The 128,566-nt window shown below is 37.6% G+C and overlaps 1 protein-coding gene across 1 annotated transcript; it reads right to left on the minus strand.

Moving 5' to 3' along the window:
- Positions 1 to 3,048: 3,048 nt before the first annotated feature.
- RALYL (RALY RNA binding protein-like) lies at positions 3,049 to 118,893 on the minus strand. The gene is made up of 9 exons (XM_010575837.1): positions 118,794 to 118,893; positions 80,774 to 80,849; positions 60,462 to 60,494; positions 39,083 to 39,130; positions 35,239 to 35,402; positions 34,653 to 34,733; positions 26,642 to 26,755; positions 21,914 to 22,092; positions 3,049 to 4,020 (listed from the first exon to the last, which is right to left on the minus strand). The coding sequence occupies exons 1-9, from the start codon at positions 118,828 to 118,830 to the stop codon at positions 4,003 to 4,005; spliced, it is 750 nt and encodes a 249-aa protein (XP_010574139.1). The 5' UTR covers positions 118,831 to 118,893; the 3' UTR covers positions 3,049 to 4,002.
- Positions 118,894 to 128,566: the final 9,673 nt, after the last annotated feature.

The following is a 128,566-nucleotide window of genomic DNA, read 5'->3' on the forward strand; positions in this document are numbered from 1 at the left end:
TTCTTCTGAACATGGAAACTGGAAACTTTTGAAGTTCTCAGGCTACCTTCTTTAATAAAAAGGAATTAGAAATTATTTTAATTGGCTACTATTTAATCTGTAGCAGAGTTCTTTCTGAATGAGGAATTGGCCCTGTACTGTGCATAATAAGAGTAAGTTGTTTATAAAGTTCACAAACTTGTACAAAATCTGGCATAGCTGTAACAGTAAGGACAACACATTTAAAAATTTAGAAAATTACGTGCCACATATAAATCACACACCTTTCAAAATAGTCTTGCTCCCCAACAATTCCAACATAATTTAAAAACATTCTTGTAGACTTTGTGGACCAATTTTCCTTAGTTTGCCTGTACAGCAGCACCTTGTGAATGGAATAATAAACGATGAATAAAAAATGTGTTTGAATACTGAACAGAAAATTTTAACTATTATTAATATGGTTTTCATAAGTTATATTCATGCTAGTTTAGTAATACATCTGGAAGCTTCCAAGATTAAGAAAATGCATTCCTCAAAGTCAATGAAATATCACCACTGGGCCTCTCTCTTTCTCTCTCTCTCACCCCACTGAAGAATTTACTTTTTTTAGGAAGTTTGTCACATTTCTTCTCAGCCATTTTTTAACACAGGACTGGTCCTTAAATTTCTCAAACTGTTAAAATGATAGCAGTATTTACCACATTTTTCTTCATCTTTCTTACTTACTTAACATAAGTACTTCATAAGGTGGATGCCTCTTTCTGTCTGTTCTGCTTGGAAAGTTTGTGAAGCATGGTTGTATTACAGAACTTTAAATGGTATTTGTCCATGAGAGAAATATATTTTTCCTGGAAAATTTCTTAGTCACATTTTAAGAGAAGAAATTACAAAACTGAATTAGTGCATAAATCAGAGAAAATATTTATTTACAGACATGTAAAAATTATGTTACAACATTTTAAAGAAAACTGTAATGAACCATCAATCCGCTCTACATGGGCAAACCCTGAATGTTTTAAATCTAACTTGCAGTGGCACCTATTAAAAATATGACTGCTTACAAGATTGTAGCTATCTACATAGTTTAAGTACAATGATTTTTCAGAACTAAAAATGGATCTACAGAGAAAACTAATAAGAACTGCAATAATATGTAATACAAGAGTTTACAAAAGTAAAAATATTTTTTCTTGATCCAAACTTTAAAGCTTTTTAGTAAATATTTTCCATTCATGCATCTGCACAGGTTTGAAACAAATATCTGAAATACACAGAGTCTATAGGTCTGTGTAGAAAGTGAATTGGTTTAATTCAGGACTGTCCATAAAGGATTTTATGACTGTTGACTATCCAAACTGATTGACAAGATCCTTTATGTTCCCTATTCTTCCATACTGCAAGGGATGAGCAATGTTAAAAAAACCCCACAACTGACAAAACTCGTGTAAAACAAGTATAGGTAGTGGTGGCAAACAACACCGAGCATACCGCATACATGAAAAGTAGAGAACTATCAAGCTCTGTTGAAGCTACCAGCATCCTCTGTAGTGATTTGAAGCAAACATGCCATTAAGAAACCTTGCTAGTAATTGACTGCACAGCACAACAATCTTCTTGCTTGCAGATGAAGTAGTGCCTCATGGTGTTATCAGAGGTGTCTTTCTGTGTTCAAAATATATTCAGGACTTAAACTGTGGTGTGAAACAGTGTCGACATTATGACAGTGCAATCATTTCTGTGAATATGTAATCTAAGGGTAATGATTGGAAAGAATTTGTAAAAATCTAATAGAGTGCTTTCTGTGATTATTAGCTCATTTGGAATGGAGGTGGTGAAGAGATGATACACCCAGCTGTTTCTCATACATAATTTATTAACACCAACATTAGATCTGATCTCCTTGGACGACATTCTGCATCTTTTAAGTCAGCCAACAGTTTACATATTGAAATGGGCAAAATGCCTGTTGAGCTGCTAAGGTTTGGAGTTCTTTTTTTTTTAACTGTCAGCCAAAGATGGAGATCCCAAAATGGCAATTCTTCTTGCATTTTTACAGTTAAAAATGATCATAACCTATACTAATAGACAGAAAGTGGAGAAAAAGTTCACTGTTTGATTTGACCTAACATTTCATTTACACAGAAGTAATATTTTTTGCTGCACTTTTCTGGGAGAGTCAGCCTTGGTGGATTCTAAAGCTGTGATTCTTTACGCTCAGGTGTAACTACTTGTACTATTCTTTCCTTAATTAAGTAGCTAGGTACTACTCAGCACTTAGGTAAACCATGTAACTCCACAGACAACAGACAAGCTAAATATAAGATACACAAACATAACTGAAAGTGCTATGTTACATAGTCTCCTAGTGAAGTAAATTCCCACTCAATAATAGATAATTAAATTTAAATGTATGCTCTTCTTCTAAATGTTTGAAGAATATCAGTCCTTTGATGACAGTCCCCATACTAGAAACCTGACTGGAGAACTTGAGCTCCCACGTCCTCATACCCCCACTGTTTGAAGTGAACCTATCATCTCAGAAACTGCTGGTTTTTATAGAAATTGAAAGTTTGATCTATTAAAGAGACTCTCTGGTACCTTTATCTTTCTCTTGCTTTCAGCCTACAGAGAACGATTGAAAGGGCAACGCAAGGGTTCATCTTTGTGGTGCTGGATGATACCAAATACCCCTGGCCACCAGTGTCAGTGGACATCAGGGCTCTGTGCTGCAGACAGGCACACAGCTGGGTCTGAGCTCCATTTGACTGTGTAAGGTACTTCTTAAATTAATGTGTCTCCCTCTTGGAAGGCTGTAGCTATTACGTAATTTTTCCCCCTGCAACGACTTTAGATATGTCTTTTTCCATAGGAGTACATCATCTCCCATAAGTGTGTAGATAAATAAATATCTATTCCTTGTTTCATGTCATCTGTAGTGCTAAGGATGTCTAGCTTTGGGATGGTGAACAAGTTGGTGCTTTTGTTAGAGAAGACCTTGTGCCCATATCATATATGCTTTGATACCCTTAATATCTCAGTAACACAAGAGAAGTAATGCATCCATTCTGTTTGAAAAGAAATATGATTTATTAAGAAATTCTATACTGAGATTCCCCCTACAACACCTGTAATAATTAATTATTCCAACTGCAGGCTTTAGGAAGGCTTTAGGGGTTCAGGAGTGGAAAGACTACTGCCAGAAAATAAACCAAAAACTAATCAGTAGGCTAACTCGGGTTGTCAGAAATTGGCAGTCTGTAAGTAAATTACCTGGCTAGACAGGTGACTGACTGTCATGTAAACTTTCCATATGGTAACAACAAACTGCCTTTAGAGACTTGCGGGAACAGCTGTAACAGCTGTCTAGTGAATGGCATCACAGAGAGTGTTTATCTGAAGAAAGGGATTTACAGGAGGATGCAATTTACAGTTTATGAAGGATTGCTCTCTTATTTTGACATTTTCACTTTTTAGCAGCTATCCCTATTAGTAAACATAATTATTCCAATGATAAATATAATAAATAAAATAATAGAAAATACCATACAATGTTTTTAACTGTGATCTTGTTTGAATTAAGCTGTAAACAAAGAAGTGCAATATCACCTGACCCTAAATATGGTAAAACAGTAAAACATGCTAATCATAAAAATAGCTTTTAGAAATATATATTTGTATACAGTGTTTCCCACACCTGTTAAATATGTCCTTCATATTATTATGATACAGTACATTGGCCTTTCAGACATCAAAATTAAAAAAATAATACCAATAATTAGCCAGAGAAAAACACATTTACAGTCTAAACCATAAAAATCTGACAATTGTACAGCTTAGAACATATAAGAAATGGAATTTCTAATATTTGAACAATAACGTCCATTTTAATAAGTAAATTGAGTTTTCATACAAATTGATCAAAGGTGTTGCTAGCCAGTAAGAAACCGCAGTTCACAATTTTCTGTGGGGGAGTCAGAGTTTCTCTTCTCAGCCTTCAGGGGGTTCACACATGACATCTCATCACTTGATCTGTAGAAACTGAGAAATGAAATGTTCACTTTAGTATGAAGGCACAGAATTTCCTCCAGCAGAAACTCAAAAGGAAGCCAAGACAACTGGGGAAAAGAGGGAAGAGGACTATGACTTGACTTTTTTGTGAATCAATCAAATATTGATATCTAACAGACTTTCCCACCTTAAACCTTTGAGGGCTAAAAGAAGTCATGTCCCTGCAGCAGTGGACAATCAGGACTGTGCAACAGTCCTATGTTAGACTGCATGGCCCAAAATAACGACAGTGAATCAAGCAAGAGCTGTTGAGGCTGTCTTCCCCTCAATAATGCTATGCAAACAACTGCTGAATAATTTCTATTTTAGCAGCAGAAAATAGAAGAATGTATCTTAGCTGCTTTGCAATGAAATGCTTTATTTGCATAATAGCATTCAATCTAAATAAACTGCCTGTAGGATTCTTTGCTTCAGTCCCATTGCACTATTTATATACCTGATTCTGGACCATTTACATTGACTGTGTGCTTAAACAATGCTTATAGTTACCAGATTAATGGTTCTTTCCTCAATGGCTTCCCTTTTGACATTATATATTTTATTATTTTTCTTGTGTACATGCCATAGGCTTTAATTGCATATCCTTTGATTTCTGTTGTTTTACCAGCCACAGTGTGAAACAGCGAAAATCCAGTGTCAGCCAATACTTTTGAGGGTCATTCTTCCAGCAGAGACTGGAGGAAGGTTGCATCTAAAAATCTGAGAGTCCTGCTACACAACCTATTAATGCTACCAGCTTCAACTAAGCATTCAGTGATGCTGCAGGGGACCATAAGATATACTAGCTCCACCTACCCACAGAAAAACTGACAACACTTTCCCAATCACATCTGTTTGGAAAACTGACAGTAGAAAATGTTAACAGAAGTAGATGGTTTCTTTTTTTAAGTGAAATTTTCAGCCTAGGGTTTTTTTTACTTTTTGACAGGAAAAATATCTTTCAGCCAATTTCTTCTTCACATTTTTTTTTTGTTGTTGTTGTAATATTTTCTATAACTGAGACTGAAAACAGCTGGCATAACCTGGTGCACTTCTGATCAAAACCCAAAAAATGTCCAGATGTTCTTTTCAGCCAATTTCCCCCTCTTTCAGTGAGTTTTAAGTCTGCCTTTTTCTTCCCCAGAAAAAAGGGACAATTTCTGTTAAAATTTCCATTTATTGAAAACTGGGTTTTCCAGTGAAAAAGATTTTATCAGAAACATCAGTTTCTGCAGGACTGGCCTCCTGCCCTTTGAAGCACTCAGCCATCAGATTCCCCCTTCTTGCAAAGGGAGCACCAGATTTCTGGTTGTACTCTTCACAGGTAACTAGGATTAGGGAGAAAAGCTTATGTGAGAGATCCCAGAACTTTCTTCTTTCAGTCAAAATATCCTAAAACTATTATTCTGTACTTGCATAGGGAAAAGTCTTCATATCCCCTATTTTTAGCTCCTGATCCCTTGACAGACTTAACTATATGAAAGAGATTTTTAAATTTTCCTGTTAAGTCTGAGAGAGGCCTAATGGTTGTAAAGTAGCTATTGATCTTACAAGAAGTAAAAAAACCCCCAAACCCACTGTACATGCTATTAGCTCCAGAAAGAGTTCTTCTTTGCTAGCCTTTTCTTCACCTATGCTTTGCTGTTCCATTATGCCATTATAAAAAGCAACAATTATGCAAGTAAGAAAAGAGACAGATTTTCAAGTTATTCATTGAAGCTTTTTCCCTGCCATAAACCTTTCAAGCATTTACCTGTCACCAGCACTAAAAAGCTTCATTAGGCTACTATTATGAAGCGTTACTGCTAACCATCTGGATCCAAGTCATCAATGCTGCTTTGCTGTTGTTTAGAAACAATGATAAAAATTTACCAACCCCACTAGTCCAAAATCTTGTATTCTTCCTTCAGTACATGGGCTTGTAATTTGTCTCTTAAGGCAAATAATCTTAAAGGCTGAGAAAAAACTTTAAAATCTGAAATAGTCAAGCTTTTATTTTCCATAGAATGACAGTAACCCAAGGCTATGATTAATCTAGTGTAATGCAATACTAATTTTATTCTATTTCTTTCTTCTGAATAGTGTGCAATTTATCAGCTGGCTTTATGGTAGTGCTGATGATATTAAAAAACCTCATGATGACTAATGTTTTTTTTAATCTTTTCATTTTCTTCCCGTTATATATAAAAAAAACATCCCGACACAACAAGGATGAACTGAATTACATTTAAGCCAGCAATATGGCTTTCATTTGATGTAGTTCTAACAGAAATCCACTTTAGAACGCGTGATTTGAACATAATGCATTTTAAGAATTGAATAACCCAACTGAGCATATAGTCTTGGCAGCCGTAGACAATATCAAAGAAATAGTATATTCTGTCCTAATTGCCATCATAATCTCTGAAAAAAGCTGGAGATAGGTTATGGAATATTTATTGGTTCATTTTCCACCTGAAATTATTTCTGCTGTTTTTTCCCCTATCTGGATGGCTTTTTGAGCATGAGCTATTGGAAACAGTCTTCTTAGGCATAACACGGTATTTCAGTCTTCCAGAAATGCTATTGCTACTGTTATTATAGTCCCAGTATGATCCTTCTAGCATTTGGGCCAGACTCAAATTATACTAGATTCAATTAATTTTAACTTTACATTATTACAATGTATATAACATTGGAAAGCCAACATTAAACACCTCACTAAATGAAAGTGCAATTCTACTTAATGGCCCCAAACTATAATCACTAAAAATGATGGAGTAAATCAGATAAAATTCAGTAAAAATCTAGAGAGTTTTCCATCTTGTTTTTTAGAAGTTTAATGGTTTTATCAATTACCTCCCCTCAAAGCCTAGATAATTCCAGTCTTTACATCTGTAGATCTTTAAGAATGCCCTGCATCTAAAGGGCATTTTTTGTGGAAGTGCCTGGCCATCAGACCACCTGCCAGGGGACTATTTCCTCTAAGCTCTGTGCTTTGTAGTCAGCAAACACCACACAATAGGAATAGTATGCACTCTGTATTTCCTAATAGTATGCACTCCTATTTCTCCTTTTATGAGAAGGTAAGCTCAATATATGCTAAAGAGCTGTAGGCACCATTCTTTTAGAATGAGGTGAGCCACCCCCTCTCCCCAGCCTCCCCAAGCAGCTGGAAGCTGTAATCGTGGCCACCACTTCTGTGGCAGGGGCGATGCTGCTCACTTTTCTAAACTTGTTCAGGCAGACTTTATTTGTCTGTGGGAGGTATGATTTTTGATCTCTGCTAGCTAGATCCAAACAGAGCTCAGCCTCTTTCCTGGTCTGGTTTAATTGTTCTTCCTTACAGTTCTGAAAAAGGGTAAACAATAGGGCTTTGTTTCTTCTTCCCCATAAATACCTAGTTTCTTTCTCACAGGGTTTATGGGAAAAAGTGCTGGAGTTTCTTTTTCACGCTCATCTTCCAGACCTAGATGTACAGGAATAAATCTTACTATCTGAGAGTGTAAATTCAGCATATATCCTTGGGAAGGAGTATTAGGAATGCACCACGACTAAATGACACAGAAGATGTACACAATTAACATCTTCCCTTGTAGTACATTAAGAAAATGTTTAGATAAAACTCCCACAGAACATGGATGTGACAGAATTTACCGTATGGTTTACCCCAAAATAATTATAAGCAATAAGAGCATCCAACAAGTATATGCAAGATGTTCATCTGACAAAATGCATCTGTTTTTAAACAATCTATTGCTTTGAATAGCTTTCATGATAACATTAATCTTAGAAATTCTGAGAAAATGCAGCTAAACACTGGATGGAGAGAAGATGGTGCACTTATACACATGAGCTTGAAACCCAAAGCCTCAAACATCCGTCCTCTTGCTTTCCTGCCTCTTTTTCCTTGCCAGACAAACCAGTCTCAGGACCAGACTTCTGAGTTTAATAACTGTAAGGGAGGCATCTGAAGCTAATTCTGACCATGGCTTGGTTTCAGGTAAAATTGCATTTCTACCTCTGTCAGGCTCCTGTTGAGTAGGAGACTTGATGCCTGACACCTTCCCAGGTTGCTGCTGGTGTCTGACTAGGCTTTGGCAGTGGGTTATGTGACTGCCATACATCACTTTCTGCAAAACAACTATAAGCTCCATTAAAATGCAGCTGCTGCACTGTCCTTTCACTCACAACACTGGCCCTCATACTTGCACTACCTCAAACTGCAACTGTAGCGTGATTGCTTTGATTGCATCTGATGCTCACTCCTATACTGTTTTCTGTACAACTGAGAATACTGAATCCAAGTCCACAGATGCTGCTCTTATGTCCTCTAGGATGGCATACTCTGTTTCATCTCTAATAATTTCTTTTGATTATGAAATGTAGTTTCTGGACAGGCAAAGAGGTGAAAAACTGAATCTGTTTGCAGAAGAGTCTTTTAAAAAAAAAAAATCCCAAATCTTGGTTAGCCATTATTGATCCAGATATTTCCCTAAAATGAGAAAAATCAGGATGCATTACAAAAAGTAGTAGTGCAAATTGCCATTCTGATTATTTGCTGCGTCTAACTCAAGACAATATCCTTTTTTCTCTTAAGCAGGCAGCTCACTGAGTGCAAAACCCAGTAATTTATGTTTGTAAGGTACCATGGGGGCATGTGCTTCTACTAGCTTTTACACAGCATTCATCATCATAAATGGAAAACCATAAGCAACGAACAGGGCTTACCAAGGAACCTTGAATTTGTATTAGCTATCACATTGACTTCACAGCTGTGTTCATTTGAGATACACCCTGTGCTTTGTCCCTTGATTTAAAGCATGAAATCTCTGATTAAGTAACACAGTTATATAGGTGATTTAGTATAATGCCCCCATACAAAATGTAAACGCTGAGTTCAGTAGGTGTTAGCAGTGGAATGTGAATGTGTCTGTGTATTATGGGTTTGCTGCTGTCATTTGTAACGCTTGTAAAACATGACAGACAAAATTATGGCACTAAAGCAAAACTTTTTATAATGAGCTAGTGATAGAATATTCACTGCATATAACAAATAGGAAGAATTGTACAGTTTGGTAAATATTAATAAAGAATAATTAAAGGAAGCAGCTGCACCTTCTTTAAACCTTTCTTCAAATGATGAAACCTAATAATTATCTTTTGTACTCTGTCAATCATACTTGAAGTGCTGAGAACACTACAGAATCGTTTTTCTGTTCAGTGAACAGTTTAATTGCTTTGAAGTGTTAGTACTTATGTGAGTACATGTAAGAATGGCTGTTTTACTCAGTGAAAACAAACTTCTACCTCCTTTGTATTGAAATGCTCTGTTTCACTTGTTTGCCCGATAAAAATCAGCAGGAAAAATGAGATAGCCCTATCAAATACTGATTTTTCCCCTAGACCAACATATCTTTTCTTTCTTAGAGTCCCGTGTGGGCAGATTTGTGATGAATACTGTTGGGTGTAGTGGTGGAGACAGGATCTCATATTTGGAGAGTGCCAGTGAGGACATGCTGCAGTTGAGATGATGGTCAGGTGTGAGGCTGAAGGAACAACCTTGGGATTAGAGTCACCATGATAATTTGAGACCTTTGTTGAAAGGGGCTAGGAGGGCAGCAAGGAGGGGGAGGGGAAGAAGTGGATCTGTCCCCCTCACTTTACTCTGTGGGTTTTCCTCCTACTCGACTGCTTTTTGCAGCAAAATCTTCCTCTACAAGGTCCTTTATAGCAGTAGGAGAAGACTCAGGGACTAGTAGTGTAGTTTCTGGTGATGGTGGGAAGGATCTGAAGCTGGAGGCATTGGACCTTCTGCAGAGTATGGGGTGGGCTGCAGGAGCAGGAGAACATGGAAGAAGTGGGAAGATGGGAAGGTGGTGCTTTTGCAGAACTTGTTGCCCTGAAGCCGTCACCCAGAATGCACTCACAAGGCTTCCCCACGGTGAAGCTGTGCTCCCACCACCAACACGCCATTTCGTATTCACTCTTGGCTGACAAAGCCAAACCAAATGCAGTAAGGCCTCACTGATGCTGTCCACAGAATTCCCTCAGCTTGTAACAGTGTATCTTGACAGCAGCTCCACACCTTCTTGGGATCCAGTGCCAAATACAGCAAAGGGGAAAATGTCCCACTTTCCTTTAACCCTGAATACGATTGGATGTTCATAGTGAATTCCCAGAGGTATGACTCTCATTGGAGACCGCTGGGTGTTTTTTGCTTCTTGGGATTAGGCCTGTTCCATGAGAAGCAAGCCTAGCTGAGTCCTAGCAGGATCCATGGTAAGGATCGTCCTTTATCATTCTGAATGCTACAAAGGAGATGGTTTTAGGATGCAGGATCTGTCAAAAAATTGTAGAATAAAATTCCTACTGAATTAACCTCTTCTCATTGTGAGTAGTAGGAATTCCCCAGTGTGAGGTGGTGGTCCAGTTAGTATTAATGCTGAAGGCAATAGTTCCTGTCCTACCAATGCCAAGGGTGCAGGTTTGAACACACAGCTTAATGTATAAAGGAACTACTAAAACTTGTACCCGGAGGCCACTCAATATGCCTACACTTTAAGTAGTGTGTTTTTAAAATATATGAAAGTAGGAGCTTACTAGGAGAATTACCTTAAACTAATTACACAGAAAACACCTGCTAAACTTTCCCAGTATTTCCAAATTAGAGTTTAGATAGATATCAAAAAACAAAGTGCACCCATGCAGGAAAAAGAAATTGTACGCAATGATGGTAATGAGATCAGGAATGTCCTATCTAATCAACAGGAGATTTTTCAGTTACTTGGAGGCAGAAGTTTTACTCAACATAAAGACCAGGTGGAGCGAGGTAAAAAGCAAATTAATAGAGAAGGAATGGGGAGGAGAGCTTGCCGGAGGAAGCAGCTGGAAGCATTTAGCATGAGATGACAGAGATACTGGGAAAGCTCAGAGGAAATCATAGGAAGGAGGAGAGGGGTGAGACTAACATTGATGCACAATGGATACTTAAATAGTGACAATAGTGTACTGAATTAAGACAGTCAGTTAAACATACAGGATGTAGCCTGCAAAAGACTGCTACCTGTGAAAGACTTGATTTGGGAATGTGATCCAGATGGAAATGACAATAAAAGTTGGTCCTATTTTAAACAGGTTTTGCTTGGCATTTTCCTGCGTAATACTTATTTGAATGCAAAGTTCATAGTAGTGCATAATATTTCTCTTTTATGAGGATTTCAAGAGACATTCCTTTAAAAAGAAAAATTACAAAGTAAAATGGTGGACTTGAGGTTACATTGTGGTCTGCAAATGGTGCAGAATCACCTGATAGCTGAGAAGGGATTAGTATAACCCTGCAAAGAGGAAGCAGAGAAGAATTTAGCCTTTTGATTCTTTATTTATTGGGGCTGGAACACAACTTACTCATTTTGAAAGACATTATAAAACTGTAGTGTACTTTTAGAAATCAATAGCAACAACAATTTGGAAACTTCAGATACACATATCAGCATAACAGGCTGGCTAAGATGGCATTTGATTAACTTCCAAATCTTCATTTTGGCAGACTGAGCTTGTTTTATTCCTCACTGATTGCTTTTTTGTTGAAATGGCAATTACAGTTCTATCACTTTCTAAATAACTTCCCTTTTCTGAGGTCTGTAAATGCCTATGTACAGATAAATTCAATCTGCCTTTCATGTTTTGATATTAATCATGCAGAAAATCTTCTTAGTAACACTTTTATATTTTCTCAAAAAACAGAGACCTTTTGGAATAATTGGGTCACTAACTGCAGTGGCTCTGCAATTTGTATTGAAAAAATAAAAATGTTTAAAATTTGTGTCTTTTTATATGGAAAAATAACAACCTTTTGGCTTTTCAGTGTTTACCCCTCTTTACTTGCATGAAGACTTTCAGCAGAAAAATGTTTCCTCTGAGAGTTTTTCATTCAGCATTCTTGAGGCTCAAGCATACTGATAAAGCCTGTGAAATGACTGGTTTTTAGGGGAACCAAAGCTATTTACTTTCAAAGACTGACATGCTAAGAAAAATGTGTGATGCATGGCAATTCCTCAATTTCAGTTAAATCTAAGTATTTGAGGATTAAGCTGATAGGCTCAAATCCATAGCCAAACACAGACCCAATGGCTGGCCTGAGTTATTGCAGAGGATTTCAGTGTCCCAGTGAGAGCCTAGAAAACACCAGTGTCCCCTTCCTGTTCTCGCACCACTTTCCCAGTGTACCTCGTACTGCTGCTTTGATATCTACGCTAGGTTACTATTCTGATGGCTGTTCTCCCTACACAGGACTGGGGAATGTTGGTTGCAAACAATGGGTGAACCAAACCCAACCCAGCACCTTCTACAAGTCATCCAAAGTCTACTGGAGTCAACCAAAATACAGGGAGGTAAAAGAAGAGCAACTCTACCACAATTAGTGAAAATTACATTGGCAAAAATATTCAGGGGTGGAAACTGAAATCAGTCTTTATATTTAAAGTGTTGAGTTACTTCAATTAAATCTGACGTTTCTTTACCAGCCATAAGTTACAGCAAAAAGCTTGTGATCTTTTTATAAGCCACCATTACCCTCCCCTGAAAAGGGATCTAGGTTTGCTTCTGGGTGGTAAGTATTTGGCTGTCCTTGTTTCTGTACTGCACTCAGTGGTTGACTCTATGCTTATAAATTTTAGGCTAGCAAAATTTGTGGAGCTAATTCTGATTTACTTAGATAGAATATACATAACCAGGCCACTTATACTGAATATTAAGGTCAATTACATTGTATCAGAGATGAATTAATCTAATTCAGGCAAGTATTTCGTCAGAGAGAATTTTCGCCTGATCTGACAGCATTATTTGCCTTTGAATCAATTCACAGGTCGGTGGTTTGTTGGTTTTTTTTGTTTCTTTTTTTTTTTTTTAATTGGAGGCACAACAGTTCTTTTTGACAGTTGAAGCTGAGACCTTAAAATTAAATATTTTGATGTCTCAAAAACACCAAGCACCATGACTATCTTATTCTTACCTAAAATCTTAAGATAAGCACATAGTCCTGACAAAAAATAAAAAAACCCAAACCCCAAAAACCCAAACCAAAATGAAATCAGCAGAAAAATGAATAATGAATACTAAATAATGATAAATCTACTGACAGTGGGTCAACAAACAGCAGAGTCCCCATTCCCCCCAAAACAGAGAAAGCACACAAGCTACCCTTTCAAAACACAGGTCCACAGGAAGGCAGTGCATGAGCTTGACACAAAGAACTTAGATAATTTCCTCTGTTTATACCCATTTATTATCTCTGAAAGGAGGTACCCCATCTAAACTGATGAACATAGGTGGTCCTTCTGTGCTCAGTGGGATTAGCAGGGGGTAGGAGAAGACGACATACAACTTTTTCTGCACTTGCTGTATGTGCCTGGGCATTTTGCTGGAATTTGCTGGCAGGGTTTATTCATGTTCGCCCTGCTGGGTCTGAAAGGGACCTGCACAGAATTGCCTTGCATACAGACCTCAAAAAGAGAGGCCATGCTAATAATTCTTAGCAGAAAATGTAGGAAGTTAAATGGTGACTGAAACTTCAGGCGGGCCAAGACTGATGGCAGGGTGCAACATAAAAGTAAAACATATTCATCGAAGAGTATATTCGATGTTGTTCAATGGGCAACAATAAAATTTGCAACTTTCTTGGCTGGAAAGCATATAATTTGTATAAATTTAAACCATGTTTTTGGGAATGCTCCTTTCCCACATGTTGGCTGTAAGGCCAAAGGCACCTATTGGTCTAACCTAAGAAAGAGGGGCTGAGTCTACATGCGCATTCGATCTGCTGAGACACATTGCCCACCACATTGGCTCAGTGGCAAAGCTGAGAATGGAATCCAAACTTCCTGATTCCCCATCCTTTGCTTAAAAAAGAGATTAACAGACGAAAAAAACCATTCTTTTCAAGCTCTTTTGCATCAACTCTAAGATTCTAATGGCTGTAAATTAATTATTTACATTATAAATATTTTAAAAGTTTTATGGTCTTGGGTTTGGTTTTTTTTAATTGTGGACTAAATAACATAGAGCAGATTCAGAGGAATAGATGTGAAAGGTGAGGAAATTATTTTGCTCATTCATTTTACAAATATGCAATTACAAGCAGGGAAGTCTAGTAGAAAGAGAGGCACAAAGTGCATGATAACAGTGCTTGCATTTTCTGCAGGTTCCCATGTGATGTGTAGGGGATAGGATGTAAATAACAATTAGAAAAATATTATGTAGTCAGTCAGGAGTAACCTGGTTAAAACCCTGAAGACTGCTTAGGAAGCCTTCCTCTGAGAAATTGACTGCCAGGAAAAATGGGGAGGAGGACCTGGTAGCAAGGCCTTTCCAATGACTCATACAACAGCGTGTGAACAGCAAACACGTCTACTGTGCTATTGCATATATTAAATATAACAAAAGGGCATGTCAGGAAGTTTCTTACAATTTTTGATTTCATGACACGCTTTTATTACTTTCTCCATTTTTTCAGTCACAGGTTATTAGATTTACTGCAGCTTTGGAAGGTACAACACATTAGTATCTGTCGGGTATGCTGCCCCTAATGACTTTCTTAGCTTGCTCAAGTACAAACATCTTGCACTGATATTTATCAAGTGAACACAATCTTTTACCTATTCATTTATCTTAGGAATGAAGAGCTTCATGTTTCCCCTGATACTGAAAGCAAGACTTCAATGAAGTCCAAAATGTTCAGTGCATCAAAAAGACTAAATTTTGCTTGGTCTCAATGATATTTAAAGTAATGTAAATAAGATTTCTGGCACACTGTTGCTTCAGCCATTACCATTCATTAGAAGTTTTATCCTTTTTTTTTCTGTATAAGTGCAATCGGCAAGCTGCAAATTGTCACAGTAGCTATTGATCTTTTTGACATGCCTAATCAGCCTAATTCTGTTGATAATAGAAGAGTCAGTCTGGTCTGTCCTGATGCTATTGAGAGGAAAAAAATGTATCTAAAAGGGCAATGAAAAATCCAGTTTGATTACAATAATAAATTAAGTACTATCAGTCCTATCATATAGTCACATATTTGATCAATTTTGCTATTTGAGATATGCAAAATTGGGCTTAAAGTACATGAAATGCTTTGGACAAATTTTTATTCCTTTTCTGTAGATCTTATTCTTCTCTCTGCTGAGTATTTTCATTGTTGAATGCTCATGCAAAATAATGAAAATAAAGAAAGTTTCGCTGTTTCCTACAGATTTGCTATTAAATTACTTTGATTTCCCATAAACTACTTCTAGGAGAGGTATGATGGATGCACTGAACCCCTTAACCAAACAAGCAGTAGTTTGGTTCAGGCTCCAGAGGAGGTCAAGTCCTGAGCTGTAGCAGCCAAGAACTCCTCTAGTTTCAGTCTGTTCTCTGAAAACCCACAAAGGAGCAAAGTAACACAGTAAGCATCGATGCATATGAGCTTGGAACACCAATCATGCGATTAACACATGAATAGCAGGTGGCTTTCTGAAGACTCATTTATCCAGGAACAAAGAAGATTGTGGGTGCAAGGAGTCTTATGCATACCTTTCCTATCGCATGTAATTTGACTACAAGCCAGCCACTTTATTCCATAAATATGACGGCCTCAGTGAGCCTTCCTTGAGCTCTCCCTGCTAAGCAGCCTGGTTGCACGGCAGAGATATCCCCTTGAGCTGGGACACCTCTCAAGGTTGCTCCTCGAGGCAGAGACCTTTTGCCAAGGGCAGATCTTTGGTAAGCGACCGATATCACACATAACCTTGTAGTATGGTAACTTTGATTTGTGCCTTAGTAACTTTGATTTGTGTCTTGGTAGTTTTGAATCATTGTTCAAATGATTGCACCATACATTAATAGTGTGAATCTTGCCATCAAACTTTCTTAAGTTGTACTTCTACAACATCATATTAAACCCACTTTTGCTGGACAGTGGTCCTTTCAATGATCTAAATTACTCATTTGTGACAAGAGGGAAATATTTTTGGTGAGCTTTAGCCAAAGTACTAGTTGGTTCCATTGATTTAAATGGTATTTGCATCAGTTCCCACAAGAAATATAGCTATTATTATATCATAATTTTTTTACTTTTGCATAATGAAACTCAGTACTGCGAGACAATTATCCTGAGTTTTTTGTCTGTGGCAGTTTCTCTGTTTGAAACATGATTGTCTATGAGACGTTAGAAACAAATCCGGTGATAGCCTGAAACTATGCAGTACAGAGGTGGAGAAAAGAACAAGAGTAAGAAATGAAATATCCTTGAGAGGTAACTGTAACTGAAATATACTTAATAGAAAGGGAACTATAATTGTTGTTGAAATAACTGCTGTAAATCTACATTGTAACCAGAACTGGGCCTTGCACAGTCTCTCTACCTTTAGTTTCTGATATAATTTAATAAAAATGCCTCTCAAGACATCTCATTAAAGGTGACTCATTATTGTGAAAGTCCCATCTAATGCTTGTGTGGCTTCATTATTTTTAGCATAGCTACACCAGCGTAAAATCACAATGCTGTGACTATGAACATATCCTTCAAATTCCAGCCAAGCACTAACCAGAGTCTGATCTGAGTTATGACACCATAAATCTATTGTGTTTGAAATCATTAGGATCACATGCTCTACCAGAGAACAGTTTGCTCTACTGAATGCTTAACTACTGAACCACCGCTGTGCTATTATTATTATAGTTACTTATTATGAAAGGCTGACAGTTTGATAGAAACTATTCTTCTCAGGCAATGTAATATAGATATGAGTGCTTGTGTGTAACTCATTCCAATTAATTAGTTTGTTGGTATTTTATTAAGCATTAGCCAAAAGTGATTTTTTTTTTCCAAATCTACAATACTTCAGGCTTTCAGCCAATTAATTGGATGCCACCTTTGTTATTTACAAGGGGATTGCGGAGATAAGTTATAGTTCATTTTGAGCCAGTGCTTCCTCAATGATCGATTAGTGCCATTTGAAACAAGTTCAGAGAAGTTCTATGAAATGCTCTGGGCCTGCACTGAGTTGTCCAGCCGCTAAATCAGCAGAGTAAGGAAACCACCGTGCATGCTAATAAAGAAATGTGTTTCCTGCATTCAGCCGCACCACACACTGCTAATGCTAATTCTGGTAAGAAGGGGCTTGTTTAAGAGGTACTGAGGCCAAGCTGCTTCTCAAATATCAAAACCCGTGTTGGTCTGTGCTGCAAAGGTGGCTTTCTGCTCTCCTCTGTGCATCCACAGGAATAAGAGGAGGTTATTGGCTTTCCATCCCACTCCTTACAATTTAAAGCCATAGCAGGCACCTGAAAACTTCTTGATACCACTGACGTGTTCTGATGATTTATGGCCGGTTTGTGATTTGTGTGTGAGGTGAACTTAGTAAACATAAAGATCTTTCTTCATAGGAGCTTGTTTTCTGTAAGGCAAGATAGGAAGCTGCGTAGGTATGTTGCTTTCTTCACAGCGTTGTTGAGGGTCAGTTAGATTAAAAGCAATAAGAGTGGATGCGTTTGCACTAGGAAGGAACACAAAGATTTTTAATTCACTGCAACTAGAAACTGTTCAATGCGAGGAGTGGATGGAAAGCCTGACTCATGGGTCCAGTAAAATCTGGGATAACCAACTACTTGGTTTTGTATCTAAAGGGAGCAAAGCAAACAGACCTGAAGTTTTCATCCACTCCAGCTACCTCTGAAGGTCAGTTACATGACATGAGTTGAGTAGCTCAGGAGCTACATTCCAAGTTAGTGATTATTTTACATATATATAGCTACAATATATTATTGCATGCCCTTGTACAAGAGGGAGTGGAAGACCACCGTGTAAGAGCAGGTGCGTAAGAAGTGTATGACACTCTTCACTGAGCAAGTTGAAGTCAACTATTTGACATATCCGTACATATATCTAGATCATATATCTGAAATCACCATTTAAAGAACTCTTCAGTATGTCAGTGCAGCAAAAGTCTTTGGGGATTGTTCTAAAAAGATCCTCAAGCTGGAATGTCTGTAGCACTGGAGACACTTACTGAGAGGTGTTTGTGGGCAAACAGTTGGTACAAAAGAAACTTTCCCAAGAGGTGATGTTTGATGACTGCAGCAGATACTTCAAATGCAGCATGTCTTGAATTAGAGTTTAGATGGGCAATCAAGTTATTGCAGCGTAAAACTTTTTCACACTTCAGCTGAGCCGTAACAACTGTTTGTGCGTGCATCTTTAGTCCATAGAAAATGACAACGCAGGAATGAACAACATCCTGATCTAAATGGTGGATGAAGAAGGTGTGCAGCTGTTGAATGTGATGTGTTTTTGTGTGTGCAGCCAGGCAGGCAAATGAAGAGGCTAAAGCCTCCTTAAATCCATGCCTGACTTAACGCAGACTGCAGGCTAAACTACTTTACATTTCTTTACAGTTGGTCTAGGCTGAAAGCAGGCATGAGGATAGCTGCCATCACTCAGTTAATGTGCAGTAACCTGTTCCCCCGAATAGACAGTGTGTGAATTTAGAGAACTGATCCTACCACCTAAACCCACAGCATACATCCTGCATAGTCACTTCCTTTACAAGTAAGAATTAGAAATAGAGAAAGAAATATAGTTTTGAGTCCTCTAGTCCAAAGATGAAGATCCACATACACAGATTCAGAGGCTCCGTTCTGGCAGTATCTGGACTCTGGCAGCAAGTCTGTCCTTATTGAACACTTTCCTTTACTGACAGCCTTAGGGCTGGTCATGGGGAAAAAAAGAGACAACAGTATTGTGTTCAACAGTCCTGTGGCAGTTTATTGGCAGATGGCTTGGTGGGAGATTTACAGGTAAGTATGAAGCACTGCAAAAAAGGTTAAGATCTAAATTTAAGTCATGTTCCTCTCTCCCTCTAATAATATTCTTCAGACTAGTAGACTCACAACCAATTTTTGGTGCTGAACTGGCTTCAGAAGATTAGCTATGCCCATTTCAAATGTTTTTCTATTTGCTCTGCTGCTCTTAGTGATAAAAGAAAAGAATTTTTTTCATCATCATCCTAAATCCCTTTAGCTTTATATTGTGAAAAGATTATAGATTTCATTAGAAAATGCCCTTTGGAGGTGTATTTTTTATTCTGAGTCCAAGGTTATGTTTTTACACATGAGAAGTTTGTCCTAATTGTTTCACATTTAACACTTTTCATGCTTAAAAAACCTTTTTTTTTCCTCAAATGAGTTGTAACTTGCTCCATTCCAAAATGACACATTTGCTATTAGTCAGCTCTTTTTCCTAAATTACTTAGTTTTCATGAAACAGGAGAACAACATCTGTTAGGACTTCCTGTTTTATAACAAGATTATTGATCTATCTACTTTACTTTTCACAAAACAGAGGGTAATGCCAGATAGCAGGGCACAGAATGGGTAGAAGCAAACTGAAATCCCAAGTATTCCTACTGGTGTATTCACTAGATATTTGATAGCATTCTTATTGACTTTCCAGTTACACAGCTATCAGTGATTGGAGTAGAAATTAAAACTTATAGGAATTGGCCGTTATATCTACATAAATATATGTAAGTATAAGTGAAAAACAGGCTGAATTACAAGATGCATCATAAACTACCAGCTTCATGTTATAACGTTACTGGCCAATACTGCTGAGTATTTGGGTAAAAACTGTGGAGGAAAGATGTACAGTACAATTTATAATTGCCTTTCCATGGGAAACACCCATTGCCTGAGATTTCTTCGAAGTAACCCTTTGTAGTGCAATCCTTTATCCCATCCGTAGCAGTTTTTCATTCGCTGGTCTCCCTAGGCTTTGCAAAAGAAAGTGTTATTATCCCACAGCAGCAGGGAGGAAAAATAAGGTGAAGTGGCCTCTTCCAAAGCTTGAAGAAAATGACAAGGGAGGATGAAAAGCACGAGGATTTTACATCAGTGGCAATCTTGGTTCTGAGCTTTAAAGTCTACAATACTGCCGGCTTCTCGACTAGAGAGTCCCAGCATTTGGGAAGGTGGAAGGCATGAGGCTGATGGGCTCTACTGCCCTAGCATTGGGACAGGCTGCACCTGACGGCGATGATGCATGTAGGTGCTCTTCCTTGCCCTTTCCTCGCTACCACCATGTCAGGGCTGGGGAGATATAATTCATGAGTGCTAGGGTGCAAGGCAGAGGACATCACTCTCCATGTGCAGTGAGCCACCTCCTCCCGGCACTCAAGGGGCTCAGTAATAGCACACAGAAAAAACGGGGCTGGTTCCCCACCATGCCTTAGATGTGTGTCTCAGACTTCTGAGCTGTCTTTGGAGCTGTGTCTGCAACACACTGCACTTCAACTAATTCCATAACATAAATCCTGGAAACGCTTTTTAACTTGGAAGCAGTGGTGTGCAAATGTTGCTGTGCTGATTCCAGACTTTCACTGCTAATGAAGTCTTCCTGTGCTGTTTGCTTTTCAGAAAGTTTCCTGCTTAGGCCTTTGCTAGATGAAAAATCTCTTCTACATCATGCTTCATTATATAGTATAGATATATGCTAAATATTTCATACCCACAGGGTGAAATGACAGCACTGAACAATCAGAGGCTAATATACTGTACTTTAACTTCTCCATTTAGTTGTCTGCAGTAGGGAGTATGACACCTAATTAGTGCAAAACCCACAACTCTTGTTAAACTGAGGTCACCCCTATTACTAATATCACTTCAGCCAAACAGGTATTAGCCATGGTGGGATATTATATTTACAACTATTTATTCATTACAAAATTTCAACTTCCTACAAATTCAGAGTGGCAACTTCTTGCAGACGTCCGTCATATCTGTACAGGAGAACCTGTTCCTTTGAGAAAATGTGATAATGTCATCTATTCTACATCACGTGTTAAAAGATGAGGGGATTCAGGTTGTAATAGCTTCTCCTAGGCATAATGCTATTCAGGATTTATAAATTCACAAGGGCCTTGTGCTGGCTAAATGGACACAAACCTTCAAATTAGCAGTAGGTTTAAATTGCATTTCCAGTAAGCAGTACAAAACACTGGTTATTCACATGCCCTGTTACTCCAGACTTCGTGTTGGTTTAGCTGTGCACATTGCTGACTGACTTCTGTTGGCTTCACTGAATGATTTTTACAGTGTACACTTGATTAAATGTGTGTTAAAAAGCAAGCAGGAACAGTGACATTGAGCATCAGAAGTGATTTCTGCTCACAGCAGAAGTATATGAAAGCTGGGAAGAAAGGGAGAGTATTATAGAGTCTAAAACAGTGTGACTGATCCATTCTTATTAGGAATGAACAAAAAAGTATGAACCTGGCTTTCAAAATATTTTTTAATATGTTTTTCCAGAAGAACTTAGAAGTTTAACAACATGATGGGCATTTCATGAAATCTGCAGGATCAAGCTGAAAACCCAAACATTTCTTAAGGAAAAGTCCTTGCATCAAAAAAATCTGTAGCTGCCAACACAGACTACAGAAGATAATACACATGGAAGACAGGGACTGAAGATTATGGGGGACCGCAGGTTTACAAATGAGAAAGTTGTCTATTCTAGAATCTTATTTAATTTTGAAATGCTCCAGTTAACACCCTCCCCGCCCTGGCCAAAACCAAACCACACCATGTTTTCCTTTCTTACCTACATTTCAGTAAATGTAAAATAATAAATGTAAATCAATTTAAAGTACATTTCCTTTCTAAAATCACCAAGCGTAGTAAAATGTATTTTTCTTGTTTATCCTCAGAGGGCCCTATGCTTAAATGATACTACAGTGTATGAAGAAGGACTAGGCACTAGTTGCAGAACATCACAGTGCTGCTGTAAGCTTATTTTGTTAACCCAGATTGTTGTTTCTCTGTGGTTACTTGTAGCAACTGTATAGACAGACATGGCATGATTATTCCTTACCAGCTCATTGCTGCCATCCTCATCAAAATCCTCCTCTATCCCATCAGTCATATCTTCTCCATCCCCATCTGCATCTGGCCCTCCTTCAATTGGCTCTTCTGTAGAGTTATCTGCATTCTCTGATATGCATTCCTCTTGAATCAAATCAGCATTGTCTTCCATTTGTTTCTTTTGAGCTTCTGTAAGGAAAAGATACTCTATAGAGATTCAGTAACCTTCCCTATTGGTGGCAAAGAAAAGTGCTCTGGGGAAAAAAACTAAGCTTCCCATCTCCACATGTGCTAGCTTTGTAAAAATCAGTGTGTTAATATCTACCAGGCAAATATGATCAAAACCCTTGTTTTCAAAAATTAATGCATAAGTCAACCATACACACTCATCTATCCCATGCAGTGGATGAAGGCTTGATTTACCAGTGGATCCAGCTTTTTGATTTTCTGGACTTTGCTTTGCCTTGGGAATCCAGTTGGTGTAGTCGCTATATATTTATTTATCTGCAGCCAATGAGAAATACATAAATCTCTATGCTCTAAGAAGTGTTAATTGCCAATAAGTGAACAAGGATTTGCATAAATTTGCTGTGAATATATCTCAACAACCATACAGATAATGAACAAATCCTTCTAGACAACTGAACATATTTTTTATGGAGTAAAGTAACAGTTTTTCCCCGTTGGTATAATGTGCTGAGGTAACCAGAGAATGTCTCCCTCCAATTACCCAAATATAGGCTTCCTATAATTTCCGCAAAGTGGTGAAAAGAAAGACCATTTCCATGGAGGCCCAGAGGATCTGTCATGGTTGGCTTACTGCAGATAGCTGCATTGTTGTGATCATGTATTGTGAGACTCCTGGATACGCCAAGGAATTTCATCCAGCCAGCAGAAATCCAGAGGAGGACTGAGGGAGGAATGTCAGAGGCAGACTGGCCAGAAGAGTGGTTGGAGGGATCAGTCTTATTCCTATGTACACCAGGAGTTTAAATGAAAAGCTTTATGTACTCAAAGTGAATACAGGCCAGAGAATTAGTTGCATGTAGCTGGAATACCAATGTCTTTTCAGTCTGAGGGTGACAGTACCCATCAATGGTCCAATTTCTAGAACAAAAGCATTTCTTTCTTTGTTATATTGACTGTTTTGTAACACTAGTATTGCATCACTTATCTCGTTGGTCAGCCAATGAATCTGCAGATTGCCTGTGAAGCTCTATATTTTTCAACTCTGTGAATATATTATCATTTTACTATAAATTGTTACCAGCTGCATATAATATTCAAATCTGCTCGTACTTTTCTGTATCATAGTCTTAAACCAAGACACTTGTTTTTCCTTCTATGTCTGCACATTTATTTTGCAACTTGCTTTCACGTCTTCAGTCTTTGTTAGTCTCTAGTCCCTCATTTTCAAATCCATTTACTGAAGATCTAGAACAATTAAGCTTTTCTCCCTTAGTCACGTAATTCCTTCAGAAAGATTCTTGGACTTAAAGAATAAAAAGTCATCTTATCTAACTGCTTCAACAGCACTGTAGTTATGCATATTAGAAGAAGATTCAGCCCATGGAGCCTCATCATGTATTGGTAAGGTGCTCTACACAAAACCATGCTAGTTGTAAGTCACTGTGTTACTTGCCTTACTACTCAGGGAAATGTGGATTGAATCAGCTTTGCTTACTATGTCCTGCCCCACCACCTTCTGCCTCAAGCCACTTCTGAGATTAACCCAGCTGTGGCAGTGACAACTGAATCAACTTTAGTCAAGGCTTTCAAAAACGGTTCCTGAAATTACAGACTTAATATATTTAAATGGGGAAACTTTTAGGATACAGCTGCTAAAAAATTAGGTCACTTACTTAATTGTCTGAATGAGAACATAGACTGGGTTCCTCAGAGGAGTCTAAAATACCAGGTCAGCATCTAACTCTTTTGGGCTCTTCTGAGAAGCTAAACTTAAGATCCTACCTTTCAGCACCCACCTCTGATATTACAGGGAGAACAGTCTCCTCTAACAATTTTTTCACATCGGAACAGCTTCTTATCCTTGGCTTCCTCATTCAGTTTTTTACAAGCAAAGGAGCTATTTCTGCAGTTTCCCTATGTAGAGGAAATCCTCTTATCTATATTTCCCCCTATTGGAGTGGTCAGGGGCTGACAATAGTAAAAGAGAGAATATCAACTGTCACTGTAAGGAGAGTTTTCACACAGGTGTAGAGCAGTAACCAATGTATGCACTGAGCTTGTCCAGCTTGTCTGTTTAACCTTTCACATTCCTCCAGATGTATAACTTTTAAGATTAATAATTGAATATTCTTGATAAGAGTGATGCAAACTTAAGAAACCAGAAGGGCAAGATGATGGCTTGATTTTTGTTTGGTGTAAATGAGACATAGATCCTCTCTGATCCTAGTCTTAGTGACGCCACACCTTCTGGCAAAGGAAAGTAGGAAATAATATTGCCAAACTGTAAAGAAGGAACATCATCTAACATCTGACATCATAAATGAAATAGTTCAGCTACTGATGTAGCTTTATCTTACACAAATCTTTTAGCTGAGGAAGCGATCATCTGCAAATGAGTCACCCAGGCTGCATAACCCTCTTCATCAGCTCAGGAGACTTAAATGAGGATCCAGGTTTACTGGTATCTCTGAGGGGTTTTTTCTCCTCACACTCTCCGATGAGAGGCAAAGAATATGGGGGATAGGTTCTGCACCTGATGTTTTAAAATATCAACAATTTGAAACCAGTTTTTAATCTCTGAGGATATTATTCACTGCTTGTCTTCAAAAGACATAACAGTATGATTCAATACAAATCAACGTTTTCCTCTTTGAGCTGATTTTTATTTAAATGAGTTCACTACAGTCCTTTAGCAGACGTGAAAATTGGATATCAAAGTACAATGACATGGAGGTTGTTTTGCATAGTAATGGATTTTATATAAAAGTTCCCTGAAGCAGGGATGCACAATCTCAGAGTATTTCAGTACACAAGTGATTCAATGGAGTGCCTTGCAATTATATCTTCACTGATTATACCAACTTTTATCTAACTTACATAAAGTACAAAATAGAATATAATGAGTACATATTGTGTATGGTTCTCCTGAAAGAGATAATCATACTCTGTACTAATGGTTTACCTTAGACTTGAAAAAAACCAGTCAACTCATTTTTGGGGTAAACTATAGCAGCTGAGGGATTGGTCCTGGTCTGTCAACTTAGAAAATGATTGTAAATAAAAGGTAAGTTATTTTTAAGAGTTGGCTTTGGTTGCCTGTTTTCTGTTTTTTTTTTTAATTTGTTAACCACAAAATATTTTTCTGTAGTGTTCTGCCCTAGGAAGATGTTCATTAGAGTTATTTTGGAATAGCAGGAAACTTCTGGGTTCAGAGAGATACCATCACAATAGATCAGGAAATAGGGCAGGCACTTGGGAACAGGAAGGATCCAGATCTAAATATCTATTTTGCCTGTGTCAGGTTCATGAACCTTGACTGCTAATTCCCACCAACGTTTTAGATAGTCTTGATGGAACTGTCTTTATGTGTCCTGTTGGGTCTTTTTAGCTTCACGTAACTGATTTGAGTTAGGAAAAGGGCATAAATCTGAGTGCCCAGACACACAGGCAGCTGTGGATTCTGAGGCAGAGTTTTTTTCACACATTTGACACAAAATACATAAAAGGTTTTCATCAGAGAATGGAGGGGAGAAAAAAAAAGGATCATTCAGATTTTTCATGAGATAAGGCTTCCATTTCCCCACTGGCTTTCATCAAAATGAGTTTGCTAGTACACAGCTCCTGTACAGAGTTATACCATGTGATTTATAATGAAATAGCCAAGAAAATTCCACAGACAGTGGTAAGAATTGAGATTGTTTTCAACATATACCCTTGTGAAAATACAACCTTGTAAATCCCTTATAACTTCTCAGCATGGTTTTAAAGTGCTGCCAGGTGAGATCATTCAGCTAACAAAATGATCACTACAATGATAGAAAAAAAGGTCTTGATTAAATTAAAAAGCAGTGTTGGATTTTGTCGTTCCTAAGGTTGCCTCAAACATTTCAAGCCAGAGAAAAGCTGAACTAGAGATGCGTCTGGTTTTCCAGAGACGCCACAGCTTCACAGAATAGCTTAGGTTGGAAGGGATCTCTGGACTCTCCAAGTCCAACCCCTCTTCAAAGCAGGGCCAGACTCAAAGTTTCGTCCAGGTCCATGGGGCCTTGACCCAATGAGTTTTGGACGTCTCCAAGGATGGCACTGCTACAGTCTCTCTGGGCAACCTGCCATACCGCTTAGTTGCATCTCTTTTCCTTATATCAAACAGAAATTTCCCTTGCTGCAACTTGTGACTATTGCCTATTGCCCAGGCAATAATTCCTGACATAGACCATCTAATAATTCTTAATGTAGAGAGCACAAGCATCCCCAAGGTCATCAACCTCTAACTTAATTCTGTCCAGTCAATTCTTTAGTGATATTTTGTTTCCAGAACATCTAGGAAGAATCTCCACCCTGCCCCCTACACCATAGAAAACAGTTCTTGAAATGATGTTACATGCTCTGTGAAGAATATTAATTTATCCTCCCATAGTTCTACCTGAGAGTTAATTTACCTTGCTTCAGGCCTCTATTATGTAGCAAAATTTCTGGAAGGCTTTCAGTCTGCTTGACTGATAACTAGGTTCTAATTTAATTCATTTGACTACAAATTGCTTTCACCTACCTGCTTCAGCTTTTTGCTGCTTTTCAATCTTTTCCAGTCTCCCTAGCAAGGAGTCAATTTTTGTTTTGATTTGGGTTAATTCCTTCTTGATTGTTTGCAACTCGTCTGATTTCACTGTGGAAAGAGAGCAAAGATGCAAAACATGAAATAAAATTTATTTGCAGCCCCCCATGAACAAAACATGTTTTTTTCTTTCCTCTAGTACAAAGTCTACTCTCTCATTTCTGTCAGTATTTTTAGAGATTTAACTTCTAAAATGAACACTGTTAGTTAAAAACGCTGAATCCTAGGAAATCACAGCATTCTAAGCCCTAATGGCAAAAGGTTATGTGAGGTGTATTGCTCTGTAATAAGCACTTCAGGCAAAACACCTTAAAGGCATTCTTAGTAAATCCAAGTAACTTTTACTAAAAAACAACCTATAGTGAAAGAATGATTCAAATATGACAGACAGTTCACAGTCTTGCAATGCTATTTTGCTGGACTATTTTGTAATAATAGCAACATTAATAAAAAGATCCTTCACAGTAGCAGTCAGTATTTTTCAACAAGAGTGACTGGTAACATAAATGTTAGGGCAGCCAGGAATGCAATATTATGTTCCAGCCAACAACTTCATTGCAATAGGTGTTAAGTATTATTGCTTCAAAAGCTTTCAGTTCTGGTAATTTCTTGTACTTTTTCCAGCTGTGGATAACATATGAAAATATTTCTTTTTATGATCACATCCAGGCACATGGAGGCAATGCCTATAAATTAAGATCTGAAGTTTCCAAATCTTTGTTGCATTGCATTACTCTTCAATTATGTTCATTATTGCACTCCCATTGTCTAACGTAAGAAGGACTAATGGCTTTGGAGGTGTTTTGGCTTCAGAAGAAGCAGCACTGCAGTACTCATGAATGACCTCATTATTATGGCATTATCAGGACATGTTTTTATGCTCAGAAGATAGTCCAAACAAATCCACTTGCCCTGTCTATGCTAGGATATAATGTTGAAAAGGCCAAGAGAAGAAAATGGGATCCCTGTGCTAGCATGGGAAAAAAAAGCCATTTATAAAGGTCAGGAGTAGGTAACACAGCTATACAATTCTTGTAGGAAGAAATGGACCATCACCTTCAACTGTGAGGGACTGGCAATGGAAGAGCACTGAGCGGTATTACTCATCCATCCTTATTGTTGCTGGAGTAGGATATGCATTGACTTTGGTGTGTGTGTCCAGAGCAATGGGAGGGCCCTTAGTAAGTCTGGGAAAAGGGATATTCTGCCATGGAGAAGGACATGTTCCCTTTCTGTCCAGAGGGTCTCCTGGCTGCATCTGGCCATATCAGTCCCGTTCATTGACTCTTGGGCATGTATTTCATCATGGCGTCTCATGGGTATGTTTTATTGGACAGCCAAAATTTGTTGAAGTGTGCAGGCAAACTACTGCCTGCTTCAGTGGCAGTAAATGAGTATGTGTCTGCTTCAAAATCAGCCTTATTGCAAACTTGGAGCACATTCACTGAGGTTGAAACAAAGGCTTTTTATAGTAGGGTTTGGGTCATACGCATTATAGTTATAACAAGTCAGCTAAAGGCAGTAGGTTGCTATATTCAGTAATGAACTTGTTTAATCATGTGCTCATATTTGGAAATTGCATATCTCACACTATCATAGGCTGAAACCTCTGATTTCATATTGAATGAATGGTAGGACTTAGAAAAGAAAACTTGAAAGTAACCTTTGTGCTGGACCGTTATATCCTATACAGTATTTGTTGGAATTATTCTGTATATTTATAGAGCAATGTCTTAAAATGTTCTTAGGGAAATAACGGGTCACTGTCCAATCCCCCAGATCTGTAACAAAATGTTAAGATTCTGACAACTGTATATTTAGAAGGTTACTGCTTCCCCAGGGGCAATGGCTGGTCCATGCTGGAATAGCAAAGTGGTGCAGATTCCAGGGTGAAATAGTGTGAATCTGTCCAATGAGGAATGCTAAGTGTTTGCAGCAACCTGCTATGAAGCCAGCTGGCAACATATCCTGTGCAGCCAAGCTGTTGTGTTAGAGGTTCTCCCTTGACTGGCAAACTGCAGGCTTGCCAAGGCTAAAAGGTCAAATGTCAGAAGTGACACTGCAAGGACCTAAAGGTATTTGTTCCCAGTCTAAAAAACAAAGCAGAAAACATTTGCACTTCTGAGTTTGGTAAGGAAACAGGCCACATACATAGGGTCACTGTTCAACTTAGGTCAAACCTTCTGCTTCACAGGGTCTTCCCTGTGGTGTCGCAGTGAGAAACCAGTTTGGGAAGAAGACTGCACCAGGGGGAACACAGAAACAACAGTGAGGATTCAATAACAAAGAAAGATGCTGTAAATGACTGAGGAGCTTTATTGCTACCTTGCAAAATTCCCCCATGCCAAAACTGTTTCCTCAAGCTTTGGTCACTGAATCTGCAACTTATCATTCACATTTAATGAGGTGATTTCATCATACAATCAATCACTTCAAGTTAACACTAAAAAAGACTGAAAGAAAAAAAGGGAAAGATTTTCAACAAAACTGCACAAGATCCAAATTTCCACCCTGTTTCCAACATTGTGATGGTGTAACTATTTGAGTTGCTTATTGTCTTAATTTGTATGGAATTGTACAAATCTTCAAAATCATTCTCCTAGAGAAATTTCACTCTCAGTTATATTGTACTGGATATTTCTGTAGTGAGCAGCAATTACTGAAGACAAATTATGAAAGGTCCTGATGGACAACAAGCTGACTATGAGCCAGCAATACACCCTTGTGACAAAGAAGGCCATCAACATCCTGGGATGCATTAGGAGGAGTGTTGCCAGCAGGTTCAGGGACATGATCCTTCCCCTTGTCATGGTTTAACCCCAGCCAGCAACTAAGCACCATGCAGCCGCTTGCTCACCCTCCCCCCCCCCCCAAGATGAAGGAAAGAGAATTGGAAGGGTAAAAGTGAGAAAACTCATGGGTTGAGATAAGAACAGCTTAATAATTTAATAATAATAATAATAATAATAATAATAATGAATGTAATGTAAAGGAAAATAACAAAGAGAGAGAAATAAAACCCAAGAAAGACAAGTGATGTGAATGAAAACAATTGCTCACTACCAACCAACCAGTGCCCAGCCAGTCCCCGAGGAGCAGCCCCCAGCCAACCTTCCCCCTAGTTTATTGCTAAGCATGACGTCATGTGGTCTGGAATATCCCTTTGGTCAGCTGGGCTCAGCTGTCCCAGCTGTGTCTCCTCCCAAGTTTTTGTGCACTGCCAGCCTACTTGCTGGCAGGGCAGCATGAAAAACAGAGGCGGCCTTGATGCTGTGTAAGCACTGCTCAGCAATAGCTAAAACATCCCTGAAGTATCAACACTGTTTCCAGCAAAAATCCAAAGCATAGCTCCATACTAGCCACTATGAAGAAAATTAACTCTATCCCAGCCAAAACCTTCACACCCCTCTACTCAGCACTTGTGAAGCCACATCTGGAGTACTGTGTCCAGTTCTGGGCTCCCCAGTACAAGAGGGAATGAAGAAGACAAAGCCAGGCTCTTCTCAGTAGTGCCCACTAACACGTCAAAGACCATTGGCACAAATTAAAGCATGTGAAATTCCATCTAAACACAAGAAAAACCTTTTTTTTTTTTTTGTTTTTTTCTGTGAGGGTCATCAAACACTTGTACAGGTGGCTCAGAGAGACTGTGGAGTCTCCATCCTTGGAGATATTCAAAAGCCATCTGGATACAGTCTTGGGAAACTTAGCGGAGGTGACCTTGCTTGAGCAGGGCAGTTGGACCAGATGAGCTCCAGAGGTAAGGTCCCTTCCAACCTCAACCATTCTCTGATTCTGTAGTGTAGAGCTTGAGAAGAACTTTAGGCTTTTTAAGCACAGTGTTGTGACAATGTCAAAATGTGGAGACTCTAAATACTGTACTTCAGGTGTCCTGCTTTGAGTATATAAATTCTCTCTTAAACCTTCACGGATTTTTTTTTTTTTTTTAAATTGATCTTGGGCAAGAAATAAAGCAGTTGATAAACATGAAACCAGAGCTGCATGTGTCCAAAATATCTGTTCATCTGCTTTTGAGTAACAGAATAGGAAAATAAAGTAGCTTACTGCTTTTTTTTTTACCTATTAGCAGATAAGCAAAGGCCAGCCGGTGACAGAAGTGCATGTATTGAAAGGGAAAGAAATTACTAATGAAATTCCTCAAGCACTGGCAGCAAAATGGCTAAAGATCTTCAACATCTTTGATGCAAAAAAGTAAATAAACAGGTGAAATTTGCTGATGACATGAAATTGAAAGGTATCATCTATTCAGAGTGAACTGGAATGGAAGGAGGATCCAGGTGACTTTAAGGAATGCTACATTAGAAAAAAGATGAAATGTAATTGCACTGCAAAAAAAGTCCTACATTTGATTGACTAACAGCAGAACTCCTACTCTTAACATTGAAGATCATCAGTGGAAAAAGACAGTGACAGAATTATCCTTGGGTGTAGTTGTAATCTTAGGTTGACAATAGGCTATCACTTTAATGCAGCCATGAGAAAGAAAATGCAGTGCTAGGATGTGTCAAATGATGTATTGCTAAAGATGGGAAAGTACAATGCCGTTCGTTGTACAAGGACCTGGTGAGACCTCATCTGGAATAGTGTGTACAGGTTGAGCCATGGAATTCTAGCAGGTATGTGGGGAGAAGGGCCATGAAGATGACCATAAGAATGGAAAGCCTGTAGTGTGAACAGAAGAGTTTTGCTTGTTTGCCCGAGTCAAAAGAAGGCATAAGGAAATAAAACTTTTAGGCTAAGACAGTGTTGGCACAACAAACAGATATGAACAAATGAGAAACAAATTTAATCTGGAAATTAGAAGAAACGGAGATAGAAAAAACCCAAACCCTAACTAGCTTTAAGATGGAGCTTAAAGGATTAGATGATGCAGCTACTTGCAACAGTAAGGAATTAGATTCAGTGACCCTTTCTAGCCCTCTGCCAGGAATACAAAGGCCTTCCAGAATGCATCTTTCATTGAAGCATCTAGCACCAAAGGAGATGAACTGCATCCAGCTCAAAACAAGAGATTTAAAATTGAGGTCAATCACATTTTTAGAAATGAAAGTGCTGCTGTTGAATTACAGCTATATTTGTGAAACATTTTTTGCCATAACTACAAATTGATTCATCCACAAAGCATGATTCAGATTTCTTTGGAAAGAAATGTCATGTATTTTATCTAAGCTTTTCATGTTTAATATAAAATATTTTATCATATTTATTACTTTAGATTTCACTGAAAAATGGGTTAGCTGGTGAAGCTAAATATAAACTATGCTTCAAAATGAATTAATTTAAAGGCATAATTCAGTATATATTGTAACATCTTAAGTGTCTACTCCTTAATCTCAAGCACACAGGGTATAAAAAATGTGTTTAGTGTTTTCCTCTTGTTTTCAGATGTACTCATCATTGAGCAAGGCATTTTTGGTATTAAGTTTTTATAACATCTTTGCTGTGTGCTACAACAAACCTCTGTTTTTGGATTGCTGGTTTTCAGAAGTGAGTCTCTCTAATCCCGGTAATTTCACTGAGGGGTCCCCTATGTTCTGACCTTTAATACTACATGTATGCGTTCATTTTCTGGATCCAGTCTGAGTGTGGAGAACAGCTATGAGAATAGTTATGCCCATGAGATTTCTACTTGAATCTGAAAAGTCTGTTAGGGGATGTGATCTCACGAGAGTTTTGCTATTTGCTAGAGGTGAAATCTTTCAAGTATAGGCAATACTGTTTTGACATAGTTAATTCTGAACCTGCAAGTAAGCTGTTTTATAGTCTTGAATTCATTAAAATCCAAAATAGCTTCCTTCCCACAAACTATATTTCTCCTTATTGAAGAGATCCTTTATTTAACTAGCAATAAATTACAATTAGAATCAACAGTGCATTAGTTCAAGGAGTTCAAATTAGCAGTGTAGAGTGAGGGGCAACAAAATATTAAATTGCTTCATCCGCCAATTCAATGTGATCAACTTTTCCAAGAAAATGGCAAAAGAAGCCAGAAAACACATATTCTCTACTTTCCAACTTGAAGCCCCTAAGGGAATGGCTCAGTTATTTCTCTGATAAACGTCTTACAATAAGCTGATTACATCCCTGTCCAAGTCAACAAAATCATGTTTCTACCTTTATGATTTGCCTGTTGGACTTGACAAAAAGGGAAGTAATTCTATGGGGAAATCAAGCATGAAAGTCTGTGTACTGTGTGTCTGACTCCTTTTAAAGGTGTGCTGCATGCAGAAAGAATATTTTCTGCAATTTATTCCAGCATGATAAATAGTCTCTGCAGTTGTGTTCCAATTGCCATTGTAAAGAACTGAGGGTGGAAACCCAACAGGGGTCAAAATGTCAGCCCATGTTTTTAGTGATGCATCTTGCAGCTCTCCCTTCAGTGTTAAAGAGCTGGATCCACAGATGATCTTGTCACCTGGAGCTCTAGGACTGACATTTTTAGAATTCACATTACACCTGAATACATTGAAGGATACTTTCACCAGGGCATAACACTGTCTGTTAGGATCTCTACACTCCTGATTGCACTTCCATTAAATAATTTACAGGTTCTGCAACATTTGCCATGTTATGCAGACAGTGTTTTGGAGGTCTTATAGCAAGTGGCTATAGGTACTCAGGCTAGGGTTGAATCCTATAATCTACGTTATGCATTACTTAAGTCCTGACGCAGTATTACAAAACATTTTCTGAAATGCAGAATAAAAAAGCAAATTTGCTGATTATTCTGAGGAACAGATATCTATATGTTAATGTAATATGCTCTGTCCCATTCACTACAATGAAAATCCAGATTTCTGGGTGAGAGATTTTCTTGACATCTATTGGGATATACTAAGGTCCTCAGCTCTCTAGAAGAATTTTGGAGTTATTCTTGTTCTGGACAATTAGAAATATATATATAAAAACTTATCTGAACATAGTTCATCTTCTCAAGGCAAAGTGAGTACCAAAAGCCCATTCTTATTAGACCATGCTTTAGGACAATTAGTGAATTGAACGCACTGATACTACTAACTTTTCATATGGATAAGACAACAGTAAAGGATGAACAAAGGAGATCTAGAGAATGAATCTGTAAGTGTATATACTTACTAAAGCTTTGATTCACTGTGTGAAAACCCAAAGACTCAAGCGCTGGAAAAGACTAACAAAATAATTTAAATTCTAAGTCTACTAAAGTGAAGATCTTGAGCTGTATGCTTTCTTTTAAATTAATATATGGAATCATAATTCATTATTTAAGTATTGAGGAAAGACAAAAAGTAGCTATGGATTAGTTCAAGAAGTGTGTGAAAATGTCTAGACTCATGTACATCCTCCAGAGAACAAAGGAAGTATTGCTACTCCCAGACATCCTCATAAGGTGTAAGTGAGATCCATAATATGACACCTAAATTTAGATGTCTTCCTGTGTGCTAGGTATCAAAGCTCCCATTATTGGAAATGGGCATTTAGCCAATTCATTCACTGGAGACTTGTGTGTGATTCAACTGTACAGCCAGCAGAGCCTTTCTTAGAACATCATCCTTTCCAAGGAATGGCTTGAGCTCCTTGCTCCTCAGTGTAAAACGTTATCTTTAGCGCTGTTTATCACATTTCCATTCTTTCAGTTACAGGCATGTTTATTACATGTTTTCTGTCAAGGTGTCTCATAACATCAGTTCATAGAATAGGATGAAGAATGGATCCTAGTGGGCTCACTAGAGGTCCATCTTTGTTAGAAGCTAGTGTGTGAGATTTAGATATGTTATTCAAGCAGCCTCATGTCGATGCTATAATTAACCCCTCTTGCAGTAAGATGTACTGTTGGTGGATTTACTTATTTCGTGGTTGTGTGTAAGACAGCATGATGCTCTGTTGGCCAGTCTGGTACTGCAAATATCTTACTGAAGTCCCTTCATTCTTTCTAATATCTGATCCCTACCTGATCTTTCTCTTCCTCTTCCAGTGACGCTTCCAAGGACAGTATCACTCCACATAAGGGGCAGGGGAAGGCAGGTGGGTGCTGAAAGATGCATGAAGAGGAAGATGAAGTTCCCAGGACATACTATGGGGTGGGGAGCTTGGAGAGCATGGAGAAGGAAATGCCTATTGTGCATCAGCTCTTCTAAGGCCAACTTACTAAAGAAGGGTTGAATAACCCCAAGTTGCTAATCCTGTTTTGGACTCCCTTTAGAACAGGCAAAGACACTTTGCCTCTTTTTACCCTCAAAAGAATCTGGCAAAAAAAGCACACACAACCCAACCTCCCCCAGTCCCTCCAGCCCACCTCCCACCAGGTAACATATAATCCTCAAGTCTCAACAGCAATCAGTATGCCTCTAATAAGATTATTAGCTTTGCTTTATTAGCAGGTGTTCACAAGACCTTATGGTGCATAAGCAGTCAAGATGATAGGAGATTTGAGGCTAGGAAATGACTGCAACAGAGCTATATAGTGGAAGCTGTCTGCTTGCAGAAATTACTAGGATCATTGTTTCAATAATATCCAACTGATATGAGCAACTCACATTTGGATCCTGAGGAAGAAGCCCCACTTGAGGTGGATCGTGATGCTCCTTTCATGGAGAAAACCCCTTTGCCTCTGCGAGTTGTTGTTACAGCCACACGAGGACGCTTCAGTGGAATCACTGCACGGGGTGGTGGGGGAACACGGCCATGGTAATCAAACAACCTAGAAAAGATTAAGTCAGCTGGACTCCATAAAACCTTCTGTGATTTCTTGTCATGGAAGCCCTGTCAACTAAATTTTCATGTTATCTTTGAGAAAATTACCCTTTGAAACCATTATCACTTTATATCACAGTCAAATTAGATTTCAAGGACCTATGCACATTAAGTGCCATATTCAGATTTCAGTCACAGACCAGTGCATAGTTCAGTTTTTTGTGTAATTTAAGTGAGGGATGCGTTATGGCACTCTCTTATTTGCAGTATGGAAAATCCATAACCTGCTTTCCACAGGTCCACATCATTTCACTGCACACAACTAACAGCAGTACATTTTGTTGTGGTGACATTTCAGTTCCTTTATTACATGCATGGCTTAAAGTCTAGTTTTCTATCTGCTATTCTTAAGGATAGAAAAAGAAATACAGTGAGGGACCTGTATGTCCTTCTGAATGCATAGGAAACAGGTCCCAGCATATGTTCTTTTTACTGAAGAATGAACTGATGTAGAATCACTAAAATACCCAGGCATGCTTAATAAAAAAAAAGGTTTTGTTCAAACCAAAACCACTGTAGCAAGTAGATATTCAGAGAATTACCACTATAGTCAATAAAAGATACTCTACAACCAAAATGAACTAGTGTTTCCAAACAGAATACCCCACTCCTAAAAACAATGTTGTTGACAGCAGCTAAACAACCTGTGTAGAAGAAAATAAAGGCAGTAGAAAAAGTGATCAAAGCTACAGATATATTTAGAACATAAAAGCTGTGGGCTCTGAATATGACAGGTCAGGAGAAATAAGTTCAGAAAATTATTTCCAATTCAGAGATTGAAGCAGAGGGACAAGCAACATTCTCACAAAATATTCCTGAGTTTCTTTCAAATGATACTTGCAACTAGTAATTATGGAAATTTATAACTGCATGTTTAATTTTGACAATTCTGACTACTGTCACCCAGCTGGGCAGATAGATACACATTTGAAAACAGACACACAAGAAACAGTAATTCACTCACCACAGTGTCTAACAGCATGCTGAACAGGAAGCAGAATCAAACTTAAGTCTTCTAGCCTGTTTTCTGGCAAGTAAACACCTAATGCTTAAATCTCAGGATCCTTACTGTTGTCTGTACTGTAATACTAGAGACAATATAACCAGCTCCCTCCTTTTCCATAGCTGCCTACAAAATGTGTCACAGAGATCCTGTCACCCCCACTGAACTTGAACTCCACAGCCTTCAACATTCTTACTGAATAAGCAGTTTCTAGCCATTGTGGGCATAACTAAATTGTGTATGAAGATGAACAGTAAAACATTTTTGGGGCTTTTAACAGAAATATTATTGTTTGTTGTCACTCATCATTTATCATATTGGATGATCTGTAGGTTGGTCACAATCTCCCATTTGATATTACTGGAACAAAAAGTTTCAGGAGAATGGTAAGCTATCATGCAAAAGATCATTACACAATTACTCCTTCAAAGGTGATTTTTTTCCTGGCTTCCAATAGTTCATGTTAAGATAATGTAGTGAAATGCAAAACTATGCTTCCTTTTTTGAAATATATAATAGGATTGTTATCTAATATTACTATTCTTACTTTTATTTCTGAAATTATGTGAAGCTTTTGGGCTTGGTATTTTGTTGCACCAAGTTCTACATATTTCAATGATATGCTTTCTTTTAAAAAATGCTTCCTTTTATCAGTTTTGAAGTACCCTGCCTCTTTTTCTTGTGCTTGTAATATGAGAAATGATAAACAGAAATGCTCAGTTCTAAAGCAATTCTTTGCCCCCAAAATCACTAATGTGTGTACAACAGTGTCTTTTCTTTCACCCACCCTTCTAAATTGTGCAGTCTTGATTTTGTCAATCTGTCTTCATACAGATTGTATTTTACAGCACTAACCATTCTTGCCACCCTTTTCTGACCCCACCACTGCTTTAATCAAGTTAAGATAGGTGTATTCTCCTTTCAGAGAGGTTGGAAAATTAATGAATATTAGAAAGCAAGACCTATGGTTTGGGATAAACCACAGAAATTCAGAAAGTTCAGAAGTTCAGAAATTCTACGTGGTTCTATGACTATATTTCTTAATTTATATTTCCTATAGGCATGGTGATAGTACATCAAACTCTCCATGGGATTTTCTTTTTCTTGCCTACTATATAGGGCTTTTCATCTTCCACGTCCATTCACTTGGATCTAACAGAGACCCTTAACCTTCTAAGGTTTTTATTGTCAACAGATCAGCATGTCCAGTCTTGTGAGGCCAACCTCATATTTGGGTTTTCTACCATAAAAGTTCTGCTGTCTTAATCCTGGAAGATTTAGAAATCAGAAAATTATACTATTGAATAGATTTATGGACACATTTCACTGTCAGTGGTTTTCCATTATAAGACAGTCACCGAGACAGACACCAAGTTCCACAGAAACAACCTTTAATGTCCCATAAGTATTTCTCTTGTTGTGGAAATGTAACCATTATAGTTGTTCATTTTTTGCTACCCATAATGTACAGAATTAGGGAAAAAACTGAAGACACATAACTTTAATATTCAGGTGGCATAGATCAGAAAGAGTACTCTGTTTAAAAACATACAACTCCACTGATGAAATTTGGAGCAGTAACCTTGGGGAAAGTAAACACAAGCCTGTGGAAGTTAACTTTTTACTGGACATGAGCTGCTCCTACTGTCAAGGCTGCACTGAGCAGGATTAAACTGCATTGATGGCTTTTACTCCATATGTTTATAGCTCCCTCCAAAGTGAGCATAGTCTTTTACATGCAAACCCAAAAGTAGTGGCTCAAATTGAATCAATCCCAGGAAAAAACAAAACCAAAAAACATTGTTTCTACATTTTTCCTACAGTGTTCCTAAGCAGAAAGGTGTATAGCACACGATAACTTAACTTCAGGGTGTAACCTGCTGCACTGCTATTGTCCATTCCTTTACATAAAAGAAATCTCAGATTAGAGGAGGTTGGTGGAGCAATACTTTGTTCTCCTCTGACTCACTTGGTCTATGCTAAACCAGGCTACTCTAATGCAGAGACACAGCACTGCTGGATCATGAGTTGGTTATCCATGGTCATTCATGTTAACCCTGTGTTGTGGTGATTCTGCTACATCTAAATGAATAAATTCCCACAGTGCTGAGCTAGGCTGTGTGTATGTATTCAAGGCACAAGCCTCCAATTGCTCAGATATCCACGCTTCTTTTCCTCCTATAGAAACACACATGCTGTTCAACTTGTGGTTTTGCTTCCCCCAAGGTCCTTCTAGACTTCTAAACGTTCTTGGAAGACACATTTTTCAGGAGACATTCTATATCTTTTCATACACATGAAAGTATGTTCCAGTGAAAGTAAGCCTGGAAGAACTCTGTAGGAAGAAACACTGAGCAATTAAACTACCATTAAACTGTTCAGCACAGAAAATGTCCCAAAAGCTCTTAGAGAAGGATAAGACCAAAAGAGCTGTTTAATGAGCATACATTTGGTAGTGGTAATCTTCTCTGTAATATATTCAAATAGTCTTCTGATACACAATAGAAATAATAAAGTGAATAATATGTAAAATCAGAACAGACCTGTCTAACCAAAAGACATGATTACATTATAAACAAACAGTAGAAATAGTGTAGGATGTGCAAAAATATAACCACACATACCGATTGTAGAAATCATCTCTGTAGTAATCATAATCAAAGACATAACCACTGTGGAAAAACACAGAAAAACAAGAATGAACTGGCTTATAGAAAAATACACATTGATTAAATCTGTTGTGGTAATATTGGCTTACTCTCACATTCCAAGCCCTTCTTCAAAGTCCTTCCACTTCTTTTCCACAACCATACACTGTACATCATATTTGTCAATCCTGTTGTCAGCTATCACTGTAGTGTGTTTGGAAATGTGAAAGTCTGGGGCATGCAGAACAGTGTAAACAGTTGACAGCACATATAGAAAGGATTTAACACAGCACGACAGCTCTGTAATTAGAAGATCATTATAGTGTAATTCTCTGAGTGATCAAATGAAGTGAACACTCTAATACTGAAGCCCTCTTCTTTGCTGGACTAATATAACATAATCAGCGGACTAGGAAGACTGTTAAATACGTGAAAGATTGGTAAATGTGTGAGTAGGTGAGCAGAGATAAGACAATGAATTTGATTTATGAGAAACATGAAAAAAGTTGGACTGTTAGTCTTCTTTCATCATAAAGAGAAAAGGAAAAAAATTAGGAAAATGAATGATGCAAGCAATAGTGTTACAGAGATGCCTTTCCTCTCAGGTTCAGAGGGTATGTCGTGGTTTAACCCCAGCCAGCAACTAAGCACCACGCAGCCGCTCACTCACTTCCCCCTCATCCAGTGGGATGGGGGAGAAAATCAGGAAAAGAAGTAAAACTCCTGGGTTGAGATAAGAATGGTTTAATAGAACAGAAAAGAAGAAACTAATAATGATAATGATAACACTAATAAAATGACAGCAGTAGTAATAAAAGGATTGGAATGTACAAATGATGCGCAGGGCAATTGCTCACCACCCACCGACCGACACCCAGCCAGTCCCCGAGCGGCGAATCCCTGCCCCCCACTTCCCAGTTCCTAAACTAGATGGGATGTCCCATGGTATGGAATACACTGTTGTCCAGTTTGGGTCAGGTGCCCTGGCTGGGCATGAGAAGCTGAAAAATCCTTGACTCTAGTCTAAACACTACTGAGCAACAACTGAAAACATCAGCGTTATCAACATTCTTCACATACTGAACTCAAAACATAGCACTGTACCAGCTACTAGGAAGACAGTTAACTCTATCCCAGCTGAAACCAGGACAGGGTAATATACATACCAGTCTGGGAAAAGACAGGCACCATCAAGGGAAACAAATATAGGTAGGAAATTGCAAAGGTCCAGGGGAAAACTATTTTTGAACTGTCAATTGCAAAGTCAATCCTAGATTGATCTTCCTAGTTTTGCATTCCATTAGCAACTTTCTACCTTTATGGTGAAGAAATAGCAATGAAGTCTATCTATCTCACACATCCGAAAAAATAGAACCAAGGAGCTAATAAATGGTCTGCACGGAAAAGTCACAAGGGATCTGTACTCTGCCTGATGAAGGACTAGTAACACAAACCCCAAGTTTTTCACCTGCCTGAGAAGGACAATTGTGAATAGTAAAGTATGAGAGGCATGAAGAAAGTATCACAAAAAAGGAGAAGCTTTAGATAAGAAAGCAGAAAGGTAGAAAGGAGAGAGTTAGAAAGGACAAAGAACAGCAGAAAACATTCACTGAAAATAAAGGGGGATGAATCATGGTAGCTACATATTAATGAAGTTTGTCTTCACTGGGAATGGACTTGTGGATAATTTCTGCTCTTGAACATTGAGCAAAATGTCTTCAGTTTTTTTTAGTGCATAATTTGAAGAATGGCTCAAGAATTCTGAGTTCTTTGGGTTTGTTTTTCTTCATCACATAATGCCCCTTTCCCCTTTTCTTCCCCTTCCTATATTTCAGAGGTTGACCACTTAAGAGAGGGAAAAATGGCAGGCTTAAATTACCTCAGTAATCATTTCATCCCAGTGTTCTGATTTTGAAAGCTTGCAATTTCCCTTGTCTGCAATGGGCAAAAGCATCCATCAAAGGAACAGGAGGTCAGGGGACAGTTTCCACCTCTGCCACAGCTGCCTCAGATGCAAGTGCCCCAGTGAAAGTGATAGGATAGGTTGTACTGTCTACCCACGTAATACTGGACCAGCAGTGAAGATCATGAGACTCACCAGGTGAGAAAGCTGACTGTAGTCCTGTTGGTAACTCATTTGAGAAAAGAAAGCCCTATATGCCTTTTATGTGAAGTGCTTATTAAATAAAACAGCCCTGAGAGACTAGAACCCAGCAGCAGGTAAGCTGTGTGTAGCAGAGGAAGCAAAATAACATTAAGTAATATTACTCAGACCTTGTATAGTGATCATATTTCTGTATCTTACCTTAACACAAAACTAGCAAAATTTTCCCTAAACTATGTGACAGCTCTTATTTTGTCTTTCATTCTGTACCAGTCTACATTGAACTAAGAGGTAGCAGATAGCAAAGCTATTATTTTATTTACAGCTTTTCACAGTTTGCCAGTGGTTTTAGTTAGCTGAATGATTAATAGCTGCACTAAGCCCATACTTAATATTCAATCTGTGCTTTTAAGAAGAACGTAACAGATAATTTGAAGAAAAAAGATTAAATTTAAAAGGCCTGTCACATGAAACCTTTCACCTGGAGTGACATTAATTTAATTTGCATAAAGACCAGATAAATTCAGTTTTTCAAGGTTGAAGACCATGAAGCTGATGAAGAATAATTCACTTTACACCAGCTAGAGTAAGGCTGAAGGACAGCTATATTTTTCCGTGGCAACTCAAGTCTGGCCCATAGGACAAAATAAGGACTGCTGACCCTTCACTGGGCTTTCAACATGTGGAACTTACTTTTAACATACAAATGCCATGACAGAGATGGCTCAAAGCCATCCCTGGGAATGGTGGCACTGATGAGGCACAGGAGGGAGAGAGGTCTCAGGCAGAGATCTGAGTGTGCTAGTGAAAAAAGTCAGTAGGTTTGAGAGAGGGTCGAGTGGTTGGGAAAGGCTCACAGGTTTCTCAGATGAGGGTAGTCACAGGCAGTGGAGGTTTTGGGTGGGCAAAATGCAGGAAAGGGTTTCTGGTGTGACAACTGATTATTTTTCTCCTTCCCTACCTTCTGCTCTCACTCTGCCACTGTACCACTGAGTAGACCCTGTGACACAGCATTCTTCATGCAGAATATTTTTATATTGTTGAAAAATGTGGCTTATTAATTTTTTATTATTTTTTAATTTAGTGTAACATCTTGGATAATACTTCTCTTTTAAGAGAAGCAGTTTTGCACATCAGTCAGCCCCTAAGAATTTAATTCTTTTGCTCTGTTCCCTGTTCAAGTAACTTCTGTCTTGAAACTGAACTCAGTTCTTCATGTTCCTTCAGCTTTGCAGATGACAGTTTCAACCCACATGGTCTAATGCTTATCTGGGGGACCAGAGTAGGAAAAAGTAGAAGCACATTTTGGAGTCTTGTTATCGCGTGGCAGTGTAATCTATGAATTCTTGTAAATTTTCATGTGTTGCTTATACTACCTTTTAAAAATGTTTCGCTACTTCAGAAGCATCTTATACTGTCAGCATGTCTTTAATTTTCACCTGGAGAAACCCCAGCAGTTTTCATACAGTGTTTTACAGCTGAAGCTATCTAAACAACTCTGCTACAGCTGTTGCCTCTAACCTTAAAGTTAAGGTGCTTTGCATTTTTTCATGTTTTAGTTCAGTAGCATCCATTGCTACCAAGGTAAGAGATAACTGCTGGTATTCTGTATGTTGCATGACCGTCAGTCTCTGAAACGGGCAAACACATGGCTTTGGCTGCAGCAAATGTAATCCAATTTGTCATTCTCATCCCTCTCTCTGACAAAATGTTACTGAGCCTGTGGCTGGGATGAGATGCAAACATATTGTGGCTTCTAACAGTGCAACCTGCTAGCACAATTGACTAACACGAGTTGATTTGGTTACATTTCTAGTCTGAGTTCATTGTAAATGAAATCATCACAATTCAAGGGCATCCCTGTTAATTAAGTTCCATATCCCGCAATATGGGTTCTGGGGACTCCAGCAGAAGGTAGGGAGGGAATCTCTGCTTTCTCCACAGATCATTTGGGATCTCTGCACTGGCAAAGGGCATTTCTGTGTGGAAGTAGCAGTCATATGGAGTGGGAAAGAACCAGTTCTGCACGTACAGGACTTCTTACCTGGGACCACTGGCAAAGATGTGGCAACAGGTACTTGACCCTCAAGGTAGGAATAGCACGCAGAGGTACTAGAGGTCTATGGGCTGCTATGAGCTCTCAACAGAACAAGGGGGTCAATTCCTTTTTCCCTTTCCCACTACTTAGTCTCCTTGAAGAAAGCTGATGGGAATCAAGTGTCGGTCATGGAGGAAAGACATTTATCCTTCCATGCTATCTATTAAAATAACAGAAGAAGAATAGTACTGTAGGACCTTATCTGTAAGTGTTGACCCTTATGGAATAAGACAGGTAAAGGAGAGTGGGTTTAAAGCTTTGGGAAATCTTGATGTGGATCCTTCTTTATAACCATGATCTGGATCTCTTTTTCACTCTCTGAAATTCTACCTGCTGCTGTGACAGCACAGGCAACACAGAGGCAACATGCAGTAGCTCCTGGGGTTAAGTGTCCTTCACTGTGAGTGCTGAGTTAACAGCCCATGGATGCAAGACATCATGTCTTAGAGGTCTGGGGTTTTATAAAGGCAGTTTCTACTCCTCTTGGCTGTGAAGGAGTTGTCCTGCATGTGTACTGAAAAGGCTATGAACCAATGACAATGAAATGAACCCAAAATGGGTGACCTAGGAGGAAAAAAAAATGTCTTCTGTAAATCCCTTCTGTTTTTCCAGCAGATCTCACTTGGCTTTTTTCTTTTTCATTTTTTTTTAAGTTGAATGACGATGCTTCATTTGTAATACTATGTTGAAGAGATTATACTGCAAAAGCAACCAGTACATCCATAGTTCACACTTATGCATGCCAAGGGACACACATAAGCTTTGGTCAGTGCTGCGGTATAAAACACAAAGCACAAAATTAGCACAGATAATCACCGGCACTGAGATCAAGGTGACTGCAGGGCTCTTAACCTCTTGAGAGTTATTCCTTAGCAACCCAACAACCTGTGTTATGGAGGCTGCAGGAATCACTCGCACAGTGTTGAATACCAAATACTCAGCAAGTTGGAAGCAGAGAAGGGTTTAAATGAGCCTGTGAACTGGTGGAGTCAGCGGTTTCCTAATGGCACTGTAAACAGGCAGATTACTTACCCACAAACATATGCCATCTCTGCAATATTAACAACAGAACTGTGTGCATGATGCTGCTATTAAAACAGAAGACATTAAAAGACACTGCAATGCTGACACTGAGGCAAAGAAAACTCATCAGTAAAGCATGTTTCTGTTAAGCAAAAGTCATGGTTCCTTTTTCTGACCTGGTATCATCAAGGCAATCTTGTACGAGCTGTCTCTTTTAGCTTCACTTCACCTAACACTATGCCTGCTTTAAATTGTGTATGCCTGAAGAATAAAGGATTCCCCAAAGACCGTATTTTCAGAGTTATGATGCTGTACATATTCAAATTTCCTATGCAAACCAGCAGCAGCATGTGTGTCAGTCAGGCAAATGCAAAGTTATACTTCTGCATCTTTGAAATAGACCTATGGATGTTATGTCTTTATCTGATTATATTGTATATTGAAAATTTATTATTACAGTGTAATCTTTCCTGCGTTCTGTGTTCTATGCCCACAAAAGATTTTTATAAACTAATGATCACATTCTGTTTTAATTTACTTAGCTCCAAACACTAGTGAGTGTAACTGACTTCAGTGGAGTTATTCTGACTTTAGAATAGTTAATGCAGAACAGAGCAGAAATAGCTTTTGTTATTTTCATGGCAACAAGAATTTCTGTCTTGCATGTGAGTCACCCTTAGCTAATATCTCTTTTTCTTTCCACAGGTACAAAGATGTATTTGTAAATCATAAATGTTGACAAACCAGGCATAATGTATCTTAATTCGATTGACAGTGCTATCACCATTTATACTGTCAATTGCTTCTCTGTTGTCAGGGCTGGATAAAAATATTAAATACAAAAGCAATATTCCTTCAATCAAACTCTTTTTAGGAGGCACATATCATCCTAATGGTTGAAACTAGTATTCCAGTCACTTGTAAAATCATTTCTCTTGTCATGTAAAAAGAGTGCTAGAAATTGTTCCTGTTGAGTACAAAAGAGAATCAGTCTAAACAGACATGATGTTAAAAAAAGAGTGTGGGTGAGGGTAACTAGATGATTTAGAGATGGAAACGTTCCCTGCTAGAAAATCAGTTGGATGGCAATGACTTTCATGAGCTATTGAAAAAAATGTTGGAGATTTCAGGCCACTTTTCAGAGGATGGTTACCTACGTTCCCCAAAGACATGAATTACATTGGTGGGCTGTATCCTACCTTTACTTTAGAGATGATTTGGTTTTAGTTAAGGCTGAGAATGCTGGTAGAAGTGGAAGGACACTTCTGTTTTGCAGTTCAGGCTGTATATTCTGCAGAGAAAGAGAATATTCTCCAGAGCCTGCTTTTTGCTGACATACTTACTGTCAAAAGACAAATTTTGTCAGTGATTCCTTCAACTAATATAATCTTGGAGGTTTACAGCAAAAAAAGAGGGATCTGGGAGAGGAAAAATAATTGCAGAAAGGTATTTTACATTCATTTCCATAGTGCAGTTATGAGGGCAAATAGTTATAATTAAAAACAAAAAATAACCACCAAAATCCCCAGCCACTAGTCCAAAAATGCCAAATGATTGAACATAACCTATTATTTGTATATTTCAATTACAGATAAATTTTCATAGTAATTTTGTAACCATAAGTTAATAAAAGTTTTATTCTAATTCTACATGTTCATTCAATTAATAAGTGCAAGACAGATTTATTTTTTTTCTTGAGGTGGTGGAGAAGTATGGAGTCAAGTTTTAAAAAGTACAGCAAAGAATGTAGTACTGCTCATGGAGAAATTTTTTCTGCAAAAGTGAAAAATTTTTGGCAAATCTAATCTGAAGAGGTACATTTTGCCCAAGCAAGACATGTATACATAAAATAGCTGACATACAGTACTCCATTTTCCATTAAAGTATCTTTCTGCAGGCACTAGGCAGAATTTATTTGCAGTATGATTAGGCTGTATTTTTTTTCTGTCTTCAGATACATCCCTTCTTTACCTTCATCCTCTCTCCCGAGAACTATTTTCCCAATGAAATGTATTTTGGGAAAACTGTTGAACTTACTCTCCAACCTGGATTTTAGGCAAAACTTGGGCAAATATTCAAAGTTGCATATAAACTATCAGGTAATTAAGTCACTTAGACACTTTCCTGTAGAGGATTAGGCAAAGCTTGTGAAGCAGAGGATAGCAAAGACATCAGGATCGATATTCAGACTCTGGGGATCAGCTGGCCTGGGAGTTGTTTATGGCAGCCACACAGGCACAAATGATGCAGGGATTTCAAGGCAAAATTTAGCCCCAACAATTTTCTGTACAGCTAAGTGCTAAGTATTAGAATTACTCGTAGTAAAAACTACTTACTGTGGCTGCAGGGACAGTCTGTGCTTCACACTGTTAGCCTGATGCTTTTTAGAAACATAATAGTAGCTTTTGTATTTAAAGAAACCTGAGTAAGTCTACTTAATGTCTCCCTGACCTTTCTCCTTCTGCTCTTAAACTATTTTTCTGTCATCGAAAGTAATCTCCAATTACTTATGTTTCCCATGAAAACATTTTATAGTAAGGTAATGAAAAAGTTTTCCAGTGGCCTAACCATTTCCCAAGGTATCCCTTAATTGTACAGAGCGACTGGTAAATTCCTGTTGTCCGTATGGTATTTTTTTTTCTTAGTACAAGAGTAATGAGTCCTGCCTCTTAAAAATGTGTTTTAAATTCAGTATATTCAAGGTACTACTGTCAAACCATACACATGTGATTGATTATCCAATTTATTAGTAATATTGTATACATTGCAGGAGTGTCATTTAACTTGGTTTGACAAGTACAGAAGACTGTCATTGACAGGTGGAAGAATAAGTGATGGGTTTAGGCTTTAAAGTGTTTCTGCAGCATTTCACTGAACAGCAGATTGATAAATTTAAATCGCAGTGGTAGCACTGGAGCTGAAAGACTAACCACTTAAGATTACAAAAACAGAACTCTGAAAACTTTGTGTACTTTTCAGAGAAGCAGTCTTAGAAGCGATGAATAAAACAGAAAAGCACAGTTCACAAAAGGTTAATCAATTACAATGTGACAATGTCAGAATTTATGTAAAGAAAAAAAATTTCTAGAAAATTGCAACACATGCTTTCCTCTCCCCTTTTCAAACTGTCAGAAGGCTTAAATTAAATTTAATTCTGTTCTTATTTACACTAAGTTTAATGATGTAATTTAATTATTTTGGATTGAGCAACTCAAGGTTTAAACTAGCAAAATGGAGACATGAAAGAGACCATAACTGTCAGTGTCCTGAGTACAGCTTGTGAAGACAAGACGTACTGCTTGTTTTTCCAAGAGTGCGCTTTGCGAGTGAAGTTACAATATAAATGGAAATACCAGATACTGTGAATCTAAGAAAGCGTTCTTGTACTCCTAACCCATTGTGCAATAATTTCCATGGTAAATGGATATGGGAAGTGCACCTGATACAAAGGAGATTCTTCTATAACTGAGCACAAGATTAGACTCAATTCCAGTCTGGTCAGAGATGAGTGGAAAGGGCAGTTGTGCATCACATGACCAGTTGTGTATCCTCTGGACCAGTGCTAACTATGCTGACTACCCTTCCCTTGGTTTCTGACAAATCTGTGCCTCCTAATACTTCAGCACTCTGAAAGGGCCTGTGTCCATTCACTTTCTACTTACACAGTGAAGGAAAGATTTCTCTTCTGTAAGGGAATAAAAAGTCACAAAACAAAGGAATTCCTAAAGTATCAGTGGAAAGACCTTTTGATTTACAGAAAGGTAGTCAAATTTCAGCACTCTGAACTACCTCACTGTAAATCCAGAATAAAGCTTGTTGAAATCAAGGGATCAGACATATTATTTATCTTAGATGTATATCTGTTTTTTTCCAATACATTTATTCTCATAAGAGAAAGGATTTTTGTCCCAGATGACTCACCTGAGTGTAGCATGTAGCAAAACAACCCGGTGGCTTGTCATGATATTGGTATTGTGGTTTCCTTGTACAATTTTAGACAATATGGTAGAGCTACTGATTCCTTGTCACACAGATATGACGTGAGTATGAATCATCTAGCTGAAAATTTTCTACATATCTTTTCTAATTTGCAAATAAGTACTGTTTGACACTTACCAAAAGACTTCTTCCCATTAGGAAATGCCCATACGGGTTTCTTTTGCCTGCTCTAGTGTCTCAGCCGACTTGCAAGGCTGGCCCCTTGTCCTCTGCAACTTAACTTAGGCATGGCATGCCTTGGAGGGAGCTTAGAAACATTTTCCTATCTGCAATGGGCAAGAACTGAGGTTCTGTGCCTGTCTTTTTTGAGGAATGTCTTTTTTGCTTAGGGAGGGATCTTTCTCAAGTTTCCTCATATGGTTGTGCTCCTGCCTTCCTGGGCATGCAGGGAAGACAGTGCAGTCTAGGTACTCTCCTGCTTTACTCTGCCTGGTCCATTTCTTTATGGTTACCTTCTCACTCTGAGGGCTTACTCCGCTCCCTGGTTCACTGTCAGGGCACCCATCAATATGGAGTATTAATCATTTCCTCTCTTCCTCATTCAAGATTTTTTGTGGAGCATATCCAATGTAGAGTTTGATCAGGTTACCTTTTTGGCTTCAGGTTTAACCTGTTTTTCCCAACCCTAAGCTCCTTAAAATACAGTAGTCATCTTTGTAAATCACATGTTGTAACCTCTGTCAAACATTTTGGTAGCATAACAGATGTTAATCATCCACAGTCTCACTATTATATTTACCTCCCCCCCCCCAGATTTGGGGAGTTCAGTATGTGTTTTATGTGATCTTCTCTTCACCTCCTCCCTTGCACTCCCTGGATGTTACAGGACCTCTTCTGGAGACTCCTTCATATCACCGTATTAAGCTCCAAGGAAACGGTTGCACAGATTCACGTTTTGACAGCTTGCTTGCAGCAGGTGGGCAAATTTCATTAACTTATTGTTATTGTCTGTTAAGAACATAATACTAATATTTGTGGATAAGAGACCACATTCAATGGCTATAACACTAGAATTGAGAATATTTTTTATCCTGCTTGGGGAGAACATTTACAAATGTTTCTTTAGTCTTATCAACCGTAGTAAAAATGATTCTGTGTATATTAAAAAGAAAATATTAATGCATTCAGACTCTCACTTAGAAAGACATTCATCACTCCTAAATAAAATATAGTAACCATCATGGTTTTCTAGATAATGATCTGTATTTCCATCTTTTCTCTTTCATACAGATTAATTTCATAATATTTTAGATATTAAGAAAATGACGGCAGAAAAGAGGGCTCAGGGAGCTTTATGCTTCCGTTATTGCGATTGCCATTTTCTGTAACATGTGTCCCTAGATCATGTGGTCACATTCCCTGTCAGATTAGGGCTTTGCTTGCACTGGTATGCATCAGGGCTAGTAAACATTTATAGAAAGTTTCATTTCAAGTGTTTTATCACCGCAGGAAATGCACATTAGGAGTTAACAATACAGACACATCTTAGACTAAATTTGGTTTTATATAGTCTATTGAATTAAGCTACCATAACAATTTAGTGCTGAGAATTGCCTCCAGCATCTCTTCCCAAACCACAAGACTCTGTGAAGGAATTAAAACTGTTAAGGTCTCTCTCTCTCTCCCCGCCCCTCCTTCTCCCTCCCTTACCTTCTTGCTGATCTTCCCTCGCACGATTTTTGCCTTCTCCCAGCAAAACCGCATTACCATTACTCACCCTTATACAACTTACATGACTGGAAGGTTATTTTTCTGTGGATGCTCTACACAGCAAGACAGTTTTATAGCCCATAAAGTATCAGCCAGAACATGAAATACATCTAACTACTGACACCTAGACAAGGTCTGCTCAAAACCAAATCATATTTGATTCCAGATTTAAAGTGTAATCATGATTAACATGTATGTGTGTGTGTGTGTGTGTGTGTGTATGAATAAAAAGATTAGTTTTGTGAGGATACAAGGTCTTATTCGATACCTCTCAGGTTCCTCCATCTCTTCTAAAGAAATGCAAACACTTTGGCATAATACTGCTATATAAGCCACATTAACGACCTCCAGTTTTGCTTCACTAGCTTCACTGTCTCAGAAGATGTAGCTTCCATTTCCATCCCATATCCTCTTGTACACCAAAAAAGGATAGACCTGCAGGATAAATTACATTACTTGAGAAATGCTTCAGTTTTCCTCTTTTGTGTATTGATCCTAATTTCTGTGAAGGTGTTCGCTATTTTCAGGTAGTCAACAAATAGTTCATAGGAAAAATGCAGTCTGAAATTTGGTAATTTTTCATTTTGACTATTTGTTGTTCATAGGCTGCCTGGAAAGCTACCTGCAGTTTCTGTCCCTTGATTTAGATGGCAAGAGAATAAACAAGGCCATACCTAGTAGGTACTTTTTGGCAAATAATTGCTTCTGATAAAATTCCTAATTTGCTGGGACTTACAAGTACTTTGGTGGCTATCTGGGTGGTTATGAAAATGTTTGACAAAAGTAGCTAGCTACAGGACGATAGCTGATTCAGCCTCCCATTCTTTCCCCTGAGAGTAAGGGCTCCAGGACCCACGTGTGAGAGAGTTCAGAAAGGTTGTTTTTGTATAAAGCATTAGAAGCAACTGAAAAGAAAAAAAATAAAAATCAGTAACTGTATTTATTGGAAATTGCTTTTTTTAAAAATTAAACAAATGCTTTAGCATTAGCTACAGACTCACTACCATAGCAATATAAACTGCCAGTTGCTGGTCATGCATGACAGATCCACTCTGATATTTCTACTTCACATTTAAGGCACATCCTCCAACTTTTAATTCAACTCTAATATGTGGTTGTGAAGGAATTCTTTTTATTGAACAAAACTGATCCTTACATGAATTCAGAACCAAAGCTGAAGACTTTACAAATAAAAGTAATTAGAGCACAGTAATTAAACTGTTAGCAATAAAACTCTTAGCATACTATTGGAAAGACAGAATGTGACCTAATTACTATTTATTTTTGTGTACATCATCAGCAAAATTGTTACAACCTGCTACGTATTACAACCTGCGTGTACACTCCCATGGGAGCGTGTATGGCTGATGTTGACAAAGCTGCACTTTGCCTTGCACAATGATAAGAATTGTAAGAACCCAGCCTGAACCTGAGATGAAAAAATCCCCTAACTCAATGGATAACCACAGATTGCTTTTGAACTGCAGTTCATAATTAGAACTAAGGCAAAAAAAACCCCCAACAAACCCAAACCAAGCCAAAACCAAAACGGTCAAAATCAAGACCCTTCTTCTTGAAATCAACATCAGTGTGGGCCAAACAGAAGCTGTTGAATATGACCCTAAATACCCTCAACTCAGTCCTGCTTCTTTTCACAGTAAGGTATGTAAAGGCATTATACCAATGTAGTTGAAAAGTGGTTCTTAAATGAGGTCAGATCTCAGATTAAGCTAAATTTGTGGAAAACAACCTATGATCTGATTAATTTTACTAGTTGAAAGTTTGCCTCCTATCAGGACACATCCTGATTTTGTTTTATTTTGAATGAGGGGTATACTAGAGCATGGAATGATCCAATAAGGCAAGATGTAAGTTGTTGTTCCCTAGTATCATGCACAAGGCTATCAACAGTGTAACATTTAAGACAATGTATCCTAGCCTGAAGTTTAATATCCTTTAAAAAAACCTTTAACAAATGTGAGAGACAAGTAGGACCTCCAATTCGCTCTGTGTCAGCAACACTTCTCTCTGATGTGCCTCTTTCTGCATTGCCTCCTCTCTTAACAAACTTCCTACCCTGGGACAGGCCATTCTCCTGATTTCAGAGAGGGGAGTCAGAGTCTGGAAGTATCACTGTACACGCTCCATGTCCAACAGCTAATGTGGCTTCCCTGCCTATTCATAGAGCTGGAAGGCATTTCTAGAAGGTATCTGGTTCAGCCTCCTACCCAACGGGCTAGACCCAGGGCTAGATCAGGTCAGCCATGGCTTTACCTAGCTGAGACTTGGAAAGATCAGCAAATGGAGACTCTACAATCTCTCTGGAGGACATCTTCCATTTCTTCCATGATCTCAACTCTGGTGGTGCAGCTCTCTGTGGGACACAACACTTTAATGAAATTATCAAAGTTTAAAATGATATAGAATCAAGAAAAAAATCCTTCCCTCTTCCCATCACTATTCACAGTAGTAAGCTTCATCGTTAGGGTTGTAAATTACCCCTCAACATGAAACCTAGGACAGGGAAGAGAAATATGGCCCCATTTAAACTCAGAAAGGGTGCTTACACTCTATGGTAAGAACGCAAGAATAGAAGGGAAAATATGTCCCTTTTTATCATTTCATAATTTTACATTGCAAAGAAAAAATATGTATTAAAAAAAAATATAGGTAATACTATCTTCTTTCTTCTGCCTCCCTAATTCTCTTCATCCTTACTCAGCCTAGCCAATTGGCCAGCATGTTTAGCACTGTTTTACGTGTGCCTTGTTCTTTGATATGTTCCCTTTGCTTTAAAAAAAGAAAGATAAGAAAAGAAAAGAAAAAACTTAAACTAGGATCTGTGGCAGTGCTCTTGATAGGGCTTTTTATGAGAATGTCAAAGTTTAAAGTACCCAGCCATTTTAGAAAGCCAATGTATACAGAGACTGGTGTGGAGCAATAACTTTTGAAGCAAGACCAGCTGCTGATTGCTATTGTGATCATGGGTGGTCAAACTCCAAAGAAGAAATCTCTTTATCAAGAAGCTGCAAATTATATTACTGCAGAAGGGTTTGAAGAGTTTTTTCAAGTAAAAGCTAGCATAGCAGTACTGGCTGTCCTTCTGTGGTTTGGTCTTTTAAGCATACATTTGTCTTTTCTGTCCCATCTTTCTCTTCTAGCACAAGAACAAGTAACATTTTTGGTACATGGACCAGTCTCAGGTTTCACTTGCTAGTGAAAACGATTAAGCTGATTTCGAAGGTGGGTTTGGAGGGATCAGCCATCAGATCCTCTCCAAATATTTGTATAAGCCCTAACAAGCTAAGAACTTAATATTAAGAAAAGTTTCAATTGTTACTGTCATACAAAAGTAGTAAGAGCAACACAGAAGAGCAAGGGCCAAATACAGATTGACTGATTTGAACAGCAGTATAGGGAATTTGAAATTCAATATATAAAACTTCAAAATTATTATATCTTTCAATATATTTATCAAGGGGAAGATATTGAATTAAAACTTCATTGTAATAATCTGGAAACCTGTGAAAATAAATAAATAAAGTCTTTCAGATGGCACCAGCCACATGAAGGATGAAAACCTGTCTCGATTTTCAGATGTGTTGTGAGTAGGGAGTTAGATCTCATTTATGAAATTGTTTCACGTGCCTGTTACCCTGCCACAGGAAGGTGTGCATATTCACAGAAGCCCATAGAGACTGATGGGCCAAGATGCTATGTTGATACCTCAGAAATAGGAAATAGGAACACTGTGCTAACACGGAGCTCTCCAAACACATTCTATAACTCGTGGATCAGTGACCACTGTTTGGGCAAAACCCAGTAAGTTTGAAGTAGTGTTGTTCCACGGTGAGGTTACATACCCAGCAAATATTATCCTTCCTTCCTCCCTCCATTTTCCATTGTAAGAAAACACCTCCCTTTTTGCTTCTTTGTGTAGTCCTTTTCCCTGGACTTTCCTTTCTGTTCTTATGTTCCTGCATCCCTGTTTATTTCCTTCCACTCCCTGCACCCCCCCCCCCCCATGTTTCAGCCTCCTGACTTTCCTTCAGAAACATTCTCTTGCACATCATTTTTCCTCCTCTAGAGAACATCCTGTCTCGTACACAGGTGAGACTACAAATATTCATTACTGAGGAATTGTTCATCATTAACCCAGAACATAAATGACTTGTATATGTATTGTTTTCCTAGAATTACTAATGAAAAGGTAGTCTTGGATGACAGAAAAAACAGAGAGTAAATAAAGGGAAAGGCAAATAGAATAACCAGAAGAGAAGAAAAGTGATCTCATGCTCTGGTGCCTTTCTCAATTATGAAGTACATTGTTACTGATGTCATTAAGGTCAGAGAGGGGAAAAAGAATGTATTAAGGTGCATATTTGTTGCTAATAAAAGTTAACAGAATTATGAAAATACTTTTCTTTTTTGGCCAAATGTATTAGTCTGTTTTCTATGCAATATATATTTTTCTGTGTGTGTGTAAGTAGAAGTGGTGTAGAATGAAAAAGATCAGGAAAACAAAGGAACCATAAAATGATTATTTAGATTGCAGATGAGTAGAAAATACATAATCTGGGATCTTTAAACACTGAGTAACAACATAAAACCACTGACAAATGCAGTAACAGCAAGGCAACACCATTATTATTACTGTGGCATTGTAATCTCTTCTTCAGAGATATCTTCAAGCAAAAAAACTTTTTATAAATTTATAAAACAGTGATATTCATCCACTGTTTCAACGTCTTTTAATAATGGAAAGAAGGCAATTATAGAAAAGCTTAATCCTTATGGGTTTTGGTAAATTGTTGGAAGAGAAGTGTATTAGTAATACCGCTTGAAATTAAACCATATAGATTCTCAGCATCTTCCACATGAAGATTCCCAGCTTTCCGTATGTGTTATCATCCCCCAAATCCCTCCTGTCTTTCTGGGGACTACACTGGCAGCCTCACCCTCACCATCCACGGAGCCCTTGCAGTCTCCTGACTTCTGCTTCTGGCCTCCAGGCTAAACCTCACACATAATTAAACAGTTGGTTGGTTTAGAGGGTATTCTCTGCAACTGCAGAAGACCTGCTGCTGCCTATCTATCTAAGTCACAGAGCCCGAGTGGTTTTAAGCACAAGGAATTACTGCCTGTCTCTAGACAAGGAGTTTAAATAATTGGCCACTGTGTTCAGTCCTCCCATGCTTTTCATGAAAACACAGATCCTGAATACCTGGCCTGAATGTGAATGAGAATTAGAAGTCTATGTTCACATTGGTAGTTTTACTGGTTTCATATTAACAGTACAAAATGCATCCAGTACCTCCTCTTCTTTTTATATTTTTCCTCTGCTGAAGGAAAATAATTTTCTTAGTTATCTCTCTTCAAAAGCTGGATGGGAACAGTGGGAATAGTGTCTGCTCCTTCCACTGGTGCTATCTGATAATCAGGATGGGGGACAATTGTTGTGGTATTTGTTGTACTGAAGATGACATGTGGCTACATTCTGTTTTGTGCCTTATAACCTATTGTCTGCAACCCCCCCCCCCCAAAAAAAAACCCCAACCAACAAACAAACCAAATCCTGACTGTGAATTGAAGGAACCTGCGTATTTTGGAAGTGGACTGAATATTATCCTAACAGAGCCTGCAAGGACTAGGCTTTTTTTTTAACTATCTCACTTCTTCAGAATGGGATCCCTCAAACTGGTGTTTGAGTGCGGGATTTCCTATAGATCTCTGCAAAATGGCCATGTGGAAAAGAAAATATTACTGAGCAAGAAGAAGAAATGTGGGTGACAAATTCCAGTTGTTAGATGTTTCTCAGAACAATTCTGCCAGAAGAAAATGAAAGAATTTTACTTTTTATATTTTGGAAGCACTTCCTAAAGCTGAGCCAGCCAAAATTCCTCCATCTCTTCTAGAAGTAAATAACCATGATTCGAAAGGTACTGTGATTAAGCTGTGATTTGGAAAAACATGGCTCTTCAGTATTTTCTATTCTCATATACTTTCTAGAAACAGGACCTTGGTGAGGAAAGTAGTAGTTCATACAGATCTCTAGTTTTTTACTGAGAATGTAAAAAAAAAATGCAGCAATTAGTTCCAATTTTACTTGTATCTGTCTGCTTTCTCCCACAACAGACAACATCATGTAATAACTGCATACAATGTGTTCATTTCACTTATGTCTCTCTCTGGGCTTTCCACCTAAATTTATACTGTTTATAGCAAACAGCCAATCTTGAAAAAAAGAGTGAAAAAGTCAGCAGTTTGTATTGTGTTTGTTTTTTAACATCTACACAAAAGAAAGAGAAATAGATTGAATCTCAGTTGACAACCAGATGTATAAAACACATGCATTTTCCAAGACCATCTGACTGTAGAGCTATTGCCTGCTTATCCAGAAGTAATGCCATTCTTTTCAGCTGGCAGCATATGAATCTAACTTCTCACTAACATCAGAAAAAATCAGCTCTGTTTCTTACTCTATCTCCATGTCTCTTCTGTATTCAGCAATATGGGATATATTATTAAATGACATCTAAAGAGGATAAATATTTTTAAAAGTTTGACAAAGTTATTAGTTGCTCTGATGGATTTTCTACCACTGCATGTGTTAAAGTAAAGACCGGATGTTATTATGAAAGTTACATACAATTACAGTTAGATACAAACAAGAATTAATTCAAAGAACTTTTACTGTGCGAGACAGTTACAAAATAATTATGGTCTCTCTTGGCTATATAATACTATTACAGGTCTTAAAAGATGCTGCAATAGCTGTGTCTTACAAAATAAGTTTTGAATTTTAGGGGTCAGACTGATGACCAATTACAAATCTGCATGCAGTATTATCTGGAATTTATCAAGGGCTAAACTTTTACATACAGATAGTTACCATGAATCAGCTGCCATGAAATAGCTGGGTGAATAGTTAGTAACTGCATTATCAATCTAATCATCTAGAGAGAATGATAACAGTTTTGTTGAAGGGATAATTGTGCATCATTATTAAGAACAAAATGCCAAATATGGAGAGCAAATGTGGATAGTTAAAAGTTGTTGGCATTTTAAATATTTTTTTTTAAATATTATACATATTTTGCCACAAAGTGGGATGAACTTAATATGAGCTGGCTGTTAAGTTGTCCTTTTTGCAGTACCCAGTTTCTTGTACCTCTTGACCTACCTGGTCTTTCTAGGTCTGAATGTTTCAAAGACTTCTGCATCAAGTTAATTTGATGCATTGTCAGTAGTCTTCACTTTGGTGGAATTTTACCAGAACTGTTGCCTCTGATGGTAAAGTCTTCCAGGCATTCTGGCTATTTGCAAAACTTCTTTTTTATTCTAACCCTACATGAACATGAATGCTACATAACTTGAAGAGGAAAGAAAATCCAGACAACTGTCTGTCTTGCTCAGGTTGAATATGGACACAAACCCCCAGAAGTGTGGAAATAACTTCTATGGGGAGAAGCATCCTGTGCCCCTACAGGCTAACACTCAGCGTTCAGCACTTTCAAGAGAAGTTTCAGCCTTCCCTACGGATTTTAGGAAGGAAAAAACCCAGTAAGGAAGACAACATGCATCTCAAATTCAACTTCGTATTCTAGCTCAAAATCATAGCATTGAATTCAGATACTCTTACCTGAATAGATCACATACTTGATGAATTTTTGCTCCTGATTGCTACCATTAGAGAATTGCATTAAAGACCTTACCGTTACTTCAGTGCCAAATTATGCCCCTGTCTTGCACAGGGAGTAAAGGAGCATGGATTTTTCTTCTTTGCTATGCACTTTGCATAGAAAGAAGGATAAATGGAGTTTCCTTTACCAAGGGAGTACAGGAGTTGTTCTCTCCCTGCATTCGAGACACAAACTACAGCAGCAAGAGGTGGGGTATGCTTCTCTCTGTAGCTAGCTGCTTTCTGAGAGAGGGGAAACAATGCATCATTTTAAGAACCCTTGTCCTTTGTGGCATCTCTCACGGGAAGGCTGCAGCCCTGCACATACATGCAGAGCTCAACAAACTGTGGCAGTCTCGGGCTCTTAGTCTGCCACACTTCACGTTCCCTTACTCCATCAAAAGAATTAACAATTGAAAAGCACCAAGAAGTTGTTAGCTAAGGCATAGCAAAATGAAAAAGCATAATTAGCCCATACAGGCAGTATAATGAAAATGTGTGAACAAATCTCTGTCGCAGAAGGTAGATGAATGAAAGGCTTGTGTGCAGGACCAAGTCATCTGTAGGCAACTTAAAGTAATTTAGATTGGTGTTTTGACCAACTCTGGCTGCAAGAGGCATTAAGGGCACTTATGTGTTAGTCTAATTGAGGTTGATTCAGCATTTCTTCTGCAAACATTTGCTGTATTTTAAAAGCCTGGTGGTTGCAGCCGCCAGTCTGGGTTAAAACCTTAGGTGCAGGTATTGGCACAAGACCTCATCCTCTGAACAAATGAGCCCCCCAGTTACTGTGGGACTAGGAGGAGCATCTCTCTGACTTAGCACCAAGGAGGTGGATGATGGCTAGCACCCCTCCTCAGAGCACAGCGCTCTAACCTCTGTCTGAATCCCTCCTTTAGGGTGGAGGAAATACAGCAGTAAAAGGCAAAAGTAGCACAGAGGTGGGGACTAATTTTTAAATTTTCTACCCTTATCATTATGAACTTGCAAAAAATAATTCAAGTACATTACAGTCAAACTTCTAGGAAGTCCTGGGAAGAGGCTAAGTCTATTTGCTCAGATTAGACTTCCCAAGAGGAATCCAGTTTAGTAACAGTCACATACAATGTCTACATGGAGGTAATGTGGATTTACGCAGTGGCCACCAATCTGCTCATCTGGAAACAAACCCAACCCCAAAACATACACATAATGCTTCCTCCTAGGTAGACATCCCCAAATAACCTAAAATTGCCCGCAAATTTCTTAAGATCATGACAAGAACTACAAAACTAGGATTTATTATTTCGTGGCAATTACTATTAATATAATTGCTACCATTGGCTTTTATTTGCTTCCTGGACTTTTATACTTTCAAGTTTGCTCCTCAGCCACAACAGCATGCAACGTCTTTTTTAATCTTAAAGTGGAGATTTTCAGGTCATCACTTCATTACAAGAGTGGAGGCCTCAAAAAACCAACTCAATAGGACAAGTTACAAAGTGGAGTAATGAAGGGTAATAACAGGAGTGACTGAATTTGATAATGAATTTGGACATTTCAAAGCTTGCAGACCAAGAGCACCCCCCCCCCCCCATTTTGACCACCATTGAACTTATTTTTCAATAATTTTGAGTTGGTAGAAAGTAGAAATGGAAAGCAATTAATTAAAAATATACTCAAACAAAACAAAGTTACTTTATGCTATAGCAACTCAGACATATCTCAGTCCTGCTTATGCTGATTTGTTGTTTCTTTGTTCCTAACTGACGCACTTCCTTTGTTTGCTAACTGTAATTCGCACTTCAGAACTTGAAGTAGTTTTCTGATCTGCAGTTAATACAACAATTTGGAAGCTACTGATAATTACATGGTAGAAATAGCTGTTAAACAGCTATTTTGCATGGGATCTTTTGTCTGCAGTTTATGTTTTTGGTAGCATGAAGCATGGTGGTGTGAACAAAGAAAAATGAGAATGAAGAGACATAAAGAATATACAGTTCTGAAGGAAAACAGGCAGTGAGAATGTTAGGAAACTTAGGTAGGTTTTAAAGAAAGAAGCTAAAAGGAAAACAGTGCATGAAAAGTGAAATTCAGACTCTGAAGTAAAATACAGATACTTACCTTTAATATATATAATGGTCTACATTTCATAAAAGAATGGTAGGTTTTTTTTCAGAATATGTTGCATTTAAAAATAAGTTTTTAGAAAGGTGAGTTAATCATTTCAATATATAATAACTTTAAGCAGCTATGAGACTATGAAGACAATAGCTGTAATATGCAAATCAGTGTACTGATCTATAATTAGGCTAAACGTGATATTTTTCTATTTTGTAAATTTGCTTTTGTTTCTGTTATTGAAGTATCAAAAAATTTTTATTTTAAAAGAAACTATCAATTATTTGTTCAGGGGCTTAGAAGGGTGATATAGACAATATTTGAAATGGTTTCTGACTGAAGATCAGTGAAAACAAAATCATAAACCAGCTACCTTTCAATGCAACATTTAACTCCTATATGTCTTTTAGTATAAATTTTGGTTAGTCAATAGAGGCAAAACATACTTCTTATTATTTTTTAAGGGAGATATCCACAACTGCTGACTTTATTGGCTAATAACTACTTTTTCTAAGCTTAGGTACAGTAAATAACCATAAAGTTGAAACAGGATGTTTTTACTCAACATAATCTCATGCACATATATTGTATGGTAGTTGAATATATAAGTATTTATGGAAATATACATATTCCTACTTACCCAACGGACAGGAAAGGCTCCTTTGATTCAAGTCTGTCAAGTGAATAACAGAAGTTTTAAATATATATATATTTTATTTCAAACTTTTATGTGATGAATTTACAACAGCTAGTCTCACTGTCAAATTTACTTGGCGACCAATATACAATTTAACATCAATAGAAGGGCCTGCCTGATCTATTATGCTAGGAGCTTAACATGGAAAAAAATCCCATTTACCTAACTGAACTTTAGTTCAGAAATCAAATATTTACAAAGCAGCACAGATAGGCCCTTTAGATTTCACAGATTCAGATGACTTGTGCAGGTATTTACATGGAAAGTCTAGAGTGAAAAAGTAATGTTTTGTCCTTTTTTTTGCATTTTTCATGTAAAAATTTTTTTCTTTATGGCCATGATTTAGGGAAGATATTGATTTTTTTTTTTTTTTTTTTACATTAAACATAAATTTTTGTAGGGGGGAAAAAACTTTCCCGATTTGAGGACTTCCACACCCATTTTGTTTGCTTTCCAACATTCTCTGTTCACATGACATGGTCACTTCTTCATCGTGAGAACTTCTGGCACATCTGCCACAATCAGCCCTGCGCTGGAGCTGGATGCCACTGGTTTGGTAGACCCAGAACCATGCCCAGTTCTAAACCCAAGTGCTATTGAAAGTGCTGTTCTCCAACTCCCTGCTGTAGCTGCTGTCTCTGTGAGGAGCTGCACCACTTGCACACTGGCAGGAGTCACTTCTACTGGTAGTTTTCACCCAACGAGGATAGATTTAAAAATCTTTGTCTGTGTTATTGTACTGTATTTCTGCTCCAGTTCCTGGAACTAGCTGCCTTTAATTTTGTAGTGTGTCCTGGCTGCAGTGTGTTTACTAATATCAGCTGCTTGTTAGGACTATTAGCATGTGACTTTAGGGTCCTTTATAAAAGTATTTAAAGCAAATTTACAACTGAATTGTTTTGAGAAGTTACACGACATGCAAATGATGCAAAAGTTCTCTGTTGTGCTAATTTTCACTGAGAGTACCGTGTTAGGAAGAACAGCAAATAAAAACCCCAGGTACTTAATGTCTTTTTGTAGTCTTTAACAAAAGTGTTTCTAACAAAGCAAAGTCTCTCATATCTAGAACTGAACATTTCATTTGTGATGACCCCCTCAATCTGAAACCCACAACAGAATACCTGAAATAGAACTGTAACCAGGACTAATTGTAAATAAAAGTTCTGTAAATAATTTGTCAGTATTTTAAAAATGAACCTTTCCTGCAAGTCTTCTTTGTAGAAAAAAACAAGTACATTTGTAGTTACTATTGACTTAGCAAAAGTTTTGTCCAAAAAACTCACAAACCAATAGAACAGTTTAGTTATTGCAGTCTATCCAGAAGGGTATTTACAAAAGGTGAACTTGTTACTGTGCTTTTGAAAGGATTATATGATTTTGTCTTTAATTGAAAAATACTGCATATCACCTTCTTGCAAAACATTTACTACTTCTTTTCCACTAGTGGAAATAACTTAGGAGCCTGCCTTCATTGACAATGTCTTCTTCCAATGTACTTTAAACCTAATTTCCTGGGGTTAGATTTCCAGCAGTGGTAAGGACAACTTGTATAAGGCTTGAGGAAAGACCAAAATGTATCCGAAACATAATAACTTTTCTGTTGTCCTCATGGCAATACCTCACCTTTCTATTTCTTTCTGGGGTTGTGATCCACACTGAAGTAAAAGAATAGAAGAGGGGATCACTGATAGCCTTGTGTATACCTGGAAGCACAGTGAAAGCCCACAGCTGGGTGTCCCCGTGCTCCAGGGGATGCTTCTCCAGTGCCAGTGCTGCCATATATACTTTCCTTTGCAGACTGCCATGCTTCACACCAAAACCCTCATAGCACCAAGAAAATCCTTAGCTTGGCATCCTCCGTGTGTAGGCAGTACTACCAGAGAGCAATGAAGTGACAGCGCCCTTCATGCATGGGGTTGCATGCTTCTCCTGCAGGCTCTGGGTAGCCACCCTGCCAGCTTCACGGACCAACTTTTCCTGCTGTGGATCACACCATTACAGGAAAACATCTGCACCATCCTTGTAGTTTCTCTCTGGTGTATGAGGAAAAGCCCAACTAGTGTTATGGGTTTGTTTCCTGTTTTTCTGCTTAACAAAATGAACCAGACCTGGGAAGTACCCAGTGTTTGGCTTGAGAGATTAACTATAAGCAAAATGAGCAAAGAATGAAAGCCTCAGAACATATTTACCCACTTCATAATACAGAAATTTTGTAATGATAAGAGACCTGGCACTATACTGATGAAGGACACTGGTAGATTTTTACTTGCAAATGAAAAGTGTGTGATAGAATGCCCTGTGGACAAAATACTGCAATTAAAAATCTATTTGAAATCCATTCTCAAGATGGAATTCAATTTGATTTAAATAGTGCTGCCCTAGGTTTGACCCCTCTCTAGTATGTTTGACTAAATGGTTTTAGATAATTTGCTGCATTACTTTAAATTAGTTCAAGTGTTCCTCATAGTAAAGGAATACAATTATCTGTTGGCCTTTTATTTAAATTGGTAATTTACTATATGGCAAATTAATATAAAGGTTTTAAAACTGCAACACCATATGAAATAGCATCCTATATCATCCTTACTGGTGACATTTATCAATATATGTTATAGATTTTTTGCCTTTCTTTTCTAGCCTGCAGTACACAAAATTCTCCGGAGTTTTCAGGAAGTCTTGAATAATTAAATATGATACCTCAAAAAAAGTGATCCTGATAAACTGTGAGAAGGGCTGTCATAAACCTTCAGGAAAAATGTTAAAACAGAAATTTTCTTTCTTGTAAAAACATATTGAGCATGCAAGAAATACTAGGTTGGACAGTAAACAAAGGGAATAATGTTTTAATTATGTAGGAATGGTAAAGAAGCTAGAGTGATCAGGATTTTTCTTTCTTTCCTGAAAAGGTTTTCCCATCACAAAACTTCAGTTTGTCAAAATGACAAGGCAATACATCACTTGAATAGGAGGGACACAGTCTAATCGGTAGCATGACTGGGACATGGCAAGCTGAGGTTGTGTTTCCCTTTGATTCTGAGCTAAGATTTTCTGAAAGGTCTGACTTTCTTATCTACATATCCTGGATAATCTTTTGCAGGAGGAAAAAGGATTTTTACACTATATAAATTGCTCAATTAATATCAGTCACTGTAAACCAAACAGGCATAGGCAATCAATTTATACCCATACACATTACAGTACTGTCACACTCTGTGTTTAAAACAAGGACCCTAGAAATTTCCCATTTAGTATTTCACCCCTTGCAACCTGTCTTGGAGAGACATTTACAAGATCTGATTAACATAATTGTGTATTTCATGATTTTCTTTGCTGCTAATGCCAATTATTTAAATCCCATCTTTGACATGGACTGAACAAGTAGATGGACAAATTTTTCAAGGTTTGAAGACAAACATACAAGGAAATGTGACTAGAGTAAGGGCATGTGTATTCCTCTTTGACTTGTAAACAAATCATTTAAGGACAGGAAGATCCCAAAGTAAACTCCACTTTCCTTGCATAATTCTCCTAGTAAGATTACAGGCAAGATGGCTTTTTATATCTGATGCCCGACCCAAGATACATAAATCAATATCATTTCTTGTTAAGGAATCCTTGCCTCTCCTTCCCAAAACCTATTTACAGGACAAAGTGGATAACATTTCTAAAAATATCAGTGCTGTACACAAGCAAATGAATTTTAGCCAAGCATTCTCCAAGGCAACTCATTATGAATCAATATATTCTTCCTCATGGTGATCATATAATTTAATCTCTAAGGAGTTAGTAAGAAAAACATATGGAATTTAAGGCATTTGTTAGGATTCTTATTCTGACTTCTTAATATAACAAAACTGTCTACCCTGATACAGGGAAAATGATGGTCAGGAACCAAAATTTTTTAGATGAGTCACTATTTTGGGGTACAATCTTCAAATCAGAATTCCCAAGGAGGATAACCAGAGTGTGTTGCTGACATCACACGTTTTCTGTTTGCCTGTAAAATGCAAGAATAGTGACTGCAGTTTTCAGGGGGACTGGAAGAGTTAATACCTCTAACAGAAATTCAGAGGATTCAAGCTTTTCATTCAAGCCATGTTGGAAAGTCAGGCCAACTAAAAAAGCATTTTGGACTTCAGTCGCTTGATGAATTGGCTGTATAGCGTTAATGTATATTTTGTATGATTGATGTGGCTGACATTTACCTGTCAAGCATGTCTATCTCTTTGCACTGTAGAGCATTAGGAACCAAAGATTTAGCAAAAATATGTGAAGTCAAAGAATACTGAGATTTATAGCTTGCCCTGTTTGCCAATGAATTTAATTTTTAAAATTATAACCAAGGACAACTCAAAGGAGCTTTCAAAAGAAACTGAGGTATTTTGCCATTCACAGTAATCGACCAGGGTTGCATTTTTCTCTGCATGTTGACTTCGTGGTTTGAAGTCAACAGTCATTATTGATCAGAAGACATCTTCCTTCAGAAATTTTTAAGCAGTATTGTTCACATTTTGTCCTCTAATTCCTGTCCTTTTTAAAGCATGCACATTATTACTTTTGGTAACTCCCAATATTTGTATGCAATGCAAGCAGTACTAATAAAAGAATAAAAGGGAAGAAGCTCATTCTGTCTTCTGAAACTTCCATAAATATAATTATAAACATTGGGAAGTTTTATTAAGAAACTTTGTCATATCCTGGAATAGATAAATGTTAGACCAACTGTATAGAAAATCTAATCTCTCAGTAGTGTTTCAGAAGCAGAGGGTATGGAGGAATAATTTACAGCTTCATGTCAACTTTTACACTTGTTCTTAATAAATTTAATAAGTTCAACTTCCAACTGATGGTTGACATTGCAATTGATGACTCTGGTTAGAAAAACAACATAAACTGTATTCTTTTCACAACTATTGTGTAATATCAAATACTGTATTAATATGGAAATATGAATGCCCTGGGAAGTTCTATTCCACAGAGCTAAATGCTTCTGTTATTTATTGAAACATAAAAATTCCAGTACAAAATGAAATTCATCCCTCAAAGCATGGATAGAAACTAAAGTACTGCAAACTCAAAATGTCATTTCTCAGTGCAAACTTACTCCTTTGACATGATAACTGACTTAGTGGATAGAAGAAGAAACAGATAATAGGTAAGACTTAGCCTGATTTTTAAAGCTTTTGATAGTGCCTTATATAAAGTCTCATATTCAATCTGGGAACATATGATCTAATTACCTTAAGGTAAATACACATTAAGCAAAAAAACCCCAACGTGCGCATACACAAATGATTATGCCAGTGAGAAAGAGGTCACATTAAATACTCGGAACACTCAGTGCTATGTTTTGTTCAGTTTTGGTTTGCATAAATGATTTGAACAACAAAATAGGGACTATGCATCTAAAATAGATGACAAAAAGCTGGTTTTAAACAGTCCAGTGAACAGAGTTTGATAAATTGGAGAAATAGTCTGAAATCAGTGTAATGAAATTTAAAAAAGAAAAAGTAAGTCCAGTGAGAATTTGAGAATAAGAGCTACTTTATATGTATATGGAATGGAGGATAACTGGCTAGGTGTTGCAAAAAAACGAACTTCAAGAGAGCAGGAACTGAGTAGCAGGATACTGTTTAGTGTGGGAATATGCTAAAACATCTTTCCTCAGAGCTGATGAATCCCTCAGCTGCTGTACTGTGCCAGCTTTGGGCACAGCATTTTATAACAGGGTGGACTTAGAAGGAGAGAATCGAAGGAGAGAAATTAAGAGTTTAGAAGATGAGAAGGAGCTTTAGAGTAATGGAAATGCCATATCAGGCAGAGGTTATTAGGTCCTCCAAGTATCCTCTGTGAAATAGGTGCTTCTATCTTGAAAATATCAGCTGGAGCTGATGCTTCCAACTCTGGGTCTTCCTGCTAGTGATCTAGGAGTTTCTGTCATTTAGATCCTTTCTGCTCCACGACAAGAAGCCTAAAGTTTCTGCACATACAGACCTTAGGGACTATCTTCCTGCAACAGCTCACTAGAGTCACAGAACATGAAAGGCTGGAACAATCACTAGATGACAGAGGAGGAACCAAGTAAAAAGGCTACCAGTCTAAATAAGCATGCTTGTAAGCTATTGATGCTTCACTCCTGAGAAATAATTTTTACCATGTAATCCCTTGCTGGTTCCATCTAATTTCCATTTTGAAAGAAGTCTTTAGCATTCAGGACCTGCCAAGCAGGTCCTAAATCACACAGGTGCTTTGCAATATCTTCTCCAGGGATGTTTCAGGTTAACTTCCATTTCAGCCTATTTTAAATACTGACATGTCCCAACATCTCACTTGAGGTACAGCTATCATGTGAGGAACACAACTTGATGCTATAACACAAGTATGTTGTATGTTACAGTAAAAACTGATGTTGCAACTCACACAGAAATACTTTAGGTTCTCCTTTGTTCTGCATTTTTGTTCTTTATCTCCTCTGAATCATTGCAGTGGCAATGAGCAATGTTCTTCAATCAGCACATGCTTCATCTCTTCTATTCTCAGATCATAGTTAATCCGAATTTGATTAAAGTTCATAACTAGAATATTTAAGTCTACTAAAACTAAATTTTGCTAATTACTGAAGAATTTATTCAATAATTAAGCTACTACACTAGTAAGCCCTCTAGGGATAAACAGAGGTTTACTTAAATAAGGTTATCCCTTTGGCTACCAGAGTGTCTATATGCAGATCTATATATAATCCTTAATATATATCTAGCCACTTAAAGAGTACTGCAAGACAGTATGCATTCTGACTGACAAAAAATATACAATTTTTCTAATATCTTATGATTTCTGACAATTTTAATTATTTAACATTGAAAATAACTTAGATAACTTCTTGAAGCATCAGGTTTTCCCAAGCCCCATGAGGAAAAAATTGCACCCTAAAGAAGTTAACTTTCCAATATATCTGTAGGTGATGTGGATCTTATACAACCTAATTTCTGGTGATACAGAAAACTGAAATTATGGTTGGTCCCAGTGAGAGAGCATGGTTAGAGCGTTTTCTGTCTCTGAGTGCTTGCGCTTACCCTAGGTTTGGTTTGCACTAATGCAGTTACTCTGCATTTAATATGCTGCAAGATGGAGCTGCTTTACCCAGAGTTTTGAAGTGAAAGGAATGGAATATTTGGCTTAGCACATATATCATATGATTTTTAAGCATTTTATATGTCCAGACACCAAAAAGGTATATGCAAAAGTATCAAGGGTTTTGGTTTTGGTTTTGTTTAATTTAAAAAAAAAAACCCTGCAAAAATCACTGGCTATTGATGTAGTACATTTCATTTAGCCAGTTCTACTTAGCATCTAAGCCCCTGATAGGATAGTGCCAGAGCACTCTGTGCAGGAAAAGGTTTTCAGGGAACACTTAGCATAGGATACTGTCTGCAGTACCCGATGTCAAGCTGTCTAACCTAGCATGCTGGCACTGTGCACTGAAAACCAGATGCAATCTCATGGGGGTTTTCAAAGTCAGCCCAAGATAAAGCAAGGTTTGTCCCTTTTAATTTCTTCTGCCTTACTCTATAATAGTTTTGTTACAGATGTACATAGCGTATGACCACATTTAGCTAGTTTCCTAGCAAAATCTGAATCTTGTTACCTAATTTGTAAACATCAAATTCTTGACATAAGTACAAGTTTCAGAGGCTCCTAGGATTTATTTCCACATGAATTAATAGGACAGATAATCTTTAGCCATCAGTTAGCAGAGTATGACTGAATAGTCTGTCTGGAATTATCTCTAAAATTTGACGGTTGAAAAACTGAATAAAAGGTATCTTTCAATACAGGGAGAAAGTGCTTTAAAGAGACTGCCTCTTCCCTATGCTAATTTTCACAATGGCAAGAGGCTTGGATGAAACATAAATCAGCATATGCAAAAGCTGGTTTTGATATACCAGTAAAAATGTACTTTGCCATGTTGGATACTGAGTGCGCTACTGTTATAACACATGGGATGGAAGGGTTTTTGTGTTGTGGTAGGAAAGGGAGGCATGGGGAAGAACAGTAAAGGAAGTAGTTTCCAATAATCCTCATTAATGGGTGGCCTAAATTTTAGGCAGCAAGAAGAGAGGAAAACACAAAAGCTCTAAGTCATCCGACGATTGTGTAATAATACAGGGTTTTTTTCAGAGACCTAAAACTAAAAAATAGTATCATATCCATCTAATAGAGTTTCAGTAGGTGATGATAGTTTGTACCTGACTTTGCTGTATTTTCGCCTAGGAATCCATAATTTACAAAGACAACATGAACAGTAGCATGGATTCTCATGGCTGAGATAAATAAACTAAGTTGTGACTTGGAGAGAAATTAATTCAGACTCTACATATGAACACCTTCTTAGATAGTTATGGACTACAGTTTCTTCCCACACCACCCAAGAGAAGTCTCCTGAAGCCAAACGGAGTGATAAGGAAATGAAACTGAATTTAATCTGTACACCACATCTGTATGATGTTTCCAGTCATGAAGAAATGAATGCTTAAATTCAAAGTAAGATTCTTGCAAGAATCAAGAATAAGAATTCATTTTCCTTCAGCTAAGAACACTCCTAACTCTGATCCCCTTCCCAAACTGAAAACATGCTCAATTTGGTACCGTTGTTCAAGTAAGCAAAGGAAACAAACTCTGGAGAATGAAGCAACTCCATGCCACTGCTGTCAATTTTAATTTGCTTTTTCCTGTGATATGCTAATAGTTGCTAAATTTTGAAAAAATCTGTGGTCCCAATGAAAGAAAGAACTTTGAAAAAAATGTAGTGGTGTACTTATCTATCTACCTTAAAGCCCTCTTTCTGAGAGCTTTAATCATTCTTTGGATGAAGCTGATGTCACCTGACCCTCTTCTCTAAATCAGAGTAAGAACATTCGGGTCAATATGTACTGGTCTAAAAATGTATAGAATGAGTTCATCAGGGTGGGCTGAACAAAACAGTGTTGACTGATCTAATGCACGCAATCAATACTACTTTACTGCATGGCTATTTGTAGTCACAAATAGATGAAGGTTAATGCAGGCATTGCCTTTGAGGATCCCAAGGGTAGAGGTTTAATCTCCTTTTCCCTCAATGACACTACTAACACTTAAAAGTAGTTACAGGAGGGCCACTGCTCTGACAATGTATGATTCATGTGTGTCATGCTGTTTCCTAGAATAATTTCACTCTTGCAAGACTGAAAAATACAACATACATTTTTATGCCAATAGATATTAGAAATTGCTCATTTCTTAGGACTCATCATAAATTCACACACATTTATGAATACATTTGTTACTTTTCAGTAAAATAGCCAATGCTTTTGCTATAAGTCCTGGGAATACCGACAACATAATCTACCAAAAAGGCATGCAATTTGTAACCTATTCTTTAAAAAATAAAATTACATTTGACATTATGCACCAACAGTGCTATCTAAGTATTGGTCCTGGCAGGCTGGATAACATAACTGGAGACAGTGTACTCCAAAACTAGCAGAATTCACCAAGAAATAAACTTGTGGGATAATTTAATTGTTAATAATTCACTGCATATTAATATACTGCTATTGTTCCTCTGTGTTGCACACAGCATAACCTTCCATGCTATTTGTAATCTTACTTAACAATCCATTTTCTCTTAAACTAAGTATACTTTAAATTTCTTCTTTCGATATTATTCATAAGACTTTAAAATATATAACAAGTTACAGCCTCTCATTTATCCATCCTTCCTTATTTATTCTCAGAATACTAAATCTATAACCCAGCATCATATTTCTATTGCTGTTTGTAAGCCACCTAAACTGTGCCCTTGCAGTACATCAGCAGCTTCCAGGCTGAATTACAGCCTTCTATACAATTAGAGGTGTTACATTATGTGAGAACCGATGCCTAATTATGAGCCCGCAAAGTGGTGCTCTGAAGCACAGCCTTCCCCTGCATCTCTGATTACTGCTGCAATTAAGGGTTTCATAAATTCCTGAAAATGAAGAATCCTGCTGTTCATTTGAGATGTTAGGACAGGCCCTTCTCTATTCTGTGTCATGAACCCTATGTCCTTACTTTTAAGACCTCTATAAAGTTAATAAGACAGTTACCAAACAGCAGTGATTGCAAAACCGGATACTATTTCTATGATGCCTGCTTCACTAAAACTCAAATGTGGAAAAATGACCATGGTGCCTGGTTTCTGATTTTTTTTTTAATATGCTGTAGGTACTACCCTTTTTCTTTTTAAGCTAACTGAAACACAGCTGAGTATCTACAGAAGACATCTTCTTTCTGCTAGAACACACTGAATCCAAATTCTGATTATTTCTTAAATCAAAAGCAAGAAGCCATACAGTAATAAAAGGTAGAAATCTCGCATGTAATAAGTGATAGGAACAGGGATCAGACTGTCAAGATCTAAACTGAATGAATGACTGAAAGTATTATTTCTGTTTGCCTGCAGGTGAAACCATCAATACTCTGGATCTTTTAGGAATTTATTTTTTTGAATTATAAGCCAAACTTTTTTCATTTGTATTAGCAAATTCTTGGATAATGAAGGAGTCATAATAATTTCAATGCCATCAGAAGGTTGTGAATATGTTTTCTGTTCCACTGTGGTATAAACAGTGATTAAAAACCATGAAAAGAATAAGATGGTTTTACAGTTAGTTACTTAGCTGTAGTATATTGCTTCAGGTTTCATAGGAGATCAAAAAAGTAAGAAAGAAGATTAAACACCAGGAAAAAAAAAAAAAAAAAGCAATAATAGGAGAACAGGCTATTCTTCTCCAAACTTGCTAATCTCTGAGCATGAGTGTGATTATGGTGTCTGGGCTTCTGTGGAAGAAAACAACATCAGTCATGTGATACCATATATCGTCTTCTACAAGAGGAAAAGTACTGAGCTAGGAAAAGGGATGCAGCTCCTCAGCAGATGTGTGTAAATTGGTGTCACTGTCTTCCTCTTAAGAAAGAAAAAAAAAAAACTGGGAAAAGACTGTGTAAGTCTAAACAATAACTTGAGGGGAGATGGGAACAAAGGCAAGTACTAGTCTTTAAGTCTATCTAGGACATACTTTAAAATGGATCTAAGTTAAGACCATAGTTTAAAACCTCTGGTGAAGGTGAATATAAACAAACATGAGAAAAAAACGTAAGTTTTAAGATATACTGATAATCTGAGAAGGAATATCTGCCCTAGTCACTAGGGATAGATTCTAAAAGGGAGTTAGTAGTATTTTTAAAATAATGAAAGGGAAGATTTAAAAAAAAGAAAAAAACAAAACTAGTTTTGTTGTCCTAGTTGTTATTGGAGTTACCAGACATATTAAGAATAATATGATTGAATGAACAAATAAAGATGACAAGTGTATTTGATGTATTTTGGTCTTTTGAACTTTTTCTCTATCTGTAATTTGTGTCCAGAAGCAAAGGTTTTCCTGGGTGTTACTAGGGTCCTGAGACACCCCCCCTACCATTTTCTCCCCTCTAAACTTATCAGGTGCTGCACATTCATGCTCTAGATCATGTGAAAGGGCAAACTTGTGTCCTTGGCTGGCTCTCCCAAACCCTCTGAGCACATGGATTTGTTCTTTAAACATCTCTGGGACCAAACTGATTGCAGTTACACTGACATAAATCAGAAATGCAGAGCTGCATGTGTTGCCTTCCATCAGCAGACATTTTTTTTCTAATTCCTATGATTTTAGTTATTTGACATGGGACTTTTTCCTTGAAAGAAAGTAAACAAAAATTCAGACCAAATGGAATCACTGGATCTGCTGTAGCTTTCTATTTGTGCCTTTTAACTTTTCTAATACAGTTGAGAATGCTACTTAATTTCTTGACACAAGCAAAATTTGCATTGTTTGTTGTGAATTTTAAGTGAGAATTTCAGACTAAGTGATCATTTTTTCTGTACAGTAATGACTGCTTCAAATGTGATCACTGAGAACATTCTTTGATGAAATGAATGTAAATAATATCCTACTAGACCTAAAATTATCTTCATTTAAACATGCCTAGAAATGTTGTTTTATGGAAGCTATATCTTTTGTCAGGATAAGAACTGTAGAGCAACACTCATCTTAGATTCATTCCATTGTACTGAAATAAAATAGCTTGTTTCATGAAGGAAGGTAATCAAAGGCATCAAGAAGATACATTTCTGTAAAAAGGAAGCACTTTGATTCAGAAGAAATGTCACACTATGTAATCTTAATATGAAATATTCATCAAAAGATTATGTTCCATAAGCATAAATGATTATTTTTCATTCAGTATGTAGAATAAAGTAAGAGGCATAATCACAATTCGATGCAAATGTAAAGTATCAGAAAATAATTGATCATGTTTATTTTCTGTTGTCTGGACTGTGTCTTTAGGCTTCTGTAGGCCAGTGATAAAAATGGACACACAAATCCATCATGAAAAAAAAAGGAATTAAAGAAGCAAGTTGTTGGAAGTCTAAGACAATATTCAATCAAGAAAGATCCTTATACCTGAAGTTATTTTTATTATATGTCAATAGGTTAAAGCATGTTGTTCATACACTGCCAATGGCACACTACAGCAGCAATTATGTAAAATACTGCAGTATTCAGGTAGAATAGTAATGCTTGTTTGGCACAGAATTTGTTGAGTTTATGGTGCACTTCCTAATGGGAGGAATGATCTCAAGAAGCCTCCTACCCTGGAAGAAGAGATCACATTGCCCATCACTGTGCTTTTCACACTTTCTCCTGAAATGAAGGGCACCCAGGACTGCTCTGAAAAACAACCCAAAATAATGGATGGCTCTGTGAGAGGCAAACCAAACCACACCAAACTCTACAAATGATATCTTAAAATAAAACTGAGATGTATAGAGCAAGTAGAGAAAGACTGTAAGCAATTCTTTAAACCTCTGCTATAAAATAAAACTGCAAAACCAAAGGAAATGCAAGATGTGTAACATAATCCAATCAGTTTTGTGATAGAGATTATAAAAGTAAAATGTACTGAGGAAACTGATAAAGTATTTTTGTCAAAGAAAAATAAAACTTTGATATAAAAACATAATCATACCCTGTAAATAGAAGAGCATCTCTTTCTAGTATATTAATATTAGACATTTAAATAAAATAATTTCCTCCAGAGGCCATGGACTTATGAAATTGTAAAGTAAAGTCTGTTTAATATGGCTAATTAGTAGCATGTTAAATCAAGCATGCTGAATATACATTTCAATTGCATTACATGGAGAAGTGGTTGGGAATAGGAAAAGACCATGGTGTCTAATACAACTCAGGGAGTGCTGAACCACAAGCCTGAAACTTCAGGGTCCGGCTTAGAAAGAACTTGCCCTCGACAGACCCCTTTGCCAGGACCACGCCATGCTATGGATGGGCAGTGCTGCGGGAACTCAGCCACCGCTGGGTGGAGATCTGGCCAGCCAAGGCAACACGGCGAGACAGGATTTCACTCAGTATTTCCTGGTCTTGTTGATCCGTCCACTAAATCCATCCTGCTAATTGTCTCACTCCAGGACATGCCTCATCTGGATGGATCCCAGGCTAGGCAGTTTCATACTCAGCCAGCAATGGGAACACTGGGAGGAGTGTGGCTTGAATAACTCCTCTCTGCACCTTCAAGGTGTGCCATTGGAGCAAGGCCAGTTTTGCTTATTGTGGCCTTATAAGGAAGCTTGGAGTTTGGCAAGGGTGAAAATAACTTACGACGAGGGGGTTAGTCTTAGCTAAATTGGTCCTGGAAATTTTTATAGGACAACTACAATATTAAATTGTGTAGAGCAAAGAGGTTGACTAGATATACTGGCAGTGCTGAGTAAATTGCCTTCCCACTTTTCTTTCAAATCCTAGTCCCCTTCTTTCCTACATTACACAAATATTAGTTTACTCCTGGGGGTCTGTCTTTGGTAAACAAACTAGTTTTGTCAGAAAGCAGGCTCAGATGTGACCTGGGACAGTTTGCTCCCAATTCCATCCCAGTTGTACCAGCATCACTGCACTAGCTCTGGCTCCCCATGCCCTGCACGGTCTCCAGCAGGTCCCCACCACCACCTCATGCATTGGGCCTGCAGTAGCCACACTCATTTTCATGCCACTTAAAAATCCCATCATTCTGCTAGCTTGTAGCACAGCCTTTCTGTTATTTCAAGAGACTCCAAAAGAGGTGCCTCCCTGCCCCTGCTCTTCTCAAATCCCCCCCATCTTTGTTACCCCTAGAGGGGTGCCAGAGAAGATTTTGAGCCTACCCCCATGCTGACAGCCGTACAGAGGGGACATGGTGAGTCCATCCTGGGGCAAGGCGAGCCACAGACAGTGTGTGCACAGTGGCTCTGCTCTGCCTGGCCTGGAGCTTGGGCCCATTTCTGGAGCAACTGGGGATGGAGCCATTAGCAACCTCCAGAGTTAAGAACTAGGAGAGCCTCGTCCTGTTTTAATAACCCCAGCAAAGACCTCCGAAATGGAGAAAAAGCTTTCAGACTTATTTAACACCTCATAACACGGTGGTGGACTGAAATGAACAATAAATAGTTGAAATATTCTTTTATGATGTAGAGAAACAGAATGCTGGTCCATCAGAGTATTCGTTGTTGATTCTACTTTGGTATGTTGGAGCACAAACCCAGAGGAAAAAAACAGTAAATGAACTTTATGCTGACAGAGAACTGCTTTAGTGAAATACTGATCAAAACACCATTAAATTAAAAAGACAAAGTGTGATCGTTTATTTTACCACAACAATGCTCCCAAAGAGTGCTTTAACACATTTATGTCAGCACCTTTAATCTTCACCTTGTGTTTCAAAGATATGAAGATTAGCCAGTAAAATTAACTTCTGCTTGAGGCTAGACCAAAATAACAAGATGTAAAATAATTTTAAGATTCAGATTTGTCAGGCATTTGGTTTTGTGCAGAAGTGCTATTCTAAAAAAGGAAATTCGCAACAATTTTGAACATTCTGGGATTTACGTCCCCCCTCACATACTGAACAGCAATGCAGATCAGGAAGAATGTTGCTGGAGCTAACAGCTATGTTAGATTTAAGGTGATTCTTGGGCACTAACCTAAGCGTATCTGTAGTTCTTCAATGAATATGCTTAAAGTTAATAATGTGTTTAGCAGCTTTCTAAAGCAAAGCCTAAATCTTTCTGTTCTCCAAGTATATTTAAGGCCTAATCCAAAATGGAAGTTCTTTTAGTATGGATTGAGTGGCCTCACAATGACATTGACCCGCTCCCACAGCACTCTAACTCCATCCTTGCATGCTTAGACAGTGTCTGTATATATCTCCCAGGCCACCTGTTGCTACTTCCACATTTTTTATGCCTCTTTTTTATGTTTTAATTTTTTTCAGGAGCTCCTTGTTCATCTCTGCAGGCCACCTGCTACCTTTGCTTGATTTCTTGTTCATCAGGATGAACCGTTCTTGAACTTGGAGGAGATGATCCTTGGAAATCAGCCATCTCTCCTGGCCCCCAATGTTGTCTGGGACAGTGTCTTGTGGGATTATTCCAAGCAGTGCAAGTCTGCCCTCCAGCAGTTAAGGGTTGTGATCAATGGGATCTTCATCTGATAGGAATTAGGGTATTAAATTACATTTAAGAGAGAAGAAGAAGTGGAAGTAAATCCTAGTCCAGTGAATGACAGAATTTTTTTCTGAATTCATTAGGTCCATGATGCCTTTTAAATTCTCTGTATCACTTTTAATTGTAGCCTTTTTTTCAAAGATCTGTACCAGGAATGCTAGCATCAAAAAGATATGAAAAGAAGTATAAGTGAAACAATAAACTGGAGAACAAAGGAGAGTTTGGATATGTGAATGACTGCCTGTGTAAGTTGAAGAAGAAATTATATATGCTTATCTGTCTTGCATCTAGTTATTCCTATAGCTGAAAAAAAAAATGATGTGTCTCATGTTTAGGCTCATGCTAAATTTCACATAGGTGAGATTAAATGAGATTATTTCCACACAGACTATAAAACTATAAAGGATAAAAAAAAGAATGTAGATCCTGAACTGATGTATGACCAAGTATTTTTATACCATTCCAGGCCAAAGTGGATCTAATGACTTGGACACAAGCAAATTACGTGGGTATCATCATCATCATATACATCGGTTGCTCTGTATTACTCATGTGTATATCCAGCTATACATGTGATGCAGGTTTCTCTTCAGAGATGCAATAACATTAGTTATAAGTATAGTTGTTATCCTTAACACTATGCTGTACACAGTCACTGTTTTTCCATTGGATGTCTACCTTAAGACAGTTTCTTCTAGCCAAATTTCCTGAACATGATTACGAAAACTCCACATGTGGTAAGTGTTAAAGCTTGTTTAAATGACCATGTAGCACATCTACTGTTTCCTTTTTATCCACTAACTCAGCTATCTTGTCAGAGAAGGAAATTATATTGCTTCAACATAATTTGCTCCTGATTTTTTTACCATTTTATTATTCTCTAGGTGTTGATAAATTGATTGTTTAATAATTTGTTCTAGTACATTTCTGGGAATCAAAGCTGGGCTGACCTGATAATTTTCTAGGTCGTCCTCTTCTTAAAAATAGGTATAACACCTGCCCATACCCACTGGTTTTCAACCTTACGTGACCTCCATAAGTTTTTGAAAACAATCACTGATAGTGCCTACACAGATTTAACTAGTCCTTCGAACACTTTGGGGTGAATCTCATCATACCATTTCCATTGAAGTCACTTATTCAAATACTGGTTAGCCAATTCTTTTATTCCATACCCTCTGGTTAAAATTGATTTTCTTAAATAGCTGGTCAACTAACCTCTTTTGCTAAAGAGGTATCTGCTCTTTGCTCTTTTTGCTAAAGCAAAATAAGCCTTTTCTGTACCATCTACTTTTGCTTTCCTTTCCCACTAAGTAACAGCAGTATAAAAAAGCAGAGGAAGTTACTCTAATGACAATCTTTTTGTTGTCTTTTATACTGTTATGCACCTTAGCCTTTCCGACACCCTGTTAGATGACTCTGCTGTTCTTTTCTACTCACTTCCAGTCATGGGGTTTTGATTCCACATTTTGTACAATTCCTTTTCACTTTTCAGGATGTTTAAGAAACTTGATGCTGCCATATTACTCCTCTATTCTACTTCTGCTTCAGAAGAATTTCTCTTCTACCTTAAGCACAGTCAATGTAAGATTTTCTGTACTCCTTTTGTCCCTAAAATTTCTTTCTAAGGTATCTTACTTACCAGTTCTCTGAGCTCATTGAAGTCTGTCCTTTCTGAAATCCATTATCTTATTTCTACTGCTCTCAGTCCTCCCTTTTCACAGTGAATATTTTGTGATTGATAACTAAGATTTTAACCAATGCATCTTTTAGTCAAAATAAAATCTAAAGTAACCAGTTCTCTCTTAACTTTCTCCATCTTCTGGGTTGGCCCTGGCCAGCAGCTAAGCACCCACACAGTCACTATCACACTCCCCTAACATTGTCCCCTATTGGGTTGAAGAAGAGCATAGGAAGAGCAAAAGTGAAAAAGCCTCATGGGTTGAGATAAATGCTGTGTAATAAGGGAAGGAAGGAGGGAAAAAAACAAGGGATGCAAAGGCAATTACTTTCCACCTCCCACAAGCAGACCAGGCAGTCTCCAAGCAACAGCTACTTTGGAAGGAAAAACCTCCCCAGTTTTTATTTCTGAGTATGATGTTTTATGATATAGAATAACCCTTTGGCCAGTTTGGGTCAGCTGTCTCAGCTGTATTCCTTCCCTCTTATTGTCCACCCCCAGACTGTTTGTTGGAAGGCAGAATAGGAAAAAGAGAAAGTCTTGAGGCTGTGCAAACACTGTTCAGCAACAGCCAAAACATTGGTGTGTTTCAGTAACAAATCCAAAACACAGCACCATATGGGATCCTATGAAGAAAGTTAACTCCATGCCAGCCAGACCCAGTATAATGTTTTGAAATAAGTAGTAGTTCTCAGAGTTGTCAGGAGCTTTATAAGCCATTGATCTCTTCTCATATTATTATGCTAACAGATACTGAGATAATGAAAGTTCTCCATTACTATCAGATGAAGGCTTCTCTTAGTTGCTCAAAAAAGCCTCTCATAATCTTCTAGAGAAATAGTCTGTACTAGATCCATAGAAGGATGCAACCTAAGATCTTTTGTCTCTTTAAAGTTCCCTCAGAACTTTCCACAGGTCTCTCTCTTATCCCTGTCTTGTCTGTAGAACAAGTATGTATGAGAAACCATTCAGAAGCTTAGAGATGTAAGTGCATATAAATGCCAGAAACCAGAGAACATCTTCAAAAATCTTTTGAATACTGACACGGGGACACAGTAGACCACGGCTACCAGTAACACCTGCAGAGCTTTACAGCTTGCAGTTGAGGGTAATGATAAAACAGGCGTCCTTTTCTCGAAAAATAATATTTCTTTTACTTGAGCTAAGGGGAACTGTATGATAAAACTTCACATTACTATTATGTAGCATGTGGACTCAGATATAAAATGCTCCTGGCTGTCTCATTCTGAGATCCCATCCTTGAATTTCCATCTGAAGCTTTCAGACCAGACCAGGCTTGAAACAGTCCTGCTCAAGTGTGTCTGATTTCACTGCTGAGCTGTTGGTCTCAGAGCCAGTCTATCTGCATTTCATAGACAGTAGAAATCAGCCCTAACTCCTTTCCTGGGTCTAGAGCATAAATTCTGTAGTACTTTTATGAGGAGTGAGGTTTATTGAGCAGAAATATATGTGTGCATGTTTTCCTGTCAATCCCCCTAACAATCTGTATTGCTTCACTAAGCTTAATTGATTTGGAAAAAAAGGTGGGGGTTTCTTCAAGTTTGTACAAGCTGTATGAAAAAAGGCACCTGGGAATAGGAGAAAGACACTATCAATGCCCTCCTGAACACCCGAGGAAGAAGTCCAGTCTTGTTAGAAGTTAGTTCTCACCCTTGACACACAAATCAATAAGAAACCAGTTCTGTTTCTCTGAAATTATTAATTTCACTGATCCCTGCAAATAAAAAAGTCACAATAACGATGCCATAGCCAAGCAATAAAGCATAAGGATTAAAAATTGAAATAGCACTCCATTAAAAAAAAAAGAACAAAAAATTTTATTGCAGTGCTAGAAGTGGGGACATTAATAAACACTTCACAAATCACACCAGTCTTTTTGTCAGTAGGTTTAGTAAATGAAAGATTTATAATATTATTCTGTACTTCATTCTAATTTTGTTAAACATTACACTTTTATATGGGCCTAAAGTCTGCTTCTTTTCTCCTGCACTTCCATTTTCACTTCAGAAAAAGTAAAAGGAGGTGTGGAGGGAAAATTAAATTACCAGTGCATAAACAAATGAATAAACAAACATCTTTTTTTAATGCAACACTTATTTAAATTCAAAGCTTGAATTCCAGACTGAGCACTTGGGTGGGGTCTTACATTTAGCATCCCTGGAACAAAACCTGTGCAAGGTTTGCATTCTGCTACTCCATCCTAAAGGAGTGTCACTGTCAAACATCTTTTCAAACAGCTTTTTAGTATAGCAAGCCTCTCTGTGTAGTATCTCTTACAGTTTAAAGCTGCAACCCCTTCCTTTGGATTGTTCTTGCATTGGCAAATAACATCCATGATATGAATACTGAGAAGGCAGAGACCAGGTTTTGGCCTCAGTAAAACGCTAGGTATTTTCACTAAGAAATAAAATTCTGGTCTGACTGATTTGGTTTTTTCTATTCTTCTGAATGCCTCTATTATCATTTAAATATCCTAAGTATTTTATTTTTTACAGCAAACAGAAACTCTGGTGTTTGTTTCCAATGAAAAGAGGGGAATTACGTGCATATTGTGATCATTGCATCTAAGCATGTCAGGAATTTTCTTTGCTGGGCTTACTCCTAGTTAATGTAAGTTAGTTTTTTAAGACAGGCATCACATGGACAGTCTTTATCTCCAGAAGTTAGAACATTTTGTTCTGTGATGAGTCAACAGATACACTGATACACATACAGGTACACAACAGGCACTGCAATACTGGCACTTTTACTCACATTCAAAACCTTTTAGTGTGTACAGGAGCTTGATTATATTTTGTAGGAACGTCAAAGAGTGAATGAAAAAAAATTCCTTTGTCTCATTCATGGGCTACACAATGACATTGGTAGATACATTGCAGGTTACCACAATTTTTCTAATAAAAACTGATTAGTAGTAAGTTAAGATGAAATCTCACTTACCTGTAAAGTGCTGAAAGTGGCCGCTTGTTGCCAGGTTTAGGTCTGTATGGTTTTGGTTCTCCTGCCATGTTGATATCTGAAAGCAAACAAACATTTGATATTAGCAAGCCAAACGTGTGAAAGTTAAGAGTGAGTTTGCAAAGGCACCTTCAATAGACAGTGAAAATGGACAGCATATCTTAAAACACCTATCTGGTTTTTACCACTTCTGAATTGATGCTATAAAACTTTCCTAAAAATTCTTGTTGTAATGCATGAAGATTTTAGGCAAAAAGTGAGTTATTGGTAGCAGAGAGAAATGACATTTTTTAAACATATATGAGTTTCCAGTCATGAAGCTGAAGGCAATAACATATTTCTATTTCAGAAGGAGATTTGAATGGAACTTTAGATGTTGAGACAAACTGATCTCAAGTCAAATTCGGTTGTGGAGGACTATAATGGTTCTGAAGAGTTCCCCTTTAGGGTCTAGAGAAATGCACACTGATCTTTAACTGCCACTTCACTATCTACTCAAAAGGAGACTTTTCAAAAGCAAATAAAAGAGTATCTATTTCCTACACCAAATTTTTTTTTTCCCTCTGGCTTTAAAAATTGTATGGAGAAAGAGAAAAATATGCTTTTGTACATGTTTTATCTTGGGCAGGTACTTATAATTCTCAACAACACCAGAAATCTTGTGCATGCTTTTTAAAAGTTCACTTACATTATGTCTGTGTATTTATCCTTGAAATTTAAAAATATGTCAAGCTTATATAGACATTAGTCATGCTGGTTCTCAAATAACTCTCTTCTTTTGAATCATACTCAAAGACATACCAGGAAATACATGTCCGTCATTTTTGTCTGCTTGTAACAGTTACCCATGGAGAAAGAAGCACAGACCCTTCTGTGGAGAATACCTTGCTTGAGCTTAGGAAGCTATCTATATAAATACAAACCTATATTAAAAAGCTCTCCCCCCGCCCCCGCCTGAATGTTACAAAGTCGACATTACAACAAATGACATGGATAAAGTTAAAATTCTGATTAGGAAACAAATTCCATGCCATTTGAATGCTGCTGCTGCTAAATCTCTCCTCCATTTCACTAATGCACAGAAGACCAACAGTCAACAAAATCATTCAGAGTTATTTCAGTGTAAAATTGCTGTGAAAGAACAATGTATCCTGTTTACTGTGGAATCACGTGGTGATCACTACTTTCAAGGAAGCACATGTTCTTGGTAAGGTCTACGTTTAACCTGAAATTGAGTGTGGTGGAGGGAAAAGAGAAGCAGATAGCTGAGGTGTAGAACGAGGAAGCATCACTGCCCAGCACAGTGACGCTAAAAGCCAGACATTTTTATGTAACCTATTCTTGACTTCAAAAGCTGCAGTAAAAGTCTGAGACTTACTTTTATTTCACACAAAGTGGAAAAAATAATCCATCTGACTTTTAACAATCAGAAACATTGAAAATGTTTTTCCCTCAATTTTTTGACAGAAAAGATTTTTCCATTGAAAATTTCATGCTTCAATCATTTAAAAGAATTTTAAATATATTTGCCATTTAAATTTGATATTTTGAGCTAAACCAACATTTATTTAAAATTATACAAGGTCCTGAAATGAAAAGTTTTTGTGTAGAACTATTTTATATAAAATATATTTTTTGATAAAATTTTCTCAATATGAAGCATTTTGGAATTAAATCTAGTTGTAATTCCTTTTATAGGAGCTGTATTACTCTTAAATCATAGTTTTCAAAAAAATATTACATTTCTTGTTTTACTTATCTCTCTGAAGTTAGATTCATATTAGAGACAGTTTTCATACCTCCTTGAAATGCTTTCCTGCCCTTAATTTTAAGCAAGTGCTTTATTAAGTATATATTAATCTTCCTCTTCCATGGCTGTTAAAAATTCAGCTATGATTCCCTTATCTGAAGAAATATAAATTCTACTAATGTTGACCCAACAAGGTAAACGTCAAGCATTTCTGAAAGCCACTGAGGAATTTTCATAGCAGTGCTGCATTTCCATTGGCTCTTGGAAATAACAGAATTGGAACGAAATTTCTGTCCTGTGACCTTTATGCTAATTAGACCTTTCCACAATATTTTAATATGTCAGCTTTAAGGTCATTGACTGTATTGACTTTCACCATCTCCTGCTACAACTAGGTCAGATTTTAGGAAAAAAAGTAGAATTATAATATCTTCTTGGGAAATACCTGAGACTGTGGGATTTATCTTCACATATTTTTCATATTTCTCATCTGCTTCTCTTTCAGAGCTACAGCCCAGGTCACTATTGCTAGGCATATGAACATTAAAGGACTTTAAAAACTTTTTTCACATCATTCTGGGACAGATCAATACTATCTTGATGATTGTTCTTGTAGACGTACATTTGCAGCTCTACAACACCCACTTTTAACAAACACAAGTAGTGTAGAAGACTAAGGGCTGTTTGTTAGGTGTTCCCTTTATTTTAATCAAACACTGTCAGAAAAGTAATGCTGTAAGAAAACACAGCTGAAAAGCTGTTCAGAATCAGAGTCCGTCATACTTAAATAAATCTCTAAATATACTAGCAGAAAACAGTGAACGATGTTATACAGACAGTAATAGCCAGAATTTCTCTTTACCACAGGAAATATTTCAAAGAAAAGCTGTGCACATGGGGCTTTTCTCTTAATATGAAAGCGACTGAATAGCTCTGCAACTCCCTAAGCACCTTGTAGTAAGTTAAGAATGGATGTAGGAAACAGTTTGAAAAGTTAGAACAGATTTTCACTCCATTATTTTTCAGCACTATCTACTCCAACCTCAATTTTCTAACTAAGATTAGAAGTGAACTTGTCAACATTTCATGGGATAGATTATTTCTAGCCCAGCTGGAAATCTTGTGAGATAACATGTTCTCTTGCTTCATCCATCGTTAGTTTCACAGCAGACATTTACATCTACTAGGTCATAAACTGTGTGTCAAATAAATTTGTTGGCTGCAACACAGAGATTTACCTGTGCTAATGATTCCACCCCAAGGAATGCAGAGAGGCATCACTCCTTATGCTGTAAAATTAGCTACTGCACTTGTACATGAATATGAACCAGGCAACTTGACAAAGGACACAGATATTCACACTGCTTCTATGTGGGAATGGAGCAGCTTAGGGACTCTTACATTATTTTCTCTGCTCATATATTATAAACGTTCACTTAGACATCAACTTTAAGATAAATGCAACACTGAAATTCGAAATATTAAGGAATCATTATGAATAAAAAAGAGATTGTGCAGACAACAGCACACTGTAATGCAGCAGCCTGCTCTCTCCATGCTTTCAAAATGAAATGAGATTACTTTCTTTATTAAGAGAAATGCATCTTCAGTTCTATCTATTTCTGTTAGCACAGCAGTGGTTAGTTAAGGCATGAGATTTAGATTTCATTCAAGGTTGTGTGTCATCAGAGAATATAGCTAATCTCGAACATGGTATTTTTATTTCTAATTATACTGAAAAGTGCCTAGCAATTAATGAGAAAAAAAAATTGACTTAAAAAAAAAGAATATGCAAACCGTTTAGAGAGAGCAGTGATTTTATTCAGTGACTACTTAAATTTGTCTGAAAGAGCAACTCAACACAGCATGATCTACCTTTCTCCTATCACCATTTCCTACCACTGCCTGCCTACCTGCTCTAGGCGGTAGAGTGATGACCAAGGACACTCTGGTGCATCAAGCTCCCATTTTTGGAGAGGTGATATGAGCTAGCCTTGAGGCTTTGCTCATAGTTTTGCTGCCAAAGCAACCTGAGAATCTGGTCCTGAAGACAACAGTTGCTTTTAAACAAGCTTTGTAAGAGTAAGCAATGATACCTAAAGACTATTCATCCTCTAGAAGTATTTCAGTACTTCTCAGTATACCTTCCCTTCGGATTCTTTAAAAAGTTTTATTGGAAAAAAACAAACCCCAAACCAATCAACCATTCTGGTTCACAAAAACAAACTAGAAGCTTCAACAGACACTTGCTCAACCCATGAAAACTGGGACTCCAAGGCTTTCTGCTGCAAATCCAGGACCTGTTTCTCAGGCTATACCTGTACTATAAAATCAAATAGTGCCCTTCCCAGGCTCTAGTACTCAGTTATCTCTTGTATTAAATTGCTAGAGTGGTTTCTGGCATGACTTTTAGCCCCATTTAACAGGTACTCTCCCATGCAATTTCTAGACATAGGTAGAGAATTGACATGAACTACGGACCATTGTTGAATAGCATTTTAGTTGTAGCCACTCTGCTTTGCAGGGTGAGACCAAGTGAAAGAAAATGGTTCCAAGTACCTGTAATTAAGTATTACTGACATGGCTTCTGAGTGTGGACTCCATGTCAGAAAGACTGGGAACGAAGACCTGGAGCTAAGAAAAATCCAAAGGTCTCCCCAGCTCAACAGCTAATTTTCTAAGACATGTTTCATCAGATGCTCTTCCACCCATTCTTGTCAATGGTTGCAGAAACCGAGACATTCCTTGAAAAATCCCACAGTTGCTTGACTTAAAAATTTGGATGAAAAAGGATGTCAGTGGGTACTTCCAGACCAGCTCTGCTTTAGACCAACCTTTAATTGAAGAAATAGTAATTAAAATTAATGTACGAGAAAGAATTCATGCACTGAATGTACAATCTATATCCAGAGAGATATGGATATAGGGAGATCAGGATGAATTTTCTCCCTTTTCAGATGACCAAAAGAATATGGGACAGAAGACGAAGACCAAGAGGTAGATGCAATTCAGAGAAAGCCTCTAGTCACACAATTTATAGCATAAGTGAACACCAGCAAAGCTAAAGCTAATCTATCTTTCTTTTATACTCTCCCATCTACCAGTCCTATAAATCTCCCTGCTGCGTACTAAAGGAATTTTAATGAAGTTATATGACATTTTTTACATCATAGACTTCCTTTTTTCTCTATATTTTACATTAATTACATGTCCTCTCTTCCCTTTTCCCTGTCTCTAGCATGTGAAAAAAGTGGAGAGGAAAGGACAGTTATCAGTTCTGTTCAATTCTGTGCCCAAATTGCACAGCTGTAAAGAAGAAACTTCCCAGAAAATTGAACACAAACTCAAATTAACTTTCAAAGCTAGTAAAATATTAAATGAAGGTCTGGGTCACACATTTTCCTTTTCCATAATGGTATTAAAAATAATTTGCTTGTGGGGCTCTCAGCTGCATTTGGATTTTCTCTTAACATTGAAGTAATTGGAAGCCTTTTTTTGTACAAAGATGACAGCTATTGTTAATGCTTCATACAGAAAGAGCCGCTTGTTGAATAGGGTATGAAATTGCTTTGTTCAACCATCTCTTCTTTCATTAAATACTGCTAAAATGAAATGAGGCTATAGGATTATATAAACTAGCATTCTTAACACCATTCAGTAACAGAAGTGTCAGGCGCTGTCTTGCCAGAAAATCTCTTTCTGTTCCCCAGAGAACTGGGTTGGTGTGAGGACAGATGACAGCTAAAAGGGGAAATCCTGTCCTGTCTATACACCCGTCACAAACTGTTCCATCAGGGTTCTGGAGACAGTGGTCTTTCCCCTAGCTGCCAAACGGATACTGATGTGCTTCACACCTGACATGGAGCATTGCCCTGCCTTGGTTTTTGTCTGTTTGCTGCCATCCCTGCACCTCCCGCCCCACATAACGGCATGGTCACTAGGCAGACCTTCCTGGGTGTGCAGCCAGCAGTGGTCCACGTCATGCTCAGGGAGAGGCACCGCTTCTGCCTGGGAAAGCGGAGAATGTTAATTTGGGGCCTTTTGAAGATTGCCCGTGGATTCCACTGTGATTGCAGTGTCTGTGGCTGAGACCTCACAAACTGCTTCTCTGCTGGTGCTTGAATCCCTGCAGATCAAGTACTGTGATGGGGCAGGAGACATGCTGGGGGAAGGCTGGAGTACTGGGCTGCAGGGGAAGGGACGCCACAGAGAAAAGGACATGTCTTGTGAAGGGCTTCCTATGGGAAGGAAGCCCTGTTGATGGCAATCCTTGTCTCTCCTCCTCCTCAGCACTGGGCTTGTGGGTTCCTCTACAGGAAGACCCATACTGCTGTTTTGCAGGCATAAGTGGTTCAGGCTCAGGTACAAGGGACTATGTGGCCGTAGCCACTTATCTGCAGACCAGCTGTAAGAGCTATGGGAGTCTGGATGTTAACTGTGGAAATCCCTAGTTCAGTTTGTGCGATGGCAGCCATGAAGTTGGCTGTCATACAAGCACTTCACCACACCAGAGCCAAATCATCGATGCAGGCAAGTATAGTCTTCCTGTAATAAGAGCCTTTTCATTTAATCAAGTTTTCAGCTGCTGTTTCTCACCCAGAGAGCAAGATTTTGACATGCCAAGTACTTGTTTAACACATGGACTGGCCAATTCTGCACATGAAGAAGATTAACATTGCCATGAGGATATAGGAAAGCAATGGAAAAGTACATCAGGAATTTTCTCCTACCTTCAGGAGAATACTGAACTGTTTTAATGTAAGTTTAGCCAGCCAAAAAAAAAAAGTTCAGGCAAGGACTCTCATATGATCCCAATCCCTGCTCACACTGTACCTTCTCACTGCTACTATTAATGGGAAACAGAACTGGTCCTTGAGTTACAGCTTTTTTTCAGACAGTGAGGTCTTTAGCACCTTTCTTTCTTTGCCTTCTCTTGATCACAATAAAGATGCTGTTTACAAATAGAAAATAAAGCACGTGCCTTCTTTCAGATCAAGCACAGTCATTACAGGGCAGCAGCCAACAAACTCTCTGCTGCTTTTCTTTGGTAACAAAAGATAGTTATTACCATGAGACTCAGACAAAGCTTAATGTTGACTAGATGTCTGAGTTTCTCAGCGTTGCAATTAGCCTCAAGCAGCAACATTAAATAGTGTAGTGGGGTTACAGTATGAAAGTCCCTCATCTACCTCTTTCAGATTTCAATATGATTTATTCTAGGCAACATGCCCTGAACCTCAGTAATTTTCAACTCTCCCTCAAAATACATTTTTTTTCTCTCTCTTCTAATACTTGGCTACTTTCTCTGCCCCACAGCCTTTTCTTTAACTCTTCTACTAATGTTAGCTTCATGCTTCAAGCAATACTTTTTCATGACAATTGAAATCTGTAGTGTACAAAAGAGTTCACTATCCCCATTGCCCCAGTCCTTTTGTCTTTCTCACTTTTTTCCTGCAGATGGTCAACTTTATTAATACAAACATGAACAAAAAGTATTTTTCCTAAAACAACCATCACAGTAACAATATTTTGCCAAAAACTACCAACATTCTTTTGTCTGCTTTTGTTAAGCATATTTCTTGGACATTCCAACAAAATTTGCTTATATTTGAAGTGCATTTCCTCATAATTTTGAAAAGTGAATGTTCCCAAGACTTTCTGGGTGGCACAAGCAGAATGGCTTCCACAGAAATTCTTTCCAATGCACAGCTCATTCTGCATATCGCAGCAGCCCTGGGGTCTGTCCTGGTTTGGGCAGGAGGACCCAGCAGCCCCAGGGGCATGGGGCAGAGGCAGCAGGAGACGGTGGGGGGCAGAGGGTGTGGATGGGCATCTTCAAGGTGCTGTTAGGTGGGAGGGCAAAGTGTGTCTCTCTGAAAAGTTGGCTACCGTCCCTGTTTCTGCCCCTGGGGTTTGTTGATATAACAGTCATCACTGAGGTGTAGGTTTATTTTAGATACCCTGAACTTTGCTGTCAAAACCTTCAAGGCTAGATCTGACCTTGAGGGTATTCCCACAGGCTAGAGGCTTTTATCCAGGCTGACAATGGATCAGAGAGGAATCACGCTGTGGATTTCACTGAGTCTTGAAAAATAACATCCACACATCACAGGAAGCTGGCAGGGGAGACAGGAATGGACCTCTGCAGTCCCAAGTGCGCTTCTACCACTTTCTGCTACTATTCCTCTCCAAAACACACCTGATTTTATCCTCATTCTTTGTCCTGAAATCCTTCCTCTGTTTTCCATTCTTGCTGTCTTTGCAGTGATCTAAGCTTTCATCTTGGCTCCACCTCACTTCAGCAGGCCCCCTGCCCCAAACAACTACTCTCAACTGCTTCCAGCTGTTCCACTCTCCTTTCTATATACCCTCTTACTTCCCATGATCTTCACGTTCCAGGTTTATCTGGATTAGAGGATCTATAGAAGATGTTCTTTTCAAGTTCCAAATACACTTCGCAATTGCATAACACGTCTTACAGCATTTCCCTTGAGATACAGTAAATTTTTCAGTGCCAGCGTTATGAAAACTTGTGTCCCAAATTATAGACTCATAGACTGGTTTGGGTTGGAAGGGACCTTTAAACATCATGTAGTCCAACGCCCCTGCCATGGGCAGGGACATCTTTCAATAGATCAGGTTGCTAAAAGTCCCATCCAACCTGACTGTGAACACTTCTAATGATGAGGCATCCACAGCTTCTCTGGGCAAACTGTTCCAGTGTCTCACCACCCTCATTGTAAAAAATTTTTTCCTTATATCCAATATATCACACATTAGGGTTCTGAAAAGTTTTGTCTTTGTAACACAGCCATTGTAAATATGATGGACAGCCACAGAATTAGCTCATAATGTTTTCATGTAAAAACTTTAAATATTCCCTTAATGCTATCAAGGTTTAGTATTATAAAATAATGTAGTGATATAAAGGAAAATGCCCTGTGACACTGACTAACCTAAAGTCTACCATTTTTATTAACAGGTCAGGGTTGGGTTGAATAAAATGACAGCAGAAGTGGAGGTAATTCCACTGAAATTTGGCACATGGGAGGAATCATTATTGTGGAGTTGATTTACAAACAAATGATATGCCAAATCCAATATTTCTGTATTAGCAATGCTTAGGTTCTAGCCGTGTACTAACTCCTTTTCATTGCCAGCGCATGAAGTTCCGCAGTGGATTCAGTTTGACAACTCAACTACAATGGCATAGAAGCCTATTGCAAAAGCAGGACATAAAATAATTGGAAATACTGACGAGCTTCAAAATGAACGATATGCAGTGTTGTTTTATTCAGGTGTCTTTGGCATTTCTGCAAGGAAAATACAATAAAAGTTGATAGGAATGGAGAAAATACAGTATCTTTTCAGACTGATGGTTCATATACTGTAGTTTTCTGCCTCCAGCTGCCCCAGATGCTGTGGAAGGAGATGCAAGAACCTCAAACTAGTTAGAAACAAGATTATTTTCCCGTCATTCTCTTATCATCTTAGCATGATTCCGCTCCTAAAATGCTAAGTAGTTCAGGATTACTTTAAGTCCTAAAGCATGATGTTTTATCTTTCCTCCTATACTGATTTTGTTAGTACCTAACTGGTACTAACTGGAACTGGAAATCACTACAACTTCAAATAGCCTTGCTGATTACATAAATATCCAATTACTCTGTTATTCTTGCCAATACATCAAATCTTCTGTATTTATCAAAATTTTGTATTTTTTAACAAAAAAAATTGTTTCTTGATTCTCAAGAAGTGAGCTCTGTTTTGGCCTTCTAATGCCCCACCATTCATCCCCTCAAAGCCTTTTTCAACCGCTATTCATTCTACCCATTGCTAATAACCAAAATCATAGAAGTCATGTCAGAAACCCTTTCTCTAAACATAAAACATCATCCTTCTCCCTGAAGCTTACTGGATTTTTGCTGTTTATTTCTGTAGATTTACATTTGGTCTTGGATGCAGATGTGCTTTATATGCTGCCTCAGAGGTCCTCTCGCAAGTGGTTTAAGGTGTACTGCATATTATTAATTACATTAATTTGCATATGTCATGAATCAATAACAGGAAACATTGTAATAGGTTACAAAAAATCATATTAGGAAATAAAGTAATTATTCTTAAACTCAATAAATTGAGTCCGAATATTAAAGGTTCTACCAAAAAGACCATATGACATATTCTAGTTTAATTTTAAAGAAGTAAAAATATAAATTACCATGCATATTAATACACAGTGCTAGTGAAGCTCTCAAACTGGTCATTCGCCACCCTCTTACGTTAACTGAATCCACATTCTTCTATACTTCCCAGTACCATCTTTTGTCTACATTAGCTTTGCCATACAAACAGTAGATGTCTATTACCCACAAAGAAAATACGTCGTTTTGGCTCAGAGATTACAGGAACCAAGAACTTCTCCACTCTGAGTTAATTCCTTTCCCCAGAAACCTGTAAGACCATGAGATATCCAATTTATTTCTTCAGAATGTGACTATTTTGAGCAAACCACGCATAAAGACACAGCACAAATGTTTGTAAAAAGGCTTTGGAAACTGATCTCTACTGCACTTGACATAAGAAATATAAAGAGCTAGACAAGACAATAAACACCCATTGGACATTCCCTTCCTCAAAGGCTTTTTGGGCTTATATCAGATTCCTGTAAGGACTCCAGAATCCTTATTTTTGTGTCAAGTCTCATTGGAAGCCGTGGTGTTTCTTCTGCAACTTGGCCATGAATTTAAAACTGCACAACCCCCTGCCCCCGCAAGATTAAAATTTTCCCCCACATTGCTAACCCCTATGCAAGGTTCCTGCATTTTCCTTTTCTATGCAAGGTTCCTGCATTTTCCTTTTCCCTCATATATTTGTACATGTATACTTGTATGCAAAAAATATTCACAATAGAAACATGTATTTTCAACAGGAACAATTTATGTTAAGTTTTGCAATTTATGTTTATCACAGTTTCTGAAAATAGAAGGTTGCAAAGGAACACTGAGGAGTATTGAATTCCTGAATCTGAAGTTAAATTATTGCTGTTGAAGTGGACACTGGAGTCAATTGCTTTAATATAGCAAACAAAACATTCTTTAGTCTCAGAAATGTCATATCTGAAATTGTTATCTATCATTATTGCTAAGGGAAGACTGGTGCCGTAGACCTATCTTAAACCTCAATACGTGCAGCGCTTAAAACTGTTAGATTCATTCTTTCTTTTTCTTGTTTTCCTTTTTTTTTTCTTTCTTCTCCCCCCTCCCCCCCTTTTTTTTTTCCCTTTCCCCTCAGTGCAATGAGACATTCCAGTGGCTCATCAGATGAAACAGCTCTCTAAACTCACCTGGAAACATTAGTATTCTGGACATACTGCATAAACGATTAATATCATGCCTGTCATTTAAAATGAGGAAGGGAGTACAAGGAAAGATGCAGGCAGGCTTTTTAAAGCTTTAGCATTGTTATTTTAATTCATTTTAAGTCTAAAAGAAGATCCCTAAATCTTGCATTGCAATAAACAAAAACGTCCAGAGAAAAACAGTGGGCTGAGTGATCCCCCTGAATAAAAATGAATGTGATTCAACATGACATTGCTTCAGCACACTCTCTCCTAATCTTTCGCTTCCTAATGTTTAGCTCCTTATCAGACACTGCTGTTAACACCATGACATATTTTTTGCTTGAAAGCAAAGCCAGAGTTACAAGTGAACCCTAAAAATATTTATGCTGGCCTGATGTAGTTTGGCCCAACAGTCTACAGCTAGCTGTGCATACCTTCACTCTGCTGTAACCTCAACTTTACAATCCTTTCCCGTGATGCCTGATACTACTTATCAATCTCATAAGCATTTACAATCCCATACTTAAAAATATTTGTACCTATTTTCCAAGCAATTAGGCCAGAATGGGAAAGCAGTGCTCATGTAAGAAAGGAGACAACTTTGGATGAGAAGTTCAAAAGCTCTCAGTGTTAGTGCAACCTTCCATTTAAGTCTGTGGTAAAATCAGATTTAGGTCAGTGTTGTTCCTTTTCAATCTTCAATCATATATTTTATAATAATCAGAAGACTTGTGGGTTTTGGTTCATTTCGTTTTGGTTTATTATTTTTTTTTACTTAGTGTGGTGGAGTCTAGTACACTCCAGGAAGAAGGAAGAACATTGTGGCCTTTTACCTTTGCCTCTTGCTCATTCACATGGTCACTGTCAACCTGAGCTGCTTTATTTTAGGGAAAAGGGAAAAATACAACCAGCAACAAAGCCTCCCAGGGATTCAGGATGTCACAGCCTGTAATGGAGGTGTTCCAAAAGTGACAATGGGAAATTCCAGCTGATCGTGTGATGTTTGCAGCTGTGTTTATGGAAAAAGTGTTATACAAAGAATGGCTGTGTGCTTGAATGCATGGCATTGCATTTTCTGTACTGTCCAGTTAGTATGCTCCATGCAGGACTGCATTGCTGTCTTACCAGCAGCTGCCCCCCATTCCCAGCTCATTTTCTTTTTATACAGTGATCCACAAAGAAATGAAAATAACATTGGGAAACAATAAATGTGTTCATTGCTTCATTTTATGCCATTCACTAGGATGCTGAGTCACCACCATAATGGCTCCAGGATCAATAATGACAATTAACCCTTTTCATGTGCACATTGTGTTCTTTATTTTGGTGTTATCTTCCAGAAGCCTTTTCTTTCCACTTTTTTTTTCACATTTTAAAGAGTTCTAAAGGTTGAGATTAATGGAAAAAAATCATGAACCAGGACATGGAAATGCTTCTCAGCTTCAGCTCATATAAGTGGATGCTGGCCAAGATCAAGAATCAGTTACGCACCAGAAGCCCAGTGCTCACATCAAGATATTCCAAAGTTTTGATGTGGGAGGGATACATCACTATCTGGAGTGCATTCATGTTTTCTATCAGCACAGTTTTTCATTTGGGCTTGTCTGGAAATAGAAGCTGTTCTAAATGTTATTCTGTTTGCAGCAAGTAACCCAGAAAGATCCATCTTTGTTTTACTTAAAATCAAATAACTAGTTTAATATTTGACACGTCTCCTAAAGGAAAACAGTGCTCAAACCTACTGCACTGAAGAGATCACAGCTCCCCAAATTCTGCTCAGATATTGAAAGTCTATAAATCCCTTTCTCCAAGATGTGCAAAATAAATATGCCCACAATTTATTACATAGAATAATTAATGTCTGGCTGTACTCTCTAAATTAAAACTTGAGTATTGTGTTTCTCTGATATGTGTTGCAGTTTTGGGAAGGTGAGCAATACAGTTAAGTGTGAAGGAGTATCCCTAAAGGAAAACAAAATCCCCTTGCAGATAACAGTGGCTCAGTTTGGGGTTCAACAGGTTCTTCAGGATACGCTACCCCTGGTGACACATGCTGACAAGGACAGTCATGATGGATGATGCACAGCACATCTTTTTTCTGCTAGGATGCCAGCCAAAACTGAAACGGTATTGCTGCCATGGCAGAACAGCAAGTGAGGGCAGGAGCAGTAGGGATTAGTACTGTCATTGACATAGACTTCAGCTGTCAGAAAGGAATACAGCCTGTTGTATACTAGATGGGGAACAGGAGGGCAAGTGAATTGAGACCAGCTCATTAAGAATATAAATATTCCACTCAGGTCTCAATGTTCATAAACTGGGTACGTCCTGCTTTACTTCTGCCTTTCTCCATACCTCTGATTGCTTCACAGGCAGCTCACATACGAGTCTGTGGGTTGACTGTGAAAAATTTTCTGGCATGTGTGACAGTGTATTACAGCAGAGTGGATGCAGAAATTATCTAGCATGGCACAGACATCCCCTAGGACTCTAAGGACAAAACTGAGGTCTTGATTTTCATAGAGGAGTATGATGAAGTTTTATGGTGCATGCATGTAATCTTGCATTTGCAAATACCTGAATGTATTTTTCATGCATTATCAAGAGAGCTAATTGCTGGAGCATTTGTATATGAAAAGCCTCCCGCATGCACAGATTACCAGGTTCCAAGTTTTTCTAACCTAGGAAAGGTTCTAGCTATCACATTTTTAGCTGAATTCAATTTTATTTAATTCTTTTTAAATGAGAGAAAAAGTAAAAAAAAAAAGCAATCAGTGTACAAAAACCATAAAGCACTGGAAAAGCTACCATGTTAGAGGCGTAAATATACTTAATGTACCAATATAGCTTACATATTAATGTTACATTTTAAATCTGTATTTATCAAAATTTTGCAGTTTTACAGAATGCAGTATCTGCAGAATGATATGGGAGCCTAGTCTTTGCTTTCACTGGTTCTACTGAAAGTTAAGTATGAACATCTGTTCTGATATAGGATGATATTGGGTGAGAAGTGAATCACAGGTCTTTTGCTTATATAGTCACTTCTATAGTTCAGTCACTGGCATCCCAGCAATGAAAGGAATCTATCCAAAGGTCAAATAAAAACGTTGTATCCCGGAAAGTACATCTTGGCACCAATTTTAAAAGTTAATCTAAGTTAAATACACAGTGTCAGGTTTTTTTTAATAAAATAATAACATCTTTTATTCTACTGTTTACTAGGTATATTTGCCTTTACTTACTCAATAAATTATTTCCATGGTTACTATTTTATCCAGTAATAGAAACCATACAAGAAACTTGCAGTGTTAAATCCCTGCACTGTGAACGGAGGTAGGAAGCTAAAGATCCAAACTTCTGCAATGGGGAAGACATAGCACTGCTAACCAGTGAGTAGCATAGCCAAAAGACTGCATTTTGGAAAAAATTCTTTCATTCATTAATCTAGGTATCAGTTTATGCACCAGTATTAAAAAAAACACAACAACAAAACAGAACTATAGAACTAGCTGTATTTTGAGAAGACCTCAGCTTTTATTTACTTTCAAAATTTAGTTGTTTCTCCCCTTCTTTCTCTTATGCACATACCTGCAAAAGTCAGCACCCTTCATTTCCTTTTTTATTCCCAAGAACAGGACTCATTGTATGTCAATTGCTTCTGAAAAATCAGTCTTTTCTCTTAGTGAGCTACATAAAAGCTGAGCTTTCTTACAGGCAAACCATATTGTGAAGACTGAACACATTTGACAGGCTGCCCTGGAAACAGCTGTATCCAAGACTGTCATAAGCAAGGTTGTATTGGGCAACAAGCTTTCATATTTATTGTGCCACTGTGAAATAAATGGTCCCTCCTTGATATGCACAGGACTCCACCTTTCATGTCACACACCCATTTTGGCATGCAAACATTTGAGCCACATGGACCTCCGACCATCCTGGAGCAGTACCCCCCCCACCCCCAGGCTCACACACACCACCAGGATGGCTGTTGCGTCCAGCAGTATCATGCCATGTCACAGCAAGGGATAACACACTGAGGAAGTGTTGGTGTGTCCACAAACTCAGGAACATTTCATACAGGTTTCTCCAATGCTAATTGAAATATTGACTTATTGATATTGTTGCTGCGTGACATGGTTCAGTAGTAAACCCAGTATTTTTCTCACAGATCAACAACAGCAGCAGTTCCTTTTACTGAAATGGCCACACCTGAGTTACAATCCAAAACCAAGATATGAAATGGTAAACTGTTTTAAATTATAGCATCAGAATTATCTATCTACAACCAGGCTGTAACTCTGTCAAAATTAAAAATACTTTTGGCAGTGCCACAGTTTCTATTTGGCCCAATGGCTTCATGCACTGAGCAACCAAAAACTAAGATCTATAATTTAATTTGTTAAGTATGCACATCCCTAAACTAGTTACTCCAAAAGACAAATTGTCAAGCCATTATAATCATTCTATCTTCTCCTTCACTCTCTCCTTTGTGGCTCCATATGAATTTGGAAAAATAATTGGCAAAAATTTGAATATTGCTAATAAAATTGATTACTGTGCCCATCACTATATGACAGCACAGATTTGGTCAACATAGGTTTGTAAGAAATTCAACATGGCTTTTGTCCCTGGGGTGCATATGCAGTAAGCCTGTGCTACCATGTGGGAGCTGGATAATCCAAACCCTGGACAGTGAAGAAAGCTGACTAGCCAGGAGTGCTGTCTTAGCTCAACTTCCAGTCCATCCTGGGAGTGACAAGGATGTCTGTGGAGCTGCTGCTACTGTCCATTTCTGAACGTCATTTCACTTCTCTTCAGTTCTCTGGGATATGTGAAAGGTGTCATATGGCTTTATTCCTGCAACCATGTCCGAACACTTGACTGTATTAATGTATTTTGTGCTTTCGGATTTAGGTTCTCCCACAGCAAGGGAGACAGAGACAGAAACCAGATTTTCTTTCTTTCAGCTCTAACTCCACTGAGAGTAAATGGATTATTGCTGCTACTTGAATTCTTTTTGGATTATGACTGAACTGAGGATAGCTTTCAGAAAAAAGTCAAATCTGTAAACACTTTAGAAAGAAAATGGCAATTGGGATTAGGAGTTTAATGATTAACAATGAGGAGTCTATCTTTTTACACAATTTCTTTAAATTTCTCATGTACATATAATTTCTTGAAACAGCATTTTGTGCACTCTGTCATTTTAACTAGAACCCAAAGGAAGAATTTGTTACCTTTCTTCTGGGAAGGTACTGAAGAAAAGCTCACTGCAGTTAAATGCTGATCTTTATTTGTATATCAAGACTCTTAAAATATGACATATATGAGTCTTCCTGCCATTTTGAAAAAAATTAGAAACAAGATAATGAACAGAAGGCCTTGTGAACAGGAGATTAAAAAGGAAAAATAAGGAACCAATGGCTTAATCTTTCCCTTCTAATCATGAGCAGCCTGTTGCTGACAGTAATTATTTTCCTCATCTTAACACCACTGGTCTCTAAATTCTGTCCTGAACATACTTTTACTTTATCTGTAGCCTTAGATAATAATTGTTAGCATGGTGACCAAAGGAAAGGACAGAGTCTTCCAAACGGCAGACTGAAAGTAAAGTAACAGAAATCCCAAATTATAGTTGTGCATTTGAGAAATCGCAGATATTAATACTGTAAAAGCTGAAGGGAAAATCCATTTGGCATAGGAAGCGTGGGCAGTGGAGCATGTCATTTAGTTATACTAGAAACAGAATTAGTTCAAAAGAAGAGAACTGGTTCTTCATTTATGCCTAATATCTAAAATGCTTGTACCTGTGAAATTGAAATTTAGCTAAGAGAGTTTTTCTGTTGCTTGGTTTTATCAAGTTTAAGCATTTATTCTTGTGTTAATACTTCTGTTTAAAGAAACAGTAATCAACTGGAGGATGACTGTGTGTAGGGTTGTAAAACTGACATAGAATTAATAATATTGTTATTTTAACTACCAAGAAATAGGGAAAAAAACCCCACCATATTGGTAAGAAGGTCTAAAAGATGTAATGGTGGTGGGAAGAAACAGAGGCAGTCAAGAAACAGAGGCAGTTCAAGTGCAAACTCATCCACTCTACTGTACACATAAGACAATAAATATGACAAAAATTATCCTATAAACTTTGCTAAAAAGTCCACATTTAGCTAGTCTTACATGATCTAAAATATCACCCTTCATGAACATAAAAATGGCCTTTATGTGCTTTGCATATCTATGGTCTTATCAAACACTTCAATAAACCAATTTGTGAGTACTATGCTAAATCACAAAGCAAGACTAATTATACCTATACACTACGATGATTACCTCGTTCTACCATCTCAGCAGCAGAGGAAAGTGGTGTATCAGGATGAAAAGAAAATGCAGCGAGTTATCATATGTGCTCTAGAAACTCCATAACAGCAAACAGGAAGAAGCAGTAAACAATCGCAGAGGTTGAGAAATACCACAAGAACAAAGAAAGGAATACAATGTATATATTTCTATTATTGAGCTATATCCAACTGCTCAAGCATATGAGCTATGAATAGCCAACACAACCTCATGCTGTGATAAACTGCCATTTCCTTCCACCCCATACAAAAAATCCTCAACAGCACAGATGTGAAAAACATGTTTTAATTTGTCAACAAGTGTTAAAGTGTGGATTTTGCAGCTCTGAGCTTACTGATCAGTAATATAATGTACTTGACCAGTGTCACTTTTTTCTAAATGTCGACTTTTCACACTTTGACACTGCACCCAGTCCTGTCAGTCCCACTTACATCACGTTCAGGCTCAGCTCTGGGCATGTTCCTCCCGACTGCATGGATGTCCCGTGTGCTATGACTTAGCACATTTATTAACTGGTCTCCTTTTAGTATCCTGCAAGATAAAGCCACTGACATGCAAAAACCAAACATGACTTATGTTCCCATAAGAGAAATGCCACAGATTATATATTGCCCTGTAGTTTTCTGACAAGAAATGAATAATTACTTACTGTAATCTTGAACATGTTACTACTGAAGATACTAAGATTTCAAAATAGTCGCATAAATACATCCAATAACTACATATTTTACTTTGTAAATAACAATCGTAACATTTAAATTGTTATCTGGACCTGGTTTATATTTTTTTCCAATTCTGTTTGAAAAATCTTTACATGTTAATTAATTTTCTCATATTTAGTACCTGCTTTTGTGCTTATTTCACTAGCTATGAATGTAGCAGATTTATATCCATCTCTGATTCCTAATCAATATAAAGAAAAATAGAGTTAAGATGATGTAGGAAAACCATGTCTCTTGTCTCTCTAAAAATAGGGTGAACATCAGGATGAACACACCTTCACCTATCACCAATAAGACCACCAGCAAAGTATGTAAATTTGGAATAAACAAGCGCTCTGACTATTTTTGCAGGCAATGATTATTTCTAAAAGATTTAAGGTACAAGTAAGATCACAGAACCTAAAGTAGGAGGTTTTGAGCAGGAAACAAAGGAAGACCTGAGCTAATCAGTCTTCATGGGAATATTTAATGAAAGAGAGGACAACTGATCTATAGAGGACAAAGAATACCTAGATACACTTGAGGAACCTTACATCAGCTGTAACATGGTTGTAATGTTGATATGACGTTGACTGAGAGGATAATAATTCTTTTGTCTGTTTACCATACAAAGTGATGCTGGCTGAGAAGGAAATTGGAAGGAGAAAAATGAAACAAGAAAGAGGGCATAGCACATGCAAACTCATAGACTGTGGCCTTCACAAACCTCCTGTAAAAGAGGGAGAGAGGATGTAATCCTGCTTGGTAAAATGATTATTTACTTTTTCCAAAAAATACAGATGGGATCAACTGATCTTGGCAATAAAGACTTAAAAACAGTTGTCTTATTTATACCCCTTGTTTTATCTTAATCTGTTTTTTAATCTCTGCATCACTGAATTCCTGCCCATAGCTATGGAATTAGGCAATTTTGTGCATATTGCCAGAAAAAGTATCTCTCAGGAGAGAAGGAGCCAACAGACTTGTACTGTCAAGAATGTCCATATAAAAGGCTTTGACTAATGAGCTGTCTTCTGTGGTATTTATTGCTTGCATACTCAAGTCCTCCCCATTAATAGGCGCAATTAATGGCAGGGTACAAATATCAAGTTTAAAGGTTCCGAACTGTCATTTATTGCTATAGCTTTAAAACACAAAATGGGTAGGTACTCTGGTTAATCCAAAACTAGCTACAGCGATGGCAGGAGTTGTAATGTAGGCAGAATCCAGCCTTTTAACCATTGTATTACACAAAGCTCTTGCTCTTGCTACTACAAATTGAGTTGCTTTAGTTTACAAAAGGCAAACATTGAAAGAAATTTGTTATTAATAATATAAACCTGTTATGCTTACATATTAAAAATATACAGCGCTTTCAAAACCTGTAAGTCACTTAGAGTATTACTGCTCCAGTACCTTTCTTCAGTACTGCCATTTGCAAAGAACATCATAAAATCAAATATCTGTAATTTATTTATTGAACTTGTTCTAATACAATTTTAAAACAAGAAAAAAAATTAAAGAAATAGCAAGAATTCATCAGAGTTGCAAAATCATGATCCTGAGTAAAAGCCAGGACTAATCAACTGTATGAAATGTTGGCTGGGAGAAATTTGAAACCATGTGAAAATAGTCTATTGATAGATTCTTCCCTCAGGAAAACTTGATTTTGTAGTCACTGTAACTGAAGAGGATGGCAAACGATTTGCAATATACCAGCAATCTACCCTTCTAATGCAAATAACCTGAAGAAAGCCACATCACAGTTAATTTCTTAGTCAAACCCAGTGATATATAATTTCAAATTTCTAGCATGGCAATTAATTAAAAATGTTGCACTTTCATCTCACAACACAAGTTGCTATGCTAAATGAGATATCTGGCTTTTGATCACAGAAATAACGATTGTATGGTACAGAGAGGAAAAAGCTTTTGCATAGTTTGACTCCCATGCTGTTGTCAAATTGTATGACTAATGTAATAACTGTGTTATTTCTAAGCAATTTGGATCTCTGCTGGTAGGATTAAGCAAGCCAGAAGGAGCTTCTGAGACCATCAACACATCATTGACTAAAGGCAGAGCTTGGGGGAAAAGGAGAGCTGTGATCTGTGGGATACAGGGGAGCCACTGTCGACTCCCACTCATGAACTGAGAACACCACTTCCTCCTTTCCCACTTGAGTTATGAAGTGATGCGTAAGTCTCTTACTTTCTCATCCTTCTCCATCCTCTTCTGCATCTCTAATACTTCCCAATAGTGCAATGAGGTTCTCAAAAGAGGAATCAAATGGTCTTCCAAACCTAAGGACAGATGCATAGCACATTCCTTGCCCCTGCTGCTACACCATCTCTGATTAAATTCATAGCTGACCCAGAGCACCCATCGGTAAACGCTGGTGAACTGGTAAACAATTTACTCCCAAAATGGAAACCGCTTTACCTCAAACGGCTCCCCATGGAAACTGTCAGCATGCGCCAGAAAAACTTCGGTCCTCAGAACTTCACTGGAACTCCAGAGAGGGAGAATATTTGTTCAGAAAGAGCATCTGAGCATATCTCTTTGGGGATCTGATAGAGCATTTTGTCTCCTGCATAGGGTGTGTTTATCAGAGGTGGCTATGTTCAAACTGGAAAAATTACATTACCCTGGAAGCACATGGCCCATGATAAACACCTTGTATGTGGATTCTGATGATAAATACTGTCAGCACATATCTGCTACAAAGGGAATATCTTCTTAAGCCCCAGCTAGCAATCAGCTTAGCTCTGATACAGAGGGATTAATATATTCAAAGGATTTTGTACCAGCCAGTGTAACTAGAAATGGCACAAACTGGATAATAAATCAGCCACAAAACATGGTTATAGATATCTATATATAGCTTCATTCATTTAAAGATGTATGCGACAAAAAGAACATTTCTGATCTTATTTTGTATTAACATAAAACATGCATCTTTCTTTAAAAAAATAATCTACAATTTCATACACATTTTTTTAAATCTGGAACCAAATTTTTTAATAATCTACAGTGGTTATTCTCAAACTTCATTTGCATCTAACCTGTGAGGTGCCAGTTTGTTGAACAGCCTAGTTTGGTGTTAACCAATTTAGCTCTAAGCACTGTATACAGATTTCAGTGTACACCCCCAATAAGCTGCAGCAATTTGATACTTAACAATTTTAAAAGATTAAGAATATTACCTATGACCATTTTTACAAGCAGAGAAGGATTAAGCTGTGTTTACGTGGGTTGTTTATCATCCAGATTAGCCTTTTGCTTTTGGGCTAATGCTGATGGGTTTAGCATGTGAACCTCGGTGACACTCCTGGGCTTCACCATGTATATCCAGGGCCTGACAGTTTTAAGATCTGTCACAGAGTCTTGTGTTCCTAAATCCAGGGGACTCAGAGTCATATTTCAGTGAGAAACTTAATAGAAACACTTATCAGGATCATGGTAAAAACCAAAATTACATTTCTTAAAGGAGTTTAAAATTAAAATTTTTGAAGAAACACAATTCTTTTGTGCATGAGCAGAAGTAATATCTGGGAAAGGCCACATGCATTCAGTTTTGATTAAAACATGCATCAAGCTAATTACTCTATCACACAGGCACATCCCAAGCTTATCAATGTCCTTGTTTAATTCCTGACTAGGCTGATTCAATGATCAAAATAATTAACCAGCTTTGTGGCAAATCAAATTTATATAGCTGTGGAAATGAAACAGGTGTGACCTGCATGTATTCTTAGTTGGTCTTTTGTCATGGGACTGCAGTCTCATTTTTTATTTAAGGACCTTGTCAGTAGTTACACATCACAAGATAAGGCTATGATTTGTGTGTCAATGAAAAAATGCTTGCTGTGTACCACACCTGAACAATATTGTTGCACTGATAACGAAAGAAAAGTGCCAGAAGGAGTAGCTCATGTGTGTTGATGAAATCAGGGAGCATTAATTAGACACACACTATTTAAGACTATGTAGCGGCCTAACATGCCATAAAATTAAGGGCATGATAAGTAGCAGATTGATTGCACATCAGGAAAAAACTGATGAAGTTACGCTCCATAATGAATGAATCCCTTCAGAGTACAACTTTCTTAGGCCTTATAAATATCACCTGAATTACTGGAGTAGCTTTGAAATTGTTCCACTGGGGAAATTAATTAAAATTGATGAAAGACATATAGGAGATATAGCTATCTTTAGTATTTCTGGGTTCATTGCAACCTGCTGAGTTTCCAGCTGTTTGAGCTGTATTTCAGATAGAGAATCCCTGGTCCTTGTAGGTAGAGCTGTGAGCTGAAGAGGGACATAGCAGAAGTAATGTAGATTTATAATCTTTCATTAAGTCAGCTTGTGCTGTTCCAGTTTTGTGAACTTTTTTTACTACATAAAGAGAAAAAAAAAGAGGACACTGTGCAGATTACCCCCAAATCCTCTCAGTGAGGACATTGTTATAGCTGCAAGCATGTGATCCCCTTCCAAGGAAAAACTAGGATGCTGTTTCCCTTCCCAAGACTGAATTCAACTTTGTTTTCACAGAGTCAAGAGGGCAACTGTTACTTCTCCAAAATGCAAGGTTCTGGCCACAATAGCATAATGGTCCCAGTACAGAATGGAGCTGAGCTCCATTTCCTCTCTTCTCCACCATTCTCTCTTTTTCCTTATACCTGACTTACTTATTGTAAGACACATAACAAGAAATGCAAATTATTGCATAAAAGATCAAACAGCATTTAATTACACAAAATAGTTTTGAAGAAATAAGTGAAAAATAGTTGCTTTGTTAAAGTAGTATAAATAGAAACAGATTGTTACTAAGAGTAAAATAAAAGCATGTTTGAGGTATGTGTCCTATATCTTACTGGAGTTATAGAAAAGTTGGGCGTGATGCAATTCAACAGGAAGGATCTGGGACGAGGCCCCCTCTGGTTCTGACTCTGATCTTTAATCAGCTTGTTCTGCTATTACTTTTGATCATTAAGAGTTTAGATTCAAGCCCAGAGATCACAGCCGTGGACAATATTCTATTTATATAGTCTACAACTGTAAGCGTCTCTATAGAACATTTCAATGATGAGTTTTATTACTGGTTTTATTTTTAACAAGTTAGTAAGGACAGCACATGAATTGCTCTAATTTTTAGAACTTGCATTCATCATTGGGCAAATCCTTCAATATATCACACTGACTCTGCCATGACAGCATTAAATGGAAAGAAAGATCACTAGTACCATTTGATTCTAGCATCTCCATCACAAGACCACTAAATATTGTTTTTAAAAATCTTCACCTTGATAGGATGGCATTAAATCCTTTGAACTTCAATACAATGTACTGTCATAAACCATTTTGTTCTTATCTCATATTTTCTAGAGCCCAGAGCACTACGTTCATGCACTGTCACATGAAGTGTTAAATTACATTACTGTCCTAATGTTTCTGAATAATTTATGTTTAGAAAATTTGTAATATAACAGTGAGCAGTATGAGTGTATTCTGAATGGGTTATAGCTTCCCTTAAAAAAACACTTATTGCAGGGTTTATAAATTGGCTGCTTAATTTGCATTTGCTTGAAGCACAGCCAAATATGTGGTTATTAAAAAAAACCCAACATTTCTTTTTCTTTACTAAATGTATTTTAAACTGATTTGGCTGGTGGCTTTTCAGAACTGAGAGAATGAAAATACATACACATGCTTTTCTGCTGTTTTCAATGCCCATCTGATAAAAGACATACAAAACTGACTTGCCAAGTTTGTTTTACCTCTAGGGGGTGAAGAGAGACCAAACTGGGGGACAGATCTTTGAAGATTCAGTTAATGCCCAACAACAGCCCATGCTTCTTAAAAAGCATCAGTCTTTTGTACAATAAATTCTCAAGGCCTGAATACATAATTTCCCAAGAAGGATTGCCTAAAATATTGTATCTCAGAATATACTATTTCAGTAATTCTTTTTTGCAATGAAACAAGTTGTCTGCCAAGTACATAAGTGCAACTTGGCTTCTGCCACTGTCCATGACAAGATACTTCTATGGCCTAAATTAAAGGATCCAGGTGTGCTTTTGAGCACAAGATGTAGTTGCTTTCTTGCCAACATCACAACTCCCTGATGGGGAGAGCTCCAGTAAAAGAGTCCTCACTTTTGTCCTCTCCTAGAGTCTGCTCTCTACAGAGGAAAACCTGAGCATGGAGTTGGATGGGACCATCATGTGTTTACCTAACGTAGATCCTGGGGAGAAACTACTTCAGAAATCAGTTTAAATGCTGGTTTAGTGTGCATTAATATCTACATATACGAACAATAATAACCTGGAAGGTAATTTACATACAAAGTAGATCCTGGACTTTTTAAAAACTCACAAGTAGGAAAATCAGATTACTTGGAAGACAAAAGTAAGTTTTGATGGTGCAATCTCTAAGTATCTAATAAGTACAAAATGTTAATGTTTAATGGCTGTGTGGTAGCTTGTGTGTAACAACAGTAGCTGTTTCTAGTAATTTTTCTCAGCAAACCACTACAGCAAATGGTAGTAAACTGAACACTTTTCTTGCAGTTTCAACAGATGCTCCGACCAAGCGGCTGAGGCACCAGAATAAATGGGCATTCATTTGTAAGACACACCTTTCAAATTTGAGTTAAATCCCAAAGGAAGGGCTCCTGGGGCATGTTACATGGCTGTTTTCTGTGAATGCAGTGTGTAGGACAACATAATTTTTACTCTTTTCTAAGCAATAAAGCCTTGATTCAACACTATTTCAGTCAATGTGAATTTTGCCATTGATTTCAGTATTGCATGACCAAAACTTCAGTAATCGATAAAACAAAAAGAACACCTGGAGAAGGCAATCAAAGACACAAAATGCTGTTAAAAACCTGCTTGCTGGAACTGACTTTCATCAGAGATTAGCTGGCAAATTATCACTGGACTTTTTTCCCTTCTCTCTGATGCATGTCCTAAATTCTGCAGACGGCCATGGATAGTGTATATCATTTACATGTAACCTAACTATGCACAGAACATCTTTGGTTTTTAACTGCATTAAATGAGTCAGAAATAAGTTATAATGGTAAATGATATACATCAGCTACTTCCCTTTAATTTTAAATTCTCAACAAACAGCACTTGTTCATCATCTTCCTGGGTTATAAATTCCTGGCAGGAAGAATGTTACATAAGGGAAATGTAAACCTCTGCAAAAATTATAAGCCAGTTATATGCATGATTTTTCCTCCCCCCCCCCCATTTATCTGCATTTCTGTTTATATACCTACAACTTATTTTGAAAGTGAATATTTTTATAGATAGTTTAGATGCTTCATGTTACCTATTGAAGCTAACAGGATCTGTGGACAGTAGCTGACCATATAGAAAAATACAGATAATTCTATAGCAGATCTCTTTTGTTTGAATATGTACAGCACATTATGTGGAAGTAGGTTTTAAATTCAAATGTAAACTTTATTAATAACATTTTTGACTAATAAAATATTTTGAAAACTGAATTCTAATAAGCATTCTGAGCTAATGTAAAAATGTGTATATATATATATTCAGGCAAAGGTAAAAAAAAGATGTAAATATGCATGCTAATATATTTTTAGGAAAAGGAAGAAAGAAAGCAGATTTCATGATGACCACACAAACTTTTGCGGTGTGGAAGTTCATGCATCACTCATGGGCAGGTCCATCCAATAGAACCTGCATTTTGTGAGATAGTCTCCTTCCTCATTTTTTAAAAAGACCCTGGTACAAGCATAAACCCAACTTATTATAAGAAGGGAATATAAAAGATTTTGTGTTTACTTTCAAAATCTTGTTAGCATTGCAATCACAATGTTAATTTTGAAAAAAGATTTTTCAGTTAATCACTGAAGGGTTTGCTTTCACTTACAGGAGATACTTCATAAAAGCACATATATTAATATTTATACCTCTGTAGACTAGAAATAATTCATTGTCTGGGCACTTTTTGGTCAAGTATAAGCAAAATGTCTGTAAATAGCAGGAAAATACTTTCTTTTTGACAGAGATCAAAAAGAACCCAAGTAAGCTCATTTTGAACGTGTTTACAACAGGTTGTCTGTGACAATCAAGATTTACTAAAAATTCACTCAAAATATCTGTAACTATACAATAATTTCCGCAAACATGCTCAGAAAACTTTTCATCCCAGATTTTATAAAAGAATTACAAATTATTGCATATGCATGACTACTCTCAACTGTTACAGAAGGGACTGGTGGCTGTACATTATCTACTCATTGCATGCCTCTAGCTACTCACTAATGAACCTACTTCAAAAAAAGTTTTCTTTCCTGCTTGTGGTATCTGCACCAGCTGATCACTGTGAAGTGCAACGCAGTATGTGTGGTACATCACAGGTCACTTACATATCAAAATATACGTTACTGGGGACTGTGACACTGTAGCATGTTCTTCCTAGAAAGCTGATCACTGAGGACGAAGGATGTAAGGACAATGGCAAAAAGCTTGACAGATTTTCATTATAGAATCATAGAATCACAGAATGGTTTGGGTTGGAAGGGACATTAAAGATCATCTAGTTCCAATCCCCCCTGCCATAGGCAGGGACACCTTCCACTAGACCATGTTGCTCAAAGCCCCATCCAACCTGGCCTGGAACACTTCCAGGGATGGGCCAGCCACAACCTCTCTGGGCAACCTGTTCCAGTGCCTCACCACCCTCACACTGAAGAACTTCTTCCTTACATCTAATCTAAATCTACCCTCTTCAGTTTAAAGCCATTACCCCTTGTCCTATCACTACATGCCCTTGTAAAAAGTCCCTCTCCGGCTTTCTTATAGACCCCCCCTTAGGTACTAGAAGGCTGCTATAAAGTCTCCCCAGAGCATTCTCTTCTCCAGGCTGAACAACCCCAACTCTTTCTGCCTGTCTTCATAGGAGAGGTGCTCCAGCCCTCTGACCATCTTTGAGGCCCTCCTCTGGACTTGCTCCAACAGGTCCTTGTCCTTCTTACGTTGGCGGCCCCACAGCTGAATGCAGTACTCCAGGTGGGGTCTCACAAGAGCAGAGCAGAGGGGCAGAATCACCTCCCTTGACCTGCTGGCCACACTTCTTTTGATGCAGCCCAGGATTCGGTTGGCTTTCTGGGCTGCAATAGCACATTGCTGGGTCATGTTGAGCTTCTTGTCAACCAACACCCCAAAGTCCTTCTTCACAGGGCTGCTCTCAAACCACTCATCACCCAGCCTGTATTTGTGCTTGGGATTGCCGTGACCTGGATGCAGGACCTTGTGCTCGGCCTTGTTGAACTTCATGAGGTTCCCACAGGCCCATGTCTTAAGCCTTTCAAGGTCCCCCTGGATGGCATCCCTTCCCTCCAGAGTGCTGACCGCACCAGACAGCTTGGTATCATTGGCAAGTGTCGTGGTTTAACCCTAGCCAGCAACTAAGCACCACACAGCCACTCACTCCCCCCGACCCAGTGGGATGGGGGAGAAAATTGGGAAAAGAAGCAAAACCTGTGGGTTGAGATAAGAACGGTTTAATAGAACAGAAAAGAAGAAACTAATAATGATAATGATAACACTAATAAAATGGCAACAGTAATAAAAAAAGGATTGGAATGTACAAATGATGTGCAGTGCAATTGCTCACCACCCGCCGACCGACACCCAGTCAGTCCCCGAGCGGCGATTCCCCGCCCCCACTCCCCCCAGTTCCTGTACTAGATGGGACGTCACATGGTATGGAATACCCTGTTGGCCAGTTTGGGTCAGGTGCCCTGGCTGTGTCCTGTGCCAACTTCTTGTGCCCCTCCAGCTTTCTTGCTGGCTGGGCATGAGAAACTGAAAAATCCTTGACATTAGTCTAAACATTACTTAGCAACAACTGAAAACATCAGTGTTATCAACATTCTTCACATACTGAACTCAAAGCATAGCACTGTACCAGCTACTAGGAACACAGTTAACTCTATCCCAGCTGAAACTAGGACAGCAAGCTTGCTGAGGATGAACTTGATTCCACTGTCCATGTTGCTGGCAAAGATCTTAACACCAATCCCAATAGTGACCCCTGAAGAACACCACATGTCACTGCTCTCCACTTGGACATCGAGCCATTGACCACAACTCTTTCAGTGCAACCATCCAGCCAATTCCTTATCTGCCAGGTGGTCCATCCGTCAGCTCCATGCCTCTCCAATTTAGAGACAAGGATGTCATGTAGGACAGTGTCAAATGCTTTGCACAAGTCCAGGTAGATGATGTCAGTAGCTCTTTCCTTATCCACCAATGCTGTAACCCTGTTGTAGAAGGCCACCAATTTTTCAGGCATGATTTGCCCTTAGTGAAGCCGTGTTGGCTGTCACCAATCACCTCCTTATTTTCCATACCTTACCATAGTTTCCAGGAGGATCTGCTCCATGATCTTGCTGGGCACAGAGGTGAGACTGACTGGCCTGTAGCTCCCTGAGTCTTCCTTTTTTGCCTTTTTAAAAATGAGGCTTATGTGTCCCTTTTTTGCAGTCAGTGGGAACTTCCCTGGACTGCCACAACTTCTCAAAAATGATGGCTAGTGGCTTAGCCACTTCATCCACCAGTTCCCTCTGGACCCACGGATGCATCTCATCAGGTCCCATGGACTTGTACACCTTCAGGTTCCTTAGATGGTCTCGAACCTGACCTTCTCCTACGGTGTGCAGTTCTTCATGCTCCCAGTCCCTGCCCTTGTCTTCTGTGACTTGGATGGTGTGACTGAAGCACTTGCTGATGAAGACTGAGGCAAAAAAGTCATTGAGTATCTCAGCCTTCTCCATGTCCCAGGTAACCTGGTCTCCCATTTCTTTCCGAAGAGGGCCCACATTTTCCCTAGTCTTCCTTTTATCACTGACGTACATATAGAAGCTTTTCTTGTTGCCCTTGATGTCCCTGGCTGGATTTAATTCTATTAGGGCTTTGGCTTTCCTAACCTGATCCCTCGCTGTTCGGAGAATTTCTCTGTAGTCCTCCCAGGCTACCTGTCCTTGCTTCCACCCTCTGTAGGCTTATTTTTTGTGTTTGACTTTTCTGCTGTCATGAAAGGCATTTGTAGACAATCATATCTTAATGCTTAAAAACTGTTTTAATTTTAGGGAAAGTTGGAGTAAGGAAAAAAATGCTAGATCTAGATCCATACTGGCATGTGTCCATCTTTATAAGACTTATTCCTGATCAAATATGTTAAATAGAAGACATAAGATGATACCCCATGGGAAGGCCAGTCAAATCAATACTTAGCGCATCAGAAGGTATGTTTCCATTTCTCAGGACAGGCATCCCATTTTACAAGTGGCCAGTACTAATCACTGAGATTTTCTCTGGCTTTTAGTTCAGCCACTCAGGGCAAACTGGAAGGTACCTCCCTTACCCTACCACTCTCTCCCTGATTTTTTTTTTTTTTTTAAATGATAGGCAGTAAGTTTAAAAAAAAATCTTCCCTTCAAAAAAGATAGCTCATAAAATGGAAAGACCATTTTCAGAATAATAAATGAGATTGTTGAGTGTTGAGACTCTCTGGCATTAGGTTTCAGTTCTGTGCTGATAGCACATGTTGCCCTGCAGTAACACAATAAAAATATAGCAAAACCAAAGTGTTGCAAATAGCTGTGTAAAACCTTCAGAGTCCTAAGGAAATAATATCTGAAAGCAAGCAGTAAAACCAGGCTAGAAGATCACACCTAGACCCAGCTTTATGACAGACCTGGAGATGAACCAAAATCAGCAATAGAATTGCCTTTGGAAAGTATTAATAAGACAGATACCAGCAATTTGGAGAACAATGGGTGTTCTATTTAAAGAATTACAGTTGGATGATTTTCTAAGGCAATTTCTAACTCACCAGGGCCAAAAGAAGACTTATAATACAATATATATATTCATTATCTATTTATTTATTTATTTATGGTGAAAAGCAGTCCTAGCCAGACTTTATTTTGTGGGAATTGCAAGAAAAAACTAAGAGTAGTTTGTAGAAATCACTGCATGTTTCTGCAAAGGACAATGAGGAAGAGATGCCACCTTAGTTTTAAGAGGTGGTAGAAAAATCTATAACCATAATTCACAACATAAACCAATAATGCAACCTATTTTTCAGAATGTTTTACACTCTAATAACTGGGAAAAAAAAAAAAAAAAGAGAGAAGAAATTAGTTGGAACAGAGGAAACTCGAAATTTAAGGCCAAAAATTTGAGCACTTCAAAACTAAAAATGTGATGCTGAATGCTCAGGATAGGATAGGAGCTGGAGTGTAAATATTGGTCATACATGCTCACAGTCTTCATTGTAATGCCACTCTAATATACCTGAGATCTCTGTCCCTTCTGGGCTCTGTACAGAGGGAGGAAGGGGAATGTTTCCAAAGTAACATCCAGAAATGTTTCTGGATTTTACTGTTGAAGAATCTCAAAGATAAAACTGCTAAAAAAATGCTAGTCTTTATGCAGCATTTAGGTCTTGGCTGATGCTTCGCAACCAGTAAATATCCCTTTAATGGTTTATCAAATTTTAGATACTAATTTGAGAGACTTGAAAGGCTTTTTTTTAAATTTTATGATTTTCTTCCTTGTGAAGGTGTCAGTATGCACATACTGTGCTTGGTCTTATCACTGGTTAAACCTGGAGGTAAGTCACTGAAATATCTATTAGAAGTCCTCTGTTTTTTTCATTTTGTATGTTTAATTTTATAATAAAAAGTCTCAGTGATTTATCGAGAAAAGATTGCACATATTAGAAAGACTGGGATTTCAGCCTGTCAATAGTTTTGATTATGGAAAGAGGCAGAGACACAGGCTTTGTCTGAAGTTAAGACCTGTACTGGAGGTAGGATGGAGGTGTTCTTTCCTGCTGTGTTCCTACAGAGATAGTACATGAAAGGCAACAGAAAAAAATCGGGTTAGCTATGAAAGCAAAAAAAGGTGTGCTTAAAATCAGGACTTGTACTACTTACATATACAGTCATGCAAGTTTTCTTTTTTTTTTTTAAAGTTCGTACTTTATATGAAAATAAGCAACAGCAGATTTTCCCTTAGGAGGACAGATTCTCTGTGTTCTGAACCCCTTGAGGATTTTTCTCCTTTTTCTGAGTAGACAGGTAGATGGCACTGCTACAGCAGCGTTCAGAGATTTTATAGAGGAAGGCTGGAATCCCTTCAAGATTTCCAGAATTTTATAGGTTTTATGACAATAATACTCTTTTCAGCTTGCAATATACTGTAAGGTTTGAATAGATACTTTGTAATCAGGTCCATAGAACATGTTTAAAAGAGACTTTTTAAAATAGATGAAGAATATGGATTCAAAATCTAAGTGATGGAGAGGAGAAATTGCAAGTACTTTTAGTAAATTATCTCTATGACTGATTACAATCAGAAAATGTGTATCTTAACTTAGCCTGCAGTCATCTAACTTCAAGTTCTAACCACTGGACTTCTGTTTGCTCACTTTAAGAGCCAGAATTGTCTTTCTATATAGATTGCTTTAGATTATTATTACCTTCAACCTGTTGACTGTTATTTGAACAGACTTCACTTTTTAAAACTATGACTGGTTTTGCCAGATCTCAGGTCATTACTGGAGTGCAGTCTCAGAACTTGTAAGTTTTGATTCCTTGTAGAAGACTAACCAACATACAGGAAGTGCTGTTTCACTAGGGATAAATTGTGGTATTGGTGAACATAGCAGCATTTGTTGCCAGCCTGAGCAGGGCTGAGAACTGGAATTATATGTGTGCATGAAAACCAGTATTACATTTATATTTCCGATACCTTCTTAGTTTTAAATGACCTCTCAAATACAAACTTTCAATGTGTGGTACATTCATTTGCTAATTCCCCTAATACACTTCAAATCACATAATCCAAATTACATTATTTGCATATGTTCATCTTTTTTAATAATTCCCTTTTTATGATCCTTAACAATGGCTGATGTGTTTTTATGAGATATCCCCAGCTTTCCAATTATTCTTTTTGTTGAATTGCTGTATATTGTCCACTATTCTACTAACTTATACAAAATAAAGAAACACCTCCCAACATTAAAGCCATAACCTTTTTAATGGAGCCAAAGCTATTATTAAGGTTTTTTTTCTGCCCTAAAGTTCTCCTCCATAAAAATGAAATGACTGGATTTCTTTCTTATGTTCTCCACTTGCATTTCAGGTGTTCTGACGTCTGCTCTCAGACAATTTTTTTTTAGAAGTCACTTCTGAATCTGTACTTGCACTGTTTATTCCTTTCCCTCCCCTTTTCAAGATAGATTGTAAGTTCTTGATTCCCCAGGCTTTCCTCCTCAGTTTCAGAATTTCCTCCCAGCATTTACTCTACAGTGACAAAAATTCTACTTTTCATCTGGAGGCAGACTCCCACGGAGCAGTGGGGAGCATCATGTAAGTTGTGCATGTAGGGTTTGGTCAGACTATTAATCTCTCAAAAGATGATTTTGAAACAGTTATCATTCAATACTTTTGATTCCCTTGTGCAGTCTAGAAGCAGAAAAAAAAAAGTTTGTTTAGAAGCCTGCATAGACATTTGAAAAAAGTGTCAAAGAAGAAATTCTATCTTATTTACCCTGCATGCTTCACTGAGGGACATATGTCTTAAGTTTTACTGTTTAGTAACATTGGGAAGTGAATAATTTCAAGCAAGCCAGCCTCCTCAGGTCACAATGAATTCCCTTCAAAGCTATGAGAAGAGCTCTTCTATCCCTGAAGTCCCTGATTTGTTGAGTAGCGATTACATTTTTTTTTGTATAAAGATGTTATCCATGTGATGTGAATATTCAATGACATTTGTACTCCTGCAGGTCATGAGTGCCTTCTTGCTCAGCCTTGTTACTCATACACTTAATTGCGCTGAACTCTACTTCCTCAAAAGGTATGCAGCAACAGGAATATCCTGGGGCTATTCTAGGATAGCTTTACATGAAGAAAGCTGTCTCTATAACATGCTGAAGAGCTATTCCCTTGTTGTCTGGGTCTCTGATGTTTTAAGGAAATAGGCAGAGTTTTCTTATATGTATCTAGGTCAGTAACTACATTTGTTTTCCCCAATGAGATTTGGTTTTCCAGTCACTTTAACTCCTAGCACACACTGTATTAAAGACTGCTATTTTCTTTGAGCAACAGCAGCTTCAGTACTGGGGGCTCTTTATTGCCCTAAGAGGCAAAAGAAGATGGAAGTAATCATGGGCTGATCAAACTGTAATATAACAAAACTCAACAGATGTCAACTCCATTTTTTAAGGCTGAAAGGGATTACGCTATCTGTAAAGGCGGACAAAGAAAATGTGAACACCAAATCCATGATGAAAAGATGGCAAGTGGGACCTTATCAATAAAAGAAAATATAGCAGGCAACGCAATAGATCAAAGAATGCTGATAGGACAAAATCAAAATACTCCTTCAGACTGGAATTTCACAGAATTTCTCATCAGATATTATCAGTATACACAAAATTCTTTCTCCAGTAAGACAAGGATACTTGACAAACACACATCAGGCAATCCCTGTGGACGACACATCTCTAAATACAGCACTAGTTTAAGCCAAAAATGTTATGACCTTCTGCAACAGCCACATGCATTCTACATTGCAGCAGCTACCTGCATAACTTTTGAAAATAATTTTTTACTGTGATTTTACTGTCACTTATTTAACCCTTTAATAAATGCACGTTACTTTCTACAGCACTCTGCATGCAGGGAAACCTAGGACTGGACAAACAAAATTGGGTACTGAGGGCAAAAAATCATAATCCATTTGACAACTACAGGTAAAGCTGTGACATATCTCCTATGAGGGGAGAGGAATCACCAGAATGAAAGGAAGCATGATGTCTCCCCTCTCATTAGTCTTTAAAAAAAACCCCTGAAATATAACTAGTCATCTGTTGGTTTTAAAAGAAGCAGAATCTTTACAAGATCTGGATGATAGTTTAAAAAAAACCAAAACTGTTCACAGCATGTCAGCATAAAAAAGAGCAATAACTATTACATCTAAGCAAACTATAATATGCAATGGAAACAGATATTTTACATGGAGCTGGTAGCCAAGCCATGGCAGAATTCATTAATGCATTTGGAGCACAATTTCAAGGCCATTAGATGTTGACAGCATTCTTTATATTGTCATGAACAAGTTTGGGATGGATGCCTTGGAATTAACCCTTTGGAAAGGGACAGGATCTGTAGCTGTGCTTATGATAACTGTTGACTTTATCAATGGTTCCTAATATTCAAAAGTAACTGCTCTTTGCCTCAACTGCCATTGTACTCTGATCGTCATTGCCGACATGCATAAACAGTCCCATGAAGAACTGAAAACATGAAGCTGAAGAAAGCGAAAGATAAGTCCTATTATTCCCCTTAATTTTTCCATCTTTGCCTTAGCTTTCCAACCCCTGGTTCAGGTGTGTAGCAGAAAGTCCCACACCAGCCTCTGCACTCCAGGCATTGCTCTGTCATCTCCTCCCAGGTGCTGCTGCACACCTTCCTCAAAACATGGCTGCCTGCCACAGTGGCCATTACTGTCTCTTTCTCCTCTTGCATTTCTTCTGAGTCAAATTTACATTGTTAGACTGAAACGTCATTAAGGATTGCCTTTTCATTCTTTTCATACACAGCCCTCCACAAGGTGGTCCTGATTTAAGTTGTGAAGCTGCACTAACCATGAATGTGTGTGCAATAATGTGAATTTCTTAAAGTTGGTTTATAGGTAAGTCAATTTTTTTCCAGTGTTATTGTCTTCAAGGGTAGTAGCCTGCTTTGATTCCTGTAACAGTGAAGTCTACAAGAAAGACCCCACTGAAAAATGGATGCCTGCTACTTGCTTCGTGAGAGGAGGCTTGGAGGCATGGCATCTCCAGAAGATGTGAATGACTGCCTCTCCATGGAGAAGACCCACAAGTGCACTGCAGCCTACCGCAAGGCTTACCCTGACCATCCTCCTCAGCAGCTGCAGCCCCAAAGCAGGTCAGTCCAATATTCAAACCTTTTATTTCAGAAAAGCTTTACCACACGTGTTAACTAGTTCTTCAGTGTTTGTATGATTGCATTTATTATGGTGTTTTCCCCTCAGTCAGTCATTAGGTCCATGCAAAGAAATGAGAATCCAGCCTATCAGCTAGATAACATCCTCAATGAAGGATAAAGCATGCTATAAATCTGGGTGTGCAGACAAATGTACGCATGGAGACTGTGTGTATATATGTAGATAGGTACACACAAACACTCATACAGAAATAGCCTTCATCTGAATTTTGTTTATTTAGTAATGCAAGTTTCACAATTTACTGTGATATTTAGTTTTAATTCTCATTAGTTACAATCATGTATGGAATAAATAAAATGTTAACTACTTAATATGAGTGCCACTTTGAATAGAATCAAAACCAAAGGTACAATGAAAGCGAAACATTAAGATCAGTTTTGAACTTATTATGTGTGATGCTACAGCTGAAAAAATACATAGGGAACCTTTTTCTCATTCATACAGACAGGTAAGTAGACCCATTTTTTTGCACCTACTCCTCTAGCAACACTTTTGTACCTGGGTCAAAAATTGGAAATGGGGATTCCTTATATTTTATGTTAGAAAAAGGTCATCATGTCTCTATTTTTTCCATCCTCCTCTCTGGTCTGATATGCTTTTAAATTAAGTACAAAATACCTTTACAACCTTCTTCAAACATTTAAAGAAAAAAATGGGTTAGGAAAGCAATGCTTATAATACTGTTCAGAGTGTACCAAATCCAGAAGCAGAACTTCAATGAATAAGAAAAAGCCACAAAGCTCACTTTTCTTTTATGCCACATGTTCAAGGGTTTTATTGAGATGTAGTGAGGAGATATAAAACCCAAGGTTTACCCTACATATATTGGAAATTATATACTAAATATCTTTTATTATTGTTTATTAAGGGTCACAAAAAATGCCTTCAAGTTTGAAATAGAACATATTTTTAAATGTAATGGACAGAAAATGTAGTACTTGTCTACTGTTTAACATAGCTGCTAGCATTATCCCTTGTATTTCAGAGAAACAATTGCTTAGATGAAGTCTAGCTTTCAAAAACCCATTGGGGGATATGAATAGGAGCAATATCAAAATTACTCAAATTGTTTTGTTTGTCTGTTAAGTCTTTTGCACTTGCTAATTAGCTAACTGGTATTAATAAAGCATCCATGTCTACAGTATTGGTATTTAATATAGTGGAGACAGTTTTATTGTGATATTTTACTGATTGGGATCTTAAAATTAGAGACAATTTAAAAAAAATGTAACAGCCACCCTCATAATTACAAATTTGATTATAATTATGTTTGGTTTTGGTTTGTTTTTTTAAATTTTCTTTTGGCAAATCACAGATTTTCCTGGGGGTCAGCAGGGATAGAGGGGAAAGGGGAAGAAGGCAGATTCTTTTCATAAAAGCATTCTTAAAAGCCTCTTGTGCAGTTTTTATGAATGACTATATCCATACAACAAAAAACATAACAACTCAGCTACCCAGTCACAAATTTTCTTATTGTACACCATAAACAGGCTTGGACAGGAGAGAATGCAGCTGGCTATAGAAAGAGCTCCCGGTTTACATAATAACAGTGAGAGTAATTAGTATGTTAAAATGAACTAGATTGTAATCTGCCTGCATATAAATAATTTTCTTTCACTGCTGCTATGGGAATGAAAATTATGATAATTTATTTTATTGAATGTGAAGCAGATGATTGATTTCTGTTGCAGAGATTTTAGCAGAGATTTGTCCTGCAAACTTTCTACATGCAGCACATCCATTTGTTTTCAGCAAGAAAAACTGAAGGAGACCTGCACAGATTAAGCTCTAAGGATGAGAAGCCGGGCTCAGTGATATAGCTGTATATATCCCTTCAAATCTGAACAGTAACTATGCTCCTGTCCAAATAAAGTCCAAACTTATCTTCTTTTGAATTGATATTCCTTCCCTCCTGCTCCCTCTCTGAAAGCACACAGTCCCTATATGGCATTTTTCTTAGAGGAATGTCTTTTTTCTCAGCCTCAGACATGCTCTCCATTTATAACCTGGCCTCTTGCTAGATTTCCTTACAGTAACACGTACTTTGTGACCTGACCCACAGCACTTCATTTTTATTTGCCTCAATCACCCTTCCGTAATGTTCTGGAGGAGACAATATTGATACTGAAGTTCCTCTGGCTGATGCCATAGCAGTTTAAAAAGTCAAACAGGTGCTTGACTGGAAACTCATGCATTTAGAAGCCAGCTAATTTTCAGAGCTGGGGTGTCTTAAATACACAAGAGACACATGCATCCTTCCCTCTCCCCAGTTTCTGTTTCTGTGGTTTAAGCAAACTAGTTAATTCTTCTGAAAGTTGTGGCGAAGGAAAATAAAATAACTGCTTTTAAAGTTCTGGTATTGCTGGTTCCCTAAAGCAAACCACATAAAAAAGTCTACCAAGTGAAAGCGTGTCAACCCAGTCAAGTCAAAGGCTAGAGCTAGTCAGTCATTAAGCCCTGAATAAAGGATGCTGTTCGGAACTAAACTTATAATTGATCTCTATTTCTCTGTTGATATTATAAAGCAATCACTTACTGAGGGTTTCCATAGTAACAAGTAAGCTAATTTTTTATTTTAAAGCTCTTTCATGCACTTAACATACAGATACACTAGGATAATTGGCAGGGAATACTCTTCCTGCTTTCCTGGTATTATTCAACCAGAGCAGGGTAAAGTAAAGCATGGTTTTCAATGAAACTGGAGATTTATTTTCCCTCTTCTGTAAGAACATTAAAAAAACTTTACAATTTACTTACATCTTTGGTTTCTGCGTTTGCTCTTGTACATAGTCATTCTGAAGAAATTCCACTTTCTAAGAAGTAATTGCCTTGAACACAGACAAAAGAGATGAGATCGTGCTTCTGCTTTGCAGTGAGACAGTTGCTCACTGACAGAGGGTAACCAGCAATCTCTCAGAGAAAGGCAGGGTAATACCATTCTCCTAAAATCCAGGGGAGATGCTACTGGCTCTAACTATTTTCTCTGTTAAAAAGCTCAGAGAAAAAACATATTTATTTTCATATTTTTTTCAAGTGTGTTTGATACCAGCTAATAAAATCCAGAAAGAATATAGAATCATGCAATCAGACAAAGTGCGGTAACGTGCTATTCGATAGTCTGACATCAAGATTCCTCAAAAAAGCCCTCATATAACTAAAATTGCATAAATGACCTCATAAACTAATAAAAACTAACTTTTCATTGAGAGGTCTTAGAATTATGTAAATGAGGACATTAAAATATTTGGGGTTAAATTTTCAAGCAAAATTGCTATTAAAAAATATCTACACATGTTGATCAATGAAATCCTGACTGCAGGTCTGAGCTGATTAATAGGTTATTCAGGAAGTAACATATAAAATGCAATTATTTTTTTTTCATGCCTATATTTACTTCTGCATTATCTTTCAATGACCTATTTGGAGAAAGTTATTTAAGCAACATTCTGCTGATTGCTCATTTTTATAACTAATCCATTGCCCACTAGTCTGTTGAATCACAAGGTCATGGGAAAAAAGTGGCAGCATTATATGATCTTCCACATACATGTATGTTGCAATTTCAGAGAATCCAGACATCCTCCTAAAGGGAGCAGGGGAAAGGGGAAGAAATTCTTGCCATGTTGGGGAGATGAGAATTATGATGACATTCAAGAAAGAAGATGCCCATAGCAGCTATGGAGCTGGAAAGAGGTGGAAATTCCAGTTCATTCAGCAATAAATCTGCCTTCAGTAAAATTAAGTGAAAGTATTTCTTAATGGTTTAAAAAATTCATGTTTTGAGATCTTGATCCCAGATACCACAAATACAGACATGTCAAAGGATTAGAGATAGCGGGTGTAGTAATGTAAGAATAATGCGTATAGTGACTGAAATGTCTTGAAACCTACTAATAATAGTCTTGTTGTTTAAAATGCATAGATTGACAGCAGCTCTCTAAACTACTCAAAGAAATCTAAAGCTAATATCTTTGGCTTACATAAAAAAATTAACATCTGGTGCCTATGGATCATTCATGTTTCAGAAAGTAAAAAACTCCTTTTCAAAGACAGGAACAATTTACAGCATCCATCTAAAAACATTGACCTACAGTTATTTTCTTAATTAAAAAAACCCAACAACTCTCTCAAAATGCCTACCCTAAAATTATACTTTTTCCATCTTTTTTTCCCTCTCAGATTTTTTTTTTAATATCTCCAGTATAACCATTTTTAGCTTTATGAATAATTTAATTTTTGTTTCAGTTGTTTGGTATTCACATATCCTCACATTGGCACACCTCTAGCTACTGAATTCAAATCTTTCCTTTATATTGGCTCTATTCATCTACTTTTCCACCCTCTGTCAAAACCTGACCACACATCTTTTCATTTGCTTTGGATTTGTATCAGCATAGCTGAAGATAAAGTGTAGCCTGAAGAAAGTGAAAGCAATGGATGTATTTTTTAGATTTATTTAGTATTTCAACTACAGTGGTCTCAAAATGCCACAGTTGAAATAACACCATCTCTATTGTGGAGGTCAGCAGAAAGATGGGAAATTGCAAAGCACATCAACAGTGACAGGAAGGAAAAAAAAATGGCTAAGTCATTGTTAAACACAGAGGCAGACAAAATGTCTGTACCATATAGAAAGACCCTGCATGCCATATACTCAAACAGCTTTGTGCAGTTTCTATCCATTGAAGTCAGTATTTTTGCAGCAATTTATATGCGCTGAGGATAATTCTGCAGTTTTCCTGCTTTATTTTTTCCTCTGAGTTAATTTCCAGCCGAATCAGGTCTGTGATCTGACTCAGACTACAGATATCTGTGGTCTCCCTTTAGATTTGCTGTTTTGTGTAGCAATCTTTGTTTCCTTTTTTTGCTCTTTTCCTACTTCTATCTGAAGGCTCTCATCCATATTATTCAGTTCAAATTTTCCTTCTTTCATTGATTTGGAAAGGTGTCCTCAATCTTTTTCCTCAGCCCATATTAGATCTTAACTATAGAACTAATTCCTTTTCCTTATCATTAATGGCTAATTTTTTGTTAATTTTTGTCATGTGTTTAACCTAGACATACGTTACTAGCTCTCCATATTATATTATACATAGCACATGCAACAACATGTATATTTTTCCATTGTTCTTTTGTGCATTATTCTATTACAACCATGTATTTGTATGCAAATATCTTGGTAATGGTATAATATAAAAATATAAACTAAATGGAAATTCCATGGGATAGGAATTAATTTATTTCAAATCAATGATCCCTGAAAACACAGTCTTTATAGGTTTTTCTTTTTGTTAATTGCAACTCTGATTACTTCTTCAGTACAGTGAAATGCATTTGCTAAAAATAATGTAAATACACTCTGTTTCGTGAATCATTCTAGGTCTGTTCATAAAAAAATATTGCAAGAAAAGTACTTGAATGTGCTGGCTAGCTTTGAGTGGGCACAGCAGCCTCCTGTTTCTCTGTGTTACTGTTCTCTGTTAGGAGAGTTTAAAATTCACTTTCACACTATTACAGCTTTAAAAAAAGTCAGAATCTTGCATATGGCTGGTTAAATGCAGCAAGCTTAGCGAGGTGGGCAGAAATGAAGGGAACCTCTGAGCAACAAAAATCACCTAGTCACATTAAGCTTATTACTTTTCTACAAGGATACATCATCTTAAAAGATTACAAAAGTTTAAAATATTTTTAAAACAGTTTGTTGGAATGAATTTTATCAGTTCATTGTTGCTGGTGGTAAAATAACTAATAATGTACACATCTGCACATCCCATATCACCTGTCACCTTTCTCTCCTCCCCACCCTACAGGTCCCAATAAGGAGTTTTTCTCTGAATACTGCAGTAAATTTCTCAGCCTGTTTCCTAAGCAGAGGAAAAGAAAAAATACAGATATTTTACCAATATAACTGCTGACTTGAATGTCACATATTACTCATCAATAAACACTTTTCCTGGGCTGTATCCTCAATTTTTTTTTTAATGAGCAGATCTTAGACAAAAAAGGAAGGTGGAGGAGGCTTAAAGTATGTTCTGTCTCTCAGTGTTTAATTCAATACACCCAAAGAGTCTTCTTAGATAAAATCCTTTTATAGCTTTCACTATGGTTATTTTTATGATGTCAACTAAGAAAATATTACATCTATGAATATGAATTAATTTTTTTCTTTAAATAAGTGATATGTGTAGGCATCAACGTTTAACCTCTTCCAAGTAATAAACACTCCTTGATACTATTATTGATCTATTAAAAATATGCACTTGATGTGTACACCTTTTACTGGTAAAAATTCAGACAATTATCTGGCAATAATGCTTTTTAACAAGGTGTAATATTAGATAAATAAAATTAACTTTACCAAGAAATGCCATTTAGCTATTAAGGCAGGTTTATGATAACATACTCTATATAAGATGTAATGAGAACAGAGCTTAAAAGGCTGGCGAAACCATACCCCTGGCAAATACTGGTACAATACGGAACAAGCTGTGGCAAGCAGAAAAAGACAGAGCAAAATCTTTACTTCTTGTGCTTACAACTATAAGTTAGACTCAAGGAGTTCCATAAATGCTTTTCAAGAGACAACAAAGCTGGCTAGCATTCATGAAGCAGACCAGCAATAAAGATTGATGAGAGTGCCAAAGAAGGCACATGTCTTAAAAGGTTACCTGTAGACTAAAGGGGTCAATTCAGCTGCCTAGACATTCATGTCTAGCACTACTTTGATGATTTACGGCATCCAAGACATCCACACAGTGCCAGAAAATACGGCGGCACAGGACCTGTGGGAAACCTACAACCTTCTGGAGCACTCTACTGAAGCCAAGGTCATCTTAAATGGATCTAGGCAGATATTTAGGCAACTAAACCCAACCCAAAGAGTTTATATTCTAACCCCTCTCTGATAACTGTCATTATTCTCTGGCTTTTTTATACTTAGGGTCATTGTTTCAAAGTGGCACCAACCTGAACTTCCAGACCTTGACCCTGCAAGAGTTGATGGATACACATGGAGGAGAACCCCTACAGAGATCCACTGAATAAGGAACAGGACAAAAACCTGCCTGTTGCAGGCCTGTGATTGATTGCAGTAGGAATTATATGGAAAGAGAAAATGATAAGATGTATGAATGAGAATTTTTAAATATCCTCAAAGAGGCCACTATTAGTACATAATCCGCAGCTGAAATAAGGTACCATAATACTTTCAAATCAGCAGTAGTTCTTTTTACTAAAGTAAAAAAGCCTGTCAAAGTGTTTTCACAGTCTTCCTTTACTTCAGCCAGTTTTCAGTCTGCCCAAGAGTTCATATCCAGATTATACAGTTTGCAAGATGGCCTAAAAAGCCCAGGTATTCCTCAAAACCTGCTTTAGAATGAAATTTGTTACATTCACAGCATTCCCATCATCAACTAATTTAGAACAAAACATCAGAAGAGATGATTTTTTTTTCTGCAGCTGTTTGATATTTAGAAAACTATTTGGCTGTTTCTTGTTTCTATTATCTTCTACATTTCTGCTGACCTGTTTTACTTTTCTTCAGCACTATGAGACAGTAATGACACTTCACCACAAAAGATTCTTTTTTGGATAGCAGGAGAAAGTCCCCAAGGTACTGGTCCTACTTTCACCATAGGCAAGTTTCTCTTTTCAATGAAGCTTCTTCACTAGAATATCATTTGTCTCATTGTTATACTAGCATTTATCTTTAATCTTTAAGGAATTCACTGTCAAGCTTCCGTCATTAGACTGCGCTCTTTTTCTCAGATGTCACTGTTACCATATAGCAATATGATCACAGAGGTATGAAACAAAGCCTGCCACCTTCTTTCTCAAGTAGGAGCCCATACTGGCTCTTCCTCCTGTCCTTGCCCCGTTCACAGCACGTTCCCATTCTTCCAACAAGAGCATTAGAAATGCATTTGGATATTTTTCTGTGACTAACAATTTACAAAGTTTACAGTGTCACTTCCTACATATGGAATCCATATCTGCATTTCTGAAAGTAAAATCTTTATCTATTAGTAAAGATAGGAATTTCAAAGAATGACAAAAGATTAGGAAAAAACCAACCCAACCCAACCCAACCCAAACCAACTAAGTAGAGGTACTTCATAAAAGTTCTTAAATACATGAAATATTTACACACACATCAAAAAGAAAAAAAGGAAAGAGTTAGTGAATAAACCATTTTTCTGTGTCTCTGGAGGTTAGAACAGTCATGGACATACACTGTAGCAACAGAGATTTAAATTAGTTGTTTGGAAACTAACTTTATTATTGATAAGAGTAGCTATACATTGCCTAAGAAGTGTTAAAGGATTTTAGAATACGTTAGGCATCTCAGAGGAGCCTGCCTAGGAGATGGATAACATAACATCTTGTAGTTTCTTCCAAGCCTTACTTGTGATCCCATATGCCCAGATAAAATAGCAACCGTAAGATTCAGCACTACCCAAGATTCAGTCTATGTTAGTCCTTCAGCTACCTAATATTAATGGAGCATTTCAGATAGGAGGAGGCTAGCATGATATGGGGAGACCTGACACCAAGTGTGAAGCATTTGTCCTGTACCTACTTTTAGGGCATCCTGGAAGACCAACCTCTGCTCTTGACACTGGAGTGGCTTCTTCAACTGGGAATGAATCAGATCACCTGTGTTTGAACCCTGCTCTGAATCTTTCCAGCTACAGACACTCGTCTGCTAACTCAGGCACCTATAGATACACATTATGAATACCCTTCAGAATTGCACTGTGTCCTCAGTTACATTTGGGTAACTTCCACAAGATGCAGAAGAGCTAGAATACATGAATATGCTGGAAGGCTGAACCTTCCACTTTGCACCTCAGAATGATGGTTTTACACAAAGAGCTGCTCTACAGCTTTCTCCCCAGTCCCAAAGACTGACAGAGGCTCTAGAGAGGTTTGATACTTTCCCAGCTTTAACTCCTCATTATTCACACAGTCTTACATAACCCTTGAGTGAAACTTGGCCAATTCTGCCAAACAATGTAGTTATGAATGCCTGAAAGCTCTGCCTTTTTTTCAAAAAGAAGTACTGTACACAGTAAGTACAGGTCCCGTTAGACTGGTAGTGATAACATAAAGCTTTCTGTTCCTTCACCTGAGGAACATTTAGCTATTATTTTAAACCAGGTATAATAAGATACTCCTCTTTGAAATGTCTGAAAAAACAATTAAACTTCAGCCTCAGAGTTAGATATTCTATATGATAGATTCTACAGTGGGAAAAAAACATCTTCCCTTCTACTTTGGCAAGTGGAAAAATGGTAAATCAATCTCAGATGAATGCTGTTTTGACTCCTTTCATTTGCTTTCCACACTCTGTAATATCCAAGTTTGTTCTTCCTATCTTAGATCATTTTCTTTCCTATTCCATCTCTGTTCTCGACAAGTTTGTTCTTGGCTAGTTTTCTTTTGGTTTTGAGCAATTTTAATGTTTTGCTTTGTTTTGTTTTGTTTTGTTTTCCTAAATCCTGGCTTCTTTTAATCTCATCTTTAATTTGATTTTAGCCAGGTTTTATCTAACCCTGACAGGTTTTCATTTGTTCTGCTACATGCTTTGGTTGCTAGTTTGGCTGGGACTTTTCAACTTTTTTTTATTTCATCTTGATGAGGTTGTCACCATCCAGCAACAATACTTCTTAGTAACTTTCACACTATTTCTACACACCTGCTTAACAACTGAGACAGTCTTAGGAGATGTTCTGCTTCAAATTTCTCAGATTATGGGACTAAAACACACTTCCCTTCCGTTAAAAGGAGGTAGAAGGATCGTGTCCCAAATTGTTTTCCAAATATAAACCAAGATTCTACTAAAAAAATTAATTTCTTCAGGACTTACATTAATAGAATTCAAAATGCAAATTATGTATAAAAAGGTGGTATGCATTTTTCTGATCATTAAACTATTTCTTAGTAGTTCAATTTATGAGCCATATTACTAGAAAAGCTTCCCTGTATTTCATCTTACAGTAATCCTTTCAGTGATCATGATCTTTAAAGTTTTGCAAAACATACTAAAGTTACAGTTCACAGATTTTCCTAAATACAGCACAAACACAATCCTGTACTTGGAAACATATTAATTTAATACAAAATTGTAGAAAAATGGCTATCAGATTTACTGTAACAATTTTTATCTGTGTGTAAGAATTTTGTTAGCCTAGGTCATTGAAACAATTCTAATGTGTCTAGAATTAGCATTTCAAAATGTAATATTATTTATCCAGTAGGTAAAATTTTAATCTTAGTAGAAAACTGTCAGAAAGTCATTAAGTAATAGAAATTTTTTCTTCCTTGTTGTTAAATCTGAAATAAATCATGATGCCTGTAGCAGGCACCAGTTTCCAATACCTCAGAGCTGGTAGATCTTACAGAATACTACAAATATAAAAGGGTGGACAAATAGCAGGTGTGGAGCAAAAGCAGCTCTGCTGAATTAAAAAGGTATTTAAGCTTTTATAGACTAGCAAGTGCTCAACTGTGGATTTAATAAAAATGTTCAAAGATATAATTTCTAGAGAAACAAAGTGGTGAATATTGGTGAGTTTTCATGAAAGGTTTAAGACAGCTTTTTCTATCAATCTATCTTGATTCTGCTTAAGTAACAAAATCATTCCACTTCAATATAGAGAGTTGTTTTTAATGGGAATTACACCCACTGTGTCATATTCTGCAAACAGATGATATCCATTTCAATTTGATTAGTGACATGCAATTCAATGCTGCCCTGTTTTCCTTTTCACATTTCTTTTAATTATCACACTGATGAGACACTTCAGCATGCTAAATTTAATGGGACAAACCTTCAGAACAGAATCCGTTCTTGCATAACCAAAGAATGTTGCAAAAATACACCTCAAATTCATGTATCTTGATTCCGCTTAAAGGCTCAGAAGTACTTGGACACCTCAAACAGGTTTTTCAGACGTAGCCATTTGAAAAAACCATTTGCTATCATCACCACTGCACTATGACATCCTATTTTAAAGTCTTTATAAGTTTATTGAAACAGCTTTAACACATGTTCAAAATGCATTTTCAGTTCCTCATTCTAGTGAATGTTGTCTCACTTTGTCTACAAAACAGAAGAGGGAGAGCTTGAAAAAGAACATCTTGTGAACAAATGAGGAACTTAAAATGTCCATTTAGAGCTCAGCAATGCAAACTGATGATGTTTTATGGTACAGCCAATGAACAGCTGCTGCTTCAACCTTTCATTTCAGACTAATGCTTTAGAACAACAATCAAGAGAAAGCTGAAAATGTTCCACTCTCTCGCTGTATGGGATCTTTCTTTCTCAGTGTGTAGGACTCAAGACAATTTTAGTCATAATCAATCAGCGTAATGGCTGGCTTGAGAGGGAGAATAAGGCCTTTAAACAGAGACAAAAAGTAGAAGATTGATTCTTGGAGTGATGGAAAAAGCTGTATTCTCTCAATTCACCACCAGACCATGCTAAAGGATGTAACACTATCGGCACACATACAATAACATCCTTTTAATTACAGGGCTCTGCTCGCTCTGTGCAACGTACCAGTGTAACTCCAACTTCACAACTGCTCCTGCTTTTTGGGGTGTGTTTATGTGGTTTGGGTGGGCATATGTGCATGTGCATGTGCCTATGTGGGGTGGCAGGGTGGGGAAAGTGCTAACAAGAAGTTATTACAATAAAATTATTAAAGCATCTGATTTAATATCTTAATTAGATTGGTGGATGGCGGGGGAGGAAGCACTTTTTCCCTAGTCTAAATGAGGTTGCATGCCTATGGTGGGATTACATAAATTTTGAGTCAGCTGATTTCATAGGTTCGGTTTTTAGAATATGCCAGCTACATGGCAACTTCTCTAAACGTTACAACTAAATCAAAAACAAATTCTGAGTCAATGGTATCCTACCTAGAAACAGGATATTTCCTCTGTGATTACAGCAAGACAAGTTCTTTGGTTTTGTTTTAAGCTCAAAGAAGTTTTTAATCAAGACTGGTATGGCACAATAGTGCTATGTAACATTTAACACCCAAAACTCTACTTTTTCACTGAAAAGCTTTAAATATGTTGCTTATCCATTTGAGAAAAGGATATCAAACATTTGAGACACATTTTGCATTTAAAAAGTTCTGGCTAATAGCTAGAAACCCAACATTTTAAAGAAATAAAAGAATCAGTCAGTAATAAAGGACATTAGAATATGCTTTTGCATGATAAAGTACTTCCAAATCAAACACATTCTTTAGTTAGGGATATTTCAAAACCACAAGAAGAGGAACTTGGAAAGACTAGTACTTCTCACCTTGAGGTTTTACTACTACAAATCAGATCATACTGCAAATTAACTGCTAAAAATGCACATAGCAACTTTTTTCAACGGGATACTGAAACCCAGAAAACAGAAGTGTGTTCTCAAAGACCTGAAAACAAACTGAAAAGAGATGTCAGTATAGTAGAGGAGATAAAGAACATTTTTACCACCCACCCCCCCCCCGCCGTCCCCTTCACCCGCC

This window comes from Haliaeetus leucocephalus, unplaced genomic scaffold (assembly GCF_000737465.1).
Source record: "Haliaeetus leucocephalus isolate CR32 unplaced genomic scaffold, Haliaeetus_leucocephalus-4.0 Scaffold506, whole genome shotgun sequence".
Classification (NCBI taxonomy): Eukaryota; Metazoa; Chordata; class Aves; order Accipitriformes; family Accipitridae; genus Haliaeetus; species Haliaeetus leucocephalus.

Excerpts from the sequence above, each read along its gene's own strand:
- RALYL (XM_010575837.1), bottom strand. The coding sequence starts at position 118,830 with ATGACTATGTACAAGAGCAAACGCAGAAACCAAAGAT. Across the intron at positions 35,403-39,082 it reads AGAGATGATTTCTACAATCG|GTTGTTTGATTACCATGGCC; the intron begins GTATGTGTGGTT and ends AATCTTTTCTAG. Across the intron at positions 22,093-26,641 it reads GCAGCAAAAAGCTGAAGCAG|AAGCTCAAAAGAAACAAATG; the intron begins GTAGGTGAAAGC and ends TTTTCCTTACAG.